The following is a 144,179-nucleotide window of genomic DNA, read 5'->3' on the forward strand; positions in this document are numbered from 1 at the left end:
AGGTGAAGGATTCTACTTCCTCGAGTGCTGTTCCCTCCAGGTTTACTGGGTCTTCGTTGTTTGTGTTGATCTTTAGGATTTTGGTCTTTGCTTGGTGGATGTTGAGGCCTAGTTGTGTTGAGGTGTCTGCCAGTATGTTTGTCTTCTCCTGCATCTGTTGTCGACTGTGGGATAGTAGGGCAAGGTCGTCTGCGAAGTCTAGGTCGTCCAGTTGTGTTGAGAGTGTCCACTGGATCCCGTTTCTCCTCTGTGCCGTTGTGGTCTTCAATATCCAGTCAATGGCCAGGAGGAAGAGGAAGGGGGACAGTATACCGCCTTGCCTTACTCCGGTCTTCACTTGGAAGCTTCGTGTGAGCTGCCCGCTGTGTATGACTCTGCAGGTCATTCCTTCATAGGAGTTCCTCATGATGTTGACAAGCTTTTCTGGTATGCCGTAGTGTCGAAGCAATTTCCAGAGGGTGTTTCTGTGGAGACTGTCAAATGCCTTCTCGTAGTCTACAAAGTTGATGTATAATGGAGAGTTCCATTCCAATGATTGCTCAACTATGATTCGGAGGGTTGCAATCTGGTCTACACATGATCTATTGGGTCGGAAGCCTGCCTGCTGGTCTCTTAGCTGCGGATCCACCACTTTCTTTATTCGCTCGAGGAGGATTCTGTTGAAGATTTTTCCTGGCACTGATAAAAGCATGATTCCTCTGTAGTTGTGGCATTGGCTGAGGTCTCCTTTCTTAGGTATTTTGACCAAGTAGCCTTCTTTCCAGTCTGTTGGCCCTTCCTCTTCCTCCCATATCTTCTCGAACAGGGGGTGTAGCATCTCTACCGAGGTGTCTATGTCTGCCTTCAGTGCCTCGGCAGGGATGTTGTCTGGTCCTGCTGCCTTACTATTCTTTAGTTGTGCAATGGCCTGTTGGATTTCCTGCTTGCTGGGCTTTCCACAGTTGATGACTAAAGCAGTCTCCGCAGGTTGAATGTCCGGGGGGTTATGTGGTGTCGGTCTATTCAGGAGTTCTTCAAAATACTCTGCCCATCCCTCTTGCTGTTGGTCCAGTCTTGTGATGGTCTTTCCTTCCTTGTTTTTGATTGGTCGTTCTGGTCTGCTGAACTTTCCGGACAGTTTCTTGGTGGTGTCATACAGTTCCTTCATGTTTCCTTTTGCTGCTGCCTCTTCTGCTTCTTTAGCCAGGTTGTCGATGTAGTTTCGCTTGTCCTTCTTGGCATTTCTTTTGACCTTTCTGTTTGCCTCAGTGTACTCTCTTTGGGCTTTTGCCTTGGTTGCCCTTGTTCGGCTGTTGTTAACGTCTGTCTTTTTCTGTCTCCTTTCTTCTATGTTGCGTAGTGTTTCTGCTGATATCCACTCTTTATGGTTTCTCTTCTTTATTCCAATCACTTCCTTACATGTTGTTATGAGGGTTTCCCTTATCCTTTCCCATTGGTCTTGCTGGTCTCCTTCGTCACTGCTTAGATCTTGCAAGGCTTGATATCTGTTCTTCAGCTTCAGTGTGAACACTTCTCTTGTCTGTGTGTCTTTTAAGAGGTGGACATTGAATTTCTGTTTCTTTGATGTTGTTTCCATCCAGTGCTTCTTCAGTTTCAACTTGAGCATAGCGCTTAGTAGGTGGTGGTCTGATGCTATGTCTGCTCCTCGCCTTACTCGCAGGTCCTGTAGTGATCTCCTGAACTTGCTGGTTATGCAGAAGTGGTCTATCTGGTTCTCGGTCACTCCATCCGGTGATACCCAGGTTGCCTTGTGGATCCTCTTGTGTGGGAAGACGCTTCCTCCGATAACCAGGTTGTTCAGGGCACAGGTGTCCACAAATCTCTCTCCATTCTCATTCATTTCTCCTAGGCCATGCTTTCCCATCACTTTTTCGAAGCCTGTGTTGTCTCTGCCAATCTTTGCATTGAAGTCCCCCATGAGAATGTTGATGTCTTTTCCTTTTTGTTGATCCAGGATGCTCTGCAGTCTGTTGTAGAACTCATCCTTTTTTCCATCGTCACTGTCATTGGTTGGTGCATAGCATTGTATCACGTTCAACTTGATTTTCCTTTTCTTGGTTCTGAAGGTGGCTGTTATAATTCTTGATCCATGTGCCTCCCATCCAATCAGTGCTTTCTTTGCTGTTGTTGATAGCAAAAGGCCAACCCCCTCAGTGTGAGGGGCTTTGTCTTCTTCGTGCCCAGAGTAGAGTAGCAGCTCTCCTGTCTGCAGTCTTTGTTGTCCAGATTGTGTCCATCGTGACTCACTAATTCCTAAAAGATCTAGTTTGTACCTCTTCATTTCTGCTGCTACTTGTATGGTTTTTCCGGTCTCATACAAGGTCCTGACGTTCCATGTTCCAATTCGTATGTCTCTGGTTGACAGAAGGGGTTTCGGCTCTGTGACTTCTGTGACTTGACAGCTTTCATCACACAGCGTCATATTTCCTCTCATTGAGGATCCTTCTTCTTCCAGGGCTGAGGTCTGTTCGGTTGTCAACGTTTTTGTAACGGATTGTTTTCTACGGGATGAGGTTGTTGGCCCCACGCCCAACCCCCAACCTGGAGGACCAGGTGCTGCTTTTCGTCTGGCCCCTCCTCTGAAACCTGCCCGGCTTGGTTGAACCTGCCAGGGGTGTAAACCCCGGCCGGTATAGCTCTCAGAGTCATAGAAGCACACAAGCTGCCCCACCACGGCAAGGTATCAGCACGATGGGACAGGAGTGATTGAATTGCTACAGCTGAAATCTGCCGTTGAGTGGTGAGTAGCCAAGTCGCTGGAGATAATTTGTTTGAAAACAAAGCGTAATGACTGAATACAATGGCTACAGCGCAAAGTAAAAATTGTGATGACGCACAGCTGGTGGGCGTGGCTACTGCCAGCCCTGTGGAAATGAGCCCAGAGGATTTAAAACGCAAAAGGCAGCTCACCACAAAAGCCTTGCTAGACAAAATAGACACTTTGCAAACAAAAAGAAAATGTCATTTGAACAAAGCAAACAAACTAAAGGAGACTATTAATAAACTGATGTCTAACAGCAACAAGGATTGTAAAGAACCAGTGAAATGCGAGTTTGACAAGTTTAAACTGATGTGCCATGACGCACAAAATGCACACACAACTCTATTACCTTTGCTGCCAGCCGATGAAGCTGACAAGCATGAAGTGTGGTATAAAGCCAAAATGTTGAGTGTCAATGAATTTACAGATGTGGTTACAAAATGGTTGGAATGTGAAATGGATAATGAATCGACTGGTGCAGTTACAAAATGGTTGGAAAGCAATAATGATGTTGATGGAGCTGTCAATCACTACAATATTGACGACGAAGATGAGGTGCATCCTTATGACAGTGTTTCTAATGTGGGAACGCAGGTTTCAAGTAAACGATCACAGAAGAGCCGTGGCAGCTCAAGGAGTGGCCGATCTTCTACAGTCTCATTAAAATGCATTGAAGCTGCAGCCGAGAAAGCTGCACTAGAAACGCGCGCTGCTGCTTTGCGTGACAAACATGTATTGCAGGAGCAGGCTGAGCAGCTTCGGAGGAAACAGGAACAGCTTGAACTTAACACCGAGATTGCAGTGTCCTCTGCTAAACTAGCAGTGTTTATGAAATCTGATGGAGGGAGTTCAATTAAAGAATCGTACACAAAGAAAGGTGCAAAGACAAAGGAAAGGAAAACACCTCTCAATCCTGGGGCCAATGAATTCAATCCATTTCCTAGCACTGTTATGAAAAACATGCATGTGCAGCCAAAGCAAAATATAGGCCTACAGTCTCATTCACAATCCAACCAGAAGGCATCAAGGTTAAAGAGACATGGAACAACAAACCAAATGATGGATTCTGGACAGGTCATGGAATCTTCCCACATTCTGGATGCTGCACAGGTCATAAAATCTCCTCACATGCAGATTTCACACAGTCAGGATTCTGAACATGCCGTTCAATCTTCTCACGGTCAGGCTAACCTTGGTGTTGTACCTTCTCCTAACACCCAGGACGGCAATATTTACAGTCTACTTCAATCACAAAATCAAATAACGGCGCTCTTGGTGCAACAGCAAAACATGAATTCCCTTCCAATAAGAGAAATTCCAGTGTTTTATGGAGATCCTCTGTCATACAGAGCTTTCGTCCGAGCATTTCAACACTGTGTGGTAAATAAGACCAACAACAAAGGTGATTGTTTGTACTTCCTACAGCAGTACACAAGAGGGCAGCCTCAGGAGCTAGTCCGCAGTTGTCAACTTATGCCTCCCGACAGAGGTTATGAAAGAGCAATGGAACTGCTGCAGGAGCATTTTGGGGATGAGTTGAAAATTACCGCTGCTTATGTGGACAAGGTGCTTGGCTGGCCATTGGTGAAGGCTGAGGATGTGAAAGGACTGCAAGCATATTCACTCCTTTTGCGTGAGTGCTGTAACGCAATGGAAGAATTGAAATACATCAATGAACTTGACATGCCAGCTAACATGCGAGCCGTGATTCAGAAACTCCCCTACAAGTTGAAAGAAAAATGGAGAACAAAGGCGTGTGAGCTTTGGGAGTGCCATCAGCGCAGAGCTCAGTTTTTAGATATTGTTCTTTTTGTTGAGCGCCAAGTGAGAATTGCATCCGAACCTATTTTTGGAGATTTACAGTACAGTAGCTATGAAAAAACAACTAAGCCTGTAGAGAAGAAACAATTTGGTGACAGGAACAGATCACCATCAAGGATCAAGGGAAATGCCTATGCTACAACTATTGTAAACACTGAACAGAGTGATGTTGCAGAGTCTACAAGTAATGACAGAAGCAAGAGACAAAGTGTACAGTACAAGACTACAAAATCAAATCTGTGTCTGTGTTGCTCCCTTGAGCATGGGTTGGAGCAATGCCCACATTGGAAAAGAAAGCACACACACAGAAGATAAGTTTCCTGAAGGAGAAAGGCGTTTGTTTTGCTTGTTTGCAAACTGGACATATGAGCAAACACTGTGAAAGGCGCATGAGTTGCAAGGTGTGTGGTCAGAAACATCCAAGTGTTCTCCACATAAACAAGGAAAAGGAAATTGACACAGATGGGCTACAGGAAAAATCAAGTGACCGCACACACGTCTCTACCTTTTCTGGACATACAGGAGCCGGTAGCAGTGACGGCATTCTCTCAATCCTCCCAGTGCAAGTTAAGTCCTCCAAAGGTGACATAATAATTCAAACATATGCATTTTTGGACCCAGGAAGCACTTCAACATTCTGCTCTGAAAGCTTGATGACAAGGTTGAAAATGACTGGAAGGAGAGTAAAGGTTCAGTTGCGTACCATAGCGCCAGATCAGGAAGTTTCTAGCTTTATTCTTCAAGGTTTGGCGATTGCTGGCTGTAACGATGGACAGTTTTACAGGCTTCCTGAAGTTTTGACCCAAGAGAAAATGCCTGTGTCAACATCTAATATAATCTCAGATGAAGAAGTGGCGAAGTGGTCATATTTGAATGGCATCTGCATCCCTCACATCCAAGCCCAGGTGGAATTGCTGATTGGCACCAATGCCTCCAGGCTAATGGAACCCTGGGAGGTGGTGAACAGTGTTGGAGAGGGGCCGTACGCTTTTAAAAGTTACCGGTGGTTGTGAATAGAATTGCAGTGGATAAGCTGGAGGAGCTGCTTGTCAATCAGTATAATACAGATTTTAACGAGAAGACCTCAAGTGAACAAGAGGAGATGTCCAGAGAAGACAGGAGATTCATGGATGTCGTATCCAGCTCAGTGCAGTTGCAAGATGGACATTACAAGATGAAACTCCCCTTCAAGAGAGATGTTGTTATGCTTCCAAACAATCTCAGTGTGGCTAAACAGAGAATCTGTGGATTACGGAAGAGGTTTCTGCGGGACCAAGCCTTCCATCGTGAATATGTCGTTTTCATGGAGGATGTTATCAGCAAAGGATACGCGGAGAGAGTACCCCAACATCAGTTGAATCAGCCTGATGGTAAAATGTGGTATATACCCCATCATGGAGTACGTCACCCCAAGAAGGGAACACTGCGGGTCGTTTTTGACTGTGCGGCCGAGTTCAGAGGAACATCGCTAAATCAGCAGCTGGTGCAAGGGCCCAATCTGACCAGCTCTTTGGTGGGAGTGCTGACCAGATTCAGACTGGAACCAGTGGCAGTTAGGGCTGGGTTCAAAAAAATCGATTTCCCGATTCTGAATCGATCTTCATTGAATGAGCGATTATCGATTCATAAATCCCGAGATCGATCTTTCATGTTTATTTATTTTTTTGCAGCTTCAACCCGCAACGAGATCTCGTGGCCAGATCTCGCGCTACAAGAATGTATCATATCTCACGCAACGACCAGGCTTAAAGGCAGATGTCTGGGTGCATTTTGGATGTAAAAATTATGACGATAGAGATGAGCAGGACAAAAGCAAAGCCATATGCAAGCTGTGCGCAGTGGAGGTTAAATTTAGTGGAAACACCACAAATCTACGGAACCACTTATTGAGGCATCACCCTGACGTGAAACATGGAAAAGCGGATCTGAAACAAGCCTCGCTGATAAAGTCGTTTGGTTGCAAATTACAATCAAATTCTCCGCGTGCCCAACAAATTACTACAGCGTCGTCAGTGTCGTCAGTGTACTAGAACCACGCTACGTGTTACCGACACGCAAACAGTTGAGTGAAGTGATAGTCCCAGACATGTCCGCGCAGGTGAAACGTGACATCGCAACTTCACTCCAGCCAGCAGAGAGAGTTGCCATAACGTGTGACAGCTGGACATCCAGAGCAATGGACTCGTACCTGACAATCACTTGCCACTTTATCAGCGAGGCTTGTTTCAGATCCTCTTTTCCATGTTTCACGTCAGGGTGATGCCTCAATAAGTGGTTCCGTAGATTTGTGGTGTTTCCACTAACTTATTGTTACTGTATATTACAGTATTTTAATAATCATTGATTTTCCAATTATGTTTATTCCTGAATAAAATCTTCCAATCTCCAAAAAGTGAGAAAGCAGTAATGAAGGGCTTTAGTTTCATGGACATTATGGTTTACAATGTGTTTTTTTGTTCCCCAAAATACCCTCATCTATTGCACTATTTTCGTTTGAGTTTTGCAAATTTTTATTTTGTATATATATATATATATATATATATATATATATTATGCAAATAAGCTATTTGAGACAGTCCTGAGGGATATGTGATGTCTTGTTTACCGATAGGCTATGTTTGTAGCCCCTTTATTTACACTGGCTGCAGTAAAGCACGTTAAAAAGCATGTTTTGTAGTGTCTGATTTAGCAAAATGTTGGTCAATGATGTTCATTTATGTTCCAATAAGAAGTACATTCATGTAACTGCTTTGGAGTCAATTCTTAATGTAAACATTGATATGTTTAACAATGCTATGTTACGGCTGGGCCGTCACACACGCCCTCCCCCGCCCCCACAGCTCGAGCACCCGCCCCCACAACTCGAGCACAGCGTGCTCTCCGCCGCAGGTGAAGCTCGTTCCCGGTGATTGGAGGGTTATCCAGCCACAGTCAAACCAACACACCTGTCTCCACTCCCAATCAACCCTCTGGCTACATCTACCCTGGACTCCCTTCATTCATCGTCAGTTCTTCCCTAAGAATGGCCTGGCAAGTATCCTCTATTACCAGTCGTGTACTTTGCTCTCGTTACTATTTTTGTCATACCTTTTTGTACTGGCCTACCGTAGAGACTTACGCTGTTTCTCTGTTTCTCTACAGCCCACGCCAGCCACTACCCCCAGCCCGCCAGGCTGAAACCCCCGGACTCATCATCTGTTTTTCCACCCGCCTGCACTGTAAATAAATACCCTACGGGGCTAACACTGTATTCTGCCTCCGGTGTCGTGTCCTTGAGCCCCCTCGCTCCCGTGTCATAACAGAAGAACTGACCATGCAATTGGGCTCAGACGACACGAAGGACCGGGCACCATCTCCCACCCCTGGATCCGGTCCGACGGCTATCCAGATCCTCGCTGAACACACTCACCTCCTCCAGGCGGCCGCTACAGCGTGCCAGGCCCTGAACACTCGCATTACAACCCAGGAGGCTAACCAGGAGCACCGCGCCACCCAGATGCAGCACCTCATCACTACGACCCAAGCGCTTACGGCACAGGTGGCCGCGCTCGCAGCCTTTGCCCCCCCCCCTGCTCTCCCTGACCCTGCCCAGCTACCGGCACCACCTACTGGACAGCCACGGGAGCCCCACCTAGCCAGCCCCCGCCCCTTCGACGGAGCCTTCGCCCAGTTCCGAGGCTTCATCCTCCAGTGCGAGTTGGTGTTCTCGCATCAGCCCAGCCAGTTCTGGTCGCCGGCAGCCCGGGTGGCGTTCATCACCAACCTCACCACCGGCGACGCCCTGAATTGGGTCCAGGCCACCCTCTGCGCCCGCCCTGACCTGTTCGGTGACTACGCTACCTTCCTCACGGAGTTCAAGAGGGTTTTCGACCACCCCACTGCAGGACAGGAGGTCGGGGCGCGACTGATGTCACTCCACCAGGGGAACCGGACCGCGGCGGCCTACTCTACCGAGTTTCGCACCCTGGCAGCCGGAAGCGGATGGAATGACAGGGCACTGCGATCTGCTTTCCGCCAGGGGCTGAGTGAGGCCATCAAGGACGAGCTCGTCCGGGACAGACCCGCCACCCTGGACGAACTAGTGGCCCTAGCCATCGACGTTGACGAGCGCTCCCGGGAGCGTCGGAGAGAGAGAGGGCGCTACCAGACCAGCTCGCCACGCCCCCAGGACCCTATCGTCACAGCCAACCCCTCCTCCGCACGGGAGTCGACCTACACCCCATGCACTGGCGAGGAGCCGATGCAGCTTGGTCGAGCCCGCCTCACCACGACGGAGAAGGAGAGGAGAAGGGCCCAGGGCCTGTGCCTCTACTGTGGAGAGAAGGGACACCTCCGTGACACCTGCCCGTCCCTATCAAAAGGGCAGGCTCACCCGAAGGGGGAATCCGGGTGAGCCGTGTCTCTCAATCCCCACCTACCACCAGCCCAGCCAGGTTCTCTGTCACCCTCTCCTGGCAGGGGCAGAACCTCACGGTCGAGGCCATCATTGACTCGGGAGCAGACGAGAACTTTATGGACGCCCAGCTGGCCCGCTCAGCTGCCGTTCCCCTCGTTGCCCTCGAGACCCCCCTCTCCGTCTCAGCCCTAGACGGACACAGCCTGGGGCCCCTCACCCACCGCTCTACACCCCTCTCCTTGACCGTCTCTGGGAACCATGTGGAGGAGATCCGATTCTACATCCTCAAAACCCCCCAGTCCCCGCTCATCCTGGGACGACCGTGGCTCGAGCTCCACATTCCCCATGTCAGCTATGGTGAGGGACGTATCCTGAGCTGGAGTACCGCATGTTACGCCCGGTGCCTCCGTGCCGCCCATACCCCCTCGTCGCCTCTGCGACCGCCTCCGGCTCCCCCTGACCTCTCCTCCATCCCAGAGGTCTACCACGACCTCGGAGAGGCCTTCAGCAAGGAGCGTGCTCGCACCCTGCCCCCTCACCGGCCCTACGACTGTGCCGTCGAGCTCCGCCCTGGCAACAAACTTCCGGTCAGTCGCCTCTACAACCTTGCCCCCCCGGAGAAGGCAGCCATGGACACCTACATCTCCGACTGTCTGGCTGAGGGGCTCATCCGTCCATCACACTCCCCGGTGGCAGCGGGGTTTTTCTTCGTTAAGAAGAAGGATGGAACCCTCAGGCCATGCATTGACTACCGTGAGCTCAATGCCATCACCGTCCGGAACACCTATCCTCTCCCCCTCATGAGCTCCAACTTTGAGCCCCTCCTTGGGGCCACCATCTTCACTAAGCTGGACCTCCGGAACGCCTACCATCTGGTCCGGATTCGTGAGGGTGACGAGTGGAAGACGGCGTTCAAGACCCCCCGTGGCCACTATGAGTACCTTGTCATGCCCTTTGGTCTCACTAACGCCCCCTCCGTCTTTCAGGCCCTCATGAACGACGTCCTCAGGGACATGCTGGACATCTTTGTCGTCCTCTACCTGGATGACATCCTAGTATTCTCCAGGAACCCTGAGGAGCATGTCCAACATGTCCGCCTAGTCCTCCAGCGCCTACTGGAGAATCGCCTTTTTATTAAGGCTGAGAAGTGCTCTTTCCACACTCACTCTGTGGAATTCCTGGGGCTCATCGTGGAGGGTGGGTTGACTCGCCCTGACCCCAAGAAGACTCGGGCCGTCGTCGAGTGGGGCCAACCTACCACCCGGAAACAGCTGCAGTCATTCCTCGGCTTTGCCAACTTCTACCGGCGATTCATCCGGGACTTCAGCCGGGTAGCCGCCCCCCTCACTGCCCTCACCTCCCCCCTGCGCCAGTTCACGTGGACACCAGCAGCCAGCGCTGCCTTCAGTGACCTGAAGAGGCTCTTCACCTCGGCGCCGGTCCTAATCAACCCAGACCCCTCTAGGCCCTTCATTGTGGAAGTGGACGCCTCAGACACGGGCGTCGGTGGCGTGCTCTCTCAACGATCGGAGGACCAGACCGTGCACCCCTGCGCCTTCTACTCCCGCCGTTATACCTCCGCCGAGGCCAACTACGACATCGGGAACCGCGAGCTGCTGGCGGTGGTGGAGGCGTTCCACGAGTGGCGGCACTGGCTGGAGGGCGCAGAGCACCCCTTCACCGTCTGGTCGGACCACAAGAACCTAACCTACATCAAGTCGGCCAGGCGGTTGAACTCCCGTCAGGCACGCTGGGCCCTGTTCCTCGGGCGGTTTAACTTCCACCTCACGTTCCGTCCGGGCTCCCTGAACGCCAAGGCTGACTCCCTTTCTCGGCTCGATGCCGCAGAGGAGGAACCCACCACTCCTGACACCATCGTTCCATCCTCCCGGGTCGTTGGAGTGGTCACCCTGGAGATCGAGGCGGTGGTCAGAGCTGCACAGCGCACCCAGCCAGATCCCCGACCGGGGTCCCCCGGCCGTCTCTTCGTCCCGGACGCCGTCAGGACCAAGGTGATGCAGTGGGGCCACGCCAGCCGCTTCGCCTGCCATCCTGGGGCCCTACGCACACTGTCCTTCCTGCGCCGGCGGTTCTGGTGGTCCACCATGGCCGCGAACGTCAGGGAGTTCGTCTCGGCCTGCCCTACCTGCGCTCGCAGCAAGGCATCCCACCGGCCGCCTTCAGGACTGCTGCGGCCTCTACCCGTGCCCGGTCGACCGTGGTCCCACCTCGCCATGGACTTCGTGACCGGCCTTCCCCCGTCTCTAGGCAACACGGTCATCCTCACCATCGTGGACCGCTTCTCCAAGTCCGTGCGGTTGGTAGCTCTGGCAAAGCTACCGACCTCGGCGGAGACGGCGGAGCTACTCACCACCCACGTCTTCCGGCTTTACGGGCTTCCCCAGGATGTGGTTTCCGACCGTGGCCCCCAGTTCACATCCAAGGTGTGGCAGGCCTTCTGTTCTGGGATTGGGGCCACGACCAGCCTCTCCTCCGGCTACCATCCCCAGACCAATGGGCAGGCGGAGAGAGCCAACCAGAGCCTGGAGTCGGCACTCCGCTGCATGTCCTCCCTCCATCCATCCTCCTGGAGCAAGGACCTACCCTGGGTGGAGTACTCTCTGAATGCCATGGTGAATGAAGCCACCGGCCGGTCCCCCTTCGAGTGCTCCTTGGGGTACCAGCCACCCCTGCTTTCTACCCAGGAGGGCGAAGCGTCGGTACCATCGGTCCAGGCACACCTCCTTCGCTGTCGTCGGGTCTGGACCTCCGTACGCTCGGCCTTGCTTCGGGCCACCGCCCGAACTACCCGAAGCGCCAACCGTCGTCGCACTCCAGCTCCGGAGTACCAGGTGGGCCAGAGGGTCTGGCTCTCCACGGCGGATCTCCCCCTCAATGTCCCCTCCCGGAAGTTGGCGTCGAGATACATCGGCCCCTACGCCATCGACCGGGTCATCAACCCCGCTGCCATCCGGCTGGTCCTCCCTCACTCCCTCCGTCGGATCCACCCGGTGTTCCACGTCTCCCGGGTTAAGCCCCATGTCGCCAGCGACCTGATGCCACCAGCCCCTGCACCGCCCCCTCCTCAGTTGGTGGATGGCCACCCCCAGTGGGCGGTAAGGAGGCTCCTCAGGGCTCGTCGCTGTGGCCGGGGTTTCCAGTACCTGGTGGACTGGGAAGGATATGGCCCAGAGGAACGGAGCTGGATTCCCCGGTCCCAGATCATGTCCCCAGTCCTCCTCAGGGACTTCTATCGGGCCCACCCGGAGGCTCCGGGCCGGTCGCCAGGAGGCTCCCCCTCGGGGGGGGGTCCTGTTACGGCTGGGCCGTCACACACGCCCTCCCCCGCCCCCACAGCTCGAGCACCCGCCCCCACAACTCGAGCACAGCGTGCTCTCCGCCGCAGGTGAAGCTCGTTCCCGGTGATTGGAGGGTTATCCAGCCACAGTCAAACCAACACACCTGTCTCCACTCCCAATCAACCCTCTGGCTACATCTACCCTGGACTCCCTTCATTCATCGTCAGTTCTTCCCTAAGAATGGCCTGGCAAGTATCCTCTATTACCAGTCGTGTACTTTGCTCTCGTTACTATTTTTGTCATACCTTTTTGTACTGGCCTACCGTAGAGACTTACGCTGTTTCTCTGTTTCTCTACAGCCCACGCCAGCCACTACCCCCAGCCCGCCAGGCTGAAACCCCCGGACTCATCATCTGTTTTTCCACCCGCCTGCACTGTAAATAAATACCCTACGGGGCTAACACTGTATTCTGCCTCCGGTGTCGTGTCCTTGAGCCCCCTCGCTCCCGTGTCATAACATGCTACATGTTATAGGGTTCCTTGAACCATTTATTAGTTCTGAGAATCTCTTCATATTCAAGGAAAATTGATATTGTAACTAAATCGAATCGGAATCGAATCGAATCGTGAATCGAATCGGGAGCTGTGAATCGGAATCGAATCGTTTTGGGAAATCAGTGGCGATACACAGCCCTAGTGGCAGTCATGGCAGATGTGAAAGCCATGTTTCACCAGGTCAAGGTTGCAGATGAACATACTGATTTGTTGAGGTTCTTGTGGTGGCCAGCAGGTGACATCAAACAGGAGCCGGTGCAGCACCGTATGACTGTTCACCTTTTTGGTGCGGCCTCCTCACCCAGTTGTGCGTGTTACGCCCTTCACAAGACAGCGGAAGATAACAAACACAAATTCCCTGCCGAAGTGATTAACACCCTTACACACAACTTTTAATGTGGACGATCTGCTTAAGAGCTTGTCAACGGAGGAGGAGACTGTGCACATGGTTGAGGACCTAATGGCACTATGCAAAGAAGGAGGATTCCAGCTGACAAAATGGACTAGCAATAGCCGTAAAGTGTTGCAGGCCATTGCCAAGGAGCACAGGTCAGCACCTGTGCATAACCTGGATCTTGACCAAGACAAGTTGCCATTGGAGAGGGCTTTGGGCCTACACTGGTGTGTTGAGACGGACACATTCACATTCAAGCTCGCCATCAAAGAGCAGCCGCACACAAGACGTGGAATCTTGTCCATGGTCAGCTCTGTGTATGATCCTTTGGGATTTTTAGCACCACTTACACTCGTGCCAAAAATGATGTTGCAGGAGCTTTGTCGCATGAAGTATCAGTGGGATGATCCAGTGCCTCAGGTTCTACAAAAGAAATGGAGAAAGTGGTTGACTGACCTTGAAAGGGTGACAGACTTCAGAGTCAGTCGATGTTTTAAGCCAAAAAGCTTTGGACAACCAACAAGTGTTCAGTTGCATCATTTTTCTGATGCCAGCCAGGATGGATATGGCACTGTCAGCTACATCAGGATGCAACATGGAGAGAGCAGTCACGTCGCCTTCGTCCTTGGCAAGGCAAGGGTGGCGCCCCTGAAGCAAATGACGATCCCTCGCATGGAGCTCACAGCTGCTGTTGTCGCAGTCAGAGTTGACCGAATGCTTCAAGCAGAACTGGGCCTTGAACTGGAGAAATCTGTATTTTGGACAGACAGCACCTCAGTTCTCAAGTACATCAAAAACGAGGATAAAAGGTTCCACACATTTGTTGCCAATCGAGTGTCCACCATCAGGGAAGAATCTGACATATCACAGTGGAGATATATCCCTACGGCACAAAATCCGGCAGATGACGCCTCAAGAGGACTGAGAGTGGAACACCTTTTGACACAAAACAGATGGATTGAAGGACCAGAGTTTCTGAGAATGTCAGAGAGGAAGTGGCCAAGTGAAAGATCAGACTCAGTCATTGTTGAAGGTGACCCAGAGGTAAAGAGGGATCTCATGGTAAACGCTGTTGTGGTTGCCGACAGCCCTAATGCCACTCACCAGCTAATGACATACTTTTCAGACTGGAAGAAACTAAGAAACTCGGTTGCATGGTTCATAAAGGTGACAAGGACTCTACTAAAGTTGAGTCAGAGGAGAAGGCTTTTACAGGAAAAGGCCCAAGTGAATCCTCATGTTCAAGTGGAGAATGAAATGCAGCAGCTGAAAGGTACTCTTGGTGGACAAAGTCTGTCGGTGAAGGATCTTCAGGAGGCGGAAACAGCCATAATGTACTTCAGCCAGCAGGAAACGTTCCACAAGGAAATTGAAGCATTGACATCTGGTAGTTCTGGAGTAAAACGGGACAGTGCTATCTACAAGTTGGATCCTGTGCTGCAAGAGGGGTTGCTGAGAGTCGGAGGGCGTTTGGGCAAGGCGGCAATGCCTGAAACCACAAAACATCCCGCCATTCTCTCCAAGGAGCATCATGTGTCCTCTTTGATTCTGAAGCACATCCATAACCAGCTGGGTCATGCCGGACGAAATCATATGCTCTCCAGGTTGCACAGAAATTACTGGATTACAAATGCCAATACTGCAGCGAGGAAAGTGATTTCAAACTGTGGAGTCTGCAAGCGACAAAGGGCACAACCAGGTGAACAGAAGATGGCCGATTTACCGAAAGAGAGGATTTCTCCCGATCTTCCTCCTTTTACAAATGTGGGAGTGGACTATTTTGGACCAGTGGAAGTGAAAAGAGGACGCAGCAAAGTGAAACGCTACGGGGTCATTTTCACGTGCATGGCAAGCAGGGCAGTCCATCTGGAGTGCGCCTACTCATTGGACACAGACTCGTGTATCAATGCTCTACGAAGATTCATCTGTCGGCGTGGGCAAGTTGTGCACATGAGATCGGATAATGGAACGAATTTCATCGGAGCAGAGAGGGAGTTGAGAGAGACGCTGGCTTCTCTGAACCACAGCAAAATCCAGAGAGCTTTTCTGCAAGATGGAATCGAGTGGAGTTTCAACCCACCTGCTGCGTCCCACCACGGAGGTGTGTGGGAACGAATTATCCGGATGATAAGGAAGATACTTACCTCCGTTTTTCAGCAGCAGACATTGGATGACGAGAGCTTTCACACAGTGTTGTGTGAAGTTGAGGCCATCTTAAACGATAGGCCTATCACAAAGGTATCTGATGATCCAAATGATCTTGAAGCTCTTACTCCCAGTCACCTGTTGACAATGAAAGGACTGCCTGTATTACCACCAGGATTGTTTAAAGATGAAGACTGCTATGGCAGGAGACGCTGGAAACAGGTGCAATACATCTCAGACTTGTTCTGGAAAAGGTGGATGCGGGAGTATTTACCTTTACTCCAGGAGCGTTCCAAATGGAATAGAGAGAAGAGGAATCTTGTTCCAGGAGACGTGGTTTTGGTAGCTGACTCTACCGCTCCTCGCAGTTCTTGGCTGTTGGGCCGAATACAGGACATGTTTGCGGACAAGCGTGGATTTGTACGTTCTGTGAGGGTCAAGACCAAGACTAGCGTTCTGGTCAGGCCCATCACCAAGCTGTGTCTTCTGCAAGCGGCACAGTAACTGTCGTTTTTTTTTTTATTATGGACTATGATTTAAAAAAAAAAAAAAAAAAAAAAAAAGCCTCTTGCTACAGTATGTATGGTGTTGCTGCATAATGGCTTTGTTGTTTGAATTGTATTTGTTAATGTCTCTAGCCAATGAACAAATAGGAGCCGGAGTGTTGCAGCCATTATGTCTGTGCTGGATGTCATGTTTACTGTTGACCACTGAGTGGCGAGGGCATAGGAGTGCACAGGTATATAGGTGAGCTCACCGGTAGGCTACAGGTGTTACTGATTGAACTGGTGAGCACACAGTCTTTGACCGTGTTGCCACACGCGAAACTTTGTAGTGTATCATGTTTTTATAATAAAGTAAACAAATGATTGCAACGTACAGAAGTCGTCGGTGTTGGTATCACGAGTCAACTAAAGTTTACAGTTCAACAGTTGCGGTGACTAAGGAGGAAACAGTCACCACAATACCCTTACCCTAAAGCTGAGAGTCTGCACTTTAAGCCCATATTCATTATATAACTGTAACCTGAAGATGTTTTGGTAAACAGTTAAAATAACACAAATTATGTCTGTGTCCAAATATATATGGACCTAACTGTACCTTTTCTGGAGGTCTTGTATGACTGAAACATCCAAATGAATCTACTGGGAGCAGTCTTCTAGCAGTGTGCGGACTCTACTTTGTATTGTAGTATAGTTAGGCTACATGCAAGAACTTCAATCCACTTTCAACCCTGGCTATGATTTTTAAAAAGTAAAAAATAAAATAAAAAAGTAACAAGCACCGCAGCGCACTCAGTACGTTTAAATGCTTTGAAAAGATGCATAATGTTAATTGACAAGGCAACCCTAACCCTAACCCTATAACAATAATTATGATGAATGAGTTATCAGGTCTTCAGAATGTCTCTAAAACAAGCAAATTGCCATTGGGGGCTTCATAACTTGAGAAGAAAGCAACCAAATCAGCATATAAGTGGTCAATCGAAATACTATTTAGTTTCAACACATGCAATTCTGGATTTTTTTTTATGTTGGAGGATTAAAATGCTTTTCATGGTCAAATATATGTATTACATTTCCATTTTTTCAATTGTGTTACAAAAAAGTGCAACCGCCGCATTTTGTAATAACCTGCACAATATGTAATACATTTCTTACATAATAAGGCAAACGTTATTACATTTTGCGTTCGGGCGATTTATTACATAATGTGCAGGTTATTACAGAATGCGGTGTTATTACATATTGAAAGTTACTTTTTATTACATTTTGGGATTTTATTACATAATGTGCAGTTATTACATAATGGGCCGGTTTCACAGACAAGGCTTAAGCCTAGTCCTAGACTAAAAAACATCTTCAATGGAGATTTTACATTGAAAGTGTGATTTAGTCCAGGACTAGGCTTAAGCCTTGTCTCTGAAACCGGCCCAATGAGGCTTAACAGGGCTGTTTAAAATGTGTTACAAACCCAGGCAGCATGATGATTTGCCCAATTTATACTTCTGCGTCAAATTTACGCGCGGCTACGCCGTAGCCTACGCAAGGGCTCTCCCAGTTTATAGTTCTGCGTTGGTCGGTCCGCATCGCGTTAGTCGGTCCGCGTCGCGTTGGTCGGTGTACTCCAAGGACGTGTCGTCCATATAAGCATAGTAAGCAGTGCTTACCCAACGAAAAAATAAAAAAGGACAGTGAAAATATTTAAATAAAAGTGCATGTAACCGTTTGTTTGTTTTCATTAAAAGAGTCGTATTTTAGGTCCCAGGGCAGCAGGAGTCATTCATTTTGACGTTGCATTTTTAGCGTCACCTGCAGGAGTAAGCACTTCCTACTCTGCCTGCGTGCATTGCGTTGCATTATAAGCACTTCTCTCTCTGCTTTCCCTCGCGTACATTCGAATGCGTGAAAATGTCTTCTTTTTTTTCCCGATGCCTCAGCCCGCTGTTTAATGTGGCCAGGGTAAGCATGCTTACCAGCCAATCAGTAGTTCTTTAATTCCGATAAGAGCTACTGATTGGCTCTTATCACTTTCAAGTTCACTTAACATTTCACCTCTCGCCCGGCAGAATAGCTTATGCTAGCTAGCTCAAACGATCTAAATAATAATAATCAATAAGGATAACTTGCTTGATTTTGTGAATATGGACATTACTGTCAGCGACCTAAAGGGATTTCGTAGACTGGACTGGACTGGAAAAACAGAACTACTGGCTAAATGCCGCCCGAAGCCACCGCTCACCGATCTTCACACCCAGAAAGGGAGAGTCGCTAGGGGGTTCCAGCAAGCCTGGTATGAGCGGTTTATATGATTTATATGATTCGCGAGGCTGGTGGCGATCTGTGCTCGTTTATATGGTTTGAGTACTGCTGTGCTGCTGGTTATGGCTTCTTATTTAAGACTTCCTCTGCTTTTACCTTTGAATAGGCCTGTGCCATTGTGTTTGGAGAGAGAGCTGCTTAATCAATCGCTGAGATAGGCCTAATGTCGCTGTCCGTGCCAGTGGTTCTGGACCAAAAGTGTTTGAGAGAGATAGAGAGGGAGGGTTTGTGATGTGATGTCAAGTGCCTGTGTGACAAAGTGTGAAAAGAAAGTGTGTTGTGAGTTTACTATGGAGGATGGAAACGGTGTGTGTCTGTGTTGTGCATGTGTGCGTTTGCGATGTTGAAACTGGACTTGTAGATTTCAGCAGGCTGGCTACTTGAAAAGGTCTTGGTTCAAAAAAGATTGAACAATGAGCACCCTTGATATAGTCGAAACTGGCAACTGTTTTTTTTGTTTTTGGTAATCTGATCACAAAGTGACACTACAGTTTATTAGCGGGTTCTAGGGCATCAAAATTGCATTTCCTTGAAACTGCGTTCACTGATAGCGTGTATGTGTAATTATGTGTATTTCTATATCTTATGCTTACCCAATCTAAAAGCTCACGGCACGTGCCTGGTGTACTCATAGCGGCATAATAGCGATCCAAAAACGTATTTTTGTTATGCTTGTTGTAAAGAAAATGTCTATAATGCATTGAAATGACAGTAAACTAAGATAATAAGATGGTTATCGTCATTTTTCAAATCTTTATTAATAAGTAATTACAGAAAAAGTAAATGGCTGTGTTCGGAATAGCATACTAGCATACTAGATATGACGTAGATTTTGAGTATGCAGTGCGTTCACACTGTACAGTATGCGAGATTTGAGTATGCGAGAAATGTAGTATGCGAGCAATATTTCCGTGATAATTAAAGTCTGTTACGATGGACACTTTTGGCGTACTGCTTCCCCAAAATGCATTTCGCGTCCAGGGTTGCCAGATGGGGCAGGTTACCGCCGAATGGGCTACTTGATTTAGAGGTTATAGAAAGTTTAGGCTGTAAATTGTCAATCCCATCTGGCAACCCTGTGCGCTTTCAGCCTCGTCAAACTGCGTCATACAAACTTGTCATACAGCTGTTGTTTACATTGTCCGATAGCCTGGGAACCGAAAGCTTGCAATAAACATCGTTTTTTGCACATATTTGAGTGTGCAGATGCTGCTTTTTTGCACTCTATTTGATACTCTTCAGTTGCAGCACCCCAGCTAAATCTGATCACGGATGAGCGGTGGTATTTTCACTATACTGGGAATGGGAATTAACATGGTGAAATGCATTCTTAGACAAGGCTACGTCGTCATGATTACAAATATGCCACTTGAAATGCATGAAATCCAAGTTTATTTGTGTCTTACACACATGTTCCTAGTATTTGACTGATTGTAACCCAATCACGAATGATCCCAGTATTGTCGCTTCAGACGGACAAGTTGGTTGTATTGTGCTTGCTGCAACACAAATATGTTATTGCTCATATATTTATTTTAATCATGTTCTTTTACCAACTGCTAAGACAACAATATAGTAAACTAGTTAATGAATGAATGGTCTTTATTCTTTATTGTCATTGCTATAGTACAGGTACCAAACAACGAAATTTAGGAGGGGTGGCTCCCCTGGTGCTAGGAAAGAAAAAAAAAACTAAAAAAGACAAGAAGGGAAGGAGCTGGTTTACATAAATAAAGGCTATGTACACTATCCACTATACTATACTGTACAGATAGACGACTAGGGTTGTCATATTGCACATAGTGTTATTGCACATTCATTTAAAGTGTCGCAGTTTGCAGGCTTGAAATGTACATATTTGTGCCTCAGCACTACACCTGATTTTTTTCAGTCCAGCAACTGCCATCAATCCGTCCAGACTGTCCAGGGCCCAGAACCTAGGTCTTTGTTCAGGGCCTGGATGGCCCTGGGGTAGAAGCTGTGCTTCAGTCTGTTTGTCCTTGCGGCCATAATGTTTTAACAGGGTTTTCAGTAAACGTTTTAAGAAGGTTATAAGCAAACGTTTTTAGAATGGTTTTTAGAGCACGTTATCCTAAAACATTCTGGGAACAAACAAAAAAACTTAAGCTGAAAATGTTTTGAGAACATAAGGAACTTAAGCTGAAAATGTTTTGAGAACATAAGGTGTAATGTTCTAGCAATACTGTTTTAACAGGGTTTTCAGTAAACGTTTTAAGAAGGTTATTACCAAACATTTGTAGAATGTTTTTTGAGAACATTATCCTAAAACATTCTGGGAACTTAAAGAAAACTTCCCGCTGAAAACATTTTCAAGAACATTAGGGCATAATGTTCTAGCAATGTTGTCACTTAACATTTTAAGAAGGTTATCACACAACATTTTAAAAATGTTTTTAGAGAACATTATCCTAGAACATTCTGGGAACTTAAAGAAAACTTCCCGCTGAAAACATTTTCAAGAACATTAGGGCATAATGTTCTAGCAATGTTGTCACTTAACATTTTAAGAAGGTTATCACACAACATTTTAAAAATGTTTTTAGAGAACATTATCCTAGAACATTCTGGGAACTTAAAGAAAACTTCCCGCTGAAAACATTTTCAAGAACATTAGGGCATAATGTTCTAGCAATGTTGTCACTTAACATTTTAAGAAGGTTATCACACAACATTTAAAAAATGTTTTTAGAGAACATTATCCTAGAACATTCTGGGAACTTAAAGAAAACTTCCCGCTGAAAACATTTTCAAGAACATTAGGGCATAATGTTCTAGCAATGTTGTCACTTAACATTTTAAGAAGGTTATCACACAACATTTAAAAAATGTTTTTAGAGAACATTATCCTAGAACATTCTGGGAACTTAAAGAAAACTTCCCGCTGAAAACATTACGAGAACATTCTAGGTAACATTCTTTGAACATTTTTAGAACAAAAAATTGCTAGCTGGGAATGTTCTTCCTTTGTTATCGTGTAACATTGTGGGAACATTTTATAAAAGAAAATCCTTGGAATGTTGCAGGTAAAACGTTCTTCCTTTGTTTACATATCACATTCTAGAAAAAACGTTTTGTGATCTGAGGCATCAATAACATCCTGAAAACATTATCGAATGTTGCTTTGAAAATGTCCTTCCTTTGTTATCATGTAACATTGTGGGAACATTTTATAAAAGAACATTTTATAATCTGTTACCTAAACAATGTCCCCAAAACATCCTTGGAATGTTGCAGGTAAAACGTTCTTCCTTTGTTATCACATTACAGGAACATTCTAGAAAAAACGTTTTGTGATCTGAGGCATCAATAACATCCTGAAAACATTATCGAATGTTGCTTTGAAAATGTCCTTCCTTTGTTATCATGTAACATTGTGGGAACATTTTATAAAAGAACATTTTATAATCTGTTACCTAAACAATGTCCCCAAAACATCCTTGGAATGTTGCAGGTAAAACGTTCTTCCTTTGTTTACATATCACATTACAGGAACATTCTAGAAAAAACGTTTTGTGATCTGAGGCATCAATAACATCCTGAAAACATTATCCGAATGTTGCTTTGAAAATGTCCATTCTTTGTTATCATGTAACATTGTGGGAACATTTGATAAAAGAACATTCTATAATCTGTTACCTAAACAATGTCCCCAAAATATCCTCAGAATGTTGCACCTAAAACGTTCTTACTTTGTTAACATTTAACGTTATAGGAACATTATTTGAAATGGTAAACATCCTTAAAATGCTCTTTGAACATTAGATGAAAACGTTTTCTTTAAAACATTAACAGAACTTGTAGGGAATGTTAGCCAATGTTGTGGGAACATTCCCTGCTAGCTGGGTATGCGTCAGTTTCTACGCAACCGTAAGCTCTGTGATTGGTCCGCTTGGTAGCACATGATTCCGACAAGATTCCGACTCTCTCGTCAGCCAAAATGCGGAAGCCATGACAGAAATGTCATTTACTTTTTCTGTAATTACTTCCTAATAAAGATTTGAAAAATTATGATAACCATCGTATTATCTTAGTTTAATGTCATTTCAATGCATCATAGAACAAGCATAACAACAAAAAGATCGCTATTATGCCGCTTTGAGCTCCGTTGAGTTCGTATGGAAGCGTCAGGCACAGCCTTCCTATAAGGAGCGCGATTCACATTTACGAGATGTACAATCCTGTTTATTTAGAAATAAATGATTAGTTACAGGGAGCCCCATGGCTGTTCGTTGGGTTTAAATTATATTTATGATAGACATATTTAATGTTAAGTTATCTATAAGAACTGTGATTGGTCCGCTTGGTAGAGTCACATTCCGACTCTCTCGTAAATGCGGAAGTCATGACAGAAATGTAATTTACTTTTTCTGTAATTTACTTTTTTTACTTATTAATAAGATTTGAAAATGTATTATAACCATCTTATTATCTTAGTTTACTGTCATTTCAATGCATTATAGACATTTCCTTTACAACAAGCATAACAAAAATACGTTTTTTGATCGCTATTATGCGGACCAACGTAGAACAACGTAGAACTATAAACTTGGAGACCCCTTACGTAGGCTACGTAGGCTACGCGCGTAAATTCGACGCAGAAGCTTAAATCGGCCTTAATGCGAGCTGCTATGGGGAGCCGGTAAAGGGCGCGGAAGAGAGGGGAGACTTTGGGGAGGTTGAACACCAGACGGCCGGTAGCATCCTGGATGAGCTGCAGAGGTCTTATGATACATTTGATGAGTTAGTAAGTAAGCTAGCTAGCTAGCCAGCTATGACTGGAAACAAATTAGTATCCAGTTCTGGAATTTATCACCACTTTGGCTGATGTGATGATGTGACGTGGCTTTGTTTGGCTAGTTAACTAGTCACCTCGTAACATTCGCGTAGCGAAATTAGCATGCTAGCAGCTGTTTTAACATAAAATGGTCATGCCAAGATAAAAGCTATAGCTGACTAGTGAGCCCGCATCAACCTTAATGCTATTTAAGTGCGAGATGCTATCTATAATTTATCTTGCCAACATCTTTTTTTTTTTTTACATTTCGTCTGAATCCAAGATGGCGGACACTGAAAATAAATTAATCCTGTTTTAAACCAGGTTTAACTAATCCAGGATTAAAATGATGATGTGCAACGCGTCTCTGATTAACTATAAACCTAGTATAAACCTGGATTTACTAAGCCTGGATTAACTCTAAACCAGGATTAGTTTAAACCAGGTTGGTGCAACCCAGCTAGACTTAAGTGCAGCCTTTGATACGGTAGACCATAACATACTTATTGAGAGATTTGAAAACTGGGTTGGCCTCTCTGGTCCGGTCTTAAACTGGTTCAGGACCTGGCTGACCGAGACTACTTTGTAGCCCTTGGTGACTCCCAACGACTACGAGATGGTCGACCACCTGATAGATTGTATTGCTGATATTAATATTTGGATGACACAAACATTTCTCCAACTCAATCAGGAAAAAACAGAGGTAATGATTACTGGCTCCCTGTCAGTTATAGAATAGACTTTAAGATCCTTTTATTAGTCTATAAATCACTCCATTGCGACGCAACCAAATACATGGTGGACATGCTCATAAGCAAAGACATATTACTGAACGGGCCTACCGGGCCCAGGCCTGGGGGCCCCAGAGATCAGGGGGCCCTTTGAATTTCTTGTCGCAGGGATGCCGGTAGAAAATGTCCTACTGTAACTGGGACAAATGAGATTCCTTATATGAACGTAAAAAAACTATTTTGAATATACTATTTTGAACAATTTTATAGGGGCCCACTATTATGTTTGTGTTATGCTAATAAATGTAGATCCACACAGGTATACAAACTGAGCTCCGTTTACTGTCAAGTGCCATTCATTCTCACAACACACACACACAGGTCGTAAAGCTCTAACGGACGTACAGAACGTGACGTCGTAAAGTGCAGACATGATAGCCATCGCAGAAAGAGACGCAAGACTTTTGCTGACGAGAATGGAGAGCAGGATATTGAGCTTGATGGAAGACGCAAGTTTCAGATAGAGACCTTCAATGTTGCCATCGACACGCTTATTCAGAGCCTCGGACACCGTCTGGAGGCCTACGGACACCTGTGCAGTTTGTTCAATGTGCTTTTCTATGTCAAATCCAATGAGTCCAATGCCTCACTCATTGAAAAGGCAAAAGTTCTGGCATCTGCATACCCATCTGACCTAGATGACAATTTAGCCGATTCAGCTAACTAATTCAGCTCAGATCTTTTATTAAGGCTGAAGATGATAAAAGCCCACAAGGACTACTCCGCGTAATTATCGATTGTGGCCTGCAATCTATGTTTCCAAATGTCTATGTTGCGCTGCGGCTATTTTTTACTCTGCCTGTAACCAATTGCGATGGGGAGCGGTCATTCTCTGTGCTGTCCAGGATTAAAAACGAATTGCGGACTAAAATGACGCAACACCGTCTCAAGGCTCTTTCTCTCATGGCAATTGAGAGCGAACTGACCAAATCACTGGACTTTAAATAATTATCGTGGATGATTTTGCACGAAGCAGAGCCAGGAAAAAATGCATTGCATAAGGTAAGACTATTTTATGATTAATTTAGTCTTATAAAGCCATCCTGTGGTTGCTATATATGACACCATAGTGTTGCCAATTGTTTTTGTTTGAAAGCGGTGTATTTTGTTACTGTACATGTACTGTTGTTGGCTTCAATTGAGTGTGGCATGCCTGTGTTGTAAATCCTGTGTCGTTGAAATACATGTGATTTATTTCTAGTTATTGTGCTGTTGGCTTTGAGTGTTCCTCCGCTGTAAAACCTGTTGAGATGCAGGTGAACGTAGGCTATGTCTTATATGCTGTTGGCATTGTGTTTACTTGCGCTCTAAAAAAAAAAAGTGTTTGCGCTGGGGAGGGGGGGCCTTTCTACACGTCCAGGCCCAGGGGCCCATTTTTTCATGATCCGTCTATGCTCATAAGACCCTAAGGTCTAGTGGCACGGAACTTCTGATAGTACCAGAAGCTAGGACTAAGAGATTTGAAGGATCAGCCTTTAGCATACTGTATATGCTCCTAGATTGTGGAACACCCTACCTGAGGGCCTGAGGTTGTCTAAAACTCAGGACATTTTTAAGCGAGACCTCAAAACCTACTTATTCAATGTCGCCTTTTGAAACTAAGGGAGACATTGGAGATTATAGAACCAGGATCACTGTGCTATTACACCATACTCGTGCTTGAGATCTTGTGTTGACAGGAAAAAAGGACCTGGGTGCTGATGAGGCACTGTTAGCTGCCAGTAGCACCTAGAGCAGTACCAGAACCTGTACCAGGCTGTACCTGGACCACCATCAGGTTGTATTGCTATCATTTTTATTGTGTTGTTGCATCATAACTGCGCTTGAGATTCTCTATTGGCAGGAAAGAGTACCAGGACCTGTGCGGTCCACCGCTGGGTGCTGGTAGGCAAACTGGTTAGTAGTCACTCTATGAGTAGAGGGCTGCAAGGGAATTTTCCTGGCTACATAGTGTACAGGTTTTTACTTTTGCCTGCTTGCGGCTCTGTCAGTATGTGAAGCACATTGAGTTGCATCTTGTAAGAAATGCGCTTTACAAATAACATTTGATTTGATTTGATATGCCATTGTTTATGCAATTTTGTGTGTCTGACCCAAACCAGACAGCAGTGAGTGACTAATTTCCATATGACTGGCATGTTCGTTCTCACATGAGCTGCAGTAAATTGTCTGACTCATACATGCTACCAACCAACACGTGCACTCTTACTGAACAGCTTTTGTTGTTAAAAACCCTCGCTTCAGACATACACGTCAAAACACACTCACACTAACACTCTGACAGAGATGCTCTTGCGTGCATGCCCACACACACGCACGCAAACGCACACAGACACTGGAACTGAATAGCTGTGGCCTGGTCACACAATGCTGTCGTTGTGCTCTATATGAAAGGTCACATGAATCAAAACAGATGAATCACAGACAGCCTCTCCTTCCAGGCATACAGACACACTCTGTAGCACAGCCAAAACATGATATTGCATTGGATGTTAACATATTGATATAGAGAACTATTTTGCTGATATTGCTTTCAAAATAGTCTAATTTAGAACGTACTTTTGTATGACTACAATGTGTTCTTGATGCTTGATGGCATCAAGGCAGTTCATGACTCCTAATGGGAGTCAGGCCCAACATGTACAGTAGAAAGAACTCATAATAAACACGCTTTATTTTTATTGTATTTCTACATCAGGTAAACGCTCTAAATATATGTTTTTATTTGGAACCTTATGTGCACAGCTCAGTATTTGTCCCTGTAATCTTGTCATGTTTCAAAGCACATCACAATTTACTAATGTAATGAAAAATAAAATGTTAAAGCAACTTCCTGTATGTATGTATGTGTGTGTGTGTGTGTGTGTGTGTGTGTGTGTGTGTGTGTGTGTGTGTGTGTGTGTGTCTGTGAGAGACAGAGACAGAGAGAGAGACAGAGAAAGACATAGAGAGAGAGTGAGAGAGACAGAGACACACAGACAGAGAGAGACAGAGAGAGAAAATGAGGGTATGAATGGATCTGACAGTAGTGCCTGTAGGCGGCCTTTGGGCTACTAGAAAGGCTCCAACATTTCTCTGAGGACAGTCAGCCTCAGGTCCAGAACACACTGCATACTGTACATGTACATCATCATGAGAGGTTCTCTGTCTGAAGGAACAAATATTGGATTTCACATCTTTCTCAGTGACCCTTCAAGTTCCTTATGAAGAGCAAGGTAAGTAATCATGGGTGTATTATTAGTGGTTACAAATGTAATTATTCACTAGCCCCGATGGGTCCAGGGGTGAATTGAATTCTAATATGTATTTTAACACCAACAACAATGTAAACCTGGAACCTGGTTTCCATGTCTCTGAAATGGTACTTGTGTTATATACAACATTCCTGGTGAAATTGTATCATTCATATTTGTTTGTGCGTTGTGTTGAGTTGGATTGAAATCATTGTGGATGATATGAACATAGAACTACAAATACCAGCCTCTCATCTCCTCAGATCTGGACAACAACGTGTGTCCTCCTGTCTGTGTGTCTGGTCACAAGTCTTGGGTCATGCTCTGGAGGGTTTGGGAATCCTGTGACAGATGATGTTAGCAGGCTGTTGTTATTGGTAAGATCTACTATAAGCTTACTGATCAACCCTGTTTTTGAACCATCTGTGTATAATGTGTAAAATGTCGATTTGTACACCACTAGTCCATTGTAAGCGCTAATAATAATAATAATTATTATTATTATTGTTATTATTTATTATTAATAATATTTGTATTGTTATTATTATTGTGAGATAATCAATACAATATAATAATAACTTAACAACAACAACAACAATAATAATAATAATAATAATAATAATAATAATAATAACATAGCATTACATGGTCACATATGTTGTTGTACATTCCTCTGGAGTTACATTTAAGGATTATGATTTAATAGTCATGGTTATGTTATTATACAACATACTGTATTATCTGGCTAAAACACCAACAAGCTATGATAAACCTGTGTTGCTCATACTGTCATTTTACAGAAGCAGAATATTCCTACGGATTATCAGATTCCTGTTCATTATATTCCCAAAGAGATGGTAAGCCATGATAGTCATCTTATAAAAGCCATTAGAGACAAGAGGGACAATATAGTTGCATACGACCTTTGACCTTGTTGACAGTGAAAAGCCCCAACATTTTAGTGTGCTCTCATTTTTTATTATTTTATTTTTTACCATTGTCCAATTTCAGAGTGGCGTATGCTGGGTTCTGCTGAATATCTATCCTTTGGAACAAAGTCTCAAGGAGCTGGCCCAGATGTTTGGCGCCATTTCATCCAACAAAGACAATATAATAATCTTCATCACCATGCTGCAGAGTTTACGCTTCAAGCTTGACCACGAGGAGTTGGTAATACCAGATTTAGACCCAATCAACAACCAATCATCAATCACAGTTTAGTCAATAATCTTGAGTAATGCAACCATCCCTACACCCTTATACCCTTTCATGATGTTGTGAGAATGCTGTGTAAATGTATGTGTAATGAAGGTAACTGTATTTTGTATAGCATTTCTATTAGATAATGAATAATGTCATTTGTGTACAGTTTATCTTATCGTGAGCTCAGAATTATAAGGTTCTATCTCCGTTTAGGGTAGTTCAGAGATATTGAGCGTCAAAGTTTTTACTCCTTTAATTCCATTATGGTTTGTGAGATGGAACCTTTGTATTTTATTAATTACTAACTAAAAAATGTCAACATTTTAAAAATAACACCACACAGGCATTAATAGACACCTAATGGATCAGATTATGTCAAAAACTAAATTTTGACAAAAATGGAGATAGAACCTTATAATTCTAACGTCACGTTATCTATATCTTTTCTCTGTTTTTCCAGGAGGCGACAATGCAAGTGTTCAGGTGCCACTACAGGGAGGTGAAATGGCCGTCTACTCTCTACTTTGACTACGTTAGAGACATTATAAACTCTGCAGCTCAAGGAGCCGCAGGATACCGCTGTGAACGCCCTTCATGCCCCGCCCCTTTAACTCCGTCTACACCAGGTAAAAACAAGTCCCATCACATTCATCCCAACCCAATACACAGCGTCCAACTCCGTCCAACCCCAAGGTACAGCCACAACACCAGCAAGCCCCAACAAACAGCACACAAAAGCCCCTTCCTTGAATAGCAGTGGCCATTAAAATTGGTGCTCAAGAACCACTTGTTTAGCTGAATCTACTGCTTGGCGGAAACAAAACTGGTTACGCTAGCTCTCGATAACCAGGGTTAGGGACCACTGTCGAAGAAGGTCATCATTACCTCATTGAGTAACTACCATTAGCTCCATCGGTGCGCATGGACTTTATTTCAAAACAACAAGGCAAAGATTGTTGTTGTTTCCCAATTGTCCACCCTTCTCTTGAATAGAATTGTTCAGGAACTACCTTGCAGATATACCCCAGTGTGTATATACAGATGGTCACAAGTCAACCTTCATGGAGATCTCTAAGGGAGTACCCCAAGGCTCAGTTCTAGCCCCTGCCTTGTTTACTTTCTGTTACTGTTTACTTTCTTTATAAATAATATTGGGAAGGACATGCCTACAGCTAAAGTGCATCTTTATGCAGACGACACAATAGTTGCCTCTTCCTTGAGCGAGGCTGTTGATGAGTTCCAGACTGCCTTTAAACAGCAGCAGTCTTCACTATACAGTCTAAAGTTGGTTCTCAACGCTAAGAAAACCAAATTTATGATATTTTCCAGAGCTCGCTCACAGATTTTAGATTCTGTTAACATTCACACCTTAGGAGGAGACTCAATTGAAAGAGTGCCATCCTTTAAGTACCTGGGTATCTCCTGTTTCAGTAGCATGAGGCGGCTTGATGTACAAGTACTCCCCCTGGACATAACGCTGGTATGTCGCTGCCTCAACTTAGCAGCTATGAAAACACTTGTTCAGGCTACATTCTTAAGTGTTCTAGACCAGCGGTCCCCAACCTTTTTTGCGCCACGGACCGGTTTCATGTAAGACAATATTTTCACGGACCGGCCTTCGGGTGTGGGGGCATAAATATATCGAAAGTGACGACCGCAGTGTTTCCTACAGGAATTTCCACATTAGTGGTGGCCAGGCGTGCACGTGCATGAAACGCGCACGCGCGCTCAAAACAACGACGTAATTTCACCAAAAACTAGAGGGAGCGTGGCAAAACAATTAAATAGTGGTTAAGCCATTAAAGCCGAGCGGCGATGTTTTATATAGCAGGTGATCAAATACCAAGATATCCGGAGGCTACAGCTGCAGCAGAACATGGGGAACGCGCATACATACAGCACAGCACCATCTTTGGATCATAATAATATACATGTGACTGACAGATACGCCCAAGTCAAGACACTGACACAGACACAGACACAGACACACACAGTAAAAAGATAATCAGCTCATCGAATATGAAGTACAGAAGAGTACACACAGAACCAGGAACGCGCATACAGCACTGAACAACATCCGTAGAATATAAACTTGTGACTGACAGTCACACACACACACACACACACACACACACACACACACACACACACAAAGATCATCAGCTCATCAATACGAAGTAGGCCTACATGAGAGCACAGAACTGGCTAACGTTACTGATTAACTGTTTACTGTAGTGCCGGGAGTCGTAGGCGGCGTATCAAATGACAAAGCTAAACGTTTAATGTAGGATATGAACGATTGTCAACAACACACTCAAGCAGTAAATAGAACTGAATAAACAACTCGGGTACCACACACTTATCTGTCCGTGCGGAACAATACTCCCAACCCATAGTAAAATCACAGTGTGACAGTCAGATGGAACATTCGGTAAACAGCTGAGTATCAGCTGAGTTAAAGAAAACCAACTCTTACCACCTACATTAGCCCTGTTTTCCCGTACTTCTCCCTTGTGTCTCTTATTGTCCAAATGTTCCCAGAATTTTAGCTGCATGTTTTTCCAGCATGTAATTCCGTTGTCAATAAAAAAATCGACTCCCCTTCTTTTTCCCCTGCCAATACTGTCATTGCTAAAGTGACGGCACATTAGAATCGTTTTTCTACTTGCTAATGTCTGCTGATATACCACCACAGCTAGCCGATGCTGATGGCTCTCCTTCTGCCACCTGTTCTCCCGTTGTAGACAGAGTGAACCGTTTGAGGGATTTTTGAGTGTGAAACTAAAAGACAGAGTGAATATTATTTAAACGAAAACATATCTACAAATATTATACTGAACTGTACAAAATCATTGTTGTGATTGGACGTTAGAGGTCCGCTGCTATCAGACATCAACTCACTCAGCGTGAGTGAGTTGATGTTTCTTTTCAAGGGACCGGCGGAGGAGAGGAATATCCTGAAATCCAAATTTCCCGCTAAACTCGGACCAATCACAAAACTGTTATGCAAGCGCGTCGCTTCGCATATTTAAGGCCGATTTAAGCTTCTGCGTCGAATTTACGCGCGTCTACGCCGTAGCCTACGTAAGGGGTCTCGCACTTTACACTTCTATGTAGGTCTCTCTGCAATTACACCATCACATCGCTAAGTGGTGTTGTGTATTTCTCTTATTGGTTATGAATCAAAGAACAGTTATTGTTATAAGACAATTTAATCAGAGTTTACAAACAGATTTATACATACATGTGTTGATCCTGTGGGCTGGTGAAAAAAAAGAGCCCGCTCTCTCCCTTCCTGGCTGGTTTTGTCCCAGTCCCCTAGATCCCTGCCCTCTTATGCAAATACAGTCACAGGTCATAGCCTATCACCTTATCTAGATGGTCATGAGGGCCGTCCCCTGTGATGTCACTGTGATGTCACCCTTCCGGGTGCCCGCTGGTGCAAACATGAAGGCTACAGAATAGCATGACCCCCTATCATACTATCTATGCATGTGTGTGGAAATATACGACAGTGGCAGTGTGTTTTCTATGCCCCTGTGCTGTGCCTCTTCCGGTTAGCTTTCATTCTGACAATGCCGACGGTCGGTGTACTCATAGCGGCATAATAGCGATCAAAAAACGTATTTTTGTTATGCTTGTTGTAAAGAAAATGTCTATAATGCATTGAAATGACAGTAAACTAAGATAATAAGATGGTTATCATACATTTTCAAATCTTTATTAATAAGTAATTACAGAAAAAGTAAATTACATTTCTGTCATGACTTCCGCATTTACGAGAGAGTCGGAATGTGACGCTACCAAGCGGACCAATCACAGTTCTTATAGATAACTTAACATTAAATATGTCTATCATAAATATAATTTAAACCCAACGAACAGCCATGGGGCTCCCTGTAACTAATCATTTATTTCTAAATAGACAGGATTGTACATCTCGTAAATGTGAATCGCGCTCCTATAAGGAGCCCTGACGCTTCCATAGGGCTCTCTACTCAAAGCGGCATAATAGCGATTTTTTTTTATGCTTGTTGTAAATAAAAGTTCTATGATGCATTGAAATGACATTAAACTAAGATAATACGATGGTTATCATAATTTTTCATTATCTTTATTAATAAGTAATTACAGAAAAAGTAAATGACATTTCTGTCATGGCTTCCGCATTTTGCCCGACGAGAGAGTCGGAATCTTGTCGGAATCATGTGCTACCAAGCGGACCAATCACAGAGCTTACGGTTGCGTAGAAACTGACGCGTACTTAAATTTTTGGAGAGGTGCGCGTTAATCTACGCCGTAGGCTACGCAAGGCTACGTAGGCTACGCAAGGCTACTCCGTATCCTACGCCGTAGATTTTACGCAGGAGTGTAAACTGGGCTTAAGTCTGCAACATTGTAACATTGTAATTTACTGCTCCCTAAATCGGAACGAAATGTAGGTCTGAAAGCGGCCTGAATCTAACTTCAATCTTTTTTTTTTTTCCATAATAAAGAAAAAGAAATCGTCGACTTAGTGGACTGAATCAATTATGGCGGAGAGAATTAATTCGTGTCTTTCAGACTCTGATAATCAATAAAATATTTTTTAAATTCATTCTCTGCGGCCCGGTACCAAATGACCCACGGTACCAAATGACCCACGGACCGGTACCGGTGGTTGGGGACCACTGTTCGAGACTATGGGGACATTATGGGCCGGTTTCAGAGACAAGGCTTAAGCCTAGTCCTGGACTAAATCACACTTTCAATGTAAAATCTCCATTGAAGATGTTTTTTAGTCTAGGATTAGGCTTAAGCCTTGTCTGTGAAACCGGCCCTGTATATATGAATGCTCTACACTTTGCTGCCTAGACTCTCTATATCATAGTTCCTTACGTTTCATATCCAATTCATTATCACATACACATCACTGTGCACTTTATGAGCTGGTCTCCTGGCCTTCATTAAGCCTAAGGAGACAGCAGCACTGGAACCAACCACTGTTATGAATTTCGTTCCACTAGATTGTTGCTCTACCAGGTACCCAGGTCTCGCTTGGCAATGCAGCTTCTTATTTTGCGCCTAATTTTTGATTTTTAATTTAAAAAATTTTTTTATTGATTTTTTGCCATTTAGCAGACGCTTTTAATCCAAAGCGACTTACAATTACGAATTACAGGGACATTCCCCCTGGAGTAACTGAGGGCAAAGTGCCTTACTCAAGGGCACACTAGTAGTGGTGTGGTTTCAGGCGGGATTTGAACTCACAACCTTCCGATCACAAGTCCAACTCACTATCCACTACTAGACCACCACTACCCATGCGCCTCATGGTATAACCTCCAGAACACACTCAAGCTTAATAACCTTGTCTCCCTGAGAGAGTTCAAAGCTCTGATTGGAAATAGTGTGACAGAAATGTGCAATTGATACTCCTAAGATGTTTTTTTTTATACTATTGATCTGTTAGCTCTTGTCTGTTATTTATTATGTTTTATTCGCCAATTTTGTAACTTGATCTGTACTGGTTGGCTTTCTTGACCAGGTCTCCCTCAAAAAAGAGATAATAGTTAATCTCAAACACCTCCTGGTTAAATAAAGGTTAAAAAATTAATTAAAATGAATTCAGGAAAAGAGGGGAGAATTGAGTAAGTGTCATGTGAGTCAGCTGACCCATTGTCCTTCACAGGGAGGGAAGCACAGGGCCATACTCGCTCCAGGAGGAGCCTCCTCTCCCTGCTTGTGATCCCAGCCACAGTCAGTGTATTCCTCATAGTGTGGGTGGTAAGTTACTGGTGTTGATACCGTACATTGGGTGTGTGGCAGACAGGAAGTGTATTCCTCATAGTGTGGGTGGTAAGTTACTGGTGTTGATACCGTACATTGGGTGTGTGGCAGACAGGAAGTGTACTTCAGGCCCACACGAGGGCACCAGGACAGTGGAATTCAATGCAGATGAAAAAGAGCTTTACAGGCATTTAAACTCTGCCCCACTTACAAAGACCCTTTACCAGGAATGTACAGGTAGCATGACTACTGTAGGTTGGGAACAGGACAAGTCCCAGCTCGATTTACACAGACAACAGTCACAGTAAAATGTCTGTTATGTAACAGGAAACGGCTGTGACGGTGTCAGCGTCAGTTTTCCCCAGTCCCTTTATACTGAGATCGAACAAAAACCTGCACATCCTGTGGATTTTCAGAGGCAGAGATGAAAAACAGTAACGTATGTATGGTTTTAGATTCAGGTTCAATGTCATTTCCATTCCCAACAGGTCAAATTTAGAAGACGAAGTTCTGAAGAGAGTAACCTCAAGAAAAGCCAGAGAAGGCTTTCACCTGACGTGGAACATGGAACTATAACTGTCTCTATTCCACTTCACCCTCTCACCAGTCCATCCAACACATCACCGATGGGGGCAGCCTGACCTCGCACAACTATGAGCAGAAGGATGTGGAACAGGAAGAGACGCCTCTGGACTGGTATCACTTAGCCTGAACCTCTTTAAGCTGCCACCACTGTGAACCAGTACCATTCTGAGCTGGTAGCGCTCTACTCTGGTGTAATTCTGGACTGGTATCACATCGGACTAGTATCACTTTAGACTGGTACCTGAACTGGAATCATACTGAAGTGTTGTCACCGTAGACTGGTATTTGAACTGTTGTCACTGTAGACTGGTATTTGAACTGGAATCACTCTGACCTGGTGTTAATGGTATCTGGACTGGTATGACTCTGGGCTGGTGTCACTCTGGGCTGGTGTCACTCTGGACTGGTGTCACTCTGGGCTGGTGTGACTGTGGACTGATCTCACTCTGGACTGATCTCACTCTTAACTGTAAAACCTCAAAACCTACTTATTCAATCTCACCTTTTAAATGTCCATCTTAGTTGTTACCTTATCTTCTTTGCTCATTGTGAAGCGCATTGGGTCACATTTTGTGAGAAATGCGCTATACAAATAAAATTGGATTTGATTTGATTTGCTGAAGACAGAGAGGGAACCGGAGCCTTACCAGGGCCACGCACAACACAGACAGACAGACAAGGACAGACAGGAGAGAGGGAGCCACTGGCACAGCCTAGGTGGAAGTTATTTATTTTTTTACCTTTATTTAACCAGGAGGTCTCTTGAGATTATAATCTCTTTTTCAAGGGAGACCTGGGAGTGGAAGGCATGACAGTTGGTCTCTTATTGTATTTGATATTTGAGTCTCTGGAATAATCTGAATAATTATTATTGTTATTATAATTATAATTATTATCAATCCATCTCTTCTAAAAAAGCTGTTGTCATAGAGAGTGTGCTGACGAACTTTATGTCTCACCCCCCCTTTAAGTCAGTTCATAACTGTGTATGTGTGTGTGTGTGTGTGTGTGTGTGTGTGTGTGTGTGTGTGTGTGTGTGTGTGTGTGTGTGTGTGCGTGCGTGCATGCGTTTGTGTGGTGTGGTGTGCGTGCGTGTGTGTGTGTGTGTGTGTGTGTGTGTTTGCGTGCGTGCGTGTGTTAGACACTGGTCTGGATGATCTCAGTGAGAGGAGCATAACAGGGTTTTGTTCTCACCACAAAAGGGAAGAGCCGTAGGCTGGTGGAAATACCAGTTACACGCGAGAACGGCGGCAAAAGAGCTCAATGAATCACAACCCCCCAGACAGCAGGATATCAGGCTGCCCTGTCATGTATTGACCAAACACAACTCACAAAGTCGAACAGTCGAAGCCTCTCTTCTTCTAGGCTGACTCTAACCCTGTGGTGGGATCACCCCTGTGAAATGACAGTGGTAAGACTTTCTATGAGCCACCTATTCATAATGAATAATGAATGCACTTTTTATCATCCCATTGTGATACTACTGCATTGTGTGCAACTAGCATCAAAGGGGATGATTTCTGATTACTGAGAGAACGCTTTACACGACAACAACAAAAAACACAAAACTGAATTGCACCTGTTAATGAATCTGTACTGTGGAATTAGATTTTAGCCGTCAAAAACTCATGCTGCATTTTACATTTACTGCATTGTTACTGTATATTCATTGTGGCAGTGATCCTAACTCCAGTTATGTGTTATTAACAGATTAAATACATGATTTGCGCACTTCTCTCTCCAAGTAGGATCCTAACTTTAGGTGCTTAAAGGAGGTACGCATGACATTTTCACTGTACTACACCATGTAATAGTCTTGAGAGTGTTGATTTCTCCCAGCTGGTACGCCCACCAGTGCCATCGTTAGGCGTGGGCATCCAGGGCTCTAGACCCTGTTTTATGAAATCTCTGGATACTTGATTTTTGGGGAGGCTGTTGGGGAGGCTGTGGCTCAGGAGGTAGAGCCGGGTCAGTGGTTCAATCCTCGGCTGGCCATGTGTCGAGGTGTCCTTGGGCGAGACACTGAGCCTCAAATTGCTCCCAGTGAGCGGGCCGGCGCCTTGCATGGTAGTTTGCCGCCATTGGTGTGTGAATGTGTGTGTGAATGAGAGGCCATTGTAAAGTGCCTGTAGAAGCAGGGTTAAGGTGTACTAACCTGGTGTAGAAGCAGGGTTAAACAGGTGTACTAACCTGGTGTAGAAGCAGAGTTAAACAGGTGTACTAACCTGGTGTAGAAGCAGGGTTAAACAGGTGTACTAGCCTGGTGTAGAAGCAGAGTTAAACAGGTGTACTAACCCAGCTAGCAGGGAATGTTCCCACAACATTGGCTAACACAACATTAGGGCATAATGTTCTAGCAATGTTGTCACTTAACATTTTAAGAAGGTTATCACAACATTTAAAAAATGTTTTTAGAGAACGTTATCCTAGAACATTCTGGGAACTTGAAGAAAACTTCCCGCTGAAAACGTTTTCAAGAACATTAGGGCATAATGTTCTAGCAATGTTGTCACTTAACATTTTAAGAAGGTTATCACACAACATTTTAAAAATGTTTTTAGAGAACGTTATTCTAGAACATTCTGGGAACTTAAAGACAACTTCCCGCTGAAAACATTACGAGAACGTTCTAGGTAACATTCTTTGAACATTTTTAGAACCAAAAATTGCTAGCTGGGAACCTGGTGTAGAAGCAGGGTTAAACAGGTGTACTAACCTGGTGTAGAAGCAGGGTTAAACAGGTGTACTAACCTGGTGTAGAAGCAGGGTTAAACAGGTGTACTAACCTGGGGCCTCATTTATATCACATCAGGCAGGATGCGGCTGAAGGAGGGCTGGGATATACCAGACCGCCTTTATCAATTTAGAATGCTTGTAAACACTGTTCAATAGCCTAATGGCATATAAAGGAAGACTGAAATACAATCATAAACATCAGTTCCCTTTAAATCTTGAATTAAACTCATTTTCTCGGCTGATAACAACATCGGCTCACATTAGGCAGTAGGCATTAACGTCTTCGAGTGCGGCTCACATGCCTGTAATAACTCTGCATAACCAGTAGGTAATGTGCGTACGTCAAATCAATACCTGACGTAGAGCTACGATCGTTTCCACGGTCAAATTGACTCACATTGACATTTTATAAATCACTACTTTGACGTGGTTTTCTACGTACGCCACGGGTAAGATAATTTTTGATCCAAAGTACTTTCGATAAATGAGGCCCCAGGCTAGTACACCTGTTTAACCCTGCTTCTACACCAGGCTAGTATGACTGTTTAACCCTGCTTCTACACCAGGCTAGTATGACTGTTTAACCCTGCTTCTACACCAGGCTAGTATGACTGTTTAACCCTGCTTCTACACCAGGCTAGTATGACTGTTTAACCCTGCTTCTACACCAGGCTAGTACGCCTGTTGGCATACACGCACACTGCACAGCCATTGTGGTTTCTGTGTTATGCCTTATTATGGGCACTATCTAGCTAGAAAATCACAATTTATTTGGAGGACAAACTACGTGTGACACGGTCTGGTGAAAGGGGTAACAAGTCGGCAAGCAATCAAAATGTTCAGACTTTTATTTTGAAACACGGAAATACATTTCAACGTTGTTGAAAATCACAACACAAACTCGCTAGTCAAGCCAAAATATTGCAATGCAATTTGGATTCGTTTGAGTAATCCCCACTGCTACCTTCTTAACTATAACGCTACTTTACATTGTTAGCAGCCTCACAAAGCAAGCTGTGTTAGTTGACTAGCGAGTGTGTCATTGATTTTCAACAACGCTGAAATGTATTTACATTTTTCTAAATAAAAGTCTGAACATTAAATCGGCTGCCGACTTGTTACCCCTTTCACCAGACCGTGGCACATTTTACCATTTCAAAAAAGGAGAAGATGGGTAGTCTACAGAATAAAAGGCTCCCACGTAAAAACGGATGTAGAATAGAATCGAGCTCAAGTTCTCTCTCTTGTCCCCTTCATGTTTTCTTCTTTTTCCAATCAATAGATACTGAGCCCTTGCAGTGCAAATAGGCATTATATTTGTCAAAATAATGCTCTTTGGCAGTGTTGCGTTGGTTCTTGTTTTAAATAACTTGTATGAAATAGATCACGAGTAAAACTTCTGAATTCTAAGACTATTTATTAAAAAGAATTACAGTTTACAGAGACACAGGAAAATAAAAGTTGATGCTGGGCTGGAGGCTGAGAGGACAAGAGAGAGCGAGTCTGGGGGATGTCCACACCCTTATACCTTCTGGTATGCAAAAATAGCTTCAAACAATGGTCCTATCACTTTGCTTTAGAGATGATCAAGGTGTGAAAAGAAGGTCAGTCCACATATGATGTCATTCAAGTCAAGGGTCAGGGGGGAGTCACAGATCACACAGAAAGCCATCTTGGAATGACCATGTGGCTATAGACAAAGAATCGTAAAATCCCCCCTACCAGGAGGTTCCTCATAGCAAAAGGCAAATGATACAGTTTATATGGTTTATGTGTGTGTGTGTGTGTGCCAAAATATACCACAGTTGTCAAGGGGAAAGAACTCCCATCAGAGCCTTCATACAGATCAATCATTGCCCCCACATTACTGGCCTCAAGGGTAATCCATCTTTTCTGATTGAGGCTGTCCTTTCCAAACAAGGACCTCAAATGTGTTTAATTAGCAGAAGCTTTAATGAGCCTTGATTAGAGGTGAGATTGAGATCTATTTAAAGTTTAGGTCTGTTTCGGATCATAGAAATGTCCTCTATTCCATAGCAGTTGTTGTTGTTGTTTTTTGGTCACATTGCAGAGTCTCCCTTCAACAATATCCACGGGGAGATATTAATTATGTATGCAAATTTAAAGTAAACTGTGAGAAAATCTGTTGCTAGCATTGCCATCCTGTCATACAGGAGTTCAATTGGGTTAAGAAGTCATTGTTGTGTCCAGTTATGAATGCTTACAAATGGTCACTCTGTGTGTGTGTGTGTGTGTGTGTGTGTGTGTGTGTGTGTGTGTGTGTGTGTGTGTGTGTGTAACGAAAACTCTGTAACTGTCGGGACTATGGAGGCAGTGGTGCCTTGAGTATCAGATTAATGTTGTGATAGGTCAGGTGGTCAAGGCCATAGCAATAAAGTATACTCTTCCATACCTCTGTCATGACATGTCATTGACTGATACTGATCCAGAAAATGCTAGTTTACTTGCCATATATATATAAACATATATATACAGTGTGTGTGTAGAGAGAGAGAGAGAGAGATCATCAGCTCATTGACGACACAAATGAATCAGTGTTAGCGCTTTAATCTTAACGCATGACTCCTCCGCACCAAGAGAGGGGGTGCGTGGGTGGTTCCCCTAGTATTAGCCACCATAAACAGCTCTGACCAGAGAGAGAGGAGGAAAGAGAGAGGAGAAGACACCGAGAATGGGAGGAGAGAGCGGGCAAATGTAGCGGCACGGGGCATTAGTAGCCAAGCAGGTGGAAGGAATGCCCGAAATAAACATAAATAAGCCGGAAAGACTGAGGCTGCGGATGCTGATAACACCTCGGTGCAACGCCCTGTCAACGGAATTTACGGTTAGGTTGGGGTGCAGGGGGAGCGGCGGGGGAGGGGGTTACCGGTTAACGGCCCGTCATAAAGAACAGGAGGGAGGGAGTTGCGTGTCAGAGGGGAACAACAAAAAACGGGAGAGAGAGAGGAGAGAAAGAAAGAAAGAGAGAGAGAGAGAGAGCGAGCGAGTGTGAGTAGAGCGAGAGGTAGATAAAACCAGAGCTGTGCGCCATGAGCTGTGCACTGCCGTACGACTCCCTGCCCGCTCGGTTGAGTCCCCGGGAACGCGAGCAACTAGCGTCGCGGAGGCTGTCCTCTCCCAGGCGCCTGGGTCTCCTCACCCCGCCCGCTGCCTCCCGTCGACCCTCCGCGCTGCCAGGGTACCTGCTCTCGCCCTTCCAGGAGCAGCAGGAGCAGCTGCAGCAGCAGCAGCGCCTCTCCTTGTCCTTGTGCTCCGAGACATCCCTGGCGCCCCCTGCTCCCCCTCCGGGCGCCCCCCCGCCTTGCTGCCGGCTGGTGGGTGTCATGCCCCTCCTGCGTCTGTCTCTGTTGGCCTTTAGCTGCCTCTTCTGGGCAGCGGGGCTGGCCATCTTCACGTTGGGCGTGTGGGCGCAAGCCTCGCTGGCGGACTACATGCTGCTTTCGGCCAACCGCTACCCTAACGCCCCGCTTATCCTCTTGGCCACGGGGGCGGCCGTCACCGCCTGGGGTTTTCTGGGTTGCCTCGGGGTGGCCGCCAACCTACCTTTCCTGCTTCGGGCTTACGGCTTCTTCCAGCTGGCGGCGTTGATAGCGGGTTTGGCTACTGGACTCTCTGGACTGTTTTACCGGCAGGACATCGCCGGAGGGTTCCACAGCGGGCTGCAGCGTGCGGTGGCGGGCTACGGCGAAGACGAGGGCTGTGCCGACACTCTGGACAGCCTCCAGAGGGCGCTGGAGTGCTGCGGCGCTGAGGGCTGGCGTGACTGGCTGACCTCCGCCTGGGCCACCCAGGACGCAGCTGTCTCCCTGGGCAACGGCTCCACGGTGTCGCTGCCCGACAGCTGCTGTGTGCGACGCAAGGGCTGCATGAACCGACCTCTACCAGCAGGGGGCGACGAAGAGGTGGTTGCTGCCGGAATCCACCCCCATGGATGTTTCCAGAAGGTGTTCAGTTTTGTCAATGACAACGTGTTCCACATCGCTGCCACAGTGCTAGGACTGGCCTTCACCCAGATAGGGGGGATCGCCCTGTCTTGTCTGCTTGCTAACCGCCTAGCACCTCGGCTACACAGACCCGTGGTGCACTAAAGGACTCTTAATCATTTTTGGGCATATTTGTCGTTAGCCCATTACCAATAATCATCACCAAAACATCATTACAAAGCGTGCATTGCTGTTGAGGTATGTTGAAGCTTGCAATACCATGTGGCCATATGGGGGCACTGCAATGGCTGGTAAGCATGTTTCCCCATTGAAACCCATGTTAAACTTTGTATTACATCTGGCCAAATAATGTTTTAGACTGTGATTTTGGTTTCTATTATTTCCTGGTATTACTGTATAGGTAGTGATGTCAGTGATTTTTTAATATTGCCGAATTGTACGTTTCTTTTGATCTCAAACATCCAACTTCCAATGCGCATGCGTCGTTCAGAATGTGAACTCGACGCAGGTCAGAAAGCACAGAAACAAGCCTCTACACAGACTGCACCTAGGTTGGTGCCAGCTTGGAGCCACCAATCAGATGTCACCACGAATTAAGATGACAGCGCTCATAAATAGCTAGGCCAATCACCATCTCTCATAGGAGCCCGTTGACAGGTCAGTAGTTAGCAGCCTCACTCACCGGCCACTTCATTAGGTACACCTTTTCAACTGCTCGTTAACACAAATATCTAATCAGCCAATCACGTGGCAGCAACTCAATGCGTTTAGGCATGTAGACATGGTCAAGACGATCTGCTGAAGTTCAAACCAAGCATCAGAATGGGGTAGAAAGGTGATTTAAGTGACTTTGAATGTGGCATGGTTGTTGGTGCTAGATGGGCTGTTTTGAGTATTTCAGAAAGTGCTGATCTACTGGGATTTTCCCGCACAACCATCTCTAGGGGTAACAGAGAATGGTCAGAAAAAGAGAAAATATCGAGTGAGCGACAGTTCTCTGAACGAAAATGGTGGTGGTGGTGAAATGGTGTGGGGGATATTTTCTAGGAGCACAAATCTTCAGCAACTGTGTGATGCTAATAATGTCAATATTGGACCAAAGTCTCTGAGGAATGTTTCCAGCACCTTGTTGAATTTATGCCACAAAGAATTAAGGCAGTTCTAAAGGCAAAAGAGGCGGTCCAACCTAGCAAGTACCTAATGAATTGGCCGGTGAGTGTATATGTATTATCAATGATACAAACCTCATATAAGCTTGCTATTAGGATATCTATGATAATCGATATTTTGGATCCATCCAATTTTTGCAGGAGTAACATTTTAAAAAGAGATTATACAATCTGAGGTTAATACCATTCAGACTGTACAGTACAACACCTCCAACTTCCAGTTGGGACAGCTCTCCTTACTTCACATCTAGACTGTGTGGGATTGGGAATAGCCTACTGGACAACTTTCTACCCAATGCTCTTGCCTATTGTCTTCAGCAGTCTTCTTAAAAAATGGCAACAAGAACAGTGCAGTGTCAGGAGATGTTAACCCAAGAACAACGTTAGCTATGGTACCTGCTCTTTTTCATATTCATTCAACAGACTTTTGCTCTGTCAAACTATCCTGAGACATTTTGAACAAAACCCATTAAGACATGTGATTGTAAAACTGATGTCATTGTCATATTCATTATTGTGATATTAATATGATTGGTGTTTGGTAATATGGAACTTAATATTCTATTAGTAAGATATTTTGACAGAACATTTGGGTATTCTTATGTATAACCAAGGGCTGTGATGGTTACACGGTGACTGTCGGTTGTTATACGACCGAGAAAAGAAAATGTCATATAACCGTTTCAATCTCATAACCGTTTCAGTACATTGATTTTAGAATTTTTATTTTTCATTTTCATATAAATATACTTTACCAAAAAGCATCAGTGTAAAGCAGTGATTATGAAATAGTTTTGCTCCCTATCTATCAAACTATCTCCATCTTCCGAAGGGAACACTACTAGATACATACATAGATCTTCTATTTAAAAACGTTGGATGTCTAGGCCTAGTTATTCAGTAATACGTTGGTAAAAAAATAAAAAAAACATTTTGTAAGTGAAAGTGATGAGATAGCCGTTGTATAAACGTAATTATTTGTGCTTTCCCCATCATCCCATACATGGAGACTGAAAAACTGCGCATATTTGTTGTTCAAAAATCGGTTTTCGCCTATCAGTGACTGATTTGTTTGCCACGATTTGTTCAAACAGTTATGATGGTTATAACTGTTATTTGCATGATGATTGATTAATTGACTGAGACCAAAACTCCACGACCGTCATAGCCCTAATGTAACAGCTCAAAATATAGGCTACTGACAAATATTATTATGATCATATTGAGGGTTTCAGCAACTGTTATGTTTCCCTATGCTGTAAATAAAGTGTTTCACAATGTTTGACAGTCAGCTGACCATTATGGAGGACAATATACCGTTTTATGTCCAGCTGCAAACATGCAGGTCTATTTAGTTCTGTATCACAATTCACAAATGACTGAAACAGACTTTGATTTGATATTCAATATCACTACTAATAATAAATTACATTGCAATGTATCACATTTCTATTAGTCTTGCAGTTATTTTGAATTCTGTCAGTTTAAATGCACATCTTGTCAATAAGGGGATTTACAGTAAAGGTCAATGTTTCACGCATCGTACAGCGCTTTCAGACCTATGATAATCTTTATATGCCATTTAGCGTACACTATCTATCGAAAGCGAGTGTGGTTTCAATTACAGTGAGTGTATACAATGTATTGTCCCAGTAGGAATAAAACCCTCAGTCTCGAGCTGTGTGCACATACACTGCGGTATACGGTTGCGTTCAAGCGCAAGTCAAATGTTTTTCAAACCATGTTTTGGACTTTGAGATTCAGCCAGTCAGTCAGTTGTTTGAATGACGATGTGCAGTGCACTCCAACCCACCCAGCTCAATCCCCCACTCATCACACCACGCTAGCAGGGCGAAAACCTTTGCTAGAGTTCATCTGCACATCAGTAAGCATCCCTAGCTCTATACAACTGAGCCACATGGTACAATGAAGGTGATATACAGTATATGGAAGTCAATGAGAAAGCTGTGCAACCAGGGGTTACATTGGGATTTGGTAGTGGACCGTTCCGAAATGTGTTGCTCTGCAGATAACTATTTCATTTCCAAAGGATGCTGTCTTTAAATGGGGGTGGAACTCTGTCCTTTAAACCTCTGGTGTTGGAACTCTGTCCCTTCCCAATACAAACACAATACAAGTACCAATAGACCTAATGAGGTCAATTATAATTCATCCTCCACCTTCCCAATCCCTCACACTTGCAATTGTTTTGTGCTTGTGTTATGTCGTCCATATGCTATAATGTGTGTGTCTAGAGTATCAATGATGGTGATAGGCATGAACCAGTCATACAGACGATATCTATTTCAATCAATTTCCATCTATATCATATACATATATATACATGTACAGTATATACAACATGTGCGCTTCATACAGAGACAGGGAATGGATACATTTCACAAACTGGTGGGTATGCTTGAACATGAAAGACAAAAGCAAATAGGAATCATATTGCCATAATCTAATTAGCACATGTATAGATACTTAAATATATTCATTGAAATACTAACAGGATTATATGAGGGCTGCTGAAGTAAACATACCTTCACCATTTGATAATTGTGTGTGTTCATGTGCATTAGTAAACAGTATGTCGCAAATAATGTTCTGTGACACCGGCTTTTAATTAATTTAGATATTCTATTGACTTAATGAAACACAAAATAATATGAGTCTAACGCCATCTAGTGTATACATGTATGAATGTGTGATACCCCTTTAAAAAATAAAACAAAATCTATACTCTGATATCTTATTAAAAGACCAAGAATACCATACTTTGTCTCATCGATGCAGTTCTGTTAATTTATACAGAGAGGCTCACTACTTTAATGGAGGGTCTCCTTCCACGCAAACATGGAAACATCAACATTCAAATACAGTACATTGACCAAATAGTATTGAACATTTTAAATGATTACTCAATCATATAATGCTATGTTACTATGTCACATCCCATTCTGAGTCTGCACAATAAAGGTATCACAGAGTCCTTCCCTACTGCTTCCTTTTTAAGATATAAACCATCTCAAAGATTGGCAGGGACAGAGCGCTCATCTGCATTTTAAAAGCCTTGGATGCTAGCTGCGGCTTTATTTGATGTGTTATGGCCAGGACCCATGCTGGATGTGCACCCAAGTATTAAATCACGATGCGACGATTCTGTCTGGGCCTCTCACTGGACAGACGCCTGCGAATCTGCGATGAATTATATGGCAACGAAATGGCATCTAATGTTGAACCTACCTAATAGGCTATTGGAGAAGGAAATAACAATAAAATAAACACCCCGCACGCACGCACGCACGCACACACACACACACACACACACACACACACACACACACACACACACACACACACACACACACACACACACACACACACACACATTTTGTATTGCAAACGCATCATTTCATCTTTTTTTATATCCCATGTAACATTGCCAAAACAATGTTGGGATTTCAGATAACTAAAATGCAAATCCATTCTTGTTTATGCCTTCTTTTCATTGGTAATAATGTAGTGCATTGAAAATAGACAGACATGATTCTATTTTGAATCCCACATTATTTGTTCCCCAACCTCTAATGTTTCGAGCTGGAGGCTACGCTACACAATGATCCCAAAAGAAAAAGTTGTCACCAGTAAATCCGTGGGTGGGCAGTCAATCGGGTGGACAGTCAATCGGGTGGACAGTCAGTCGGGTTAGGCCACTTGGCTGGCTCTGGCTGTCACTCACCGGCCGGCGGCATGGAACCCACCGGCCCTGCGTCCAGCCCATCGCGGCTAGAGCGCCTACCCTTCAACAACGTTGCACTGAGAAAACTTCCACTGGACTCCTCAGACGAACCAGGGTCGCGTACGGTAAGCGAAGCATGCTTCTCCCGTGTTCAACCAACACCTCTCGCCAATCCCATCTTCGTGGCGGTGTCCGAGGCTGCACTTGGTTTGCTTCAGTTAGATGCAAAGGAAGTGTTGCACAACCCCCTCGGTGCAGAATACTTCAGCGGTTCGAAACTCTTCCCAGGCTCCGAGCCAGCAGCGCATTGCTACTGTGGTCATCAGTTTGGACTGTTTGCCGGACAACTAGGCGATGGAGCGGTGTGTTATCTTGGAGAGGTGGAATCGCAGGGAGATGAAATGGGTGACTTGCTGCTTGCAAACCCATGTGGACGATGGGAAGTACAGGTGAAGGGCGCAGGACCAACACCTTTCTCCAGGTGAGACTTTTCCCCTGCTGCGACAATTCTGACGCACAATAAACAAATCGTGGTCCAAATCGTGTTGCTCAGTTGGTAGAGCATGGCGCTAACAATGCTTATGTTATATATTGTATCTTGCTTATACAATAATATCAAATTAATTAATGGCTTTACTATCAGTACATCTATTTATGGTGTTACGAATATATAGGGAGGGATTTGTTTCAGAATGTTCTTGTCTGAGAGAAGCATCATTTGAATTATGCTGACTCATTGGATCAGTCTCCCGTGCTCAGATTAGAGGCAGGTAAATGTGACCTAGTAAAATTGGTTTAAGAGATCAGCTACTTGCAGCAACTCCATCCCCATGCTTAACCAATGCACACAATCACAATCACCTCTACAATGTTTTGGATTCCACTCAAGACTTCGATCAAAACTAATGTTCATTTAAATACACTAATCTGAAAATAACATATAGTGCGCCTTGCATCCTGCAAGCACACTAATAAAGCTGGTCATAATGTATGTAGAATAAAACATGTTTTCACTATTACACCAGTCTTTAAAGGTGCAATCTGTGATTGGTACATCATTGTGAGTTTTAAATTACATTGAGTTCTAAATTAATGATATATAGCTAGTGATTATTGAAGAATATACAATTATAAATGCCTCATGAGCTTAGCTCAAGCTTGTTTTGCTCCAAACAAACACTGTATAGCTTCAAAACATGGTTAAAATAATTTCTGATCTCATAAATGGTCAGTCTTTGCACCCACAGCTCTGTGGCATAATGACACATCATTTGAAAGCTTACATGTACCCTTTCTTAATCTGGAAATTAAATGAAAAATGATGTTGCCCTACTTGGGGACATTTTCATCAGACCCTGTCACATATTTGGTCAGTTTGAAACTCGAAAATAATTTCTCTCAAAAGAATTGTCCTGTCTGTTCGTTCTCCCTCAGAGAGTCTGATGGAAGGAAGGTTCTTCGCTCCAGCATCCGTGAGTTCCTGTGCAGCGAGGCCATGGCTGCCCTTGGCGTGCCGACCACCCGCGCCGCCTCCGTGGTGACCTCTGACCTGTATGTCCACAGAGACGCCTTCCGAAACGGACAACGCCGCCCAGAGAGGTGCACCGTGGTCCTGCGCATCGCCCCGTCGTTCATCAGGTGGGTCACCTCCTGAGACATCTACTGCCCCCCAGCACTGCGTCTCCTGAAGACACCCGCTTTTTCCCCTTTACTGTGTCCCCTAAAACTTCTATTGCCCCCCTTGTACTGTTTCTCTGTTTCTCCAGTGTCTATATATATTTTTTTTTTTAAAGAAAGAAAAGTCTAGGTTTAGAAGATGGTGATAGAAGTAGATTTTTCCTTCTATCACAGAGACTGCCAATCAGCTGGATTATTCTTCCTGCTACGACTGGTGGATTGAAGATTCACTTGCTTAGTCAAATGTATTGAGTGTAAATCGCTTTGGAATAAGGCGTCTGGTAAATGCCAAAAATGTAAATGTAAATGGTCACTGGTCCACCCTCCTTTCATAGGACCATGGAATGATGTTGGAGTGAATTACTGAATGTGGCATGAACTGTGAAAACTACATATTAAGACATGATGTTTTTTTGTTTTTTTAAATGGTTGATGTTATAATGCTGGACATATTCTGTCATTGTGGGAAATGGGAATTGGGGCAAATGCCGAAATGCGATGATGATAAGAGCTGTTTATCAGGTCCGGGCATGAAGACACAACAAACATGTCATGGCATAAGAACATCGTTCTACGTTATTTTATTACGACTTCGCTCATTTCTATTCTGTTAGATGAATTACCATAATATAAATCTGATCTCTGAAATGTCTGTTAAATTAAAATGTAGGTAGTCATGTTGTCCGGCATCAACATTTGGAAAGAATGCAGACTACCCATTAACTTCTCTGGTCATGTTCTCACATGAAAGTCAGAATCAGGACCCGAAGCAAGTGGATGAGTTTGCAACATTGTTGCATACATTATTTCTCAGATTTGCGTTCTCACAGCCCTTTATGTAAATGAAGTAACATACGCAATCGAAGCAACAGACGTGGTAGTTGATTGGTCAGAAAAATTTAAAATTTTCGTTCGTCCCGCTCTTATCCATTTCAACATGCATGCACTGTTGTTTTCCTATGGACAGCCTTGATGCGTCGTTTCTAACCGGAGCGAAACCACCCTTTGCAAGCGGAGCATCCGTCGGTTGTTTGCTCCGGGAGCGACTTCAAATGCGCATCTCACAGCTCCAAACGACGCAGAGCAAAGCAAATGTTATCCTAAACTCCGATTCCAAGTGAAGCAAATGTTCTAGTGAGAACACACCCTCTGAAGGCTATCTTGCTTTTGCAGATTTGGATCCTTTGAGATCTTCCTGACCCAGGACAAGGTCTCTGGCCGACAGGGTCCTAGTGCTGGGCGTCATGACATTCGGGCTCAGCTGCTGGATTACGTCATTGAGACCTTCTACCCTGACATCCAACAGAGCCACAGCAACCGTAAAGACAGGAATATGACCTTTTTCAAAGAGGTGTTTGTTGCTACTAAGGCCAAACTTTTGATGGATAAACAAATAAGTAATCAGTTCTTCCTGCATTTCCGGTAACCTTTTTATTTTACAATTTACAGCCCTGTTTCGGCTGGTATTTACTCTGTAATTACTAACTCTTCAATACATGCAACACTTTTGCTAACTACTTTGTACTAAATGGCACATAGTGGTGCTTGAGTTAGTGAATCTAAGTAACATTGAATGTAATTACCATCTGGTAATAATGCTTTTAGCGAGTATTTAGTAAGTAAGTACAATCTCAGCTACCCTCCTCTCCCTCCATATCATGTAAAATATCTGTAAAATAAAGGTTACCCTAGACGACTATGATTGCTTTTTACAACAACAAATGTATAAGCACCACTGCTGCAACTGTTTTCACAATTATTGCAACAAATTGTAGTTGTCAGAGTTGTACTAGTTATTACCTCATCTGTCTGCCTATCAGACAGATAGTCTAGACTATAGATAGACTATAGATATTATTTTAAATTACTATTTGCTACTCCACATGCACTATACTGACTGTGACAAAGGGAAATGCAAATGTAGCCTATGGCGCCCTCTTGCTGTTCTAGGTGGCGATGCGGACAGCTCGACTAGTGGCCCAGTGGCAGTGTGTGGGCTTCTGTCATGGTGTCCTCAACACGGACAACATGAGCATTCTGGGGCTGACTCTGGACTACGGCCCCTTCGGCTTCATGGACAGGTAAAATGTACCACTTCCTCTTTAAACTGAATTTGCTGAAAATGAAATATGCCTTGTTGAATACTTTTCATTCTGAGCAGTTTAGATTTCAATCAAATCATTTGTAAGCCTGAAGCAATATTATACTTCATGATACACCAACCTGTATGTTAATTGGTTTGATAGTTACACTCAACGTGAACACTCATCATCACTGGGAGTGGTGACAACCAGTTCCAAACAATTTGCCTGATTAGCCTCTTTCCCAACAGTCTAAATCTTACACTTTTTATCACCCATAATTGAGTTGTGTTTGTAGGGTGAAAAGAAGATGACTCATTCAATAAATGACCCGATCCTTTTCATTTTCTCCTAGCTGCAACAGTCTCTGCAACAAAACTAACTTAAATCACCTCTCAAACACACATGGGTCCCCACAGCACAAAGTTACATACAGTAGTATGCCTTGTGCCTTGTGTAAGTAATGGGACAGTGAAGTATTTGGGATTTGAAATCAAGGTTAGTTATTGTGAGCTTTTATTTGGTGGTGTTTGTGTACATATTGAAGCACTTTTGCAGAAATTGCAGCACTTTTTATGCATAGTCCCCCTGTTTCAAGGTTCCCCAAAAGTAATGGGACAATTGACTTTACAGGTCTTTCTTGTTCTTCAGGTGTGTTCTGTCACATAATTTGTGCATGTATAATAGAGCTCTCAATGTCTAGTATTGATTCTAGGTTTAAACAATTTGAACACGTACCATTCCTACCCCACCTAAAGCCAGGGAGACACTGCACGATTTCAGCCACAAATTTCGGTTCTCACAACAACTTACATATCATCTGTAAATGCAGGTCATCTGCAGTGAACTTGAGACCTTACCAGGGTTTCCGTTAGAAAAAATTGCCGCCGGACATCGTGTCCGGGAAGATTTCGATTTACCGGACAAACGTGAGATATTCCGGTCATCATATTAAAATATAATATAGCTGTTTGTCGCGGTGATTACTGTTGTGTAGCGGCCTATATATGCCATTTAATGTCTATTTCTCATCCGATACGATTAGATGCGAGCTATATAATATATAATAATATAACATGATTCGCATGCGCGCTATGCCATTATGTCCAGCGCTGAACGGTCGCCTCACTGGGAACTGAACAGACAGCATCGATCAATGAACGGACTCCACATTACGTTAACTGAAGTTTGTTAAATTGTTTGGGATTAATGTGAGTTTTCTATTTTCTCTTTCCAGTTTTACCCTTTTTTTATCACAGTCTATAGCTAACTAAAGGGGGCGGGTCCTTCTCTCTCGGGCGGGTCCTTCTCTCTCGGGCAGTGTTGTGTGTGTATGAGTGTGTGTGTGTTTGGTGCTCAGCTGAAAATGGTGGCCCGAAGCCAATTTGAATACAATTCGCTAATTTAGCGAATTGTATTCAAATTGTGCTTAGAGGGAATTATTTTCACCGGACATTATGTCCGACGAGTTTTCAATTTGTCGGACTTCAACAAATTTTACCGGACAAAGACCGGTAATTACCGGTTAACGGAAACCCTGGACCTTACACAGTGTGAGTTGGTCAAAGACATGGTCACATTCCATTTAAATTCTTCTGGATTTTGGGGTTGTGACTCCTTTCTACTTGTGCAGTGTGAGAGGTGCTACGGGGTTAGGGTTAGAAACTATACAAGAAAGTAAACCTTGCATCTGTGACATCAGTTTGGATCTCTGGAACAACCAAAAGCAGTTTTTTAATATACTCTAGTAGATCTCATTTAGTGAAAATGATCTTGATTATGAACAGGGGTGCATGTGCGCCAGTGCGCATGCGTCGCCAAAATGCATGTTGCGCGGCAAATCAGCCGCATGAACGCGCTCTTGCGCACCAACAGCTGGAACCGCTGGGAGAGGAATTTACTTCCTCAAAATACAACTGCTGACTGCTGCATCACTGCAAGCCCCACTAAGTAACTATTTGCCGTCCCCTCAGCCGAAGGCCCGACGAGTAATCCATCACAACAGTCGACCGACGACGACCACGGCGACTCCCCTCATGAAAACATTTGGAAAGTATCGTAACTCGTACTTTCATTCCGCGTATCGCGTATCGCACGGTTATCACGCCGCCACGTGAAAATTCAGTCCCGAACGACTCGTCGCTAAAAGGAAAAACAACACCAAGGGACACGTTTATTTTCTCTGAAGCTTTCAAACGTTCAGACGTTTGTTTTACAGCTTCATTATCGCACCTCGACCCCTGACCCAGGGAATATGGTTGGGAATTCTATTAGAAAAAGAAAAAAAAGACTTTGTTGCACAATCAAAATAATGAGCTATTTAAAGTGATAGCCTACAACAGGGGTCGGCAATAGGCGGCCCGTGGGCCATTGCTGGCCCGTCACCAATAATATTTGGCCCAGCAGATTATTTTGAGAATCCACTTATTTATTTATTTATTTTTTTTTTTTACAATATATATTTTTTTACAATATATATCCGATATTTACAATATCGGACCGACAGTCCCACACCGCGCCTATAATGTCCGAATAGAGAATCTACCACCACCTGAATAATGCTTATTGTACTTTTATTCATGTTGAGAGTGAATGACAGAGGGACAGACAATCAGGCAGCGGGGTGCACCGAAGCGCACTGACGCTGAACCCCTCATAGTGAATCATAAGCAGGTGGACACGGCGTGGTGCTGAAATAGCCGACATGCGGTGTGTGGTTTGAAAAAAAAACAACATCAGCTCATTAAATCATTCAAACGTAATGTTTACGTATGTGACTGCAACACACATATGAACAGTAACAAAGCAAATTCTGTTTAATTTTCTGAAAAACATTGACAACAAAATCGGCGCAAAAGTGGTGGTAGGCCGCTCCTGAAACGACAGAGCAAACGCGCTATTAGGGATAATAAGTACAATGAGCCATAAGCCATTCATTCAAAATATACAAAATACAATTAGGTTATTAAATACAATAACGACAGGCTTGGTACTCACTTAATGTGAAAAGTGGCATCTCCCATCGGTCACTATTTGCTTGATATCTGGTGATATTGACGTCACTTTAATCCGCAGGCAGTTTATTTTTATTTTTTATGCATCTATCGATTCCTCTCGTGCGTCTTTATCACATTCGTTGAGGAAAAGGACGACTCGCATGTATAGAAAGGGAACATTGTGAGCACGGAAGATGTGAGTCTCACAACGGCTTTGCATTGATGAAAGGTAGGATGAACGTATAGTTCGCTGTCCATTCCTGTTTAAATGCCCTGTTTTCACCGTCAACTTTCCTCTTTAGACCTTTGGAGAGTGACATTATGTTTCTCTTGCTAGTTAGCAGGTTAAATGTTTAGCTTCACCCGACACGCAAACAACCAATCCAATAATAAATAATGTGACCTTGTCTGGAGGAGGGGGGAATCATTCAGAAGTATGTTAAATAATTATTAGAATAAGTTAGGCTGCGATACATCGTCAGTCCACACATTTATTATTCAAAACTATGGAAAAGGGTGAAACTACGTTTCAACGTTGTTGAGAATCACAACACAAACTCACTAGTCAAGCCTAATACTGCAACGAAATGGATTGGACTGCTACCTAGTTAATTATAACACTACTTTACATTGTTAGCAGGCTCACAAAACAAGCTGTGTTAGTTGACTAGCGATGTGTACATTTCTCGAAAGAAAAGTCAAAGCATTAGAACGTGTCACATTTTTTAACAATCAATTACTTAAATTATGTTCGGGCCCGCCATCTAGTGGCTACATTTTTTTTGGGCCCGAGGCCAAACCTAATTGCCGACCCCTGGCCTAAAACATCCTCTACCATGGTTGAAATTGAGGACAGTGATAACAGCAGTCAAGAGAGCAGTGATGATGATGATTAAGCTTGTAGCATAAATAAATGCTTAGGCTGTAACTTTTTGTTGAAAAGTTGATTTCAGTGTTTACAGAACAGAGCAGTGCTTAAAGAGATGTCTTTTTATTTCAGTGTGTTTAAAGAACAGACATTCAGTTAGTGCTTAAAGAGATGTCAGTTGATTTCATTGTGTTTAAATGAGTCTGACAGACTTTCATGCTTAAAGAGCAGTCATTTGATTTTGCATTTGTTTTGCACACAATCATTTGTTCGTTCATCTTTATTTATGAATAAATGTCGTTTTGCTAATATAAGTTATCCATGTATCCCTTTTTTATCCATCCTGTGGGACGGGTCGTGACTCGCAAGCTCGGGGAGCACCAAGCAGCATCCCTAGGTGCTCCTCTGAGCACTGGCCCCAAAAAGTTATGTGCACCCCTGATTATGAATCATATACACATACAATACACAACTATTTTCCCAACTGGCAGGTTCGACCCAGAGTTTGTGTGCAATGCTTCAGACAAGAGGGGGCGCTACTCTTACCAAGCCCAGCCTTCTGTGTGCCGTTGGAACCTGGCCCGCCTGGCCGAGGCCTTAGGCTCTGAGCTCCATGCTTCCCAGGCGGGGGCCGTGCTGGACCAGTTCATGCCCCTCTATGAGGCCTTCTACCTGGGCAACATGAGGAGGAAGCTCGGTCTTCTGAGGCGACAGGAACCAAAGGACCAGGAGCTTGTCACAGAGCTGCTGCGGCTCATGTACAATACAGGTATGGGGAGGGAGGGTACGTCACAGTTGTAGAGAGCGCCCTTGTAAACTCCACCCAACGCCGGATTTAGATTTCCCCACCACACAACCCAAACACAGAAGACCCAGACAGGTAAGTAATGCACAATAATGACTTAATTACACAATTTGTTAGTATCAACACTGGACCCACCCCCTTCTCACCACCTGCCCCACCAACGCTTCACTGACAGTGACTGACTGACCGACCGTGACTGAATGACATTCAATCACTTACAATGGCGAAAGTTTTTTTACCACAGCAAATTATAGACATGTTTTTTAAAGATGACAAGAATATTTTGTCGAGAAGCTTTTCACCATCAGATATTAGCGAGTTGTTTGTCCAAGTTTTCTGCCTGTACTGACTTTTGCTGTGATATGACTGGACAATTTCTATTTTGGGGCGTGGCTTAGCGATAGGTCCATTACCTTTGCACTATGATTGGCTTTTGCTTTTTTGCTTTGCTCCCTTGTTTTCTCCACTTCCTTTCTTTCTTTCACCTGCTCTACCTCTTCACAGTATATTCTTTTTTTTCTTGGTTTGTACTGAGTCTCACTTTTTTTATTTTTGGCATCTGCCCATTATTTTTCATCAGTCTGAGGGAACTTTTTCTGTTCATGATATTTAGTTTGTTTTCTCTATGCTATCTTTTAAAGCCATAAAAGAAAACTATGGGCCGGGAGCATCTGTAACCTTTGTTACAGTACTTGGTTTGAGGTTTGAGTTTACTTTTATTAACGTTGGCATGTAATATAATGTGGGCAACATTGATTTGTTGTTTTGTTGTGGCAGTGAATGTTAATGGCAGCCTGTGCTGGCTGTAGCAAAGTAAAGAAAGCTTATTATAGTTCATAGTCTATGGGCTAAGAAATAGACATTTCCAATATTAGACCAAGATGAAAGAACGACAATATTTGAATGAACTATACCACAAGGCGTGGGGGAAAGGAGGATCCTAGGGCTGGCTGCAGGGAGTGGCAGGGAGACGTCCCTGTCACTGCTCCACCACCTTGAGATGTTCCGGGATTAAAGGAGCGAAACATCAGTAAAGGGTGGCTCCCGGCTGACGACCCTGCAGTCAGCCCACTGGCACCGTCGGAGGTGCGACAGGCAGCAATGCCCAGCAGGTATACCCACCTGTGCTTTCATCTATCTAATCTGGCTTGCCAGTGACTACTGAGAAAAGAGCAGTTGGCATCCAGGAAAGACTGGTGGGCTGCCAGGGAAGTCTGGCTGGCGGCAGGAAAGACTGCACCGGGGGTGGCGGGGCTAGTTACCCTTTAAACACATCCTTGTAGCCTTGCTACAGGGACTCCCCAAACTAACTACAAGCAGAATAAGGAAAAAACAACCCGGCGGTCCACCGAGAGGCGGGATGGAAGATGGACCAATCAGGACAGATAACACGGTAACGACTGGAACGGCAACGACTAACGATCAAAGGATCCTGAGAGAATGCAGCTGTGGGTGGTCCAAAGTAACAACCTACTTGGGCCTGCGGATCCACCAGGGGAGGACAAAATGCGGCGGCAGCTACCAGATGCAAGCTTGCACTGCGCCAGCAGGTCAGACAAGGAGGAATCAGAGCCAGGTTGAGCACCACAGTGCTACTGATCCCACCATTGCATCCAGTGAGAGAGAGCAAGAACAGCCTCCCCAGCAGGATTTGCAACCACATCTGCACGACCCACAACAGGAGCATCAGAGCAGAACGTCAGGTAGAGAATCCACCAAAGAAACCCCAGAGAAGCCAGACCGGAAACCCAAGATCAAGTGGCCAAAGGCCAGCGACAAGGATTCATGGAGAAGCTTCGACGAAAGCTTACATACCACCCTCCAGAACAGTCTAAGAGGCAGCACAACGTCCAAGCTGAACATCTTCGGCCATATCATCTATGAGGAAGGCAAGGGAAGATTTGGAGAGATGCCTCAGAGGAGGACCGTTCCTAGGCAGAGCGGGAGACGGGAGAGAGAAATCCTCCAGCTGGTAAAGGAGCGGCGACGTTTGCGGAAGGCATGGAGGAGAGCTGAGGAAGAGGAGAAGGAGGGCTTGCAGAACCTCTGGAGTCAGATCAGAACCAGACTCACCCACCTGAGGCGAGCTGAAAGGATCAGGAAACGTAGAAGCAACAAGGAAAAGGCAAGGACGAACTTCTTCCGGGACCCGTTCAAGTACGCCCGGGGTTTGCTTGAGGAGACGAAATCGGGGAAGCTGCAGACCACCGAGCAGGAGCTGGAGGAACACATCAAGGACCAGCTCAGTGACAGCCAAAAGGAGAGTCCCCTTGGTTCCCCAGGGCACGTACCGCTCCCACCCGAGCCCTCTTCTCAGTTTGACACCACTCCCCCCAGATGGTCTGAAGTCAAGCAGGTGGTGGAGCATGCGAGAGCTGCATCTGCACCCGGACCAAATGGCGTCTCCTATAGGGTATACAAGAACTGCCCAATGACCCTGAAGCTTTTGTGGAGACTAATGGGCATTGCCTGGAAAACAGAATCCATCCCTTCAGCATGGAGCAGAGCAGTCACTACCTTCATCCCGAAAGAGAAAGACTCCCATAACATCAGCCAATTCAGAGGCATAGCCTTATTGAATGTGGAGGGGAAGATTTTCTTCTCAGTGATGGCAAAGCGCATGACCAGCTACCTCCTGGCAAACAATTACATCGACACCAGCTGTCAGAAGGCAGGCGTTTCAGGATTTCCTGGCTGCGTGGAGCACTCGGCTATGATCTGGGAACAGATCCAGACAGCGAAGCGGAGCAAATCAGACCTGCACGTCGTTTGGCTGGACCTTGCAAATGCATATGGGTCTGTTCCCCACCAGCTCATCCACTTTGCCCTCAAATTCTTCCACATACCACCGTGCATCCAGAGCCTACTAGCAACCTACTTTAACAACTTCCATGTATGCTACACAACCCAGGAGTTCTCAACGTGTTGGCACCGGCTGGAGAAAGGGATAGCGATGGGTTGTTCGATCTCCCCCATCCTTTTCACAGCAGCGTTTGAGATCATCCTAATCGGCGGAAGACAGATGGTCCGAGGAGTCAGATCCCAGTCAGGTCTGCGACTCCCAGCCCTACGGAGCTATATGGATGATGTCACCACACTCCTTCAGACAGCAGCGTGCACAGCGAGACTTCTGAAGAGGTTTGAGGAGCTCCTAACATGGGCCCGGGTGAGGATAAAACCAACTAAGTCCCGCAGTCTCTCAATCAGGAAAGGAGTCCGGAATGACAACATCTCTTTCTCAGTGGATGGCGAGAAGATCCCGCTGCTAGTGGACCATCCTGTGCGAAGCCTCGGAAGGCTCTACACGGCTGACCTTTCTGACAAGCACATGGCTTCTTCTGTCACTTCCCAGCTCTTGGACGGCCTGAAGAAGATCGACCAAAGCCTCCTGCCAGGAAAATTCAAGGTGTGGTGTTACCAGTTCACCTTATACCAACGTCTCATGTGGCCGCTGAAGTTGTGTGACATCACTTTAACAACAGTGCTGAAGTTGGACGCAAAAGCCAACAACTACATCCGCAAGTGGCTGGGCCTTCCCCGCTGCCTCACTAATACAGCGCTGTTTGGAAGAACCACACTGAAGCTCCCACTGAAATCCATCAGCCTGGGCTATAAACAGGAGAAGGTGAGACTCGTGTTCGAGCTGAGAGACTCACCCGACCCGTTTGTCCAACACAGCAAGGCCCAGGTTCGCACAGGACGCAAGTGGGATGCCACGCAGGCAGTTGACCAGGCCATCAATCGCTTGAAACACCAGGAGATCGTCGGGGTGCTGCAGCCAGGCAGGACTGGGTTTGGATGGGGATCAGCACCCAAGATGTGGTCCAAGGCAACGAGGAAGGAAAGGAAAGATCTAGTGATCTCCGAAGTCGTAAAGATCGAAGAGGAGTGCTACAAAATCAGAGCCGTGGGCCAACAACAGCAAGGAAGGTGGACAACGTGGGAGGCTGTGATCAACAGAGCCATCACATGGAAGGATATGTGAAGGCTGCCCCAAGCAAGGTTGAGCTTCTCGATCAGGGCCACCTACGACACCCTTCCCAGTTCCCGGAACCTGCACCTCTGGTACGGCACAGAGGAGACCTGCCAACTCTGCAACGCCAACAACCCAAACTTGCGACACATCCTCTCTGGATGCAAGGCGGGACTGACGCAGGGTCGGTACAGATGGCGGCACGACCGGGTGCTGCGCAAACTAGCGGAAATTCTGGAAGCACGCAGACTGGAATCAAACAAGAGCAGCCCAGTCACATCACAGCAGCGGATCCAGTTTGTCCGGCAAGGGGGAAAAAGTCAGGGCAGCAGCACGAAGCAGTGGTCCCTCCTGTCTCCTGGAGGAGAGTGGAACATGAGAGCTGACCTCGATCGACAGCTGAAGTTCCCACACGAGATCACATCAACCTCCCTTCGGCCAGATGTCGTACTCTGGTCTACCCCGATGAGGACAGTCATCATGGCGGAGCTGACCGTTCCATGGGAAGAGGGGATGGAGGCTGCCTTCGAGAGAAAGAAGGAAAAGTACACAGACTTGGCAGCTGCGTGCTCGCAAGCAGGGTGGAGGGCAGTCACCTATCCTGTGGAAGTTGGGTGCAGAGGCTATACAGGAACATCTACACAGCGGCTCCTGAGGTCGCTGGGGATCACAGGATCCAAGCTGAGAAAGGCGCTCAAAGACCTGGCGGAGGAGGCTGAACAAGGGAGCTTCTGGCTCTGGCTCAGAAGAAAGGACAAGGCGTGGGGGAAAGGAGGATCCTAGGGCTGGCTGCAGGGAGTGGCAGGGAGATGTCCCTGTCACTGCTCCACCACCTTGAGATGTTCCGGGATTAAAGGAGCGAAACATCAGTGAAGGGTGGCTCCCGGCTGACGACCCTGCAGTCAGCCCACTGGCACCGTCGGAGGTGCGACAGGCAGCAATGCCCAGCCCAGCACCTGTGCTTTCATCAATAATCCTCATAGTCACCACACAGCCTTTCCTCTCCATGTTTCTGTTTTCTTTCGCAATCATCGTCGTCTTCTGCCCATGTTTCATCAGTGTGGAGATCCACTTTCTTTTCCTCACTCCCCTTGTTATCTTTTTTCGTGTCATCTGTTTAGACATTCGTACTATCATCACTATCTGTCCATTCCTCATGGTTTCCTCTATTTTCCTTACTCTGTTCTCCCCATCACTCTGGTAGTCACCTCTCCTTTCCTCCTTCTTGTCTTTCTTCTCATCCTTTTGGTATGCACATGCAATCGTCACTATCTTTGCATTCCTCCACAATTTGTTATCCCTCTTATCAGCACTAGTTTTATCCTCAGCTTCACCCTCCTCATCGTCATCATCACTTTGGTCACTCTCACTATAGAACGTCTCTGACCATTCTTCGTCACTTTCCAGCTTCTCCTCCTCCTCATCCCGTGTCTCCTCTTCTTCCTCTTCTCATTGTTCTTCTCCTTCTCTCCTCAGTCTTCTCATTTCACTGTTTCCCCTCCACCAGCTCTCCCTTTCTCGTTCCCCTCCTCTTTCTTTCTATCCTCTCTCTCGGTCATTCTGTTTTCGTTACATATCATTTTCCTCTTTAGCTCTTCTTCCACAAACTCCTCTATCACCTTCCTGTCTCCTGTTCATCCTCCCGCTCTCTTCTATTTTCCTTACTCTGTCCATCATGCAGACAGAGTTTCTTCATTGGCATCATAATTAACTGAATTAACATAATTAACTGAATTCAGAGTGTTCTATGACGTTGAAACCAGAGCAATCCGGAATCAGAGCAAATTTTCAGAGTTAATTTACGAACATAGTTATATGTATTATATGTGTTATATATATATGTGTGTTATATACTGTATATACATCATATGTGTGTTATTATATATATCATAGTTACATTACATGGTCACAGTGACATCATCAGAGGTGCCATGGCTATTATTGGTAAGAGATGTGAGGTAAAGTACAAAAAAGCCAGAATATGTTGTAACATAATGACATAGCAATGACATCACGAGTATTGACATAAGAAGGCTCACAACCATATTTGACGCCGGCTGTCATGGTAACCCACTGTAGGTCAAATCTCAAATGCCTTTCTGTCTGACACCATAAACAAAGTACTTTCTGAAAAAATAAACGTCTTCTAATCAATCTAGTGCTATGATTAGAAGTAGTTTTTTCTTCTTCAGAAAGTACTGTACCAACTGTAAATGTGGCACACACCAACGATAACATTACCATAATTTCGTTCATTTTATGAATTAATATGAACGTTAATTCATCCCATATATAAACATGATTATTACCTGTTTTGTTACACGTAGATGCGTGTTGAATAATAGTGGCTAGAGTACCAATCAAGCCGCAACCATCGAACTTTGCAACAACGTCCTCCGCCATTTTTAGACTGGAATGTTCAGACGCTGTCTTTTCAATCAGAGTGCTCCCAGAGCTGAGTGTTTTTTTAACGGGGACGAAAGAATTACCAGAGAGCATCACCAGTGCTCTCAGAGAGTATTTACGAACGCACCCTACGGTTCTAGCTTCATTCCATGCTGAACATTAGAAATTACCAGAGAATAGCCATGTATACAACCATGCACTAGGCTGGGCCTGCATAGGCCTTCAATAAAACCACCTACAGTACAATAATAATAATAATAATAATAACTTTTTATTTGTATATCGCTTTTCCTGCAAACATTGCAGCTCAAAGTGCTCCAATCATTATATAATCATAATTTAATTATTTAGTCATTTAAAGGCAATATAATGATGGATGATTTATATGATGGATTGATATATGATGGATTTTTAGTCTTGACTAGAACATATTTGCTGAGGTTGCATCCCTAATGTAAACTGGCAGTGCATTCCACAATTTGGGTGCAGAAAATTAGAATGCAGCCTCACCAAATCTCTTCTTTTGTACATGTGGTACACAGAGAAAACCAGCGTCAGAAGACCTAAGAGCTCTATTGGGCTGATATGTTAGCAAAATATCTTTCAGATATTCTGGTGCTATGCCAGTGAGAGCTTTATAAACAAGCAGAAGGATCTTGAAATCTATTCTGAACTTATGCCCATCTGACATTTTAGGGGCAAACTAATGTTGTTAGATCTTACCATAAGATAACCTAACCCTTAACCCTCATCCAAAACAAACAATTATCTCAAAAATGCTCAAGTTCTTCAGAAACGTAGCAACTAACAGTGAGTTTTAAAGAATAAGGTTACTAATTACTCTCTCTCTCTCTCACTCTCTCTCTCTCTCTCTCTCTCTCTCTCTCTCTCTCTCTCTCTCTCTCTCTCTCTCTCTCTCTCTCTCTCTCTCTTTCTCTCTCTCAGGTGCAGACTTCACCAACACCTTTCGCCTGCTCGGTGGCGTCCCGTGCCCTATGGAGGGAGAGGGCGAGGCCGTGGTGGGCCCAGTGCTGGACCTCCTCATGGAGCAGTGTGCCTCTCTGGAGGACCTGAAGGTGACCAACAACCCCACCATGGAGCCCCGGCAGTGGTGTGCAGTGGTGTGACATACAGGGTTGAGGTTGATTCTGTTTTGATTCAGAATAATTGGGAATTGAGAGCTTAAAGATGCCTGGACCACCCACCCAAATGTGTTGCCTTATTTGCATAGCTTGAAATTAAACGGTTAGGCATCGATTTTAACACTGGCATTTTATTTCTAATCATTTTAATAATTATGCAAACTTGATTAATTGTTAAATAGATTTCGTTTTCAGAAAGTGAGACGATCAAGCGAACATTTTTAAATTTAAAAACACTATCAAAGTGTAAGCAATATACACATATTTATTTTAAACATGAAAAGTATGATGCTACATTTCAGCCTGACTATTAAATACATTAACATGAATTTCTGGTCCTTATGCGTGATCTTAGTGTAAGTCATCTGTGTTCTAGATAGATAGATCATTAGATATCACCTGTGTTCTAGATAGATAGATCATTAGATATCACCTGTGTTCTAGATAGATAGATCATTCGTTTTCACCTGTGTTCTAGATAGATAGATCATTCGTTTTCACCTGTGTTCTAGATAGATAGATCATTAGATAATTAGATAGATAATGATAAGGACAGGTGAGACCTCATTATGCTAGGTTTATCAAACCCAGGGGTAGGACTATGTATGTATAATACAGGCACGTGCCGTGAGCTTTTAGATTGGGTAAGCATAAGATATAGAAATACACACAATTACACATACACGCTATCAGTGAACGCAGTTTCAAGGAAATGCAATTTTGATGCCCTAGAACCCGCTAATAAACTGTAGGGTCACTTTGTGATCAGATTACCAAAAACAAAAAAAACAGTTGCCAGTTTCGACTATATCAGGGGTGCTCATTGTTCAATCTTTTTTTAACCAAGATCTTTTCAAGTAGCCAACCTGCTGAAATCTACAAGTCCAGTTTCAACATCGCAAACGCACACACGCACAACACAGACACACACCGTTTCCATCCTCCATAGTAAACTCACAACACACTTTCTTTTCACACTTTTGTCACACAGGCACTTGACATCACATCACAAACCCTCCCTCTCTATCTCTCTCAAACACTTTTGGTCCAGAACCACTGGCACGGCCTATCTCAGCGATTGATTAAGCAGCTCTCTCTCCAAACACAACGGCACAGGCCTACATTCAAAAGTAAAAGCAGAGGAAGTCTTAAATAAGGAGCCATAACCAGCAGTACAGCAGTACTCAAACCATATAAACAAGCACAGATCGCCACCAGCCTCGCGAATCCTATAAACCGCTCATACGATACCAGGCTTGCTGTAACCCCTAGCGACTCTCCCTTTCTGGGTGTGAAGATCGGTGAGCGGTGGCTTCGGGCGGCCTTTAGCCAGTAGTTGTGTTTTTCCAGTCCAGCCCAGTCTACGAAATCCCTTTAGGTCGCTGACAGTAATGTCCATATTCACAAAATCAAGCAAGTTATCCTTATTGATTATTATTATTTAGATCGTTTGAGCTAGCTGGCATAAGCTATTCTGCCGGGCGAGAGAAAGTAAGGTGAAATGTTAAGTGAACTTGAAAGTGATAAGAGCCAATCAGTAGCTCTTATCGGAATGAACGAACTACTGATTGGCTGGTAAGCATGCTTACCCTGGCCACATTAAACAGCGGGCTGAGGCATCGAAAAAAAAAAATGCAACGCAATGCAAGCAAGCAGAATAGCGAGTGCTTACTCCTGCAGGTGGCGCCAAAATGAATGACTCCTGCTGCCCTGGGACCTAAAATACGACTCTTTTAATGAAAACAAACAAACGGTTACATGCACTTTTATTTTAATATTTTTTTATTTTTTTGTTGGGTAAGCACTGCTTACTATGCTTATATGGATGACACGTCCTTGGTATAATACAGTATACACATTATTTAAAATTACTGGGAAAATTACTATTATTATTATTAAAGAATATTCAATTGTTGCCTAATGATTACATCTTTTCACTTCTGTCTTTCCTAAAGTACAACACAGCCCCTTTAGGACCTCAGTCAGATCTCAGCCAGCCAGTGTGTTGAACAGCACTAAACTGTAAGCTACTTGAGCTACAAAAACGTTACCTTTTCAGGTCTTGCCTTATATACAAATTTAGATTCCTAACTTTGAATTCCCTCCCACTCTCCTCTCGGCTTATACATTTCAGCTACTGCTATTTTGTTACATTATTGTTTAGTTTTTTAAATTAGATTTTGTTAAAGTGAAGCATAGATAGATAGATAGATAGACTTTATTTGTCATTGTTACAGTACAGGTACCAAACAACGAAATTTAGGAGGGGAGGCTCCCCTGGTGTTTAAGAAAGGAAAAAGAAACACATTTTGGAAAAAGCATAGATGCATAAAATCACAAGAAGATAAAGAGCTGGTTTACATCAATAGAGGCTATGTACACAATCCACTGTACTATACTGCACAGATAGTCAACTAGGGTTGTCATATTGCACAAGAAAGTATTTTTTCACATTTTTTTAAAGTGTCACAGTTTGCAGGCTTGAAAATGTACATGTTTGTGCCTCAGCACTAGCTGCCATTACAATCCGTCCGGACTTGTCCTGGGCCCAGAACTTAGGCCTTTTCTGTGTTCAGGGCCTTGACGGCCCTGTGGTAGAAGCAGTTCTTCAGTCTGTTTGTCTTAGCGGCCGGGGTCCTGTACCTCCTGTTCGAGGGCAGCTTGACAAAGTGTTCGTGCCCAGGGTGGGTCGGGTCCTTGGAGATCTTGGAGGCCCTCCTGAGACAGCGTGTTTCGTACAGCTTCTCCAGAGAGGGGAGGGTGGCGCCGGTGATCCCCTGTGCTGTTCTCACGACTCTCTGTAGATCGTTTCTCTCCGCTGCCGTGCAGCTGTGGTACCAGTTGGAGATGCCGAAGGTGAGGATGCTCTCCACTGCGCCGTGGTAGAAGGCCACCAGCATCTCCTGCTTGCTGTGTTGTTTCTTGAGGCATCTCAGGGTGTATAGCCGCTGTTGTGCCCTCTTGATGGTGCCTTTAGTGTTGTCCTTCCAGGCCAGGTCATCCCGTATGGTGTGTCCCAGGAAACTGAGGTTTGAGACCATCTCTACGCTCTCTCCGTCGATGAGCAGGGGCAGGATCTCGGACTTTTTCCTCCTGTAGTCTACGATGAGTTCCTGGGTCTTTGACTTGTTTAGCAGCAGGTTGTTTACCTTGCACAGCTTGCTCAATTGCTCTACCTCATCCCTGTACGCCGCCTCGTCCCCCAAGCAGCCATCCTTTAAACAATTAATCAAGTTTGTAAGTAGCCTTGAGAACCGATGGTTCTTGAGCCGAATAGCTCATAGGGCAGGAGCCTATCTCCTGTTACTGTAGAGTGGGGCAGCTTGATGTATAAGTAAACCCCCTGGACATGACGCTGGTATGTCAAGCAGGGAGGCATCGGGTACCATTTTTATAGGTATGACTCGGCCGGGGATCAAACTTGAAGTTTGGAGCCTGTTGTCGAGTGACTATGGTATAGCAAAGCTGACTTAAAAATTAACAACATTTTACCACTGTCTCATAAATAAGTCTCTATGGTTTTTGGGAACATTTGTGAAGTATTCAAGGAATGTTTTTAGGAATGTTTTTATTGGGGTGAAGTCAAAGTTCCCAAACCATTGTTAGAATGTCCAAATTAATACAAACAAACATTTTCCTTGCATGACATTACCTTTTTTGCTTGTTATCAAAACATTTGCTTTGCCTAATATTGTGTTTCCTTCATGTGCAATCAAGTGCTTTGGAGAAAAAACATACAAGGACAACCTGTAAGTTAAAGTGAACTGTTTGGCATGTGCTTATGGATAATAGTTATAGAGGGTCTGCATTATGCAGACATTTAAAATAATAATTATAATGGGAGGTCAAGTTGAAAATGGAAAAACATAAATTCAATACAAAATAATAAGGTAAAAGCAATTCTATAGAGATAAACACATTTGGCCAGTCAAAGATCAGATTAGGCTGTGCTCTCGCTCATAAGGGAAGGGGCCAAACTACTGCCTATTTGATTATATTTCTAATATCTATCCCCCCCCCCCCCCCCCCCCCCCCCCCCTCTCATCTCTTCACCCTTCTCTCTCCCTGCCCAACTCTGCTCCAGTGAGCTGGCCATGATCTTCTCCATGGCCCAGACCAGCCCTATGTTTGGCCAGGTGGAGGACCAGGCTGAGGTGGCCCGGCAGCTGGACAGGATGGGCAGGCTGAAGGAGCTACTTGGGACCACTCAAGATGAACTGAGGACCAAACAGAGGGAGGACTGGGTCTACTGGATCAACCAGTACAGGTTTTCTTTTCTCATGAGGTTCTGGATGAACGCCAAACATGTTTGTTCAAATGCCAGAGGAATAATGTGTCCAACTTGTCCCAGAAACCCAGTAACCGACTGAACAGTTAGATTTTTATTTGATTTTGATTAGGAATTTACATAGGATCATTTACGCATCATGACACTAAGTAATGTCCAGAGGATAGCACTTGAAAGCATTATTTAAAACACTTGTTTCCAAAGTGGTCCTCGATGGAAACATAATGAAATAAAACAAAACATCACACAGCATAAAAACATAAAATGAGATAAAACAAAACATCACACAGCATAAAACGGCATAAAAACACACACATTAAAACACAACATGGAAACATAAAATGAAACAAAACAAATCGGAATCACCCTTCCTTTCTTATGGGTGAGCCATTAGTTCTCTCCATAAATATGATTTGTTTTAAAGATGGCTTTGTTTTGGCTTTGCAGAGGCAGATGCTTCCATAAAGAGTTAACACTGAACCTTCTCCTTGTTCTTCTTTTCGACACAAGAGGGCATTTACAGGTCATAGTGCTATTGCTGATATATATTATATGTGACAGCAGCTGGTGAAACCGGGAACAAGTCGACAACCAATCAAAAAGTTCAGACTTTTATTCTGAAAATGTTTAATAAATGTAAATGTTGTTGAAAATCAACGACACACTCGCTAGTCAAGCCAAAACATTGCAACGCAATGTATTCGGTGAGTAATCCCCACTACTCTACACTAACTAGGTAGTAGTGAGGATAAATCCATTGTATTGCAATATATTGGCTTGACTAGCAAGTGTGTCCGTGATATTCAACAACGTTGACATTTATTGAAATTTTTCAGAATAAAAGTTGGATTGCCAATCGGTTGTGTGACGGCCCTCTGCCCTATCTGTATAATCTTGGTTTGAGTCCGTGTCCACACCAATATTTTTTTTTTGATAAACGATTACCATCCACACCAGCATGTTTATAAAAATGTCTGTATCCACATGCATACGCATGAACGCAATATAAACGCTGTCATTGAGCATTCCACACCAGTAGTCGGTGATATAATTTGAACCCCATAGCCCCGCTGGCCAATCAGACGCCTCTGTGTCTCAATGTTCTCGATCATTAACTGTGCATTTATCTGTAAACAGGTTAAAAGTCCAGTTAACAGTGAAAGAACTAGAAGCACTTTGTACACATCCATTTTCCTCGCTTGTGTAGCCTCGACGACCGTTGCCTGTTGTAAACAAAGTAGTTACTGGTGCCAGGATATGACGTTGGAGGAAACAGCAAACAGCTGCAGTGCGCATGATCATAGAAATCTACGCCCATGATGATGTGACGAATACAAAAAACTTGAGTATACGGCGAGTATACAGCGTTTTTAAAAATCTTCACTCTGGCCAGAGTTTTTCAAAATGTTTGTTTTCAGGGGGCAAAAACTCTTTTGCGTGTGAACCCCCCAAAACGAATATAAAAATCCACGTTTATCAAAAAAATGTATTGGTGTGAGTCCTACCCAAGCAGGTAGGCTACCCGGTGGGCGGGGCTGGAGCCCAATCAGGCGGATTAGGGGCAGCTGACTCGGCCTCCTGGTTATTACTTAAAAGGCGCTCCAGTCCTCCATCTCTCTCTCTCCACCAGCACCATTACTATCTTGTTATGTTACTTTACACCATACAACACCCTCCTCACCATACTTCCCACTGCATTCACTCACTTACACTACTGACATACTGATTATCACACCACGGGCCTCATTCATAGAACGTGCTTTTGATCTTACCCGTGTCGTACGTAGAAAACAACGTCAACGTAGTGATTTATACAATTTCAACGTGAGTCAATTTGACCGTAGAAACGATCGTAGCTCGACGTCGAGTATTCAACTTGCTTACGCACATTACCTACTGGTTATGCGGAGTTATTACAGGCACGTGAGCCGCACTGGAAAAACGTTGCCTACTGTAATTCATGCAAGTGGCTCGTAATAAAATTAATTAACGATGTTGTTATCAGCCGAGAAAATGAGTTTAATTCAAGATTGAAAAGGAACTAATGTTTATGATTGTATTTCAGTCTTTCTTTATATCCCTCTGGAGCTGTCTATCTCTCTTCAACATGCCTATATATACGCGCTCCAGAACGGACCTTGCCCGGCCAAGCGCTAAATGATACTGGATTTCGAGTTGAGTCGGGATGAGGGGGAATGGCACCCCCCCTGAAATAAAAACAGTCCAAATCATCCCCCGTCTAAAACTGCCATCCCCCCTTTCCATCCCTTATGTAATTTGATCAATGAACGTGGTATTACTGTCCTCTCCCGCTTCCAGACGCACGCCTACCCTATAATATAGTATTAACGCCCTGTGATAGCGGCTCAAATAGCGGCTGAATGAAGCCAAGTGCTATAATATAATACAGACAGTACATAATATATAATAATTATATGATTATATATTATATATATTATGTATATTATGTACTGTCTGTATTATATTATATTATAGCACTTGGCTTCATTCAGCCGCTATAATTGAGCCGCTATCACAGGGCGTTAATACAAACCTCATTCACCTGCGTTCATTTCCAAGTATGTTTGGTATTTATAGAAGGAAGCACGTACGCAACTTTAAATCATCTCAGCTCGTTTTATAAATAATGCTTACGACGGTTTAGAAAAATGTGCTTACTTCAAAGTCAAAGATGACGTTCAAGTACTTTTTTATGAATGAGGCCCCACATTGGATTATTGTCTTAATTTGCCTAGGTTATTTCTATTAAATTCTTAATTATATATCGTTTATATGGTGTGTGTCTCACTCTGGCCCAGAGCCAGGTCGTAACAGTTGCCAACTTGTTCCCGGTTTCACCAGCTGCTGTCACAGCCTCTTTCATCCCTTTTTGTGTCTGAATGACCCAGGAAGCGTCTGGCACGGGAGTGTGACGGAGTGAGTGATGTGCATGCTGTGAAGGAGGAGAGGATCCATGTGATGAACAACGTTAACCCACGTGTAGTCCTCCGTAACTACATTGCCCAGAATGCAATAGAGGCTGCTGAAAATGCAGACTTCTCAGAGGTTGTAGATTTTTTATATTCTATCTGTAGACTATCTGAATGAATGAATGAATGAATGAATGGTCTTTATTGTCATTGATATAGTACAGGTACCAAACAACGAAATTTGGGAGGGGGGGCTCCCCTGGTGCTAGGAAAAAAAAACTAAAAACAGGAAGGGAAAAGAGCTGGTTTACATAAATAAAGGGTTAGGGTACACTATCCACTATACTATACTATACAAATAAAACACTGTGCTGTACTCTATGCTATGCTATACCTATTCTAACATTTCCTATCTCTGAACCTTATGTACCCGAGGGTTGTCTATCTGGACATATTGATATGTTTCTATCTACACGTTATGTGAATTCAGCTTTTTGTTATCATTTATATTTTTTTGTTTGTAACAAAATGATATCAAGCTAACTTTTGTTCACTTTCTCAGATCCACAGAGTTCTCAAAGTTTTAGAGCATCCCTACTCCTCACAGCCTGGGTTGGAGATCCCTGGTGCACCTCAACCCGGTGGAGAAAGAGTACAGAGTGGGAGGGGATGGAAGTGCAAGGGGAAGAGAGACGAGAACCAACTTTGTGTCCCTTATGACAGCAAACCTCCTGACTGGGCAAAAGAAATCTGTGTCACGTGATCTTCATAGGGCCTCTTTGACGGCAAAACTCAACTGACAGTGTATGAAACGCCCCCTCTGGACTTGTTGTCCAACAATTCGGTTGTTAAGTCGTGACGTGTTTCCGTGTCCAACGTTGGCTGAGGCGCTCTCTTCGAAATGCTGCAGTAATAATAATAATTTGTTATATTTGTATAGCGCTTTTCCGAGGCTCAAAGACGCTGACAATATGGGAAAAACGGGAAAGTACTGTGTCCCTTGTATGAATAGATCCGAGTCTAAAAAACGATTGAACTGTCATTCTACCGCTTTAGTACACTGGTACTCTGGTGCGGGGAATTTTTTATTTGGACCCGGAAATTGCTAAACGTCACGCGTGACGTCAAACTTAACAACCAAATACTTTTTCTTTCTCTCCCTTTCATCTCAGGCAGTTGAGTGCACGTCAAGGTAGGGAGTAGGTACAGTGCAGGGTGTTTCTGGATGTCAATCAGTAGGTGCATGGATAGAGAAAAACAGGGACGGATTTGGACTACAAAACAGCCCTGGACTTTGGATGGAATTCTGGTGCTCCAGATGGCCAGTCCGCTATCAGAGAAAAGGGAGATGCAGTGTGGTAACATGGTTGTGTCTCTCATTCAAGAAGTTAGTGCATATAGCTGTTGATGCATGAAGCCTCAGGCGACCAGTCAAACAGTGACCTGTCTGAGGCTGAGAGACTGAGAGCATCCTGACACACACACACACATTTTACATTTTTGGCTTTTAGCCGTTAGACGCCTTTATCCAAAGCGACTTACAACAAATGCATTTGACTAAGTAAGTGAATCTTCTATCCACCAGTCATAGCAGGAAAAAGTAATCTATGCTCAGGCCAGGGGGGCCACTGGCAGTCATAATGCTAGAAGAACAAAGATTTTTAGTAGAGAAAACTGTAAAGGGGGGTAGAGGAGATGTAGATGTCTCAGGAGGGACAGTTTAGGTGTAGCCTGAAGAGATCAGTCTACGACGGAGGACAGGGAGTGACTCTGCAGTCCTGACAGCAGTGGGAAGCTCGCTCCACCAGCGGGGAGCCAGGACAGTGAAGAGACATGATCGGGTAGCGCAACTGCTGCATCCACGTTGAGGCGGTGGTGCCAGTCGGCCAACAGAGGTGGAAGAGTGGATTGAACGGGTGGTGTTTGGGGGGTGACCCAACACACATTACTGACTATTTTTGTTGAGCGAGGACTGTGGAGAAAGATCCCCAAGCATTTCAATATGTCAACTACGGCTGTATGTGACAAACAACATCTGTCTTGGGGGTATTACACCTCAGCAAAACAAAGAACAGGCTCTTTGTCTTCCAGAATGCATTTGTTGAACTGAAATTGATAATTAAAATATACTTATTTCGAAGCGTTTTTTTCTAAATATCAGAAAAATGTATCTCATCATTTATGTACCATACAGAGAGCTTGTTAAAACAACTAAGATTTGCTGGGCATATTTTGTAGCAACAGCAGAAAGCAGTGTCTTTTTTCAGAGGATTTTCAATTCAAATGATGTATAATTATGACAAATGGTTATTACAACAGGGAAGCTGTGGTGCAGGAGCGTTACATTTACAATGTTTACATTTAGAAGACACCTTTATCCAAAGTGACTTCCAACAAGTACGTTTGTGTAAAGTTAGTGAATGATCGTCACCAGTCATCTTAAAGACCTCCAGCGAGAGAGATCTCATTAGATCCCAACACATAGCATCGTCTCTAAAGAATATTTTTTATCAACCACGAAGGGACTCGAACCCTCAATCTTCTGATTCGAAGTCAGACGCCTTATCCATTAGGCCACGTGGTCTTTCCTTAAAGTACTCAAGAAGAAGCCACCATTGTTCTTCTTTTGGAGTTCTGTAGGCTCTTTGTCTTCCAGAATGCATTTGTTGAACTGAAATTGATACTTAAAATATACTTTTTTCGAAGTGTTTTTTTCTAAATCACAGAAAAATGTATCTAATCATTTATGTACCATGCAGAGAGCTTGTTAAAACAACTAAGATTTGCTGGGCATATTTTGTAGCAACAGCAGAAAGCAGTGTTAGCAGAAAGCAGTGTCTTTTTTCAGAGGATTTTCAATTCAAAATGATGTATAATTATAACAAATGGTTATTACAACAGGGAAGCTGTGGTGCAGGAGTGTTACATTTACAATTTTGACATTTAGAAGACACCTTTATCCAAAGTGACTTCCAACAAGTACGTTTGTGTTAAGTTAGTGAATGATCGTCACCAGTCATCTTAAAGACCTCCAGCGAGAGAGGTCTCATTAGATTCCAACACATAGCATCGTCTCTAAAGAATGTTTTTTATCAGCCACGAAGGGACACGAACCCTCAATCTTCTGATTTGAAGTCAGACGCCTTATCCATTAGGCCACGTGGTCTTTCCTTAAAGTACTGAAGACGAAGCCACCATTGTTCTTATTTTGGAGTTCTGTAGGCTCTTTGTCTTCCAGAATGCATTTGTTGAACTGAAATTGATACTTAAAATATACTTTTTTCGAAGTGTTTTTTTCTAAATCACAGAAAAATGTATCTAATCATTTATGTACCATACAGAGAGCTTGTTAAAACAACTAAGATTTGCTGGGCATATTTTGTAGCAACAGCAGAAAGTAGTGTTAGCAGAAAGCAGTGGCCTTTTCAGAGGATTTTCAATTCAAAATGATGTATAATTATAACAAATGGTTATTACAACAGGGAAGCTGTGGTGCAGGAGTGTTACATTTACAATTTTGACATTTAGTGACTTCCAACAAGTACGTTTGTGTTAAGTTAGTGAATGATCGTCACCAGTCATCTTAAAGACCTCCAGCGAGAGAGGTCTCATTCGATCCCAACACATAGCATTGTCTCTAAAGAACGTTTTTTATCAACCACGAAGGGACTCGAACCCTCAATCTTCTGATTCGAAGTCAGACGCCTTATCCATTAGGCCACGTGGTCTTTCCTTGAAGTACTTAAGAAGAAGCCACCATTGTTCTTCTTTTGGAGTTCTGTAGGCTCTTTGTCTTCCAGAATGCATTTGTTGAACTGAAATTGATACTTAAAATATACTTTTTTCGAAGTGTTTTTTTCTAAATCACAGAAAAATGTATCTAATCATTTATGTACCATACAGAGAGCTTGTTAAAACAACTAAGATTTGCTGGGCATATTTTGTAGCAACAGCAGAAAGTAGTGTTAGCAGAAAGCAGTGGCCTTTTTCAGAGGATTTTCAATTCAAAATGATGGATAATTATAACAAATGGTTATTACAACAGGGAAGCTGTGGTGCAGGAGTGTTAGATTTACAATTTTGACATTTAGTGACTTCCAACAAGTACGTTTGTGTTAAGTTAGTGAATGATCGTCACCAGTCATCTTAAAGACCTCCAGCGAGAGAGGTCTCATTCGATCCCAACACATAGCATTGTCTCTAAAGAATGTTTTTTATCAACCACGAAGGGACTCGAACCCTCAATCTTCTGATTCGAAGTGAGACGCCTTATCCATTAGGCCACGTGGTCTTTCCTTGAAGTACTTAAGAAGAAGCCACCATTGTTCTTCTTTTGGAGTTCTGTAGGCTCTTTGTCTTCCAGAATGCATTTGTTGAACTGAAATTGATACTTAAAATATACTTTTTTCGAAGTGTTTTTTTCTAAATCACGGAAAAATGTATCTAATCATTTATGTACCATACAGAGAGCTTGTTAAAACAACTAAGATTTGCTGGGCATATTTTGTAGCAACAGCAGAAAGTAGTGTTAGCAGAAAGCAGTGTCTTTTTTCAGAGGATTTTCAATTCAAAATGATGTATAATTATAACAAATGGTTATTACAACAGGGAAGCTGTGGTGCAGGAGTGTTACATTTACAATTTTGACATTTAGTGACTTCCAACAAGTACGTTTGTGTTAAGTTAGTGAATGATCGTCACCAGTCATCTTAAAGACCTCCAGCGAGAGAGGTCTCATTAGATTCCCACACATAGCATCGTCTCTAAAGAATGTTATTTATCAACCATGAAGGGACTCGAACCCTCAATCTTCTGATTAGAAGTCAGACGCCTTATCCATTAGGCTACGTGGCCTTTCCTTTAAGTACTTAAGAAGAAGCCACCATTGTTCTTCTTTTGGAGTTCTGTAGGCTCTTTGTCTTCCAGAATGCATTTGTTGAACTGAAATTGATACTTAAAATATACTTTTTTCGAAGTGTTTTTTTCTAAATCACAGAAAAATGTATCTAACCATTTATGTACCATACAGAGAGCTTGTTAAAACAACTAAGATTTGCTGGGCATATTTTGTAGCAACAGCAGAAAGCAGTGTTAGCAGAAAGCAGTGTCTTTTTTCAGAGGATTTTCAATTCAAAATGATGGATAATTATAACAAATGGTTATTACAACAGGGAAGCTGTGGTGCAGGAGTGTTACATTTACAATTTTGACATTTAGAAGACACCTTTATCCAAAGTGACTTCCAACAAGTACGTTTGTGTTAAGTTAGTGAATGATCGTCACCAGTCATCTTAAAGACCTCCAGCGAGAGAGGTCTCATTCGATCCCAACACATAGCATTGTCTCTAAAGAATGTTTTTTATCAACCACGAAGCGACTCGAACCCTCAATCTTCTGATTCGAAGTCAGACGCCTTATCCATTAGGCCACGTGGTCTTTCCTGAAAGTACTCAAGAAGTAGCCACCATTGTTCTTCTTTTGGAGTTCTGTAGGCTCTGTCTTCCAGAATGCATTTGTTGAACTGAAATTGATACTTAAAATATACTTTTTTCGAAGTGTTTTTTTCTAAATCACAGAAAAATGTATCTAATCGTTTATGTACCATACAGAGAGCTTGTTAAAACAACTAAGATTTGCTGGGCATATTTTGTAGCAACAGCAGAAAGTAGTGTTAGCAGAAAGCAGTGTATTTTTTCAGAGGATTTTCAATTCAAAATGATGTATAATTATAACAATGGTTATTACAACAGGGACGCTGTGGAGCAGGAGTGTTACATTTACAATTTTGACATTTAGTGACTTCCAACAAGTACGTTTGTGTTAAGTTAGTGAATGATCGTCACCAGTCATCTTAAAGACCTCCAGCGAGAGAGGTCTCATTAGATTCCAACACATAGCATCGTCTCTAAAGAATGTTTTTTATCAACCACGAAGGGACTCGAACCCTCAACCTTCTGATTCGAAGTCAGACGCCTTATCCATTAGGCCACCTGGTCTTTCCTTATATTACTCAAGAAGAAGCCACCATTGTTCTTCTTTTGGAGTTCTGTAGGCTCTTTGTCTTCCAGAATGCATTTGTTGAACTGAAATTGATACTTAAAATATACTTTTTTCGAAGTGTTTATTTCTAAATCACAGAAAAATGTGTCTAATCAGTTATGTACCATACAGAGAGCTTGTTAAAACAACTAAGATTTGCTGGGCATATTTTGTAGCAACAGCAGAAAGCAGTGTTAGCAGAAAGCAGTGTCTTTTTTCAGAGGATTTTCAATTCAAAATGGTGTATAATTATAACAAATGGTTATTACAACAGGGAAGCTGTGGTGCAGGAGTGTTACATTTACAATTTTGACATTTAGTGACTTCCAACAAGTACGTTTGTGTTAAGTTAGTGAATGATCGTCACCAGTCATCTTAAAGACCTCCAGCGAGAGAGGTCTCATTAGATTCCAACACATAGCATCGTCTCTAAAGAATGTTATTTATCAACCACGAAGGGACTCGAACCCTCAATCTTCTGATTTGAAGTCAGACGCCTTATCCATTATGCCACGTGGTCTTTCCTTAAAGTACTCAAGAAGTAGCCACCATTGTTCTTCTTTTGGAGTTCTGTAGGCTCTTTGTCTTCCAGAATGCATTTGTTGAACTGAAATTGATACTTAAAATATACTTTTTTCGAAGTGTTTTTTTCTAAATCACAGAAAAATGTATCTAATCATTTATGTACCATACAGAGAGCTTGTTAAAACAACTAAGATTTGCTGGGCATATTTTGTAGCAACAGCAGAAAGCAGTGTTAGCAGAAAGCAGTGTCTTTTTTCAGAGGATTTTCAATTCAAAATGATGGATAATTATAACAAATGGTTATTACAACAGGGAAGCTGTGGTGCAGGAGTGTTACATTTACAATTTTGACATTTAGAAGACACCTTTATCCAAAGTGACTTCCAACAAGTACGTTTGTGTTAAGTTAGTGAATGATCGTCACCAGTCATCTTAAAGACCTCCAGCGAGAGAGGTCTCATTCGATCCCAACACATAGCATTGTCTCTAAAGAATGTTTTTTATCAACCACGAAGGGACTCGAACCCTCAATCTTCTGATTCGAAGTCAGACGCCTTATCCATTAGGCCACGTGGTCTTTCCTTAAAGTACTCAAGAAGTAGCCACCATTGTTCTTCTTTTGGAGTTCTGTAGGCTCTTTGTCTTCCAGAATGCATTTGTTGAACTGAAATTGATACTTAAAATATACTTTTTTCGAAGTGTTTTTTTCTAAGTCACAGAAAAATGTATCTAATCATTTATGTACCATACAGAGAGCTTGTTAAAACAACTAAGATTTGCTGGGCATATTTTGTAGCAACAGCAGAAAGTAGTTTTAGCAGAAAGCAGTGTCTTTTTTCAGAGGATTTTCAATTCAAAATGATGTATAATTATAACAAATGGTTATTACAACAGGGAAGCTGTGGTGCAGGAGTGTTACATTTACAATTTTGACATTTGGTGACTTCCAACAAGTACTTTTGTGTTAAGTTAGTGAATGATCGTCACCAGTCATCTTAAAGACCTCCAGCGAGAGAGGTCTCATTAGATCCCAACACATAGCATTGTCTCTAAAGAATGTTTTTTATCAACCACGAAGGGACTCGAACCCTCAATCTTCTGATTCGAAGTCAGACGCCTTATCCATTAGGCCACGTGGTCTTTCCTTAAAGTACTCAAGAAGAAGCCACCATTGTTCTTCTTTTGGAGTTCTGTAGGCTCTTTGTCTTCCACAATGCATTTGTTGAACTGAAATTGATACTTAAAATATACTTTTTTCCAAGTGTTTTTTTCTAAATCACAGAAAAATGTATCTAATCATTTATGTACCATACAGAGAGCTTGTTAAAACAACTAAGATTTGCTGGGCATATTTTGTAGCAACAAGCAGAAGGCAGTGTTAGCAGAAAGCAGTGTCTTTTTTCAGAGGATTTTCAATTCAAAATGATGTATAATTATAACAAATGGTTATTACAACAGGGAAGCTGTGGTGCAGGAGTGTTACATTTACAATTTTGACATTTAGAAGACACCTTTATCCAAAGTGACTTCCAACAAGTACGTTTGTGTTAAGTTAGTGAATGATCGTCACCAGTCATCTTAAAGACCTCCAGCGAGAGAGGTCTCATTCGATCCCAACACATAGCATTGTCTCTAAAGAATGCTTTTTATCAACCACGAAGGGACTCGAACCCTCAATCTTCTGATTCGAAGTCAGACGCCTTATCCATTAGGCCACGTGGTCTTTCCTTAAAGCACTCAAGAAGAAGCCACCATTGTTCTTCTTTTGGAGTTCTGTAGGCTCTTTGTCTTCCAGAATGCATTTGTTGAACTGAAATTGATACTTAAAATATACTTTTTTCGAAGTGTTTTTTTCTAAATCACAGAAAAATGTATCTAATCATTTATGTACCATACAGAGAGCTTGTTAAAACAACTAAGATTTGCTGGGCATATTTTGTAGCAACAGCAGAAAGCAGTGTTAGCAGAAAGCAGTGTCTTTTTTCAGAGGATTTTCAATTCAAAATGGTGTATAATTATAACAAATGGTTATTACAACAGGGAAGCTGTGGTGCCGGAGTGTTACATTTACAATTTTGACATTTAGTGACTTCCACCAAGTACGTTTGTGTTAAGTTAGTGAATGATCATCACCAGCCATCTTAAAGGCCTCCAGCGAGAGAGGTCTCATTAGATCCCAACACATAGCATTGTCTCTAAAGAATGTTTTTTATCAACCACGACGGGACTCTAACCCTCAATCTTCTGATTCGAAGTCAGACGCCTTATCCATTAGGCCACGTGGTCATTCCTTAAAGTACTCAAGAAGAAGCCACCATTGTTCTTCTTTTGGAGTTCTGTAGGCTCTTTGTCTTCCAGAATGCATTTGTTGAACTGAAATTGATACTTAAAATATACTTTTTTCGAAGTGTTTTTTTCTAAATCACAGAAAAATGTGTCTAATCATTTATGTACCATACAGAGAGCTTGTTAAAACAACTAAGATTTGCTGGGCATATTTTGTAGCAACAGCAGAAGGCAGTGTTAGCAGAAAGCAGTGTCTTTTTTCAGAGGATTTTCAATTCAAAATGATGTATAATTATAACAAATGGTTATTACAACAGGGAAGCTGTGGTGCAGGAGTGTTACATTTACAATTTTGACATTTAGAAGACACCTTTATTCAAAGTGACTTCCAACAAGTACGTTTGTGTTAAGTTAGTGAATGATCGTCACCAGTCATCTTAAAGACCTCCAGCGAGAGAGGTCTCATTCGATCCGAACACATAGCATTGTCTCTAAAGAATGCTTTTTATCAACCACGAAGGGACTCGAACCCTCAATCTTCTGAATCGAAGTCAGACGCCTTATCCATTAGGCCACGTGGTCTTTCCTTAAAGTACTCAAGAAGAAGCCACCATTGTTCTTCTTTTGGAGTTCTGTAGGCTCTTTGTCTTCCAGAATGCATTTGTTGAACTGAAATTGATACTTAAAATATACTTTTTTCGAAGTGTTTTTTTCTAAATCACAGAAAAATGTATCTAATCATTTATGTACCATACAGAGAGCTTGTTAAAACAACTAAGATTTGCTGGGCATATTTTGTAGCAACAGCAGAAGGCAGTGTTAGCAGAAAGCAGTGTCTTTTTTCAGAGGATTTTCAATTCAAAATGATGTATAATTATAACAAATGGTTATTACAACAGGGAAGCTGTGGTGCAGGAGTGTTACATTTACAATTTTGACATTTAGTGACTTCCAACAAGTACGTTTGTGTTAAGTTAGTGAATGATCGTCACCAGTCATCTTAAAGACCTCCAGCGAGAGAGGTCTCATTAGATTCCAACACATAGCATCGTCTCTAAAGAATGTTATTTATCAACCACGAAGGGACTCGAACCCTCAATCTTCTGATTCGAAGTCAGACGCCTTATCCATTAGGCCACGTGGTCTTTCCTTAAAGTACTCAAGAAGTAGCCACCATTGTTCTTCTTTTGGAGTTATGTAGGCTCTTTGTCTTCCAGAATGCATTTGTTGAACTGAAATTGATACTTAAAATATACTTTTTTCGAAGTGTTTTTTTCTAAATCACAGAAAAATGTATCTAATCATTTATGTACCATACAGAGAGCTTGTTAAAACAACTAAGATTTGCTGGGCATATTTTGTAGCAACAGCAGAAAGTAGTGTTAGCAGAAAGCAGTGGCCTTTTTCAGAGGATTTTCAATTCAAAATGATGTATAATTATAACAAATGGTTATTACAACAGGGAAGCTGTGGTGCAGGAGTGTTACATTTACAATTTTGACATTTAGTGACTTCCAACAAGTACGTTTGTGTTAAGTTAGTGAATGATCGTCACCAGTCATCTTAAAGACCTCCAGCGAGAGAGGTCTCATTCGATCCCAACACATAGCATTGTCTCTAAAGAATGCTTTTTATCAACCTCGAAGGGACTCGAACCCTCAATCTTCTGATTCGAAGTCAGACGCCTTATCCATTAGGCCACGTGGTCTTTCCTTAAAGTACTCAAGAAGAAGCCACCATTGTTCTTCTTTTGGAGTTCTGTAGGCTCTTTGTCTTCCAGAATGCATTTGTTGAACTGAAATTGATACTTAAAATATACTTTTTTCGAAGTGTTTTTTTCTAAATCACAGAAAAATGTATCTAATCATTTATGTACCATACAGAGAGCTTGTTAAAACAACTAAGATTTGCTGGGCATATTTTGTAGCAACAGCAGAAGGCAGTGTTAGCAGAAAGCAGTGTCTTTTTTCAGAGGATTTTCAATTCAAAATGATGTATAATTATAACAAATGGTTATTACAACAGGGAAGCTGTGGTGCAGGAGTGTTACATTTACAATTTTGACATTTAGAAGACACCTTTATCCAAAGTGACTTCCAACAAGTACGTTTGTGTTAAGTTAGTGAATGATCGTCACCAGTCATCTTAAAGACCTCCAGCGAGAGAGGTCTCATTCGATCCCAACACATAGCATTGTCTCTAAAGAATGCTTTTTATCAACCACGAAGGGACTCGAACCCTCAATCTTCTGATTCGAAGTCAGACGCCTTATCCATTAGGCCACGTGGTCTTTCCTTAAAGTACTCAAGAAGAAGCCACCATTGTTCTTCTTTTGGAGTTCTGTAGGCTCTTTGTCTTCCAGAATGCATTTGTTGAACTGAAATTGATACTTAAAATATACTTTTTTCGAAGTGTTTTTTTCTAAATCACAGAAAAATGTATCTAATCATTTATGTACCATACAGAGAGCTTGTTAAAACAACTAAGATTTGCTGGGCATATTTTGTAGCAACAGCAGAAGGGCAGTGTTAGCAGAAAGCAGTGTCTTTTTTCAGAGGATTTTCAATTCAAAATGATGTATAATTATAACAAATGGTTATTACAACAGGGAAGCTGTGGTGCAGGAGTGTTACATTTACAATTTTGACATTTAGTGACTTCCAACAAGTACGTTTGTGTTAAGTTAGTGAATGATCGTCACCAGTCATCTTAAAGACCTCCAGCGAGAGAGGTCTCATTAGATTCCAACACATAGCATCGTCTCTAAAGAATGTTATTTATCAACCACGAAGGGACTCGAACCCTCAATCTTCTGATTCGAAGTCAGACGCCTTATCCATTAGGCCACGTGGTCTTTCCTTAAAGTACTCAAGAAGTAGCCACCATTGTTCTTCTTTTGGAGTTATGTAGGCTCTTTGTCTTCCAGAATGCATTTGTTGAACTGAAATTGATACTTAAAATATACTTTTTTCGAAGTGTTTTTTTCTAAATCACAGAAAAATGTATCTAATCATTTATGTACCATACAGAGAGCTTGTTAAAACAACTAAGATTTGCTGGGCATATTTTGTAGCAACAGCAGAAAGTAGTGTTAGCAGAAAGCAGTGGCCTTTTTCAGAGGATTTTCAATTCAAAATGATGTATAATTATAACAAATGGTTATTACAACAGGGAAGCTGTGGTGCAGGAGTGTTACATTTACAATTTTGACATTTAGTGACTTCCAACAAGTACGTTTGTGTTAAGTTAGTGAATGATCGTCACCAGTCATCTTAAAGACCTCCAGCGAGAGAGGTCTCATTCGATCCCAACACATAGCATTGTCTCTAAAGAATGCTTTTTATCAACCACGAAGGGACTCGAACCCTCAATCTTCTGATTCGAAGTCAGACGCCTTATCCATTAGGCCACGTGGTCTTTCCTTAAAGTACTCAAGAAGAAGCCACCATTGTTCTTCTTTTGGAGTTCTGTAGGCTCTTTGTCTTCCAGAATGCATTTGTTGAACTGAAATTGATACTTAAAATATACTTTTTTCGAAGTGTTTTTTTCTAAATCACAGAAAAATGTATCTAATCATTTATGTACCATACAGAGAGCTTGTTAAAACAACTAAGATTTGCTGGGCATATTTTGTAGCAACAGCAGAAGGCAGTGTTAGCAGAAAGCAGTGTCTTTTTTCAGAGGATTTTCAATTCAAAATGATGTATAATTATAACAAATGGTTATTACAACAGGGAAGCTGTGGTGCAGGAGTGTTACATTTACAATTTTGACATTTAGAAGACACCTTTATCCAAAGTGACTTCCAACAAGTACGTTTGTGTTAAGTTAGTGAATGATCGTCACCAGTCATCTTAAAGACCTCCAGCGAGAGAGGTCTCATTCGATCCCAACACATAGCATTGTCTCTAAAGAATGCTTTTTATCAACCACGAAGGGACTCGAACCCTCAATCATCTGATTCGAAGTCAGACGCCTTATCCATTAGGCCACGTGGTCTTTCCTTAAAGTACTCAAGAAGAAGCCACCATTGTTCTTCTTTTGGAGTTCTGTAGGCTCTTTGTCTTCCAGAATGCATTTGTTGAACTGAAATTGATACTTAAAATATACTTTTTTCGAAGTGATTTTTTCTAAATCACAGAAAAATGTATCTAATCATTTATGTACCATACAGAGAGCTTGTTAAAACAACTAAGATTTGCTGGGCATATTTTGTAGCAACAGCAGAAGGGCAGTGTTAGCAGAAAGCAGTGTCTTTTTTCAGAGGATTTTCAATTCAAAATGATGTATAATTATAACAAATGGTTATTACAACAGGGAAGCTGTGGTGCAGGAGTGTTACATTTACAATTTTGACATTTAGTGACTTCCAACAAGTACGTTTGTGTTAAGTTAGTGAATGATCGTCACCAGTCATCTTAAAGACCTCCAGCGAGAGAGGTCTCATTAGATTCCAACACATAGCATCGTCTCTAAAGAATGTTATTTATCAACCACGAAGGGACTCGAACCCTCAATCTTCTGATTCGAAGTCAGACGCCTTATCCATTAGGCCACGTGGTCTTTCCTTAAAGTACTCAAGAAGTAGCCACCATTGTTCTTCTTTTGGAGTTCTGTAGGCTCTTTGTCTTCCAGAATGCATTTGTTGAACTGAAATTGATACTTAAAATATACTTTTTTCGAAGTGTTTTTTTCTAAATCACAGAAAAATGTATCTAATCATTTATGTACCATACAGAGAGCTTGTTAAAACAACTAAGATTTGCTGGGCATATTTTGTAGCAACAGCAGAAGGCAGTGTTAGCAGAAAGCAGTGTCTTTTTTCAGAGGATTTTCAATTCAAAATGATGTATAATTATAACAAATGGTTATTACAACAGGGAAGCTGTGGTGCAGGAGTGTTACATTTACAATTTTGACATTTAGAAGACACCTTTATCCAAAGTGACTTCCAACAAGTACGTTTGTGTTAAGTTAGTGAATGATCGTCACCAGTCATCTTAAAGACCTCCAGCGAGAGAGGTCTCATTCGATCCCAACACATAGCATTGTCTCTAAAGAATGCTTTTTATCAACCACGAAGGGACTCGAACCCTCAATCTTCTGATTCGAAGTCAGACGCCTTATCCATTAGGCCACGTGGTCTTTCCTTAAAGTACTCAAGAAGAAGCCACCATTGTTCTTCTTTTGGAGTTCTGTAGGCTCTGTCTTCCAGAATGCATTTGTTGAACTGAAATTGATACTTAAAATATACTTTTTTCGAAGTGTTTTTTTCTAAATCACAGAAAAATGTATCTAATCATTTATGTACCATACAGAGAGCTTGTTAAAACAACTAAGATTTGCTGGGCATATTTTGTAGCAACAGCAGAAGGGCAGTGTTAGCAGAAAGCAGTGTCTTTTTTCAGAGGATTTTCAATTCAAAATGATGTATAATTATAACAAATGGTTATTACAACAGGGAAGCTGTGGTGCAGGAGTGTTACATTTACAATTTTGACATTTAGTGACTTCCAACAAGTACGTTTGTGTTAAGTTAGTGAATGATCGTCACCAGTCATCTTAAAGACCTCCAGCGAGAGAGGTCTCATTAGATTCCAACACATAGCATCGTCTCTAAAGAATGTTATTTATCAACCACGAAGGGACTCGAACCCTCAATCTTCTGATTCGAAGTCAGACGCCTTATCCATTAGGCCACGTGGTCTTTCCTTAAAGTACTCAAGAAGTAGCCACCATTGTTCTTCTTTTGGAGTTATGTAGGCTCTTTGTCTTCCAGAATGCATTTGTTGAACTGAAATTGATACTTAAAATATACTTTTTTCGAAGTGTTTTTTTCTAAATCACAGAAAAATGTATCTAATCATTTATGTACCATACAGAGAGCTTGTTAAAACAACTAAGATTTGCTGGGCATATTTTGTAGCAACAGCAGAAAGTAGTGTTAGCAGAAAGCAGTGGCCTTTTTCAGAGGATTTTCAATTCAAAATGATGTATAATTATAACAAATGGTTATTACAACAGGGAAGCTGTGGTGCAGGAGTGTTACATTTACAATTTTGACATTTAGTGACTTCCAACAAGTACGTTTGTGTTAAGTTAGTGAATGATCGTCACCAGTCATCTTAAAGACCTCCAGCGAGAGAGGTCTCATTCGATCCCAACACATAGCATTGTCTCTAAAGAATGCTTTTTATCAACCACGAAGGGACTCGAACCCTCAATCTTCTGATTCGAAGTCAGACGCCTTATCCATTAGGCCACGTGGTCTTTCCTTAAAGTACTCAAGAAGAAGCCACCATTGTTCTTCTTTTGGAGTTCTGTAGGCTCTTTGTCTTCCAGAATGCATTTGTTGAACTGAAATTGATACTTAAAATATACTTTTTTCGAAGTGTTTTTTTCTAAATCACAGAAAAATGTATCTAATCATTTATGTACCATACAGAGAGCTTGTTAAAACAACTAAGATTTGCTGGGCATATTTTGTAGCAACAGCAGAAGGCAGTGTTAGCAGAAAGCAGTGTCTTTTTTCAGAGGATTTTCAATTCAAAATGATGTATAATTATAACAAATGGTTATTACAACAGGGAAGCTGTGGTGCAGGAGTGTTACATTTACAATTTTGACATTTAGTGACTTCCAACAAGTACGTTTGTGTTAAGTTAGTGAATGATCGTCACCAGTCATCTTAAAGACCTCCAGCGAGAGAGGTCTCATTAGATTCCAACACATAGCATCGTCTCTAAAGAATGTTATTTATCAACCACGAAGGGACTCGAACCCTCAATCTTCTGATTCGAAGTCAGACGCCTTATCCATTAGGCCACGTGGTCTTTCCTTAAAGTACTTAAGAAGAAGCCACCATTGTTCTTCTTTTGGAGTTCTGTAGGCTCTTTGTCTTCCAGAATGCATTTGTTGAACTGAAATTGATACTTAAAATATACTTTTTTCAAAGTGTTTTTTTCTAAATCACAGAAAAATGTATCTAATCATTTATGTACCATACAGAGAGCTTGTTAAAACAACTAAGATTTGCTGGGCATATTTTGTAGCAACAGCAGAAAGCAGTGTTAGCAGAAAGCAGTGTCTTTTTTCAGAGGATTTTCAATTCAAAATGGTGTATAATTATAACAAATGGTTATTACAACAGGGAAGCTGTGGTGCAGGAGTGTTACATTTACAATTTTGACATTTAGTGACTTCCACCAAGTACGTTTGTGTTAAGTTAGTGAATGATCATCACCAGCCATCTTAAAGACCTCCAGCGAGAGAGGTCTCATTAGATCCCAACACATAGCATTGTCTCTAAAGAATGTTTTTTATCAACCACGAAGGGACTCGAACCATCAATCTTCTGATTCGAAGTCAGAAGCCTTATCCATTAGGCCACGTGGTCATTCCTTAAAGTACTCAAGAAGAAGCCACCATTGGTCTTCTTTTGGAGTTCTGTAGGCTCTTTGTCTTCCAGAATGCATTTGTTGAACTGAAATTGATACTTAAAATATACTTTTTTCGAAGTGTTTTTTTCTAAATCACAGAAAAATGTGTCTAATCATTTATGTACCATACAGAGAGCTTGTTAAAACAACTAAGATTTGCTGGGCATATTTTGTAGCAACAGCAGAAGGCAGTGTTAGCAGAAAGCAGTGTCTTTTTTCAGAGGATTTTCAATTCAAAATGATGTATAATTATAACAAATGGTTATTACAACAGGGAAGCTGTGGTGCAGGAGTGTTACATTTACAATTTTGACATTTAGAAGACACCTTTATCCAAAGTGACTTCCAACAAGTACGTTTGTGTTAAGTTAGTGAATGATCGTCACCAGTCATCTTAAAGACCTCCAGCGAGAGAGGTCTCATTCGATCCCAACACATAGCATTGTCTCTAAAGAATGTTTTTTATCAACCACGAAGCGACTCGAACCCTCAATCTTCTGATTCGAAGTCAGACGCCTTATCCATTAGGCCACGTGGTCTTTCCTGAAAGTACTCAAGAAGTAGCCACCATTGTTCTTCTTTTGGAGTTCTGTAGGCTCTGTCTTCCAGAATGCATTTGTTGAACTGAAATTGATACTTAAAATATACTTTTTTCGAAGTGTTTTTTTCTAAATCACAGAAAAATGTATCTAATCATTTATGTACCATACAGAGAGCTTGTTAAAACAACTAAGATTTGCTGGGCATATTTTGTAGCAACAGCAGAAAGTAGTGTTAGCAGAAAGCAGTGTATTTTTTCAGAGGATTTTCAATTCAAAATGATGTATAATTATAACAATGGTTATTACAACAGGGACGCTGTGGTGCAGGAGTGTTACATTTACAATTTTGACATTTAGTGACTTCCAACAAGTACGTTTGTGTTAAGTTAGTGAATGATCGTCACCAGTCATCTTAAAGACCTCCAGCGAGAGAGGTCTCATTAGATTCCAACACATAGCATCGTCTCTAAAGAATGTTATTTATCAACCACGAAGGGACTCGAACCCTCAATCTTCTGATTCGAAGTCAGACGCCTTATCCATTAGGCCACGTGGTCTTTCCTTAAAGTACTCAAGAAGTAGCCACCATTGTTCTTCTTTTGGAGTTATGTAGGCTCTTTGTCTTCCAGAATGCATTTGTTGAACTGAAATTGATACTTAAAATATACTTTTTTCGAAGTGTTTTTTTCTAAATCACAGAAAAATGTATCTAATCATTTATGTACCATACAGAGAGCTTGTTAAAACAACTAAGATTTGCTGGGCATATTTTGTAGCAACAGCAGAAAGTAGTGTTAGCAGAAAGCAGTGGCCTTTTTCAGAGGATTTTCAATTCAAAATGATGTATAATTATAACAAATGGTTATTACAACAGGGAAGCTGTGGTGCAGGAGTGTTACATTTACAATTTTGACATTTAGTGACTTCCAACAAGTACGTTTGTGTTAAGTTAGTGAATGATCGTCACCAGTCATCTTAAAGACCTCCAGCGAGAGAGGTCTCATTCGATCCCAACACATAGCATTGTCTCTAAAGAATGCTTTTTATCAACCACGAAGGGACTCGAACCCTCAATCTTCTGATTCGAAGTCAGACGCCTTATCCATTAGGCCACGTGGTCTTTCCTTAAAGTACTCAAGAAGAAGCCACCATTGTTCTTCTTTTGGAGTTCTGTAGGCTCTTTGTCTTCCAGAATGCATTTGTTGAACTGAAATTGATACTTAAAATATACTTTTTTCGAAGTGTTTTTTTCTAAATCACAGAAAAATGTATCTAATCATTTATGTACCATACAGAGAGCTTGTTAAAACAACTAAGATTTGCTGGGCATATTTTGTAGCAACAGCAGAAGGCAGTGTTAGCAGAAAGCAGTGTCTTTTTTCAGAGGATTTTCAATTCAAAATGATGTATAATTATAACAAATGGTTATTACAACAGGGAAGCTGTGGTGCAGGAGTGTTACATTTACAATTTTGACATTTAGTGACTTCCAACAAGTACGTTTGTGTTAAGTTAGTGAATGATCGTCACCAGTCATCTTAAAGACCTCCAGCGAGAGAGGTCTCATTAGATTCCAACACATAGCATCGTCTCTAAAGAATGTTATTTATCAACCACGAAGGGACTCGAACCCTCAATCTTCTGATTCGAAGTCAGACGCCTTATCCATTAGGCCACGTGGTCTTTCCTTAAAGTACTTAAGAAGAAGCCACCATTGTTCTTCTTTTGGAGTTCTGTAGGCTCTTTGTCTTCCAGAATGCATTTGTTGAACTGAAATTGATACTTAAAATATACTTTTTTCAAAGTGTTTTTTTCTAAATCACAGAAAAATGTATCTAATCATTTATGTACCATACAGAGAGCTTGTTAAAACAACTAAGATTTGCTGGGCATATTTTGTAGCAACAGCAGAAAGCAGTGTTAGCAGAAAGCAGTGTCTTTTTTCAGAGGATTTTCAATTCAAAATGGTGTATAATTATAACAAATGGTTATTACAACAGGGAAGCTGTGGTGCAGGAGTGTTACATTTACAATTTTGACATTTAGTGACTTCCACCAAGTACGTTTGTGTTAAGTTAGTGAATGATCATCACCAGCCATCTTAAAGACCTCCAGCGAGAGAGGTCTCATTAGATCCCAACACATAGCATTGTCTCTAAAGAATGTTTTTTATCAACCACGAAGGGACTCGAACCATCAATCTTCTGATTCGAAGTCAGAAGCCTTATCCATTAGGCCACGTGGTCATTCCTTAAAGTACTCAAGAAGAAGCCACCATTGGTCTTCTTTTGGAGTTCTGTAGGCTCTTTGTCTTCCAGAATGCATTTGTTGAACTGAAATTGATACTTAAAATATACTTTTTTCGAAGTGTTTTTTTCTAAATCACAGAAAAATGTGTCTAATCATTTATGTACCATACAGAGAGCTTGTTAAAACAACTAAGATTTGCTGGGCATATTTTGTAGCAACAGCAGAAGGCAGTGTTAGCAGAAAGCAGTGTCTTTTTTCAGAGGATTTTCAATTCAAAATGATGTATAATTATAACAAATGGTTATTACAACAGGGAAGCTGTGGTGCAGGAGTGTTACATTTACAATTTTGACATTTAGAAGACACCTTTATCCAAAGTGACTTCCAACAAGTACGTTTGTGTTAAGTTAGTGAATGATCGTCACCAGTCATCTTAAAGACCTCCAGCGAGAGAGGTCTCATTCGATCCCAACACATAGCATTGTCTCTAAAGAATGTTTTTTATCAACCACGAAGCGACTCGAACGCTCAATCTTCTGATTCGAAGTCAGACGCCTTATCCATTAGGCCACGTGGTCTTTCCTGAAAGTACTCAAGAAGTAGCCACCATTGTTCTTCTTTTGGAGTTCTGTAGGCTCTGTCTTCCAGAATGCATTTGTTGAACTGAAATTGATACTTAAAATATACTTTTTTCGAAGTGTTTTTTTCTAAATCACAGAAAAATGTATCTAATCATTTATGTACCATACAGAGAGCTTGTTAAAACAACTAAGATTTGCTGGGCATATTTTGTAGCAACAGCAGAAAGTAGTGTTAGCAGAAAGCAGTGTATTTTTTCAGAGGATTTTCAATTCAAAATGATGTATAATTATAACAATGGTTATTACAACAGGGACGCTGTGGTGCAGGAGTGTTACATTTACAATTTTGACATTTAGTGACTTCCAACAAGTACGTTTGTGTTAAGTTAGTGAATGATCGTCACCAGTCATCTTAAAGACCTCCAGCGAGAGAGGTCTCATTAGATTCCAACACATAGCATCGTCTCTAAAGAATTCTTTTTATCAACCACGAAGGGACTCGAACCCTCAATCTTCTGATTCGAAGTCAGACGCCTTATCCATTAGGCCACGTGGTCTTTCCTTATAGTACTCAAGAAGAAGCCACCATTGTTCTTCTTTTGGAGTTCTGTAGGCTCTTTGTCTTCCAGAATGCATTTGTTGAACTGAAATTGATACTTAAAATATACTTTTTTCGAAGTGTTTATTTCTAAATCACAGAAAAATGTGTCTAATCATTTATGTACCATACAGAGAGCTTGTTAAAACAACTAAGATTTGCTGGGCATATTTTGTAGCAACAGCAGAAAGCAGTGTTAGCAGAAAGCAGTGTCTTTTTTCAGAGGATTTTCAATTCAAAATGGTGTATAATTATAACAAATGGTTATTACAACAGGGAAGCTGTGGTGCAGGAGTGTTACATTTACAATTTTGACTTTTAGTGACTTCCACCAAGTACGTTTGTGTTAAGTTAGTGAATGATCATCACCAGCCATCTTAAAGACCTCCAGCGAGAGAGGTCTCATTCGATCCCAACACATAGCATTGTCTCTAAAGAATGCTTTTTATCAACCACGAAGGGACTCGAACCCTCAATCTTCTGATTCGAAGTCAGACGCCTTATCCATTAGGCCACGTGGTCTTTCCTTAAAGTACTCAAGAAGAAGCCACCATTGTTCTTCTTTTGGAGTTCTGTAGGCTCTTTGTCTTCCAGAATGCATTTGTTGAACTGAAATTGATACTTAAAATATACTTTTTTCGAAGTGTTTTTTTCTAAATCACAGAAAAATGTATCTAATCATTTATGTACCATACAGAGAGCTTGTTAAAACAACTAAGATTTGCTGGGCATATTTTGTAGCAACAGCAGAAGGCAGTGTTAGCAGAAAGCAGTGTCTTTTTTCAGAGGATTTTCAATTCAAAATGATGTATAATTATAACAAATGGTTATTACAACAGGGAAGCTGTGGTGCAGGAGTGTTACATTTACAATTTTGACATTTGGTGACTTCCAACAAGTACTTTTGTGTTAAGTTAGTGAATGATCGTCACCAGTCATCTTAAAGACCTCCAGCAAGAGAGGTCTCATTAGATCCCAACACATAGCATTGTCTCTAAAGAATGTTTTTTATCAACCACGAAGGGACTCGAACCCTCAATCTTCTGATTCGAAGTCAGACACCTTATCCATTAGGCCACGTGGTCTTTCCTTAAAGTACTCAAGAAGAAGCCACCATTGTTCTTCTTTTGGAGTTCTGTAGGCTCTTTGTCTTCCAGAATGCATTTGTTGAACTGAAATTGATACTTAAAATATACTTTTTTCGAAGTGTTTTTTTCTAAATCACAGAAAAATGTATCTAATCATTTATGTACCATACAGAGAGCTTGTTAAAACAACTAAGATTTGCTGGGCATATTTTGTAGCAACAGCAGAAAGTAGTGTTAGCAGAAAGCAGTGTCTTTTTTCAGAGGATTTTCAATTCAAAATGATGTATAATTATAACAAATGGTTATTACAACAGGGAAGCTGTGGTGCAGGAGTGTTACATTTACAATTTTGACATTTAGTGACTTCCAACAAGTACGTTTGTGTTAAGTTAGTGAATGATCGTCACCAGTCATCTTAAAGACCTCCAGCGAGAGAGGTCTCATTAGATTCCAACACATAGCATCGTCTCTAAAGAATGTTATTTATCAACCACGAAGGGACTCGAACCCTCAATCTTCTGATTCGAAGTCAGACGCCTTATCCATTAGGCCACGTGGTCTTTCCTTAAAGTACTTAAGAAGAAGCCACCATTGTTCTTCTTTTGGAGTTCTGTAGGCTCTTTGTCTTCCAGAATGCATTTGTTGAACTGAAATTGATACTTAAAATATACTTTTTTCGAAGTGTTTTTTTCTAAATCACAGAAAAATGTATCTAATCATTTATGTACCATACAGAGAGCTTGTTAAAACAACTAAGATTTGCTGGGCATATTTTGTAGCAACAGCAGAAAGTAGTGTTAGCAGAAAGCAGTGGCCTTTTTCAGAGGATTTTCAATTCAAAATGATGGATAATTATAACAAATGGTTATTACAACAGGGAAGCTGTGGTGCAGGAGTGTTAGATTTACAATTTTGACATTTAGTGACTTCCAACAAGTACGTTTGTGTTAAGTTAGTGAATGATCGTCACCAGTCATCTTAAAGACCTCCAGCGAGAGAGGTCTCATTCGATCCCAACACATAGCATTGTCTCTAAAGAATGCTTTTTATCAACCACGAAGGGACTCGAACCCTCAATCTTCTGATTCGAAGTCAGACGCCTTATCCATTAGGCCACGTGGTCTTTCCTTAAAGTACTCTAGAAGTAGCCACCATTGTTCTTCTTTTGGAGTTCTGTAGGCTCTTTGTCTTCCAGAATGCATTTGTTGAACTGAAATTGATACTTAAAATATACTTTTTTCGAAGTGTTTTTTTCTAAATCACAGAAAAATGTATCTAATCATTTATGTACCATACAGAGAGCTTGTTAAAACAACTAAGATTTGCTGGGCATATTTTGTAGCAACAGCAGAAGGCAGTGTTAGCAGAAAGCAGTGTCTTTTTTCAGAGGATTTTCAATTCAAAATGATGTATAATTATAACAAATGGTTATTACAACAGGGAAGCTGTGGTGCAGGAGTGTTACATTTACAATTTTGACATTTAGTGACTTCCAACAAGTACGTTTGTGTTAAGTTAGTGAATGATCGTCACCAGTCATCTTAAAGACCTCCAGCGAGAGAGGTCTCATTAGATTCCAACACATAGCATCGTCTCTAAAGAATGTTATTTATCAACCACGAAGGGACTCGAACCCTCAATCTTCTGATTCGAAGTCAGACGCCTTATCCATTAGGCCACGTGGTCTTTCCTTGAAGTACTTAAGAAGAAGCCACCATTGTTCTTCTTTTGGAGTTCTGTAGGCTCTTTGTCTTCCAGAATGCATTTGTTGAACTGAAATTGATACTTAAAATATACTTTTTTCAAAGTGTTTTTTTCTAAATCACAGAAAAATGTATCTAATCATTTATGTACCATACAGAGAGCTTGTTAAAACAACTAAGATTTGCTGGGCATATTTTGTAGCAACAGCAGAAAGCAGTGTTAGCAGAAAGCAGTGTCTTTTTTCAGAGGATTTTCAATTCAAAATGGTGTATAATTATAACAAATGGTTATTACAACAGGGAAGCTGTGGTGCAGGAGTGTTACATTTACAATTTTGACATTTAGTGACTTCCACCAAGTACGTTTGTGTTAAGTTAGTGAATGATCATCACCAGCCATCTTAAAGACCTCCAGCGAGAGAGGTCTCATTAGATCCCAACACATAGCATTGTCTCTAAAGAATGTTTTTTATCAACCACGAAGGGACTCGAACCATCAATCTTCTGATTCGAAGTCAGAAGCCTTATCCATTAGGCCACGTGGTCATTCCTTAAAGTACTCAAGAAGAAGCCACCATTGGTCTTCTTTTGGAGTTCTGTAGGCTCTTTGTCTTCCAGAATGCATTTGTTGAACTGAAATTGATACTTAAAATATACTTTTTTCGAAGTGTTTTTTTCTAAATCACAGAAAAATGTGTCTAATCATTTATGTACCATACAGAGAGCTTGTTAAAACAACTAAGATTTGCTGGGCATATTTTGTAGCAACAGCAGAAGGCAGTGTTAGCAGAAAGCAGTGTCTTTTTTCAGAGGATTTTCAATTCAAAATGATGTATAATTATAACAAATGGTTATTACAACAGGGAAGCTGTGGTGCAGGAGTGTTACATTTACAATTTTGACATTTAGAAGACACCTTTATCCAAAGTGACTTCCAACAAGTACGTTTGTGTTAAGTTAGTGAATGATCATCACCAGTCATCTTAAAGACCTCCAGCGAGAGAGGTCTCATTCGATCCCAACACATAGCATTGTCTCTAAAGAATGTTTTTTATCAACCACGAAGCGACTCGAACCCTCAATCTTCTGATTCGAAGTCAGACGCCTTATCCATTAGGCCACGTGGTCTTTCCTGAAAGTACTCAAGAAGTAGCCACCATTGTTCTTCTTTTGGAGTTCTGTAGGCTCTGTCTTCCAGAATGCATTTGTTGAACTGAAATTGATACTTAAAATATACTTTTTTCGAAGTGTTTTTTTCTAAATCACAGAAAAATGTATCTAATCATTTATGTACCATACAGAGAGCTTGTTAAAACAACTAAGATTTGCTGGGCATATTTTGTAGCAACAGCAGAAAGTAGTGTTAGCAGAAAGCAGTGTATTTTTTCAGAGGATTTTCAATTCAAAATGATGTATAATTATAACAATGGTTATTACAACAGGGACGCTGTGGTGCAGGAGTGTTACATTTACAATTTTGACATTTAGTGACTTCCAACAAGTACGTTTGTGTTAAGTTAGTGAATGATCGTCACCAGTCATCTTAAAGACCTCCAGCGAGAGAGGTCTCATTAGATTCCAACACATAGCATCGTCTCTAAAGAATTTTTTTTATCAACCACGAAGGGACTCGAACCCTCAATCTTCTGATTCGAAGTCAGACGCCTTATCCATTAGGCCACGTGGTCTTTCCTTATAGTACTCAAGAAGAAGCCACCATTGTTCTTCTTTTGGAGTTCTGTAGGCTCTTTGTCTTCCAGAATGCATTTGTTGAACTGAAATTGATACTTAAAATATACTTTTTTCGAAGTGTTTATTTCTAAATCACAGAAAAATGTGTCTAATCATTTATGTACCATACAGAGAGCTTGTTAAAACAACTAAGATTTGCTGGGCATATTTTGTAGCAACAGCAGAAAGCAGTGTTAGCAGAAAGCAGTGTCTTTTTTCAGAGGATTTTCAATTCAAAATGGTGTATAATTATAACAAATGGTTATTACAACAGGGAAGCTGTGGTGCAGGAGTGTTACATTTACAATTTTGACTTTTAGTGACTTCCACCAAGTACGTTTGTGTTAAGTTAGTGAATGATCATCACCAGTCATCTTAAAGACCTCCAGCAAGAGAGGTCTCATTAGATCCCAACACATAGCATTGTCTCTAAAGAATGTTTTTTATCAACCACAAAGGGACTCGAACCCTCAATCTTCTGATTCGAAGTCAGACGCTTATCCATTAGGCCACGTGGTCTTTCCTTAAAGTACTCAAGGAGAAGCCACCATTGTTCTTCTTTTGGAGTTCTGTAGGCTCTTTGTCTTCCAGAATGCATTTGTTGAACTGAAATTGATACTTAAAATATACTTTTTTCGAAGTGTTTTTTTCTAAATCACAGAAAAATGTATCTAATCATTTATGTACCATACAGAGAGCTTGTTAAAACAACTAAGATTTGCTGGGCATATTTTGTAGCAACAGCAGAAGGCAGTGTTAGCAGAAAGCAGTGTCTTTTTTCAGAGGATTTTCAATTCAAAATGATGTATAATTATAACAAATGGTTATTACAACAGGGAAGCTGTGGTGCAGGAGTGTTACATTTACAATTTTGACATTTGGTGACTTCCAACAAGTACTTTTGTGTTAAGTTAGTGAATGATCGTCACCAGTCATCTTAAAGACCTCCAGCAAGAGAGGTCTCATTAGATCCCAACACATAGCATTGTCTCTAAAGAATGTTTTTTATCAACCACGAAGGGACTCGAACCCTCAATCTTCTGATTCGAAGTCAGACACCTTATCCATTAGGCCACGTGGTCTTTCCTTAAAGTACTCAAGAAGAAGCCACCATTGTTCTTCTTTTGGAGTTCTGTAGGCTCTTTGTCTTCCAGAATGCATTTGTTGAACTGAAATTGATACTTAAAATATACTTTTTTCGAAGTGTTTTTTTCTAAATCACAGAAAAATGTATCTAATCATTTATGTACCATACAGAGAGCTTGTTAAAACAACTAAGATTTGCTGGGCATATTTTGTAGCAACAGCAGAAAGCAGTGTTAGCAGAAAGCAGTGTCTTTTTTCAGAGGATTTTCAATTCAAAATGATGTATAATTATAACAAATGGTTATTACAACAGGGAAGCTGTGGTGCAGGAGTGTTACATTTACAATTTTGACATTTAGTGACTTCCAACAAGTACGTTTGTGTTAAGTTAGTGAATGATCGTCACCAGTCATCTTAAAGACCTCCAGCGAGAGAGGTCTCATTAGATTCCAACACATAGCATCGTCTCTAAAGAATGTTATTTATCAACCACGAAGGGACTCGAACCCTCAATCTTCTGATTCGAAGTCAGACGCCTTATCCATTAGGCCACGTGGTCTTTCCTTAACCCTCCGGTTGTGTTCCCGGTCAAATCTGACCGAGAGCAACTTTCATCAATCATAAATATTGTGTTTTACATTTGATTGCCTCAAGGCCTTATGATATCCTCCACACTAGGCATTTGAACATATACAATTGCTGACTAACCACTGGCATTGAATTTTGAGGTTTTAGTCAACTTTGTAACATTGGTGGTGTTCCCGGTCAAAAATGACCGCCATAGGAAATTAATGGATAACACAAGTTGTAACAAGCTACAACATTCCAGGATGTATCAGACCTGTTCAAATACCTCATATATAAAGTTTGACACATTTCAAACTAAACAATTAGGTGTTTGTTATGGGAACCCTTCTCTTTCCCGTGCTTATTTGCCCATCCGAACCAGACCTTCCAGACTAAACATTGTTTAGAGCAAGCAGAGCGAGAGTGGAAAACATCATAAGGATGACACCAGGACCAACGCGGTATGCTACATCTCGTGTGGATGACATCAAGTCCAGCTTCCAACTGTTTTTACCAGAGTCCATTGAGGAAATTGTACTGGACATGACAAACCTGGAGGGGAGGCGTGTGTTTGGGGACACATGGAGAGCACTGGACCAGGTAGACCTTCAAGCCTACATAGGTCTGTTGATTCTAGCAGGAGTATATCGGTCAAACAATGAGGCTACAAAGAGTCTGTGGGATGCGGAGTGCGGGAGGCCTATATTCCGGTCCACTATGTCATTACAGCAGTTTCATGTCCTGTCGAGAGTTATCCGATAACAGAGATACAAGACCTGCCCGCTGGCGAAATGACAAACTGGCTGCCATCAGGAACGTTTGGGACATTTGGGTGGAGCGCCTACCACTGATGTACAATCCAGGCCCTGAGGTGACAGTTGACGAGCGCCTGGTCCGTTTCAGAGGTCGCTGTCCCTTCAAGCAGTACATCCCAAGCAAACCAGGCAAGTATGGAATCAAGATCTGGGCAGCATGTGATGCCAGGAGCAGCTATGCCTGGAATATGCAGGTCTACACGGGAAGACCTGTTGATGGAAGGCCAGAAAAAAACCAGAGCATGCGTGTTGTGCTGGACATGACAGCCGGTCTCAAGGGTCATCACGTGATAACTTTTTCACCTCATATGCGCTTGGTCAGGAGCTGTTGAAACGCAAGCTCACCATGGTGGGGACAGTGAGGAAGAACAAGCCTGAACTTCCCCCTGCGCTGGTGTCAACCAGAGGGAGAGAGATACTCTCATCAAAATTTGCTTTCACTGCCACACACTGTCTTGTGTCCTATGTTCCCAAGAAGAATAAAAATGTAATCCTGATGAGCACGGTACACAAAGACGCTGCTGTCAGCACCACAGAGGACAGGAAGCCCCAGATCATCCTGGACTACAACAGCAACAAAGGAGGTGTGGACTGCCTTGATAAGGTAATGTATATTTTCATCTATCATGCATTTTATTTTACTTTTATTCGTGTGAAACAACGCATTTTTGTGTACGACAGATTCAATATTATTTCCAACCTCTTATTTATTTTTTTCTTTCATTGCAGCTTACTGGAATGGAATGGACTTTATTTGTCATTGCTACAGTACAGGTACCAAACAACGAAATTTAGGAGGGGTGGCTCCCCTGGTGTTAGGAAAGGAAAAAGAAAACACATTTCAGAAAAAGCATAGATGCATAAGATCACAAGAAGGTAAGGAGCTGGTTTACATCAATAAAGGCTATGTACACAATCCACTGTACTATACTGCACAGATAGTCAACTAGGGTTGTCATATTGCACAAAAAGTATTTTTTCACATTATTTTAAAGTGTCACAGTTTGCAGGCTTGAAAATGTACATGTTTGTGCCTCAGCACTAGCTGCCATACAATCCGTCCGGACTGTCCTGGGCCCAGAACTTAGGCCTTTTCTGTGTTCAGGGCCTTGACGGCCCTGTGGTAGAAGCTGTTCTTCAGTCTGTTTGTCTTAGCGGCCGGGGTCCTGTACCTCCTGTTCGAGGGCAGCTTGACAAAGTGTTCGTGCCCAGGGTGGGTCGGGTCCTTGGAGATCTTGGAGGCCCTCCTGAGACAGCGTGTTTTGTACAGCTCCTCCAGAGAGGGGAGGGGGGCGCCGGTGATCTTCTGTGCTGTTCTCACGACTCTCTGTAGCTCGTTTCTCTCCGCTGTTGTGCAGCTGTGGAACCAGTTGGAGATGCCGAAGGTGAGGATGCTCTCCACTGCGCCGTGGTAGAAGGCCACCAGTATCTCCTGCTTGTTGTGTTGTTTCCTGAGGCATCTCAGGGTGTATAGCCGCTGTTGTGCCCTCTTGATGGTGCCTTTAGTGTTGTCCTTCCAGGCCAGGTCATCCCGCATGTTGTGTCCCAGGAATCGGAGGGTTGAGACTCTCTCCACGCTCTCTCTACTGGCATGTACACCTTACTGGCATGTACACCCGTTGGCCAGTGGCAGTGTTCCACAACATCCTGGATGTGTCTGCGTGTAACGCATATGTGGTATGGATGGCGATCGACCCAGTGTGGAATCGGGGGAAGAGTTTCAAGAGGAGACTCTTCCTGGCAGAGCTCGGGAAAGCATTAGTTACTCCTCTAACTCAAAGGCGCCAGCACCTTCCCCGCACACCAGCCTCTGCCAGTCTGGTTAGGAGTCAGCAAGCCCCAGCCGCTGCCCCAGCCGCTGCCCCCCAGCAAGGACAGGGGCAGAAAAGGCAAAGATGCAAGCTCTGTGCCCCTAGAGACAATAAAACAAGCCTTACATGCTACAAATGTGATGCCTACGTTTGCAAGGCACACTCTGACCTGATTGCAAAATGCCACTCCTGTGGGTGAACACACACACACAGGCAGAGAGACCTTGACCCTGACCACCGTTCTTGTGGTGTACCTCCTCTCTCAACCCAATCATCAAAATAGAATTATATGCACATGCAACACTACAGTAACAGCTATGATTGGGCAATGGTATAGTATATGTCCTGGCTTTCTTGCTTCTGCAAGCAAACACACACACACACACACACACGACTATTCATTCTGATGTTCTGTGAATTTGTTTTACAATAAATGTTCATTTTGGAATACATTTTCAGTGTCTATTCTTTCTATATTGCAGTTATTCAGGTTAACCAATAGTCTACATTGTTTATGTCTCATCAAATTTTGCACAGTATATGTTGAGATGTTGAAGAACTGATCCAATGTGTTGTTTGGCAGAGATATATAGAGTTTCAGGGTGTAACTGGCCTTCTTATTTGAAATTCTCCAAAACGGAAATGAAATATTCAATTTCTACTGTGTATTTAGTCACATTACAGTAATTCATTTTTTAAACATCTCACAGGTCTCAGCTTTCACCAGGTACCAAATTTAGCAAATTTGACCATGTAGTTTTTAAGATATGAAGCAGTTAATCAGACCGGTCTAATTAGACCGGGAACACCAAGGATGGGGGGGCAAACATGAACACAACCGGAGGGTTAAAGTACTCAAGAAGTAGCCACCATTGTTCTTCTTTTGGAGTTCTGTAGGCTCTTTGTCTTCCAGAATGCATTTGTTGAACTGAAATTGATACTTAAAATATACTTTTTTCGAAGTGTTTTTTTCTAAATCACAGAAAAATGTATCTAATCATTTATGTACCATACAGAGAGCTTGTTAAAACAACTAAGATTTGCTGGGCATATTTTGTAGCAACAGCAGAAAGTAGTGTTAGCAGAAAGCAGTGGCCTTTTTCAGAGGATTTTCAATTCAAAATGATGGATAATTATAACAAATGGTTATTACAACAGGGAAGCTGTGGTGCAGGAGTGTTACATTTACAATTTTGACATTTAGTGACTTCCAACAAGTACGTTTGTGTTAAGTTAGTGAATGATCGTCACCAGTCATCTTAAAGACCTCCAGCGCGAGAGGTCTCATTAGATTCCAACACATAGCATCGTCTCTAAAGAATGTTATTTATCAACCACGAAGGGACTCGAACCCTCAATCTTCTGATTCGAAGTCAGACGCCTTATCCATTAGGCCACGTGGTCTTTCCTTAAAGTACTTAAGAAGAAGCCACCATTGTTCTTCTTTTGGAGTTCTGTAGGCTCTTTGTCTTCCAGAATGCATTTGTTGAACTGAAATTGATACTTAAAATATACTTTTTTCGAAGTGTTTTTTTCTAAATCACAGAAAAATGTATCTAATCATTTATGTACCATACAGAGAGCTTGTTAAAACAACTAAGATTTGCTGGGCATATTTTGTAGCAACAGCAGAAAGTAGTGTTAGCAGAAAGCAGTGGCCTTTTTCAGAGGATTTTCAATTCAAAATGATGGATAATTATAACAAATGGTTATTACAACAGGGAAGCTGTGGTGCAGGAGTGTTAGATTTACAATTTTGACATTTAGTGACTTCCAACAAGTACGTTTGTGTTAAGTTAGTGAATGATCGTCACCAGTCATCTTAAAGACCTCCAGCGAGAGAGGTCTCATTCGATCCCAACACATAGCATTGTCTCTAAAGAATGTTTTTTATCAACCACGAAGGGACTCGAACCCTCAATCTTCTGATTCGAAGTCAGACGCCTTATCCATTAGGCCACATGGTCTTTCCTTGAAGTACTTAAGAAGAAGCCACCATTGTTCTTCTTTTGGAGTTCTGTAGGCTCTTTGTCTTCCAGAATGCATTTGTTGAACTGAAATTGATACTTAAAATATACTTTTTTCGAAGTGTTTTTTTCTAAATCACAGAAAAATGTATCTAATCATTTATGTACCATACAGAGAGCTTGTTAAAACAACTAAGATTTGCTGGGCATATTTTGTAGCAACAGCAGAAGGCAGTGTTAGCAGAAAGCAGTGTCTTTTTTCAGAGGATTTTCAATTCAAAATGATGTATAATTATAACAAATGGTTATTACAACAGGGAAGCTGTGGTGCAGGAGTGTTACATTTACAATTTTGACATTTGGTGACTTCCAACAAGTACTTTTGTGTTAAGTTAGTGAATGATCGTCACCAGTCATCTTAAAGACCTCCAGCAAGAGAGGTCTCATTAGATCCCAACACATAGCATTGTCTCTAAAGAATGTTTTTTATCAACCACGAAGGGACTCGAACCCTCAATCTTCTGATTCGAAGTCAGACACCTTATCCATTAGGCCACGTGGTCTTTCCTTAAAGTACTCAAGAAGAAGCCACCATTGTTCTTCTTTTGGAGTTCTGTAGGCTCTTTGTCTTCCAGAATGCATTTGTTGAACTGAAATTGATACTTAAAATATACTTTTTTCGAAGTGTTTTTTTCTAAATCACAGAAAAATGTATCTAATCATTTATGTACCATACAGAGAGCTTGTTAAAACAACTAAGATTTGCTGGGCATATTTTGTAGCAACAGCAGAAAGCAGTGTTAGCAGAAAGCAGTGTCTTTTTTCAGAGGATTTTCAATTCAAAATGATGTATAATTATAACAAATGGTTATTACAACATGGAAGCTGTGGTGCAGGAGTGTTACATTTACAATTTTGACATTTAGTGACTTCCAACAAGTACGTTTGTGTTAAGTTAGTGAATGATCGTCACCAGTCATCTTAAAGACCTCCAGCGAGAGAGGTCTCATTAGATTCCAACACATAGCATCGTCTCTAAAGAATGTTATTTATCAACCACGAAGGGACTCGAACCCTCAATCTTCTGATTCTAAGTCAGACGCCTTATCCATTAGGCCACGTGGTCTTTCCTTAAAGTACTCAAGAAGTAGCCACCATTGTTCTTCTTTTGGAGTTCTGTAGGCTCTTTGTCTTCCAGAATGCATTTGTTGAACTGAAATTGATACTTAAAATATACTTTTTTCGAAGTGTTTTTTTCTAAATCACAGAAAAATGTATCTAATCATTTATGTACCATACAGAGAGCTTGTTAAAACAACTAAGATTTGCTGGGCATATTTTGTAGCAACAGCAGAAAGTAGTGTTAGCAGAAAGCAGTGGCCTTTTTCAGAGGATTTTCAATTCAAAATGATGGATAATTATAACAAATGTTTATTACAACAGGGAAGCTGTGGTGCAGGAGTGTTACATTTACAATTTTGACATTTAGTGACTTCCAACAAGTACGTTTGTGTTAAGTTAGTGAATGATCGTCACCAGTCATCTTAAAGACCTCCAGCGAGAGAGGTCTCATTAGATTCCAACACATAGCATCGTCTCTAAAGAATGTTATTTATCAACCACGAAGGGACTCGAACCCTCAATCTTCTGATTCGAAGTCAGACGCCTTATCCATTAGGCCACGTGGTCTTTCCTTAAAGTACTCTAGAAGTAGCCACCATTGTTCTTCTTTTGGAGTTCTGTAGGCTCTTTGTCTTCCAGAATGCATTTGTTGAACTGAAATTGATACTTAAAATATACTTTTTTCGAAGTGTTTTTTTCTAAATCACAGAAAAATGTATCTAATCATTTATGTACCATACAGAGAGCTTGTTAAAACAACTAAGATTTGCTGGGCATATTTTGTAGCAACAGCAGAAAGTAGTGTTAGCAGAAAGCAGTGGCCTTTTTCAGAGGATTTTCAATTCAAAATGATGGATAATTATAACAAATGGTTATTACAACAGTGAAGCTGTGGTGCAGGAGTGTTAGATTTACAATTTTGACATTTAGTGACTTCCAACAAGTACGTTTGTGTTAAGTTAGTGAATGATCGTCACCAGTCATCTTAAAGACCTCCAGCGAGAGAGGTCTCATTCGATCCCAACACATAGCATTGTCTCTAAAGAATGTTTTTTATCAACCACGAAGGGACTCGAACCCTCAATCTTCTGATTCGAAGTCAGACGCCTTATCCATTAGGCCACATGGTCTTTCCTTGAAGTACTTAAGAAGAAGCCACCATTGTTCTTCTTTTGGAGTTCTGTAGGCTCTTTGTCTTCCAGAATGCATTTGTTGAACTGAAATTGATACTTAAAATATACTTTTTTCGAAGTGTTTTTTTCTAAATCACAGAAAAATGTATCTAATCATTTATGTACCATACAGAGAGCTTGTTAAAACAACTAAGATTTGCTGGGCATATTTTGTAGCAACAGCAGAAAGTAGTGTTAGCAGAAAGCAGTGGCCTTTTTCAGAGGATTTTCAATTCAAAATGATGTATAATTATAACAAATGGTTATTACAACAGGGAAGCTGTGGTGCAGGAGTGTTACATTTACAATTTTGACATTTAGTGACTTCCAACAAGTACGTTTGTGTTAAGTTAGTGAATGATCGTCACCAGTCATCTTAAAGACCTCCAGCGAGAGAGGTCTCATTCGATCCCAACACATAGCATTGTCTCTAAAGAATGTTTTTTCTCAACCACGAAGGGACTCGAACCCTCAATCTTCTGATTCAAAGTCAGATGCCTTATCCATTAGGCCACGTGGTCTTTCCTTAAAGTACTTAAGAAGAAGCCACCATTGTTCTTCTTTTGGAGTTCTGTAGGCTCTTTGTCTTCCAGAATGCATTTGTTGAACTGAAATTGATACTTAAAATATACTTTTTTCGAAGTGTTTTTTTCTAAATCACAGAAAAATGTATCTAATCATTTATGTACCATACAGAGAGCTTGTTAAAACAACTAAGATTTGCTGGGCATATTTTGTAGCATCAGCAGAAAGCAGTGTTAGCAGAAAGCAGTGTCTTTTTTCCAGAGGATTTTCAATTCAAAATGATGTATAATTATACCAAATGGTTATTACAACAGGGAAGCTGCGGTGCAGGAGTGTTACATTTACAATTTTGACATTTAGAAGACACCTTTATCCAAAGTGACTTCCAACAAGTACGTTTGTGTAAAGTTAGTGAATGATCGTCACCAGTCATCTTAAAGACCTCCAGCGAGAGAGGTCTCATTCGATCCCAACACATAACATTGTCTCTAAAGAATGTTTTTTATCAACCACGAAGGGACTCGAACCCTCAATCTTCTGATTCGAAGTCAGACGCCTTATCCATTAGGCCACGTGGTCTTTCCTTAAAGTACTCAAGAAGAAGCCACCATTGTTCTTCTTTTGGAGTTCTGTAGGCTCTTTGTCTTCCAGAATGCATTTGTTGAACTGAAATTGATACTTAAAATATACTTTTTTCGAAGTGTTTTTTTCTAAATCACAGAAAAATGTATCTAATCATTTATGTACCATACAGAGAGCTTGTTAAAACAACTAAGATTTGCTGGGCATATTTTGTAGCAACAGCAGAAAGCAGTGTTAGCAGAAAGCAGTGTCTTTTTTCAGAGGATTTTCAATTCAAAATGATGTATAATTATGCAACCTGGTCTCACACGGCAGCCGTCAGGATTCGACGTCTGTCGTTCGTCTCCAAACGTCGAATTCCGACGAGAAAACGAGCTCTGAAAGCGCAGGGGTACGGCTGTTATGTGCGCCTGTCGGGCTGCACGCCACATTAATTAGTTACGCCACATTTTGAGATACAAGCGCTTCAATGTTCATTCATTTGGAACTGCGAGAATGAGTAACGTAAGCCCGATTGCACTTGCATGAATAAAGCGTTATATAAATATAATTTATTATTATTATTATTGCCTACAGCTAATTGTTACAAGGTGAGAGCTAAAATAACATACGTGTAACGTTAGCCAGCAATAGCTAGACTAGATATATATAGCTAGATATAGTCACTATATAGTCTAAATGCAACCTGGTCTCACACGGCAGACGTCAGGATTCGGATGTAATATTAAACTCCCATATTTATTCTTTAAACAAACAAATCTGGGGGAGTGGTCGGAGTTAACGAGATATTGTTCCAATCCATTACCTGGCCATTACCTGCCTGTGAAAAGTATGAAACGTTTGCATTGCCTAGCGTGTAGGCCCGTGAGAAATTGAGAGCATATAAATCACTAGATGCCTACAACTACGCAATCTGTGGTCATGTACAGTACATCAAATACCATGACATAGATTCTAAATAAGAACAATATTCCATTTGCTTACAGATTCCGGGGTGGCGTTATTTGCCAATGTCCGTGTGAGTCGTCCGCGAATACATGCGTCTTCCTCTTTGCTGGATTTGTCTGCTTGACTGCATCACGTTGTTTAATTATAAATAAGAACAATATTCCATTTGTTCATTTGCTTTAATGAAATGACTCTGCGAAATGACAATAATTAAACAAGTCCTGAGCAGGACGAACGCAGGTGTAAACTAACGTATTCACGCCACACGGCGGACAACTGTAGGGAGGTTCTAGTGCTTGATGTGAAGTGCCGTTTGGAATGAGACATCTTCTCACACGTACAGGCACACAACGAGTACAACATGTTGCATTTTCATGCCATTAGGCAACTTGCTTCCTAGCATAGCAGGTCCATTTGGACTTTGAAATACCTCCATGACTTTATATGGCCACTGTGTGTGTCTGTGGAGAAAAGGGTACGTTTGGGCCCAGGGAAGGGGCTGCGAAAGAGTCACACTCACCAAACTTTACACACTCCTTCCACTTCATGGGACATTGTACCATGTCAACTTTCACCCTCCTAGGCCATTCCCTAGAGGCCCTGCACGCGACTGATATATATTAGCAGGGACCTGCTATGCTAGGAAGCAAGTTGCCTAATAGGTGAATCAATCTATGAAAAAAAAGCACTTAACCCCAAAAAATTTGATACAAAAGGTTTTTCGATGGATTCCGATAGTATTGGGCGTGCTAAATAACATACTAAAAGTCGACCAAAATCGACCCCCCGAAAGCCGCCATTTCCAAGATGGCGTCCCAGATGGCGGTGGAGATATTAAAATGGCTATATCTCAAATTGAGAATATGGTGCAAAGGATTTCTCAACTGATTCTGGTACCTCTGGGCATGTTCACTAACATACTAAAAATCTAGGAAAATACACCGTCCAGAAAGGCTTAATTTTCAAGATGGCGTCCAAAATGGCGGCAGACCAATCTTAAAATGGCTCAATACTACCAGAATCCATTGAAAAACCTTTTGTATCAATTTTTTTGGGGTTAAACCATATATTGACTCGCCTATAATGGCATAAAAATGCAACATGTTGTACTTGTTGTGTGCCTGTACGTGTGAGAAGATGTCTTTTTACAAACGGCACTTCCAATCAAGCACTAGAGCTCCCTACTCTGTATGGTACATTATATTGATAACTGGGTCCCTGGTTACCTACTACATACCTACTACATACTGCATACCTACTACATACTGCATACCTACTACATACTATATACCTACTACATACTACATACTGCATACCTACTACATACCTACTACATACTACATACTGCATACATACTACATACTGCATACCTACTACATACTACATACCTACTACATACTACATATATACTACATACTACATACCTACTACATACTACATACTGCATACCTACTACATACTACATACCTACTACATACTACATACTGCATACCTACTACATTACATACCTACTACATACTGCATACCTACTACATACTACATACCTACTACATACTACATACCTACTACATACTACATACATACTACATACTGCATACCTACTACATACTGCATACCTACTACATACTACATACCTACTACATACTACATACCTACTACATACTGCATACCTACTACATACTACATACCTACTACATACTACATACCTACTACATACTGCATACCTACTACATACTGCATACCTACTACATACTACATACCTACTACATACTACATACTACATACCTACTACATACTACATACCTACTACATACTACATACTGCATACCTACTACATACTACATTACTACATACATACTACATACCTACTACATATTACATACCTACTACATACTACATACCTACTACATACTGCATACCTACTACATACTACATACCTACTACATACTGCATACCTACTACATACTGCATACCTACTACATACTACATACCTACTACATACTACATACCTACTACATACTACATACCTACTACATACCTACTACATACTGCATACCTACTACATACTACATACCTACTACATACTACATACCTACTACATACCTACTACATACTACATACCTACTACATACTGCATACCTACTACATACTACATACCTACTACATGCCTACTACATACGGCATACTACATACCTACTACATACTACATACCTACATACTACATACCTACTACATACTACATACCTACTACATACTGCATACCTACTACATACTACATACCTACTACATACTGCATACCTACTTAAGCGTTACTGTTAAGTGACAAGATTCTCTGTGTGTCTGTGTCACTGACGTACCAGAGACGCCCGCATCCCCTCCAAGACAGGATTTGTCTGCGAAGACAAACAGCACACATGTGATTGTGTTTGCGTATGTGATCAACACACAGCTATGAGGTCATGGGGCTGCTCACAGGGCTGTGAGAGGAAACATGAATGCTGCTAATCACCTTGGGATAGCTAGCAAGCTAGGTAGTTAGCTGACTAATTATATTATAATAATAAATCGTATTAAAATCAAACGTGAACGAAGAAATATGAACTAGCTTACCTATGGAAGCTCCTCAGTCCTCACTGACTTTACAGTGAAAAAAGCGATTGAAAGAATTTAAACACAATGAGCAGGGCTTGCAGGGCTTACGGAGCAGCTAGGATAGTCTAAAAGAAAATCATTTGAGACGAGATGTTTGCGTGTGTGAAAAAAAAGCATTTTACCCACTCCGTGTCACACACACACACAGGCCGTAAATGCTTATTGAGGAAAACCAGATACCAGAAGTTTGCTTTCTTCCTACACAGAAAAACGGCAAAATAGCTTCATACTAGCTTATCCTGATGTGATTTAGAAAATGTAAGGACTTCACATATCTCCTTTATCAGATCTTTATCAGACCCTTATCAGATCTTTATCAGACCTTTATCAGACCCTTATCAGATCTTTATCAGACCTTTATCAGATCTTTATCAGACCTTTATCAGATCTTTATCAGACCCTTATCAGATCTTTATCAGACATTTATCAGACCTTTATCAGACCTTTATCAGATCTTTATCAGACCTTTATCAGACCTTTATCAGACCCTTATCAGATCTTTATCAGACCTTTATCAGATCTTTATCAGACCTTTATCAGATCTTTATCAGACCTTTATCAGACCTTTATCAGATCTTTATCAGACCTTTATCAGACCGTTATCAGATCTTTATCAGACCTTTATCAGATCTTTATCAGACCTTTATCAGACCTTTATCAGATCTTTATCAGACCTTTATCAGATCTTTATCAGACCTTTATCAGATCTTTATCAGACCTTTATCATACCTTTATCAGACCAGATAAACATTATACCATGTTGGACATGTGTATATATATATTGTATATATAAACATTATACCCTACTCTGGATATAGTATGGTTATTACTGGTGGCCTGAGGTGGTCCAGTGGTCTAGCACCGTGGTCTACAGTGATATACAAAAAATACATTATATACAATATTATAAATATCCGTTTGTTATATAATATTCATTGATGAGTACATGCATAATCAAACGTAGGCTACTGCAATTACTTTGCTGCGGGAGCTATGCATGCACCACACAACTTGATAGGTACATACTGTGCAGTGTATCATTCATAACTGTACATAGGCTACACATATCATAATATCTTATCACTATTGCATGGAACTTGGGTAAACCCGCTGTGAAAAAAAAAACTCAGCTCCAACAAATCTGAAGGGATTGGGAGACAACTGTACAGTTTATCATTTTCATAACTGTCTGTACATGTACATATCTTATGTTTCCCTATTGCTATATATAGCCTATATATAAACACATTATGTTACATACGTATCAGTCTTATCCACTGTATCTAATTCAGCACTGAAGCCTGAAGTTTGAGCACAATGTGTGTCCCCTTGCTACCTCTGCTGATATAAAAGAGAATTGCAGCCTTGGAGAAAAAGATGGCAGCCGAATTCCAAGGCAAATACACAGACACACACAGAAATACTGCAAAAACGCTTTATACTAACTAGATTTTGAAAATGTAAAGATGCTGGGTGGTAGAACGCACATATCTAGGAAAAGTCATGAAAGGAGGGTCCTGACATTTGATCGAGTGCAAAGGTAGATTTGTTTTTGTACTCACTGGTGCCCTATGACACCTCACGGCTTTCCTAGTGCAATAAGCAAAAAGGACACTGGGGGTAATACAATAGACACAAACTCACAAACAAATGGCATATGAAGGTTAAAGCTGAGAAATGCTCAACTACATTGTATGTCTTTATAATCTACTACTGTCGATGTCATATGTTGCATATAAGAAGAAAAGCACGGTGAGCTGCCTAAACGACTACCGCCCGGTGGCACTCACACCAATCATCATGAAGTGCTTCGAGAAACTAGTCCGGGCCCACATAGTCACACGCCTCCCGCCCAACCTGGATCCATACCAGTTCGCCTACAGAGCCCACAGGTCCACAGAGGACGCCATCGCGACGACTCTCCACTCCACTCTATCCCACCTGGAGAGGGGAAACAGCTACGCGAGACTGCTCTTTGTGGACTTCAGCTCTGCCTTCAACACCATCCTTCCAGACAGGCTAGTGACCAAACTACTAGACCTGGGACTATCACACTCTATATGTGCATGGATCAAGGACTTCCTGTCCGACCGCCCCCAGAGGGTGCGGGTGGGCTCCCACACCTCCACAGCCCTCAGACTCAGCACTGGGTCCCCCCAGGGCTGCGTGCTAAGCCCCATCCTCTACAACCTCTACACCTACGACTTCACCCCCGTCCACCCCAGCAACTCCATCGTAAAGTTAGCAGACGACACCACCGTGGTGGGCTGCATCTCGGGGGGGGACGAGGCGGCGTACAGGGATGAGGTAGAGCAGCTGAGCAAGCTGTGCAAGGTTAACAACCTGCTGCTGAACCAGTCAAAGACCCAGGAAATCATCGTGGACTTCAGGAGGAAAAAATCTGAGGTCCAGCCCCTGCTCATCGACGGAGGGAGCGTGGAGAGAGTCTCAACCCTCCGATTCCTGGGGGTGCACATACAGGATGACCTGTCCTGGAAGAACAACACAGCAGCCATCATCAAGAAGGCACAACAGCGGCTCTTCTTCCTGAGAGTCCTCAGGAAGGACCACACCAGACAGGAGATACTGGTGGCCTTCTACCGCTGCGCAGTGGAGAGCATCCTCACCTACTGCATCTGCAACTGGTTCTCCAGCTGCACAGCCGCAGAGAGGAATGCGCTACAGAGAGTCGTGAGAACGGCCCAGAAGATCACCGGCGCCCCCCTCCCCTCTCTGGAAGAGCTGTACAACACACGCTGCCTCAGGAAGGCCTCCAAGATCTCCAGAGACCCATCCCACCCTGGGTACGAACACTTTGCTCGGCTGCCCTCGAACAGGCGGTACAGGACCATGTTCGCAAGGACAAACAGACTGAAGCTCAGCTTCTACCCCAGGGCCATCCAGGCCCTGAACACAGCAACGACCTAGGTTCTGGGCCCTGGACAGTCTGGACGGATTGATGGCAGCTGCTGGATTGAAAAATCAGGTGTAGTGCTGAGGCACAAATGTGTACATTTCAAGCCTGCAAACTGCGACACTTTAAATGAATGTGCAATAACACTATGTGCAATATGACAACCCTAGGGTACATAAGGTTGCAGAGAAATAGGAAATGTTAGAATAGGTATAGCATAGCATAGAGTACAGCACAGTGTTTTATCTGTACAGTATAGTATAGTGGATAGTGTACATAGCCTTTATTTATGTAAACCAGCTCCTTTCCCTTCTTGTCTTTTTCCTTTTTTTTCCCTTTCCTAGCACCAGGGGAGTCACCCCTCCCAAATGTCGTTGTTTGGTACCTGTACTATAGCAATGACAATAAAGACCATTCACCATTCATTCACCATAAAGTTATGCTCTGTATATATATATATATATATATATATATATATATGGATATAGTACACTTACACACAGGACAAAGTGGCCTGGAACCCACAGTGGAAGGATAAGGGCATCCTATCAGCATGTTCCTGTTCAAAACCATGTACTGCATTTATCATTTTTATCCAACACTTAACTGGGGTGTGCATGATTATGAATTACATGATAATTTGATGAAGTCCTTTCTCATACATGTAGTGTTTTTTTTTGGCTTAGTGTTAGGAAACCATTTAATTTACCTTGATGAAATCAAGTAAAAAAAAAAAGAAGGTATTTAGGACCAACACAGATAATGTGCTGATGTCCCATGAAGGGCATGCCAATTGTAATGCTGGATACAATGTTGTCTACATAGCTGTTTATCTTATTCAAATACCGGCTCAATCATTTGACTTACTGGGAAATGGCTCATGGGATCACAGTTGTGGGGCTGGACCCACGTTGCGGTTACATGAAGGTCAGCAATGAAAACCTCCTTTCCCTGTAGAATTCAAGTGCATCTAAAATTAGTCAATGCTAGAAAATGGTACGTAAAACATATGGCTGAGTTCCAGCTATCTATTAAAATCACAACAAGGCATATAAGCCACAACATTACCTTTTCATCCAGTCACTTCAACAATCAACTATCCTTAGTATAAACATTTCTTGCATAAAAACATACCGTCGTAAGGCGAGACGTAGTCTATGCAAATATGCAGGCGCGGTATGATGACGCGCTCCAACCACTCCAACCAAATATGGTCCATCAAGCGTCCGGGTGATAGGCGTGATGTCCGCAGCTGGATATACTTGGAGAGTGTTTGTAAGGCTGGCGGCCATCTTAGGTGAGTCTGGTTGTGTTGTTAGGCTGGCGGCCATCTTAGGTGAGTCTGGTTGTGTTTTAGGCTGGCGGCCATCTTAGGTGAGTCTGGTTGTGATGTAAGGCTGGCGGCCATCTTAGGTGAGTCTGGTTGTGATGTAAGGCTGGTGGCCATCTTAGGTGAGTCTGGTTGTGATGTAAGGCTGGCGGCCATCTTATGTGAGTCTGGTTGTGGTGTAGGCTGGCGGCCATCTTAGATGAGTCTGGTTGTGTTGTAAGGCTGGCGGCCATCTTAGGTGAGTCTGGTTGTGTTGTTAGGCTGGCGGCCATCTTGGGTGAATCTGCAGGGCTGCCAAGCTTCACCAAAAGTTTGGAGTGAGATTTTTTGGGCGGTGGAGCGACCCAAAACTGTTTCAGTATGACTTTTATTAAACTGCGGTTCCTCCCGCGCACGCCCACATACAACATCCGGGTCTTACATGCAACATTATCAGGTCACCCCTAGTATGGAGGACCGGGTCTGACAAAATTAACAATAAATATATACACACATAAATGAATGTATGAACAAATACACATACAAATACACACACTATATCGCAATACATTTCTATATGTATTTATTCTTTTCCACATTTATTCTTTCTTTTCCACATTCATTCTTTCTTTTCCACATTCATTCTTTCTTTTCCACATTGTTTTCCACATTCATTCTTTCTTTTCCACATTGTTTTCCACATTCATTCTTTCTTTTCCACATTGTTTTCCACATTCATTCTTTCTTTTCCACATTCTTTTCCACATTCTTTTCCACATTCATTCTTTCTTTTCCACATTCAAGCTTTCATTCTTTCCCCGATTATCAGTAATGTATGCAAATATAGGGGGCGTGTCTTGCATGTTGTCCTCGCCCCACGCATTTTCATTGGTTGATGCCCCACGCATTTTCATTGGTTGATACCGCGCGTGACGTGGTAAAAGCGACAAAACTTCTCTCATTCAAACTCCCCCACCTGCAAAACACTATGTATTTGCAACACATGTTTTCATTGTTAACATACTGTGTTCAAAACGGTGAAGAACACGTTCAAAACAAAATGATTTGGTGTATTTTTGCAGTAATCATATTCCTATCATATATGACAGAAAGCTCACAATAAACAGTTTTTTGCACAGTGTTTGAGTGACTGTTATTTTCCACTCTATTGATACTCTTCAGTTCCAGCACCTCAGCAAAGTCTGATAAGGGATGAGCGGTGGTATTTTCACTATTTGCAGTAATCATATTGACATGTCTAGAAAATATTAGCAGAATATATACAATGAAATGAAATAGACTAGATGCATTGCCAGGGAAGACATTAGATGTGACCAGATGCAGACCAGAGGGTGGACCAAAACCAAAAAAAACGGGTGAGCTGTAGCAATTTATAATAATAAACAACAATGAATACATTAACAAGTTCAAATTCAAATTCAGGTTTCTTTATTGAATTTATTTATTTATTTATTTTGTGAAACTGAAATACAAAGAAAATGTATTCACGTGAACATCAACCGGAGACAAGCTACCGTAGTTCACATAAGGCTGGAAATGCTACAAGCACACACCTGACACCATCTCCAGGAACAACAAAAAACACAGAGGGAGATCAGGCACCTGTGAGGGAAGGAAAAGGTGATCATGTCAGATCTATGGTATAGAGCTACATGACTGGGGTCTTAATCGCTCTGTATAAATGATAGATGGATGTAATGATAGTGGTATCTCCAGATGTACGTCTGTGTGTGTGTATATGTGTGTGCCTGCATGTCATGAAAGTATACTTTATTATTTCTTTTATTCAATGTTATTTACCTTTAATACTGGCCAAAGCCATAGGAAGCGGTCGAAATGCTGGCCATCAGGTCGCACTGGAAGTTCTCATATGTCCGTGGATGTTTGGACAATTTCAGCTTCATGAAGCAAGTGGATGACTGTGGTAGAACACAGTTAACCACTTCCACTTGCAGGTATTCTGGAGCGACATCCCACCCAGTCCAAAAAGCCAGAAGTCTTTTCAGACCTTCAGACGAACCTAGGTAGTGGATAGGATATCAATTCAGAAACAATCCATTTCAACAAGGGCCAACAACGAATGTCTCCGCCCTAGGAGACCTATCCTAGAGCAATAGGTGGCAGATTTTGGCAGAATAAAGTAATTAATTGCAAGTGCCCTAGAGAGTGCTGTGGTCTAATGTGCTTGGTGCTTGTTCTGTATACACATCCATGTAAGGGCATCAGTATCGAATAATGAAAAATAGCCATACTTGTTTCGATGAAGGTCTTCAGGTATCCCAGCATCCTCTCCTGGTACTCCTCATCGCCATCTTCCAAATCTGACTCCGGCCATTCAATTTTATCCAGAATCATCTAATATAAAATGCACCGGTTAAAATGTGCTCCCCCTTTATGCTTTTTCAATTACAAAAGCCGTTTCAATACACAATCTTTAAAAAAATAATCGAGACACATTTAATGCAAAGCTACATGTGATAAGTTCGCACTTTGGTGACCCCACTGGTCATGATAAAAATGATCATGTGTTTTAAGAACCATATCTCCTACAATTCCCTCCTCTCTTGCTGTGACACTGCTTTGTGGATTCCGAGGGGGGAGTGTTGATGTCGTTGATGCTTAAAAAGTCACTTCTGGCAATATTTCCCACTATCTAGCCTAGACACCTATGTCTAAAATCTGAAATTCACAGGGTCTCATGTCACGAAAAATATTTTGGGGATCTTGCTAAGGCCAATCCATACTCTCGTAACAAAAACAAGTGAATATTTAGCAATAAAAATGCTGTCACATGTAGCTTTAATGTTTTCATTTGCATTACCTGTGGCGTGATCCTGGTTTCTGCGGAGTTTACTGCTGGAGTTCCTGGCACTGGAGTTCCTGGCACTGGAGTTCCTGGCGCTGGAGTTCCTAGCACTGCTGGAGTTCCTGGTGCTGGAGTTCCGGTGCCACTCCCAGAAAAAGTTGCTGTTGGTAATAATTTAACGTTAGCTACAATGTATAGTTCCCTCATACACAAGCTAAGTAAAGAGAGGCTAAGCATGGTCCTAAAAATAAAGGTGAATAGGCAACCACTAGACATTTGAAATAACACTGCCAAAAGTCTTAAGTGGGCGTGTCCGTGGAAACCAGGGGTAACAACCACGCGACCGAATGACATATGCGAACTTGATAAATATCTACTTCTTCTCTGGGCCCAAAGAAAAAGCAATGTTTTTTTTTTGGGGGGGGGGGGGGGGGGGGGAATAGAGAGCGTTCGCAAGAAATATCCCGCGATGACAGGCTCCTTGTTAAACGAGTCGACTCTCAATACAGTACAATAGATTGGCTACACACTACAGTCACTGTCGTTTACGTTACTACGAGGCCTTAATTATTTACCACATTCATTTTCTACACAACCAGTTTTGACCGATCAGACACTTCCCCTGACAGAGGCGATCTGTCTTTAACGCCACGCATATGTTGGTCCTATTCAAACACTGCCCAGTGCATGGTTAATTTACGTTAGCTAACACTAGCTATCAATAGCCTAGGTTACTTACTTACTTACGCCTATCGCTCCTTTTGGAGGCCTAGGTACAGGGGTGTAAACCCATCATGGGTGAAAAATGTGACAAAGATGCAACTGATACATAAATCAAACAACTGAGCTATCTTGGATTTAAAACAGAGCTATTTTCACCTAACGGTGTCACATTTGCAACCCTGTAGGTAGGCTACCTTTCATTGAAACTTCATGCAGCTCACTGAAGAATCACCTTCAGCATCGTGCAGGTGCAGCATCGTGTGCACACAGCGATGGCTATGGGCTTTTAGCTAGCACTAATAAATTACTTTATCAAGTAAAACTACTATATCAAGTAATCATACTTACAATGCAATTCATCCGCCACGTTCATCAGAAGACGGTGAATTGTCTCTACGATGTTTAAGTGCCCGGCCATGTTTTACCTCTGGTCTACAAATAGTTTGTCTTATTAGCTCCAGCTCACACCTTCCTTGTTCAGCAATTTAGAAGGTCCGTTGGGAAACCTGATTTATAGTCCTTGGGCCAAACCATTTTTCATTACCATCTGGGTGGGCAAATTCTAGACGTGATTTTTTTTATTCCTATACATCCCTAGATTATGTTTTGATGTGGTAGACTTTGGTTTGGCAGCTTATTAGTGGTTATCACCTCTTAATTAACCCTTGTTGGTGTGGTGTTCGGGTCAACACGTCTGCTCTGCCTTTCCCACGCCAAGTACCGTCTGCTCTGCACTCTTTACTCTTTGAAGTGCAACATTGTAAACATTTTTAAATGTTCTTGCTCTGTACAGAAAGTATGCAGCAACTTCAAAAAGTACATTTGAGGTACACACACTGTCACATTCTGTGCTTCATGTGTTGTGTAGACAAGCATACCCATGCACACACAATTGTAGCCAGTGTTATTTCAGAATTATTCATTTATTATTCATTTATGGAGGCCTACATCGAATGAGAGCAGCAGTTCCAATTCACTTTTTACCCCAATATAGAGTGCCATATGCCCCCAATAAAGTTAGAATTCATTGAAAAAACACTTCTCCCTTCAAGCAGGACACCTTGTGCATTTTCGGATGGTTGAGACTCTCTCCACGCTCTCTCCATCGATGAGCAGGGGCTGGACCTCCGATTTTTTCCTCCTGAAGTCCACGATGATTTCCTGGGTCTTTGACTGGGTCTTTTGACTGGGTCCTACTAATAAACAATTGTATATAAACTAATACAATTATAGGCATAATGAGCTGCAACGTAAAAGGTAAAGCGCTATACAAATAAAAAGTTATTCTTATTCTTATTAATATTATTAATATGATTATTATTATTATTATTATACAAGATAAAGGTGACAATATTACAGGTAAGACAGGATACAGGATAAGGCCTCCAAGATCTCCAGAGACCCATCCCACCCTGGGTACGAACACTTTGCTCGGCTGGCCTCAAACAGGTGGTTCAGGACCATGTTCGCAAGGACAAACAGACTGAAGCTCAGCTTCTACCCCAGGGCCATTCAGGCCCTGAACACAGCAAAGACCTAGGTTCTAGGCCCTGGACAATCTTGACAAATTGATGGCAGCTACTAGATTGAAATCAAGGTTCAGAGATAGGAAATGTTAGAATAGGTATAGCATAGCATGGAGTACAGCACAGTGTTTTATTTGTATAGTATAGTATAGTGGATAGTGTACATAGCCTTTATTTATGTAAACCAGCTCTTTTCCCTTCTTGTTTTTATAAAAAAAAATCCTAGCACCATGGGAGCCCCCCCTCCCAAATTTCGTTGTTTGGTACCTGTACTATATCAATGACAATAAAGACCATTAATTCATTCATTCAATTGAAATTCAGGTCTCGTCATCGCCAAATAAAATTGGGAGTGCAAAAAAAAAAAAAAATTGTGGTGCAACTAGTGATAATAGAGAGTTCAGTAATAAAGTGGCTGTGCGCCAAGGTTTTCGTAGTCCGTATACATGGGGTGTGTTTGGGGATGATAGTCAGTTGTCTACAGTGGGCTTGTTCATGTATGGATCATCACCTTCATTGTAAGGACATTGCATGGTGTATCATTGTATGGACATTGCATGGTGTATCATTGGACTTATCGGGAACGTTACCCTTATGAAGATGTTCATTACTGTGAAGTCAATGCGTATGGTGCTCAACTTGTTCACGTCAAGCCTCGCACTACGCGCATTGAATATGAATGTAAAAAGGCAATATATTTGCATGAATATCAATATGAAATGTACAGTAAAGATATATGTACAGTGTGATGGGTACAGGACAAGGGCGAATATATAATAATAATAATAATAATAATAATAACAACTTTATTTGTTTAGCGCTTTTCCTGCAAACGTTGCAGCTCAAAGTGCTTTAATCATTATATAATCTTAATTTAATTATTTAGTCATTCTTATTAAAATATTAAAAAGATGGGTTTTTAGTCTTGACTTGAACATATTTCCTGAGGTTTATCACTAATGTAAACTGGCAGTGTATATGTACAGTTAAGATATGTGCAGCACGTATATTGTTTGTGTGCACTAGTAAAAAAATATTTTTGGATCTTGGCTGAGTGCTTTACCACGTCACGCGCAGTATCAACCAATGAAAATGCGTAGAGTGCGTCTAAGATACGCCCCTATATTTGCATACACATCTGACAATGACAAAGACAAAACATTCTATGTGAATAGCTAGGTGAAAACAACATTGTCTTTCGCTTTATCAGTAATGTATGCATTATCAGTAATGTATGCAGCATGTTGTCCACGCCCCTGCGCAGATTTTAAATCCTCAATTTTGGCCGACATTGTGGCAAAAATCTGTAATTTGGCTCTACAAGTGTTAATATGTCATTTTATGAAGTTTTTATATGTTTTCAGGTGAGAAAGTAACCATATATATTCACAAAATGTGTCCAGTTTATCAAAATAACCCGTTTATATATGCATAAAGTATCTTGTGATGTAGTCTACTACTGTTCATGTTAAATCCGTGTGGAGCTAATGCTATCGTCTCCACAGGCTAAAGTACAACTACACTAATATCCTTAACTTATGTCCTAATCACACTACTGTCATACAAGTCGTACCTTCTCCTTGACATGGACATACACACCTGCTACCTTCTTTGAAAGAAATCGCGATTTATTCAGTGAAAACGAGTACAGCACATGATAGCATACCATAGCATAGCATTCGCGAACACAGTCAATCAATCAACTTAGCACAACAACTAGCGCTGTAACTAAAGGCTACTATCATGTACTATACTAGAATAGATCTGTATCTGTATGACCTTGGGATGTCATAGACATAGTTTGGGATTATAGGGAGAACGGGGCTATAGACTCTCTACCCGTCTGTGGTAATAACAGTGTCGCTGCTTTCATACGTCACGCGTGGTATCAACCAATGAAAATGCGTAGGGGCGTGGACAACATGCAAGATACGCCCCCATATATTTGCATACAGGTCTGATAAAGTGGAAAAGAAAGAATGAATGTGGAAAAGTAAGAATGAATGTGGAAAAGAAAGAATGAAAGAATGAATGTGGAAAAGAAAGAATGAATGTGGAAAAGAAAGAATGAATGTGGAAAAGAAAGAATGAATGTGGAAAACAATGTGGAAAAGAAAGAATGAATGTGGAAAAGAAAGAATAAATGTGGAAAAGAATAAATACATATAGAAATGTATTGCGATATAGTGTGTGTATTTGTTCATACATTCATTTATGTGTGTATATATTTATTGTTAATTTTGTCAGACCCGGTCCTCCATACCCTAGGTGTCCCTGTAACACAGGCTACTAACATATGTGTGGTGGCCTGGGAAAACCCTTCACATGGTGGCATTTTGACATTTTCATTTTTTTATATTTCCATAAATTAGAAGTTCTCAGCTATTCATAACTGGTTGAATGACTGAGATAGCCCTTTATTTTAAAAAGTTATGAGCATTTTAATGTATCATGTCAAAAAAAGTGAAAGGTGAAAAATGCTGCCCCCATGCTGCCCCCGACTCCTTTCTCCTCCGGGTCGGGGGAGGAGCCTATGCAGATCGTCCGGTCTCGTTTGTCTGCTTGTGATGCGGTGTTAGTCTGCTCGCCTCGTCGGTATGCGAGGGACAGATCCATTTGTGTGTCTTCTAGTTAAGATTGTATTACTTTATGCTTATTGTGAGCATCAGTAAACTGGCAATAACATAGGTGGAAGTATCGTCTCTCCTTTCGCTCATGTGTGCGTGCGTTGCTTAACTGAGAATGAGACACGTTCAACGTGACGTTGTTTCGCTAGCAAACTACCCACCACAAAAACAAAAAAATAAGTACTTTCTCTTTTGTTTTCTTAAAATGTTTATTCACCATAATGTAGTATGGAGTTCAAAGTACTAGAATACCACATAATATCAAAATCGCCGAAATAGGACATTTCCATCTATTTTTGCTCTTTGCCACAAACGAACACCAGCGACATCCGACGGGTTTTCCCAGGCCACCACACATATGCCTATATGTAACAGCTCCTTTCCTTTAGCTGTTTGCAAATGACATGCTTGGATCTCCGTCTGCAATTCCATTGACAATAACAATCCCAAACATTAACAATAGCATTACAACATTGCATTATTTCCCTTTTTTTTAATTTTTTTTTATGAACAAAGAACAACAGTCCAGTACAGCCGTCTGAGGCAAAGTCAAAACAGTCCGAGAAGAGCTGTCCCTTTACTCACCCCTTCCTTTTTTTTCTTCCAAAGTCATAAGTCCAGTCGTTGTGGCGGCCGTGACAGGCGACCACTCCGTGAGTAGACACCCTGGCCTGCCGTGGCAGGACCCCCCGGCGTCGCCGGTGCCCTTGGTGTACGAGGATGTACCTCGCCTCCTGTCTCCCCCCGACTTGAGACAATCCGTGTCTCGGCTGAGGCAGTCTCCCCAGCGACCTGGGTCTGGTCAGGACTGCTCCGCTCAGGCCGTAGAATGTCCGAGACCACCCTCTCTGGCTGCCCATAACGTGCAAACTGAGCTTTGCAGCGCGTGATGAGCGTGTCAGCAGACAGATCTGGCAGCTGGTCGATTTCCCAGAAATCCGAATACTGGTCCACAATGACGAGAAAGTCCGTGCCTGCATATGAGTAGACGTCCATACTCACTGCCTGCCACGGGCGCACCGGTATGTCATGCGACATCATCGGTTCCTTCTGCTGGACCCGTGCGTACTCATTGCATGCGGAGCAGTTCGCCACAAAGTCCTTTGTCTCCGCTCTCATGTTCGGCCAGAAGAGCGTATCCCTGGCCCGTCTGTAACACGCCTCCCCACCAATGTGGCTAGCGTGTATGCATTTGAGCAGCTCAGATCTCATGGCTTTTGGTATGACGACGCACTGTCCCCTGTACAACGCTCCGTCTTGAACATTCAGCTCGTCTCTGAAGGGCCAGTATTCCGGCACTGCCAGCGGAGTGTCCTCTTTAAAGTCTGGCCAGCCACTGAGGATCACAGATGCCAGCTCCTGAAGCACATCATCCGTCTCTGTGTGCTGCACAATCTGGTGGAATCTGAAAGCCGTAACGTCCAGGTGCTGCGCCTGGTCCAGCTGTGAATACCCGGCCTGGGTGCTGTTCACGGCGCACACAGCATGCTGCACGTACGGGGTGTCAGACCCACGGCACGGGGGCGTGGCCCTGCTCAGAGTGTCGCTGACATACATCTCGGGGCCCGGCTTGTACACAACATCCAGATTGTAGCTTTGCAGCTGCAGCAACATGCCTTGGAGACGTTTCGGTGCGCTCAGGAGGGGCTTCTTGAATATTGTGATAAGCGGCTTGTGGTCTGTTTCTGCAGTGATAGCCTCCCTGCCATACAGGTACTGGTGGAATCTCTGGCAGGCAAAGACTATGCTCAAACACTCCTTCTCAATCTGAGCGTAGTTTTGCTCTGTCGGCGTTAGTGCCCTCGATGCAAAAGCCACCGGCTGTCCCCCTTGTAAAAACAGCCCCCCAGCCCGGTCATGCTGGCGTCGCTCTGGACCGTGACAGGCTTTGTGATATCATAGTACTTGAGGTCGGGCGTGCAGGTGACCATACGCTTCACTCCGCACACTGCATCTTTGTGTTTGGGCAACCAGTGCCACATGACGTCCTTATCCAAGAGCCTGCGGAGCGGCTCACAGACCTCCGAGAGCTTTGCTAGAAACTTTGCAAGGTACGTCACGAACCCAATAAAGCGCTGCACTGCTTTCACGTCGGTGGGTGTCGGCATTTCCAGCACGGCCCGTGTCTTCTCTGAGTCGATTTTCAGTCCCTCCGAGGACAGAATGTGGCCGTGGAAGTGTACGGCTTTGAGCTTTAACTGTAGCTTGCGTTCACTCAGCCTGAGTCACACTGCTCTGCATCGTTCCATGAGAGCACTCAAGTTTCTGTCATGGTCCAGTTCGGCCTCGGCATCCGTATCGCCACACCCGACCACCAGGATGTCATCCGCGATTGGTTCGATGCCGGCCAGGCCCGATAGCAGCTCGTGTTGCTTGCGCAGACTCCGAAAGGGAGCTTGAGCCATCTCATCCGACCCCACGGTGTCCAGAAGGTCGTCAGACGGCTGCTCGCGTCGTCAAGCTTGCACTGTAAAAAGGCAACACGAGCGTCTGCCAACGTGAAGAGGCGAGCCTTGGGCAACTTGTACAACACATCTTCCAGCGTAGGCATATGGTAGTGAGACCTCAGCAGCGCTCGGTTGAGAGGCTTTGGATCGATACAGATTCTTATTTTCTCTGGCTTTGCGACAGTCACCATGTTACTTATCCATGCTGTCGGCTCAGTCACCGGCGCAATGTTGCCGACCTTGACATGTCTGTCAAGTTCCTCCTTGACTCTCGCCTTCAGAGCCACTGGAACATTCCTCGGCGCGCACTGCACCGGCGTCACATCAGGATCCAGCTCGAAGTGTATCTCGCCCGGGACTGACTCGATTGGGTCATTGAAGACGTCATGATAGTCTCTCAGCAGCTGATCTTTGGTGAGGGGCACAGATTGGCTTGCATCAACTGTGTGGAGTTCATCTGGAACGGTGAAGGATACGAGGCCCAGACGTTCGCATGTGCCCCCCCCCGAGAAGAGGCTTTTGCTCTGTGTCGACTATTTCAAATGTGAGGTTGTGCTTTTCTCCCCGGATGACACATTCAGTGGGGAATTTCCCCAGTGATGGCATGATTTCCCCAGAGTATAACTTTAACTTGGCTGCGCTCGGGCCTAGCGCCGCTCTGGGTGACAGCTTCTCTTTAATCTTGCGGCCCATGACATTGCAGGTGGAGCCTGTATCCAGCTGACACTGTTGCCGTTTCTCATTCAGGCATAGATTCACAAACCACTTGCGCCCCTGCTGGGCCTTTGCAGTATTGACACATTCAGTTACTAGAAACAGTCTATCATCAGTATCTGAGTCATCTTCTCTTTGCTCATCATTTTCAAGCACATTCACTTTTTTTATTTTGTCAGCCTTGCTGCCAGCCTGGCATACCTTGGCAAAGTGATTTGCTATGCCACATATCCGGCATGTCTTACCTTAGGCTGGGCACTGCTCCCTGCCCCGTTTGTGGCTGCCTCCACAATATTTGCAGCTCCACTGTGGCTCTCTCTCCGCTGGCGCTGTTTTCCTTTGATGTGCGCGCCTCTCACTCTGCCTGTCCGCGGCATTCACATTGTCCGTCTGTGCTAGCGGGGCCATCACTCTCATGTGTCTCTCGGTTAGCTCAGCGAGCCTACAGATTTCAGTCGCTGTGTGTAACGTCAACTCACGTTCGCGTAGCAGACGCCTCCTGGTGCCCTCACTCGCAACACCCAGCACGAGCCTGTCACGAACCCGTCCTTCAGCGCACGGTATTCGCATGACGATGCTCTCTCCTTAAGCTTTGTCAGGAAACTGTCTATTGGCTCATCAGCCTCTTGTTTGCAGCTTCCAAACATGTACCTCTCATAAATGAAGTTTCTCGCCGGTTTGAAGTAAACCCCCAAAGCGTCCATAATCGCTTTTGGGTCCTTCTGTTCATCCTCCGTCAACGTGAGGCTATGTGTGTACACATGACGGCACTCACTTCCCATCAGCCGTCTCAGCGTGGCTGCCTTGATCAGCTTCGACTTCTCGCTCAGTCCGGTAGCGAGCAAAAAGTCCTCAAACTCTGCACGGAAAACTTCCCAGTTTTTCGCCAGATCACCAGCATACCATCGGGCGCGGGGATGCTGTTGCTTGCCATGGCGTTTCATTTCTTTAAGCGTCTTTATTTTATTTTTATTTTTACTTAGATCCCGCTTCTGACTCCATGTTTCAGTATGACTTTTATTAAACTGCGGTTCCTCCCGCGCACGCCCACATACAACATCCGGGTCTTACATGCAACATTATCAGGTCACCCCTAGGTGTCCCTGTAACACAGGCTACTAACATAATTATGCCTATAACAAAAACTGTGCACGTTTTGGCAGCGGCGGCCCCTCTCTCCCACCCAATTATTTGTGCTAGTTTCCTGCAATTTTACATGTTGTTCATAATAAACCAGCACAAGAAATGAAAATAATAAATAATAAATAATAACATTTTATAAAACAAGAAAAAAATTCAGACAATATATCATATTTATGAAATCTTAATAAACAAATACAGTAGCCTACAGACTCTAAAAGAAAAATGGGCCCCATCAACAGGACTCAGCCCCTTGGTCAGCAGCAGGAAGACCCGTGGTCATCATCTTATATACAGTGCATTGCTCATAGATGGCTATCATGTTATACAGTACATACCAGGGTTTTTCCTGGGTCCGAATGAGGGCTTGGTGGGTGATTTTGTGCGCGCAGAGCGCGCCCATATTTTTTTTGAGGGACCCCCAATTGTTGTATTTGTATTGTAAATTGTAATTATTAATTATTATTATTATTAATGTACCTGGTTATGTTACAGTAGAGAAACAAAAAACAGTTACCAAAACTGAGTAGCTAAGATTGGCAAAAGATTGGCGTGGTGCAACCGAAATTAGTAAACAACTAGTTTGAAACTAACTAGTAACAACTAGGGGTTTAGTAACTACTAAATGCCTGCATTTAGTAATGACTTAATTAGGCCATATTGGTGCAACCCAGTCCAGTAGGCTACCAGATACGATGTTGTAATGTATGCACATATTTTGCTACCACGGTTGCCAGACGGAATTGACAATGTCCAGCCCAACCGGTCTAAAAGCTGCCGAATCCACCCGTCCAGTGTAAAAGTAGCCCAATCTGGTGTGGCGGGTGGCGCCAATAGGAAAAGGGGAGGTGCCCAAAGGAAAGCACTTAGGGCTCACCTTAGGGGGAACGCCAGAGCGCAGCCGTGTGATCAGGTCGGAGGTAAGGTAGTTGCACACCTTACTCCATGCTGACAGGCAGAGATCAAGAGGTAGGCCGCAGCCTATGGCTATTTTCTGTGCGTAGCGTTTTATATTATTTCTTTGATTGTATGTAATATTGATGGTGTGATGTATTACAGGTCACCTACTTCCCTGCTGGGTTGAAGGCGGCTGGTAGTCGCTGGTAGGACGCTGTCATCGACGTACCAGGTCTTTTAATGTATTCGTCATGTAAATTGAATCATTATGTATTTTAATATGTCGGTAATAGTGTTTTAAGACTGTTCATTTGTGTTTCCTCCAGAGCATCAGTGCGGACAGCTGCTCTTGCCGTTTTGTTTGGTTAAAGTTTATGTTCTTATCTAGTCCGCCTGGGCAAGTGTGCCGGTAGCGGGGCGGACTAGTTTTTCTTTTTGTTTGTTTGTTTGTTTATTTGTTATTTAAATCCGCTTTTCCCCCACCATTGCCACTTCACCGAGTTAATCCCAGTTCGACCATCAGGGCAGGTTTGAGTGTGCTATATTTATAGATGATTGCAGTGAACAACCCTTTTCTACAGTGTGTAGCCTATGGTGTGCAGTGAACAACCCTTTTCTACAGTGTGTAGCCTATGGTGTGCAGTGAATATAACACCTGCCCTGGTAACAATAACTGAGGTTCTTTGGAGAGAGGTCAATGTGGGCCTGGATTGTGAACTAATGTAATAAAACTATTTTCTATTTAAAGTACATTCTCAACTGTCATTCTTATGCTAGGGACCTATATGGTGGGTGTAACACTGGCAACACTGCTTGCTACGTTCTTGCAGCTCGTGTGAACACAGGTTCTTCCATCAGCGCTCGCCTGCCGCTTCGATTGCAGACTCAAGTTAACGCGCGTGCAGAAAGATGCCACGAAACTCCGGTAGCTTTCTTTCAACCAATTTTTAAAATAAAAGTCCCATAAAACAATTGTTATTTCTCGCCGTGAGAAATAGAGATGTGGCGTGAGAGCGTGAGAACTGGTTGAAATGTGTGAGTCTCACGGCGATTGCGTGAGACTTGGCAGCTCTGTGTTTGTTATCGCATAACCAGCCGTTCAGAATGCTCTCAGTATTTCCCCTACAGTTGCCTTGGGGTGGGCGGGCCAGACCTCCACACACAGCTTCGTGCCGCGCTGGAGAATGGTTTTGGTTTTGTTTTGTTTTGTTTTGACCGAGAGAGTTTTTGCAGGGTGAAAGCTCTGCAGAAGAAAGTAAGCAAGTTGAAACGTTAGCAAATATAATTACTGTGTTCTGACAGAGAAAGTTGGTTCAAATTAGTCGTTATTATTGTGACTAGAAAGTGTCTGATTATAGTTTCATGATGTGAATAATAGTGTCAAAGAACTAGCAAGCTAGCTAGCGTGCTCAGAGGTGATTAGATGAGCTAGTCTGCTGCACACATGCCAGCTAAAGAGCTAACTGGATGCACTTTATTATTTTACTTAAAGTAGATATACAATCTTTCTTATTCTGCTAGAATTGGGCTTTATGGTAATACCATAATGGTATATTTACAGTACATGGACAGTGGATTGAAGCATTGGAACAAACCCTCACTCATTGGAAATGTCTGTTTTTTGTAGTTGGACATACGATTTTCTTACAGGTGAGAGAGTAAGTAAAGACAGTATCTGACTGCATTGCCCACAGCAAACCAATATTCAATTAGAATGATGTTATGATTTGATATGAATTCAATGTATACCTCTTATTAAATTATAAATACTCTGGTTGTTATATTTGCCTTTTGGTTGACAGCAAAAGAGGTAGAGAGGAGGATAGAGAGGGAGAGAATGAGAGAGAGCAGGATGGTGTCGGCACACCAGAGAGACAGCAAGAACCAGGTGAGAAAGTGGACATGTAGTCAAGACCACATAAGTAGCCTTGAGAACCGATGGTTCTCGAGCCTAACGGCCCTTAAGGGGCAGGAGCCTATCTCCTGTTTCTGTAGCGTGAGGCAGCTTGATGTACAAGTACAGTCCATGCCACCCCCCCCCCCCCCCCCAAGGCAGCAAACACCGGTGTAGATGCATACTGTATGCATAAGTGAGTGTGGTGGTGCTTATGGGGTGTCGCTACGGGACAGGTGTCGCTCTGACTGGGAGGGCAAAATCACAGTATACCCACTAGAAAAAACTAGACTACACCACTGTGTATCATTCATAACTGTACATAGGCTACACATATCATAATATCTTATCACTATTGCATGGAACTTGGGTAAACCCGCTGTGAAAAAAAAACCCTGAAGGGATTGGGAGACATACTGTACAGTTTACTGTCTGTACATATACATATCTTATGTATCACTATTGCTATATATATAGCCTATATATAAACACATTATGTTACAAATATCAGTCTTATCCACTGTATCTAATTCAGCACTGAAGCCTGAAGGTTGAGCACAGTGTGTGCCCCCTTGCTACCTCTGCTGATATAAAAGAGAATTGCAGCCTTGGAGAAAAAGATGGCAGCCGAATCCCAAGGCAAATACACAGGCACACACAGAAATACTGCAAAATCGCTTTATACTAACTCGATTTTGAAAATGTAAAGATTCTGGGTGGTAGAACGCACATATCTAGGAAAAGTCATGAAAGGAGGATCCTGACATTTGATCAAGTGCAAAGGTAGACTTTTTTTTTTTACTCACTGGTGCCCGATGACACCTCACGGCTTTCCTAGTGTTAAAGTACTTAAGAAGAAGCCACCATTGTTCTTCTTTTGGAGTTCTGTAGGCTCTTTGTCTTCCAGAATGAATTTGTTGAACTGAAATTGATACTTAAAATATACTTTTTTCAAAGTGTTTTTTTCTAAATCACAGAATGTATCTAATCATTTATGTACCATACAGAGAGCTTGTTAAAACAACTAAGAGTTGCTGGGCATATTTTGTAGCAACAGCAGAAGGCAGTGTTAGCAGAAAGCAGTGTCTTTTTTCAGAGGATTTTCAATTCAAAATGATGGATAATTATAACAAATGGTTATTACAACAGGGAAGCTGTGGTGCAGGAGTGTTACATTTACAATTTTGACATTTAGAAGACACCTTTATCCAAAGTGACTTCCAACAAGTACGTTTGTGTAAAGTTAGTGAATGATCGTCACCAGTCATCTTAAAGACCTCCAGCGAGAGGGGTCTCATTAGATTCCAACACATAGCATCATCTCTAAAGAATGTTATTTATCAACCACGAAGGGACTCGAGCCCTCAATCTTCTGATTCAAAGTCAGACGCCTTATCCATTAGGCCACGTGGTCTTTCCTTAAAGTACTCAAGAAGTAGCCACCATTGTTCTTCTTTTGGAGTTCTGTAGGCTCTTTGTCTTCCAGAATGCATTTGTTGAACTGAAATTGATACTTAAAATATACTTTTTTCGAAGTGTTTTTTTCTAAATCACAGAAAAATGTAACTAATCATTTATGTACCATACAGAGAGCTTGTTAAAACAACTAAGATTTGCTGGCCATATTTTGTAGCAACAGCAGAAAGTAGTGTTAGCAGAAAGCAGTGTCTTTTTTCAGAGGATTTTCAATTCAAAATGATGTATAATTATAACAAATGGTTATTACAACAGGGAAGCTGTGGTGCAGGAGTGTTACATTTACAATTTTGACATTTAGTGACTTCCAACAAGTACGTTTGTGTTAAGTTAGTGAATGATCGTCACCAGTCATCTTAAAGACCTCCAGCGAGAGAGGTCTCATTAGATTCCAACACATAGCATCGTCTCTAAAGAATGTTATTTATCAACCACGAAGGGGCTCGAACCCTGAATCTTCTGATTCAAAGTCAGACGCCTTATCCATTAGGCCACGTGGTCTTTCCTTAAATGAATAAGGTATTGACACACAAGTGGTTATGGTATGTAATTTGAAGTGTGATTTAAAGAAAGTGTTTATAAGAGGTCAAGCAATGTGGGTATATTCTGTAGAGAAACAGGTTAATGAAGGAATAGGTCAGCGGTAAAAAAAGACAGTTGTAGGACGACATGAATTTGAACAGAAATGGTAATGGTGTTAATGTTAAAGCTAACAGATTTGAGTGACAAGATTGATTTATTGAGACAGGAGAGAATAGGTGTGACGTGGATTTAAATGACCTTGATGAAACGCAATACAACAGACTGAATTAAAGTACATAAGAAGTAATAAACACGAATTGTGTAATAATAAAGCTCTAACGAGACAATTTAGATAAAAGAATTCCTTTTTACTAACATTGTGTGCATTGTAATTAATCAAACATGGGTAATCAAACTTCTAGGACGGCAAATTGTGAGAAACGAATTATTAAGTATAAGTCGGTCAGGGATCTGCCACGAGGGGAAAGGAAAGCCATTAAGAAACTATTGGAAATTGATCCACACATAATTGATATTCCGATAAAATACACTAATACAGTGACACCAAAAGGATGGATTTTACTTAAATTAGGACCATTCTATGCAGAACCATTTCTAACAAAGATTGCGGAATGGAGTGACGATAATTTCCCAAGTATCGGGAGTTTTGAAAATAATAAACTAAAGATTATTGACGAATATTTGATATCAAACAAATCGATTGCAATCGATCCCCTATATGGGATATTGATTACATGAAAGAAGTCTATCAAGCATGGGTAATAATGTCTAAACAATGGCCTGGTAATATTGTCAGAAAGCAGGAACACAATAGGTCTAAACCTATACCCAAGACACAGGAGGTCGTGAGGGCGTCTCCTCCTATACGGGCTGAGCGAGCTGAGCAGGATGTGACACGCAGCGTGGTCCGGGTGCAAGCACCACTGCTAAATATAGAAGAGAAAGTCCTGTACAAACCATTAACACTATCTGACGTATCTGCGATCATAGTTGACGCACCCAAACCCTTGATTAACCCTAAAGGATTCATAAATTGGTATAAAACAATGTTGCTACATGGTAATTTGAATGGCACGGATTTAAGATACATTCTGATCACGTTAATGCCAGATGTTGAAATTGATACTTTGATAAATGCTTGCGAAACTTTGAATGAACATAATGATGGGCCATGTAGAGGAATAACAATGAAAGAACGATTCCCGTGACTCACATTGAACAATTAACCAAATTTCTAAACGACCATGCCAGCCAAAACCGTGATATCTCACAAATTCTGAACTGTAAACGTAAGCCTAATGAAACAATGTCTGACTTTGTAATCAGATTCCAAAATACCTGGAGAGAAAAGGCGAATTTGGAATTAGAGGACAAACCTAACGCATTCTTTACAAACATGATTCTAGATGGTATTGGAGACGATGCGAAAAACTTCAAATTATCAACACCAGACATTTTCTCAATGACCCCAGCATTGATTGAAAAACGAATAAGGGAATTAGACGCTTTGGGATTGTTTAATAAGCGACACCAATCACAAGCCTTGGAGCTTGCGCAATACACGGAACTAGACGGATGGAATGAATACTAAGCATTATGGGTGATGAAGTCTTACGTGAAGCATGTAGAGTGATAGAGTTATAGCGAAATCATTGAGTTAAGTAATAATAATCCTTGTAGTAAGGGCATTTTACCAGATATTTGACCAATCTGCGAAGTAAATCGTTACCAAGAAATTTCTTCACCAATGTGTTTCTAAAGGTGTGTAATAACATGTCCTAAAAGGTTGAAATTCAACTCCTGTGGGAAACCTCATAAAAAACTGCTCAAAGTTGGGGTACCGATAACCGATTTTCGAAAATTCGAAAATGCTTAAATTGGACTTGAGTAACTTTTGAGGGGTCAAACTAGGCATTTTTCATGATTCTAAGTTGATTGCAAGCATTTATTTGTCACCAAGAGCACTTCCTGGTGCAACCCCCAAACCCCCCCCACCCCCATTGGTGGTTGGCATTCAAAGTGAGGAAGTTTAAAGGTAACAGGTAACATTAGACAACATTAGACAGCACCAGCAGAGAGGCACTATCATGGGCATGGACACTTAGTCATAGGCCTCACTACATGTGGAACAATAGAACCAGGCTGCTTGAGCTACTCACACAGCCCAGCAGAGAGGTACTATCATGGGCATGGAAACAGAGTCATAGGCCTCACTACATGTGGAACAATAGAACCAGGCTGCTTCATTTACTCACACAGCCCAGCAGAGAGACACTATCATGGGCATGGAAACAGAGTCATAGGCCTCACTACATGTGGAACAATAGAACCAGGCTGCTTCAGCTACTCACTCAGCCCAGCAGAGAGACACTCTGCTGGGCAGTAACTTACCTGTTATGGAGGCCTAAAAAAAGGGAGATGAAAGTGAAGCTGAATAGCTTCACTCTCACCTCCCATTGTGGAAGAGATGTACCAACATGAGATGTACCAAGGACTACCAGAGGTGTTCAGCTAGACACACAGCCCAGAGACAACACACCTTCCATGGGTGCTGTGACTAGGCCTGTGGCCCTATGCTGGAGGTCACATGAGCTCCAGGGCCTAACTGCTACTCTGTCAGTCCGATTAGGAGTGCTCTCACTGGGCCTAGCTGTCTACCATTCACCCCTCATCTGGAGCTCTGACCTCCAGGGCCTAACTGCTACTCTGTCAGTCCGATTAGGAGTTCTCTCACTGGGCCTAGCTGTCTACCATTCACCCCTCATCTGGAGCTCTGACCTCCAGGGCCTAACTGCTACTCTGTCAGTCCGATTAGGAGTGCTCTCACTGGGCCTAGCTGTCTACCATTCACCCCTCATCTGGAGCTCTGACCTCCAGGGCCTAACTGCTACTCTGTCAGTCCGATTAGGAGTGCTCTCACTGGGCCTAGCTGTCTACCATTCACCCCTCATCTGGAGCTCTGACCTCCAGGGCCTAACTGCTACTCTGTCAGTCCGATTAGGAGTGCTCTCACTGGGCCTAGCTGTCTACCAGTCACCCCTCTTCTGGAGCTCTGACCTCCAGGTACTATGTGATACACTGCCAGTCCGATTAGGAGAGCCCTCACTGGGCCTAGCTGTCTACCAGTCACCCCTCTTCTGGAGCTCTGACCTCCAGGTACTATATGATACACTGCCAGTCCGATTAGGAGTGACCTCACTGGGCCTAGCTGTCTACCATTCAACCCTCCTCTGGAGCTCTGACCTCCAGGTACTATGTGATACACTGCCAGTCCGATTAGGAGAGCCCTCACTGGGCCTAGCTGTCTACCAGTCACCCCTCTTCTGGAGCTCTGACCTCCAGGTACTATGTGATACACTGCCAGTCCGATTAGGAGTGACCTCACTGGGCCTAGCTGTCTACCATTCAACCCTCCTCTGGAGCTCTGACCTCCAGGTACTATGTGATACACTGCCAGTCCGATTAGGAGAGCCCTCACTGGGCCTAGCTGTCTACCAGTCACCCCTCTTCTGGAGCTCTGACCTCCAGGTAATATGTGATACACTGCCAGTCCAATTAGGAGAGCCCTCACTGGGCCTAGCTGTCTACCAGTCACCCCTCTTCTGGAGCTCTGACCTCCAGGCTCTATGTGATACACTGCCAGTCCGATTAGGAGAGCCCTCACTGGGCCTAGCTGTCTACCAGTCACCCCTCTTCTGGAGCTCTGACCTCCAGGCTCTATGTGATACACTGCCAGTCCGATTAGGAGTGACCTCACTGGGCCTAGATGTCTACCAGTCACCCCTCTTCTGGAGCTCTGACCTCCAGGCTATATGTGATACACTGCCAGTCCGATTAGGAGAGCCCTCACTGGGCCTAGCTGTCTACCAGTCACCCCTCTTCTGGAGCTCTGACCTCCAGGTACTATGTGATACACTGCCAGTCCGATTAGGAGTGACCTCACTGGGCCTAGCTGTCTACCATTCAACCCTCCTCTGGAGCTCTGACCTCCAGGTACTATGTGATACACTGCCAGTCCGATTAGGAGAGCCCTCACTGGGCCTAGCTGTCTACCAGTCACCCCTCTTCTGGAGCTCTGACCTCCAGGTAATATGTGATACACTGCCAGTCCAATTAGGAGAGCCCTCACTGGGCCTAGCTGTCTACCAGTCACCCCTCTTCTGGAGCTCTGACCTCCAGGCTCTATGTGATACACTGCCAGTCCGATTAGGAGAGCCCTCACTGGGCCTAGCTGTCTACCAGTCACCCCTCTTCTGGAGCTCTGACCTCCAGGCTCTATGTGATACACTGCCAGTCCGATTAGGAGTGACCTCACTGGGCCTAGATGTCTACCAGTCACCCCTCTTCTGGAGCTCTGACCTCCAGGCTATATGTGATACACTGCCAGTCCGATTAGGAGAGCCCTCACTGGGCCTAGCTGTCTACCAGTCACCCCTCTTCTGGAGCTATGACCTCCATGATAGTGCCTCTCTGCTGGGCTGTGTGAGTAGCTCAAGCAGCCTGGTTCTATTGTTCCACATGTAGTGAGGCCTATGACTAAGTGTCCATGCCCATCATAGTGCCTCTCTGCTGGTGCTGTCTAATGTTGTCTAATGTTACCTGTTACCTCCAAACTTCCTCACTTTGAATGCCAACCACCAATGGGGATGGGGGGGGGTTTGGGGGTTGCACCAGGAAGTGCTCTTGGTGACAAATAAATGCTTGCAATCAACTCAGAATCATGAAAAATGCCTAGTTTGACCCCTCAAAAGTTACTCAAGTCCAATTTAAGCATTTTCGAATTTTCGAAAATCGGGTATCGGTACCCCAACTTTGAGCAGTTTTTTATGAGGTTTCCCACAGGAGTTGAATTTCAACCTTTTAGGACATGTTATTACACACCTTTAGAAACACATTGGTGAAGAAATTTCTTGGTAACGATTTACTTCGCAGATTTTCATATGTTTCCCTTACTATTGTATTGATTAACATATTGTAAACAAATGATAAAGAGTGAAATGAATAACTATTGTATTTTCAGGACAAGCGAAATAGCTTAGTACTAACAGCAAAAAGTGGTAAGAGACGAGTGGTAAGAGACTGCACCAAGCTGCACCAGAGACGACACTCTGAACCTACACTATTAATAGAACTGCCCTTGCAAACAAGACGCAGCCTCTGTGACACAGAGACACACAGACACGCAGATAACACATAGAAGTGTTACACACGATACATGTAAATGTAGTTGTCTCTTATTGTAATTATCATACAATTCTGCATTGACTCAGCAAACGTAACATTTGAATTTACTTAGTAAACAGAGACATAGACCATGCATTGATGACTGTTGATGTTCACACAAGCAAAGAGGAATATGTGACATTTTGATTGGAGGATAATCCCAAACGGACAACTCTTGCCAATTCTATCTCCTGACAGAACCAAGAAAATGCAGAGAAACTGAGCGACGGACTAAAACGGAGGCGCTGCTGAGGGCCAATCTAACAGAAGTGGGGACGGAAATGATAGTGAACGATTGACGGATGAGAGAAAGTGGAAATCAGATCACAAATGATAATTCTCTGTGTAACTGTAAATGAAAATGTTGTTTTTCTGTTTGAAAGCGGAAACATGATAATGACATGACAGACTACAGACTTTGATAAAGCAATTACACATAAGAATATGACAGTACTTCACACAATCAACAGTGTTAATCGGCCAACAGCTGAATGCACGAGCATTACACTTTGATGCAACATTTATGATAAAGAACCATTCACACTGACTCAAGAATGTCTCTGATAAATCTACTAAAACCAACGGGTGATTGACTGAGAAATATTGATTATAAGAGAGGGATAGAACATTTAAATGTTCACAGCAAATTTAAACCTTAATACAAAATACGCTTATACTGTACATAGACCAACGGGGAAGTATCAAGCCATCAGTAACGATTGTGATCAGAATTTTTTAACATACGGGTAGAATAGAACCTATCTACCTCATTAAAAGTATGCTTATTGGAATTGACTCAGATTGCACATTGACAGTGAATAAACTAAGTATTGAAGACTGATTTGGATATTAAAGGGACGGTTCACGGTTTTTCACAACCCATGTCCTAGTTTGATACCCATGAACTTCAAATTACAAATCCTTTTGTTTCCTCTAGGAGCATTGATGGAGGACGAGTTAACCATTTTAAGAGAAACTAAAATGTCTGTCTACCTGTACTTAACGATTGTGCAATCCCTGTATCTAAAAATGTCTCAGCAGGCAAGTGCATAACTCACTAGAGGGGGGGGACCACAGGGGGCCCAACCCACTCTCGACTCTGACGATGAGACCCAAGCGAAGGGGAAAACGGACACGTATTATGACAAACGATTACTGATTCCAGTACCATAATGATGACTATCTCTGCTATTAACAATTATTCTTGATGTTGTTGTGTATTAAGATTGAAACTAGGACAAGAGATACCGGACAGACGATGCGTGCCGGGAGAAACCGTGTGATCCAGACCTCATTGTGGATAAGATGGATAGCCACAATTTTATCGGTTCTGTATACGCTCTGGGTGTTAACTAACGAAACAGACATTACTTTAACTGAAGACTCTGATACTAATCTTGTTCGCATGCGTCGTGACATCCAGGGAGTTAAACCGAATAGCGCACTAGACTCAGTTGCAGGAGTTTGCCAGTTTGTTGAAGATTGTTGTACGTATTCACCACAACAGGATTAAACCTTTAAGATTAGACAATGGGGACATAGCACAACGAAGGGGAGAGAAAAGTAGGGGGTGAGGATTTAGAGTTTCAATAACACTGTTAAAACATTTGAGCAAGCATCATGATGGTGAATGAAATAATTTCTACTATGAGTCTCTCAATAACACAGCAACAAGAGAAAAGGGACAACCAAGGCGAGAAGCAGACGACCATGAAAAATCGTCATTCTATCATCTCAGATAGTGCCTCATGCAACTAGGGAAAGCATGAGGTCCTTCTGTTGAAGACCGACAAGAATCAAGATAACAAAACAACCTCCAGTTTGTGAAAAATAATGTATAATTATGAAACAAACTATGGAAAAACATTTGATTTGACTTAATGATGGAAATGATACCTACTTCATTTGTAATGAGTGTTTAGACATAGTAATGAGAAACCTATTTGGATATTTTCTCCTTTAAACAACAAAAGGTTTTTATCCAAAGAAGGTGATTATTAATCAGAGTAGTAACCACAAAGTGACCTTTTACTCATGCCAAGTCAATTGTGGAATGAGATGTTTGTTCACTTTGTCAGGCCACATGACTGAGGACTTATATTTGTATATGGGAAAAGTCATTTAATGACGATTCCGGGGGAGGAATGCAAGATCTCAGCCATGGGGAAAGAAAGAGAAATAATTAAAGTTACTGTCCATTAGAGGAGAAAAAAAAAGAGTGAGCTGATAGGATGTGTTTTTACATTGTGCTTAGGTAAACCCTAAATACTTTATCATTAGTGATTATCAGCAAGTTGTAACATCTGACTGTTGAGAGTGAGCCAACCTCTCTCTCTCTGTATCTGCACAAACTGCAAACAGGCTTGTCTGTGTAATTGGAACGGAGCCAGATTTAGACTCAGAGAACTTGACCAGAGACCAGCATAGGACCTGGGTCAATAGGTCAGTATATTTAGGAACGGTCGGTCAGCTGACTGAGAGTCAGGTAACTGTTGACCGGAACGAACAACCCGTTATGGTATGGAGCAGAGGCAAACTTGCTTCTAACTTTAGTGTGTAAACAACATGTTTGACTAGAGACTGGTGATTGGCAAGGTACAGCTGTTTCCTGTGTCAGCGGAAATCTAGGATATAAGGGCCACTGTAAGATGTCATTCTGTGTGTCTCTTCTCTGCCTGCTGTGATGAGAGCACACCCAGCGCTGTGAGGAATATCTTAATTGTCTACTTGAGCAATCTATTAATTAATTACTGAAAGGGGAAAGCATCTCGGTCGCCGCCCTCTTCTGAATATTCACCCACTATCACTCGCTAACTTAGCCACCCATCGTTGCTCGCAGCAGTCCAGCTTGGGCTTCGTCATGATATGAGTCAATGGATTATTGTCTGTCCAAACAGTGAAATCATGCCCCTTCAACCAATGGCTGAACTTGTCACAGACACTCCACTTCAAGGCTAGGAATTCCAACCGATGGGCTGGGTAGTTTCTCTGAGACTGAGAGAGGGACTTGCTGGCGAATGCGATTGGCCTCGCTCGGTCTTCACCCTCTTGGATCTGCGACAGGACAGCACCGATGCCATCAAGGGACGCGTCCGTTGACAGCATGAAGGGACGGCTGAAGTCAGGGTGAGCCAGGACAGCCGTCTCAACCAGCGCCGTTTTCAGCTTCTGGAAAGCCTGCTCCGTTTCGGGGGTCCAGTCAGTAACATTCAACTTCCTGCTTTGTGACCTTTGTTTGGACTGTTTCACCTTCCCTTTTCTCTTCTGGCCCGTCAACAGAGAGAAGAGAGGCTTTGCAATAGCGGAGAAGCTAGGCACAAAGTGCTGGTAATAATTGATCATCCCCAAGAAAGATCTGATTCGTTTCTGTGAGGGGGTTACACCGTCCGCTTCCATCAGGTCAGCACTTGTCATCTTTGCGATGCTCTCAACTTTGCTGGGATCAGTCAACACACCGTTGTCATTAATTATGTGGCCGAGGAATTTGACGGATTTCCGGAGAAAAAAACACTTCTTGGGGGCCAATTTCAGGTTATGACCACGCAGTCTACTGAACACCATCTCCAAGCGTTCCAGAGCTGTCCTCTCATCAGGGGCATACACCAATAAATCATCCAGATAAACCAGTAAGCTCAGATAGTTCTGGTCTCCGAAAATGCTAGTCATCATACGCATGAAGCTCCCAGGACTATTACAGAGGCCCTGCGGGAGGCGATTATACTCATACAAGCCCATAGGTGTTGTAAAGGCAGAGTACTTTCTGTCATCCTCGTGTAGTGGCATGTTATAAAACCCTGAGGTTAGATCCATAGTACTAAACAAGGAGTTACCTCCAAGTGCAGCTAAGCAGTCGGCCTGGTGAGGGAGAGGGTGAGCATCCTTCAGGGTCCTCTTGTTCAGCCAGCGAAAGTCTGTACAGATACGGAGATCTCCGTTCTTTTTCCATACAAGAACCAACGGAGATGCATATTCACTGGTTGACTTCCTGATTATATCTTTCTCCTCCATCTCACTCAGTACTTGGCGCAACTTCTGATACTGACTGGGGGGCACTCGTCTGAATGGGAGCCGGAATGGCCTGTGATCTGAGAGGTGAATGCGATGTATGAAGCCCTTTGCCTCTCCACAATCCAGGTGATGGCGTGAGAAGATGTCCTCGTAGCGCACAACCAGGTCAGCCATCTTGCTTCTACACTGTTCAGACACGTCACAGGAGTGTATGTCGAGCCCACTCAATCCCATGTACTTCAGTTCCTCATCAACAGTGCGGGCCGCATTTTCACTGGACGGGGTTACTTGACAGAAACTGAGTAGTGGGACCTCAGCAGGTCCGGTCTCATCCATGTCCTCGAGCGCAATGCAGGAGAAGACGTCGGCCAATTTAGCATTGCGTCTTACCAAGACGGGCCTGTCGGATGAGTTGATCAGCTTCAATGGAACCCATCCGTCTCCCCACAAAGGAGTAACAACTCTGGCCACCAGAACCCCTCTTGGAGCTGAGCGACACGATGTGGGCTCTGTCATCACAGCGCTACCAGGAGACACAATAGTGGACTTGGGTAGCTTGCCCCACATCAGGTACTCCCGACCAGGCTCAAGACACACGGCTGAGTTGCACCTGACTGTGCCTATCTTGTCAGGTATGACGTCACCTCGCCAACGGTTCAGACCAGCGAGCATCGAGAGAAACTGTTCAGATTCTGGATCGCCAGCAGGACAGGGCATAGACACAGCCTTCCAGTAGCCATCACATTGCTTATACTGCCGGAGGATATAATAACATTGGTGCCTAGTATCAACTCATCATGCTGGCCTTCAACTACCAGAGTGGGAACCATAATCCTACAGCCATACACCTCCATTTCCACGTTGAAAGCTGACTCAGGCTTGACACGGCGACCACCACAGCCAACAAGCACCACATTTGAACTGAACTGGTTATGTTCTGTAGCAACTCCAACCTCTCTAAGCTTTCCCTCTGCCGTCTTACTCATTGTACAAGCCATAGACCCACTGTCTAGCATAGCATTCAGAGTCACTGTATTACCAACTGTCACAGGTGTGTAGAAAAGGCTGTCACTACCACCAATTGTATGCGTATTCTGATAAACAATATCTTCAGAGTTATCACTTGAGCTTTTGAGAGCTATATACACTGTCTCAGCACTAGATTCGTCCTCACAATGGGAGTTTACTTGGCGACCTATACTTCCTCCCTCTGAATACAGGCCACCTAGTTTCCCTGAGGCTGAGGTGCTCGGGACGACCTGGTGAGACACTCAACTTTTGTGTGACCTGGGGCTAAACAGACAAAGCACAGCCTCTCTGACATGCAGTGTGAGATGGTAGTGTGTCTACTGTCATCACAGACTCGGCAGGCCTTCTCACGGGCGCCACCCTGGTATCTTCCGCCACGAGGAGCACTGTCACGCTGCTGCACTTTCCCCATCATCTGCTCCAGCCTCTCCATAATGCGAGCAAGAATCCTGTCTTCAGATTGCTGAGTGTTCTGGGCCACAGCAGTCGCGGAGGAGGGGCACGGAAGCTGGCCTAAAGCATGGTCCTGGGAAGGAATGAGGGTAGAAGGCGGACACTGTGTGTGGTACACTGGACTATGGGCAGGAGCAGGGGGGTACTGGGTGGAACACTGCTCAGACACAGACTGAATCGAAGGCTCTGGATGAGACTGCACAGTGTGGAGGGCGGTGGCATGGCTCTTCAATGGCACAGAACTACCGGTCCTGCCAGAGGCTCTCAGCTCTCTCTGATAATTATCAATCTTCAACTGTATGTCTCGTGAGCTCCACTCCTCAATAGCCTTGCATTCCAGAATACGGGATAGTCCAGAGTCCGGGCAATGCCTGACAAACATCCGTGCTACCTCTTCACCCATGTTCTCCATCCTCCTACCCTGTCTGCGAAGGCCCTCACCAGCTACATCAGCTGCTTTGTTGATCCTCAACCAGTAGTCTACAGGGTTCTCATTGGGTCTGGGTAGAGTGGCATAGAAATCTGACAACGGGAGGCATGATGACACATCACTGAAGTACTTGAGAAGGATATCATAGATGAGATCAGGGTTCTGCTTCACATCAAGTGTCTGATCGCTACGCAAACCAACCCTCACGACATAGATAGATAGATAGACTTTATTTGTCATTGTTACAGTACAGGTACCAAACAACGAAATTTAGGAGGGGAGGCTCCCCTGGTGTTTAGGAAAGGAAAAAGAAACACATTTTGGAAAAAGCATAGATGCATAAAATCACAAGAAGGTAAGGAGCTGGTTTACATCAATAGAGGCTATGTACACAATCCACTGTACTATACTGCACAGATAGTCAACTAGGGTTGTCATATTTCACAAGAAAGTATTTTTTCACATTTTTTTAAAGTGTCACAGTTTGCAGGCTTGAAAATGTACATGTTTGTGCCTCAGCACTAGCTGCCATACAATCCGTCCGGACTGTCCTGGGCCCAGAACTTAGGCCTTTTCTGTGTTCAGGGCCTTGACGGCCCTGTGGTAGAAGCTGTCCTTCAGTCTGTTTGTCTTAGCGGCCAGGGTCCTGTACCTCCTGTTCGAGGGCAGCTTGACAAAGTGTTCGTGCCCAGGGTGGGTCGGGTCCTTGGAGATCTTGGAGGCCCTCCTGAGACAGCGTGTTTTGTACAGCTCCTCCAGAGAGGGGAGGGTGGCGCCGGTGATCCTCTGTGCTGTTCTCACGACTCTCTGTAGATCGCTTCTCTCCGCTGCCGTGCAGCTGTGGTACCAGTTGGAGATGCCGAAGGTGAGGATACTCTCCACTGCGCCGTGGTAGAAGGCCACCAGCATCTCCTGCTTGCTGTGTTGTTTCTTGAGGCATCTCAGGGTGTATAGCCGCTTCTTCTTCTTCGGCGTATGGGTAGTTGTTTTTCCTCTCCACTCCACCAGGCTCGGGGCCGAGGGGCTACCCTTTTACCACCCCGAGACCTGGTTGAGGGGCTCACCCGGGCTATATTTCTGGACACCCCTCCAGAAGCCACGTCATCGTCTCGTCATCTAATACCGACAGACCATGCATCCCGTTGGGTGGGTGGTACACCGGGCAATCCAGGATAATATGGTCTGCGGTTTGGTCCTCTGCGCCACACTCGCACGACGCATTTGGGGCCAAGCCCCATCTGTGCATTGATGAGCGGAAACGCCCGACGCCGGTCCGGAGACGATTGAGCCTCACCCAGGATAGCCTTGGCAAGTCCATCCCGAGGGGCTCAGCGCCGGCGACTGGGATGTGGTCGCGGAGTTTGGAGGTGTTAGCCTCCCACTCCGCGCGCCACATATAATCCGCCCATCCTGCCGCACTGATGTTGAGATCTCTGCATTGCTGCCTGAGATCCTGTGCGGCAGGCACAAATGGGTGTCTCGACTTGAGACGCCGGGAGGGCTCCGCTGTTATAGTGAGCCTATCATGGAGCAGATGGTTATTAAGCTCCGCGGCCCGGCAGGCGAGACGTGCTGTGGCTCCCATGCGGCGGAGGCCTGCGGGCTGGATGCCTGCTAGGATGGGAAGGTTGTCCACGGGGGTAGGACGCAGGCATCCTGTCACAATGCGCAAGGCTTCGTTTATAGGCGAGTCGATGAGGCGGGTGTGGGCACTGCGACACCATACTGGGGCGCAGTATTCACTAGTTGAATAAACGAGGGCTAGGGCTGCCGTGCGCAAGGTCCTTGCGCCGGCGCCCCAGCCCGAGCCAACCAGTCGCCTCATCAACGCCACACGAGCTGTTAACTTCTTCCGCAGTGACTCGAGGTGTCGGCGAAACGTGAGCGTCCTGTCCAATGTCACGCCGAGATAGATTGGCTCAGCGGAACATGGCAGGGGAGTTCCATCTAGGTGTACTCTAAGCTCACGTTTAGCCTCCCTGTTGTTAAGGTGGAAGGCAGCCGACACCGTCTTTGCCTCGCTAAGCTTCAATCTCCATTTCCGGAAGTATGCCACTAGTGTCTGCATGTCCTGGCTCAGAATCCCCTCCACAGACTGCCAATTTCCAGCAGAGTACACCACTGCGAGGTCGTCTGCGTAGGCGTACTTCCGCGAGAGTGTGTTGGGCAGGTCATAGGTATAGATATTATAGAGGAGGGGGGCCAGGACCGATCCCTGAGGGACGCCGTTCTTAAGGCGTCGAAGCCTGCTTAGCTGTCCGCGACCGGTGGTGAGGGTAAAGCTGCGGTTACGGATGAGCTCCATGATCATTCTGACCATGTGCCTGTCCGGCAGCAGGCGGAGCAGCTTGCAGGAGAGGCCGCGATGCCATACGGTATCGTAGGCAGCCGTCAGGTCTATAAAGACGGCCCCGGCCTTCTTTTTTGCCGAAAAGCAATCCTCGATGTCTTGAGTCATAAGGGTGACTTGATCTACGGTCGACCTCCCGCGTCGGAACCCGGCCTGCTCACGTGGGAGCAGCGGGTCGACAATTGGTTCGATGCGGGCGTAGATGAGACGCTCGAGGATCTTGAAGGGGATGCATAACAGAGAGATGGGACGGTAACTCTTAGGGTCCCCTTCAGGCTTATTCGGTTTAGGGATCGCAACAACTAGGGCTCTTCGCCAGATTTTGGGGATCTTGAGTTGGCGCAAACAGGAAGTGAGGAACGCTCTCAGCCAGGACTTCAAGGCGGGTGCGGCATGGAGAATAAGCTCCGGGCAGATGGAATCAGGCCCCGGAGCTTTCCCTGGCTTTAGATGCTGGAGGGCAGCAGCGAACTCCTCCGGGGTGAATTCACCGGAGATGTAGTCACTGCTAGGTGTTGGGGCCCTCCAGAGGTCTGACACTTCTTTTGCCACAAGTCGAGACGACTCGCGGTCTTTGCCCTCGTATGACCCACTTTTCACAAATTGTGATGCGATTTTATTTGCAGAGATGGGGCAGTGACGGGGGGAGTGTCTGGACCTACCAGTGAGATTGTTCATGATACTCCATGCCTTACGGCTGGAGTGCGAGAAGTCGATGGAGTCAATGGCCTCCTCCCAGCGCTCCTGTCTTTTACGGCTGAGTCTTGACAGCAAGGCTGTTGCGAGCCTGTCCGACTCAGCTCCTGCAGGGGCCTGGAGGAAAGCACAGTGGAGCTTCTCACACTCCTCATCCCAACACGGTTTGTAGCTAATGCGACGTCCGCGTGGGATGGATTTTTTTGCCGCTTTCACCAACATGCCACAGAAGTCCCGGTACGCCTCATCCACGTTGTTAGAGTTAGGCGATGGGAGGTGCCTTGTGGATTTGTTGGTGAGGAGGCGGAAGCGTTTCCAGTCGGCCTTTCGGAAGTTCCACCGTTTCACTGGCTCACTCGGAACAAGGTTCACGAGTTTGGCCGTTGTTATCAGTGAGGGTCGATGTTGAGACCTCGGGAACTTTCCTAGCACACGTCTATCGGGGAGCCGGTTGTCAGCGCTGGCACTCGCGAATGCCAGGTCAGGGTTCGTCCCAGTGTTCCAACGACCGGAGCGGAAGCTGGCTGCGCCCTTGGGGTCGTACAACAGGGCCAGGCTGTTATTAGCTGCCCAGACAGCCAGGTTCTCTCCGTCGGGTGAGTTGGTGCGGTAGCCCCAGTCTTCATGCTGGCAATTGAAGTCACCAGCATAGATACAGGGGTGGGGGAACACTGGTAGACACACTGGTGTGATTCGCGAGGGTGGAGGTTTGTAGACGTTGATGATTTTTAGACCGGCAACGTCCACGCACAGCCACTCAATCTCCGAGTCAGCCGGGGATTGGTCAGCGAGAGTCCAGCTCAACCTTTGTTGGACAAACGTGGCGAGGCCATGCTTCCTGCTCAGGGTAGACCCAGCTAGCTCAAAGTAGTATAGCCGCTGTTGTGCCCTCTTGATGGTGCCTTTAGTGTTGTCCTTCCAGGCCAGGTCATCCCGCATGTTGTGTCCCAGGAATCGGAGGTTTGAGACTATCTCCACGCTCTCTCCGTCGATGAGCAGGGGCAGGATCTCGGACTTTTTCCTCCTGAAGTCTACGATGAATTCCTGGGTCTTTGACTTGTTTAGCAGCAGGTTGTTTACCTTGCACAGCTTGCTCAATTGCTCTACCTCATCCCTGTACGCCGCCTCGTCCCCCCCCGAGATACATCCCACCACGGTGGTGTCGTCTGCAAACTTTACGATGTAGTTGCTGGGGTGGATGGGGGTGAAGTCGTGGGTGTAGAGGTTGTAGAGGATGGGGCTTAGCACGCAGCCCTGGGGTGACCCAGTGCTGAGGCTGAGGGCTGTGGAGGTGTGGGGGCCCACCCGCACCCTCTGGCGGCGGTCGGTCAGGAAGTCCTTGATCCACGCACATATAGAGTGTGATAGACCCAGGTCTAGTAGTTTGGTCACTAGCCTGTCTGGAAGGATGGTGTTAAAGGCGGAGCTGAAGTCCACGAAGAGCAGTCTCGCGTAGCGGTTTCCCCTCTCCAGGTGGGATAGAGTGGCGTGGAGAGTCGTCGCTATGGCGTCCTCTGTGGACCTGTGGGCTCTGTAGGCGAACTGGTATGGATCCAGGTTGGGCGGGAGGCGTG

At 43.1% G+C, this 144,179-nt stretch overlaps 2 protein-coding genes across 2 annotated transcripts; both read left to right on the plus strand.

Moving 5' to 3' along the window:
• Positions 1 to 40,355: 40,355 nt before the first annotated feature.
• LOC308163358 (tetraspanin-7-like) lies at positions 40,356 to 41,414 on the plus strand (the record flags this gene model as incomplete). The annotated part of the gene is made up of 1 exon (XM_080537551.1): positions 40,356 to 41,414. The coding sequence occupies one exon, from the start codon at positions 40,356 to 40,358 to the stop codon at positions 41,412 to 41,414; it is 1,059 nt and encodes a 352-aa protein (XP_080393677.1).
• A 333-nt stretch (positions 41,415 to 41,747) lies between these two features.
• LOC308164169 (protein adenylyltransferase SelO-1, mitochondrial-like) lies at positions 41,748 to 114,608 on the plus strand (the record flags this gene model as incomplete). Its single annotated transcript, XM_080538314.1, has 12 exons — positions 41,748 to 41,778; positions 46,110 to 46,665; positions 47,619 to 47,822; positions 49,035 to 49,212; positions 49,812 to 49,942; positions 54,298 to 54,575; positions 61,936 to 62,101; positions 66,217 to 66,393; positions 69,330 to 69,486; positions 69,913 to 70,002; positions 96,923 to 97,204; positions 114,486 to 114,608. The coding sequence occupies 12 exons, from the start codon at positions 41,748 to 41,750 to the stop codon at positions 114,606 to 114,608; spliced, it is 2,373 nt and encodes a 790-aa protein (XP_080394440.1).
• Positions 114,609 to 144,179: the final 29,571 nt, after the last annotated feature.

The sequence above is a fragment of the Nansenia antarctica genome, assembly GCF_963989245.1.
Source record: "Nansenia antarctica genome assembly, chromosome: 8".
In the NCBI taxonomy this organism is placed as follows: Eukaryota; Metazoa; Chordata; class Actinopteri; order Argentiniformes; family Microstomatidae; genus Nansenia; species Nansenia antarctica.